At 33.8% G+C, this 107,179-nt stretch overlaps 13 protein-coding genes and 1 non-coding gene across 19 annotated transcripts; 11 read left to right on the forward strand and 3 right to left on the reverse strand.

The window, feature by feature from the left end:
* Positions 1-18,716: 18,716 nt before the first annotated feature.
* On the forward strand, positions 18,717-22,426 carry LOC109187295 (transcription factor JUNGBRUNNEN 1). The gene is made up of 4 exons (XM_019337472.1): positions 18,717-19,055; positions 20,628-20,923; positions 21,619-22,063; positions 22,115-22,426. The coding sequence occupies exons 1-3, from the start codon at positions 18,848-18,850 to the stop codon at positions 22,057-22,059; spliced, it is 945 nt and encodes a 314-aa protein (XP_019193017.1). The 5' UTR covers positions 18,717-18,847; the 3' UTR covers positions 22,060-22,063; positions 22,115-22,426.
* Positions 22,427-32,895: 10,469 nt separating this feature from the next.
* On the forward strand, positions 32,896-36,119 carry LOC109187335 (putative two-component response regulator ARR20). Its single transcript, XM_019337522.1, has 5 exons — positions 32,896-33,335; positions 33,833-33,909; positions 34,176-34,282; positions 34,588-34,717; positions 35,652-36,119. The coding sequence occupies exons 1-5, from the start codon at positions 33,203-33,205 to the stop codon at positions 35,910-35,912; spliced, it is 708 nt and encodes a 235-aa protein (XP_019193067.1). The 5' UTR covers positions 32,896-33,202; the 3' UTR covers positions 35,913-36,119.
* A 2,181-nt stretch (positions 36,120-38,300) lies between these two features.
* Positions 38,301-38,373, forward strand: TRNAA-UGC. The gene has a single exon. It is a non-coding gene; the product is annotated as a tRNA-Ala (tRNA).
* Positions 38,374-39,914: 1,541 nt separating this feature from the next.
* On the forward strand, positions 39,915-51,442 carry LOC109187537 (DExH-box ATP-dependent RNA helicase DExH6-like). Its single transcript, XM_019337757.1, has 14 exons — positions 39,915-40,189; positions 41,154-41,244; positions 41,399-41,711; positions 41,907-41,981; positions 42,986-43,030; positions 44,643-44,733; positions 44,908-44,966; positions 45,713-45,865; positions 47,421-47,473; positions 47,603-47,636; positions 47,757-47,846; positions 47,945-48,949; positions 49,282-50,373; positions 50,552-51,442. Exons 1-14 carry the CDS (start codon positions 40,039-40,041, stop codon positions 50,906-50,908), a joined length of 3,609 nt encoding a protein of 1,202 aa, XP_019193302.1. The 5' UTR covers positions 39,915-40,038; the 3' UTR covers positions 50,909-51,442.
* Positions 51,443-52,310: 868 nt separating this feature from the next.
* On the forward strand, positions 52,311-58,192 carry LOC109187538 (WD repeat-containing protein 26-like). Of its 2 annotated transcripts, none has more exons than XM_019337758.1 (5): positions 52,311-52,681; positions 53,657-54,518; positions 56,073-56,174; positions 56,666-57,292; positions 57,801-58,192. In XM_019337758.1, exons 2-5 carry the CDS (start codon positions 53,745-53,747, stop codon positions 58,026-58,028), a joined length of 1,731 nt encoding a protein of 576 aa, XP_019193303.1. In that variant the 5' UTR covers positions 52,311-52,681; positions 53,657-53,744; the 3' UTR covers positions 58,029-58,192. The 2 variants fall into 2 exon arrangements, with proteins under 2 accessions (XP_019193303.1, XP_019193304.1); XM_019337759.1 differs by having other exon boundaries at positions 53,719-54,518.
* A 1,850-nt stretch (positions 58,193-60,042) lies between these two features.
* Positions 60,043-62,359, forward strand: LOC109187545 (reticulon-like protein B8). 2 transcript variants are annotated; one of them, XM_019337770.1, is made up of 7 exons: positions 60,043-60,183; positions 60,884-61,075; positions 61,168-61,348; positions 61,427-61,568; positions 61,769-61,838; positions 62,000-62,180; positions 62,211-62,359. In XM_019337770.1, exons 2-6 carry the CDS (start codon positions 60,889-60,891, stop codon positions 62,161-62,163), a joined length of 744 nt encoding a protein of 247 aa, XP_019193315.1. In that variant the 5' UTR covers positions 60,043-60,183; positions 60,884-60,888; the 3' UTR covers positions 62,164-62,180; positions 62,211-62,359. The 2 variants fall into 2 exon arrangements, with proteins under 2 accessions (XP_019193315.1, XP_019193314.1); XM_019337769.1 differs by lacking the exon at positions 60,043-60,183 and adding an exon at positions 60,737-60,794 and having other exon boundaries at positions 60,848-61,075.
* Positions 62,331-64,959, reverse strand: LOC109187546 (membrane-associated progesterone-binding protein 4). The gene is made up of 7 exons (XM_019337771.1): positions 64,751-64,959; positions 64,511-64,587; positions 64,348-64,419; positions 63,969-64,006; positions 63,283-63,373; positions 62,945-63,119; positions 62,331-62,676 (listed from the first exon to the last, which is right to left on the reverse strand). Exons 1-7 carry the CDS (start codon positions 64,883-64,885, stop codon positions 62,509-62,511), a joined length of 756 nt encoding a protein of 251 aa, XP_019193316.1. The 5' UTR covers positions 64,886-64,959; the 3' UTR covers positions 62,331-62,508.
* Positions 64,960-66,202: 1,243 nt separating this feature from the next.
* LOC109187544 lies at positions 66,203-69,763 on the forward strand. Of its 3 annotated transcripts, none has more exons than XM_019337766.1 (5): positions 66,203-66,391; positions 67,328-67,623; positions 68,718-68,849; positions 68,970-69,086; positions 69,171-69,763. In XM_019337766.1, exons 2-5 carry the CDS (start codon positions 67,363-67,365, stop codon positions 69,516-69,518), a joined length of 858 nt encoding a protein of 285 aa, XP_019193311.1. In that variant the 5' UTR covers positions 66,203-66,391; positions 67,328-67,362; the 3' UTR covers positions 69,519-69,763. The 3 variants fall into 3 exon arrangements, with proteins under 3 accessions (XP_019193311.1, XP_019193313.1, XP_019193312.1); XM_019337768.1 differs by having other exon boundaries at positions 67,354-67,623; XM_019337767.1 differs by having other exon boundaries at positions 67,363-67,623.
* A 421-nt stretch (positions 69,764-70,184) lies between these two features.
* On the forward strand, positions 70,185-73,099 carry LOC109187543 (stress-response A/B barrel domain-containing protein UP3). 2 transcript variants are annotated; one of them, XM_019337765.1, is made up of 10 exons: positions 70,185-70,433; positions 70,515-70,632; positions 71,089-71,216; positions 71,642-71,781; positions 71,924-71,992; positions 72,112-72,250; positions 72,356-72,418; positions 72,494-72,537; positions 72,686-72,776; positions 72,870-73,099. In XM_019337765.1, exons 1-9 carry the CDS (start codon positions 70,292-70,294, stop codon positions 72,770-72,772), a joined length of 930 nt encoding a protein of 309 aa, XP_019193310.1. In that variant the 5' UTR covers positions 70,185-70,291; the 3' UTR covers positions 72,773-72,776; positions 72,870-73,099. The 2 variants fall into 2 exon arrangements, with proteins under 2 accessions (XP_019193310.1, XP_019193309.1); XM_019337764.1 differs by having other exon boundaries at positions 72,112-72,418.
* Positions 73,100-73,560: 461 nt separating this feature from the next.
* Positions 73,561-74,235, forward strand: LOC109187418 (heavy metal-associated isoprenylated plant protein 9-like). The gene has a single exon (XM_019337604.1). It carries the CDS (start codon positions 73,561-73,563, stop codon positions 74,233-74,235), a length of 675 nt encoding a protein of 224 aa, XP_019193149.1.
* A 7,994-nt stretch (positions 74,236-82,229) lies between these two features.
* On the forward strand, positions 82,230-83,108 carry LOC109187419 (heavy metal-associated isoprenylated plant protein 6-like). Its single transcript, XM_019337605.1, has 2 exons — positions 82,230-82,740; positions 82,807-83,108. The coding sequence occupies exons 1-2, from the start codon at positions 82,230-82,232 to the stop codon at positions 83,106-83,108; spliced, it is 813 nt and encodes a 270-aa protein (XP_019193150.1).
* A 1,886-nt stretch (positions 83,109-84,994) lies between these two features.
* Positions 84,995-87,452, forward strand: LOC109187542 (N-acetyl-D-glucosamine kinase-like). Its single transcript, XM_019337762.1, has 7 exons — positions 84,995-85,577; positions 85,779-85,926; positions 86,011-86,202; positions 86,483-86,611; positions 86,685-86,854; positions 86,931-87,061; positions 87,148-87,452. The coding sequence occupies exons 1-7, from the start codon at positions 85,328-85,330 to the stop codon at positions 87,238-87,240; spliced, it is 1,113 nt and encodes a 370-aa protein (XP_019193307.1). The 5' UTR covers positions 84,995-85,327; the 3' UTR covers positions 87,241-87,452.
* Positions 87,453-87,498: 46 nt separating this feature from the next.
* On the reverse strand, positions 87,499-90,800 carry LOC109187540 (pentatricopeptide repeat-containing protein At3g59040). Its single transcript, XM_019337760.1, has 7 exons — positions 90,648-90,800; positions 89,804-90,119; positions 89,419-89,709; positions 88,883-89,131; positions 88,637-88,761; positions 88,380-88,478; positions 87,499-88,169 (listed from the first exon to the last, which is right to left on the reverse strand). Exons 1-7 carry the CDS (start codon positions 90,710-90,712, stop codon positions 87,626-87,628), a joined length of 1,689 nt encoding a protein of 562 aa, XP_019193305.1. The 5' UTR covers positions 90,713-90,800; the 3' UTR covers positions 87,499-87,625.
* Positions 90,801-91,659: 859 nt separating this feature from the next.
* LOC109187541 (probable polyamine oxidase 2) lies at positions 91,660-96,016 on the reverse strand. The gene is made up of 10 exons (XM_019337761.1): positions 95,369-96,016; positions 94,478-94,593; positions 94,298-94,386; positions 94,062-94,175; positions 93,751-93,838; positions 93,491-93,576; positions 93,312-93,414; positions 92,997-93,094; positions 92,422-92,851; positions 91,660-92,235 (listed from the first exon to the last, which is right to left on the reverse strand). Exons 1-10 carry the CDS (start codon positions 95,412-95,414, stop codon positions 91,927-91,929), a joined length of 1,479 nt encoding a protein of 492 aa, XP_019193306.1. The 5' UTR covers positions 95,415-96,016; the 3' UTR covers positions 91,660-91,926.
* Between the last annotated feature and the right edge of the window lie 11,163 nt (positions 96,017-107,179).

Consider the following 107,179-nt stretch of genomic DNA (forward strand, 5'->3'; position numbering starts at 1 on the left):
CTATTTCATACAAACGTACATGTATACTGGCCTGGTTAGCTATACATATTATAGTTTTGTATTGTATTGCCTTCTGCAAACACCGATATGATCGAGCATCAAAACATATATATATATATATATAGTATTACATACAACGTTAAGTATATATAATTATCTATCGGCGGCGCCGGGAGATGGAGTGGAGCAGTGCTTTGAAGCCCTGAACGTCGCACTGGATTCTGAGAGTTCCGGGCTGGTCGTAACCCAGCTCGACAGCCGAGGATTCGAGGAGATTAACAATACAAGGATGCATCATAAGCTTCATCGGGATCATTATCCGCTCCCATTCTTCTTCTTCCGACGGCCCTACCATCACCGGCACGTACCCTTTCCGGCACTCTCCCGGCCTCGCTTCGCCGCAGCCGCCGCTTAATCTCTTGTAAGCGCAAGAAGAATTAGTGCAACTCTTCTCTCTCTGCTTCTTGCTGCCCATGCTTATTAGCGCTATGAGACCCATTATTTCAGCTTTAATTTGCAGCTTTGGATTAAACAAGTTAATTGGGTAATTAATTAAACTTGGGGTACGGTATTTATAGGATTGGATTAATGGAAAATGAAATGCAGTGTGAACTGAAGGCCGGAGCAATGTGAACTCGGAGAAAAGGCTAATCTGGCAGCTTACGGTGCACTTTGGTTATATAATATATAATAATAATATAATATAATATAACCGATTCACTAAGCAGTGATTAACAAAGAAAATGGTACAACTAATTACATATGACATGGTCTAAGCCACCCCGTGTTAAGTCAGACATAATCATGTCAAATTCTTGACATTTATTACTTGGAGTAAATGGAATTTAAGCCAAAGTAAAAATAATAATAATAATAAAATTTAAAAAATTAAAAGTTATACAAAAGAAAATAAAGAGTAAATTCGATCCATTATTTAATTTGTCCTAAATTTATAGGTGGTAGTCTATAATCCTTTTTTTATTATAACATTTTCATTTGGTTCTAGTATTACTGTGGCATAATCATTTTTTGTCTTCCGTTAACAAAATTGTTGAAATGTCGTTCAATAAAATGATATTTTGATCTTTTTTATACAAAACAGTTTGACCCGTTATATTTTTTATGTTTATTTTTTGAAAACATTCATAATTGAAGACCAAAACGTCATTGAATTTAACAAAATTTAAACTGTTTTATTGATAAATGACAAAAAATATAATAATCATACCACAATAATACTAGGATAACAAATAAAATTAACTCAAAAATAAATGACCAAAAATGCCGCGCTAATTAATGCCAATATTCAAGAGTTTGAAAGTAAAATAAATTCTATAAATAATACAATAAAATAATAAACAAATACGTAGTATTAAAATTAAAAACTATTTACAAAAAAAAAAAAAAAAAAAAAAAAAAAGTGGTGGGATCACTCAAGTCATTGGCATCAATAATTTTAAGCCAAATCATGGGAGAAAATATTAAGGGAAACATTTAGAGGGAAAAATAATTATATGTATATGTAGTTAGGTTAGATGGGATAACCCGTAACTTTAACTAATTTAATAGACAGTTGACTTGATAATCACAATATTTCAAATTTAATTTTTTATAAGTATTTTCTATTAACATTTTTAGTTTAAACTGCTTAGATAACTTAGATTAGTTTACATTTTCTTAAGGTTATAAATTAATGTTATATTAGATCATAAACATATATTTTTAAATATAAATAACATTATTGAATAATCCCAAAGTATGAATTGTTGGAATTCCCAGAATTATTAATTAATTATTTAAGTAACAATGGTTATAAGACTAATTCGTTTGGAATTGACTTTAATGTATTTTTTTTGCCAATTTGCTTGACTGCGGCAATATTATTAACGAAACCACTTATACTTAGTGAGACGCAAAACCCAAACATGTCTCGATCATGGTGTGTATGAATTGTACTATACTTAAATTTCAATAAATAAAACTTTATTTTATTAAAAAAAATCTCTAATTCCTTCTGATAGAGGGGATATGGATTTTTGTAAGACTAATGGCTCGACTTTGACTATTGTAAGCTATATTAAAAAAAATAAAATAAAATCTTGTGCAATTCCAATTCTCATATATATACTCCGTAAATATGATTTGCTTGCTTGACTCGTTTGGTTACACTTCTTTGTGATGGACTTTAAATATGATTTGCTTGAAGATTAATCCTCTATCTCGATCTTCTCTTTAATTAATCGAGAGATTTCAAGGATTATTGTCTTCGATTTCTATTTCTTAAATTGATGGGTATGATTTTTTAATTTTCTTTCTTTCCATACAGCATTGATTTCGTAAACTCTTCTTGTATATATACATCTTAAGAATCAACGTACTTATTATCATCTTAAGAACCGACAATGGTATATATATACAATGTAGTAATTAGTAAAACGGAAAATGACACTTTTAGCACAACAATTACTTATTTTATAGATTTAAATTATTTATCTATTTTTATATATGAGTAATTTTTATGTTAAACTGTTTAACATGAGACGTCTAACATATACTAACATCGCATATAAACATAAATTACTGGTTTTCTATATTTAAAATATTCATCAAAACTTACAATTATTACACACAATATTTAATTTAATAAGTAAATAACAAAATAACAATTGATAAAGTCAAACACAATAAAAACTATAATACAAAATCCTAATCAATAAAATATTAACTGAAATTTTCTGTACATGAATAATTTTAATTTGTGAGGGGTAGTAACATGAATTTTAAACTGAATACAAAATAATAATAATAATAATAATAATAATAATAATAATATAATAATAATAATAATAATAATAATAATAATAATAATAATAATAATAATAATAATAATAATAATAATAATAATAATAAAGATAGAAACTGAAAATTAGAAAATAGATCATAAAAAATGGAAGTAAACGGGTCCAGCTAAATTATTAATTAACATGATAATTACAACTTCTAAGATTAACGAATTCTGCAATCTGTATTGATTTTTCTTATATTTATTAATTGCCATGCTTGACCGCAGCAATTAATAATATAAAATAAATAAATAAATATAAATAAAAAATCAAGCACGTCACGAACTAGGTGCTTAAGAACTCAAGCTACTACCTTCGATTTTTTATAAATTATTTTTAAATAAAAGAAGAAATTAATTTCATTTTTGTCCTAGATTCATAGGTGTCAATTTATTTTTGGAATTTTTTTTTTTTGAACATCATATTTGATCTTAGTTTTATTGTGAAATGACCATTCCATCGACAAAATTGTTTAAAGAGTAAATACCCAAAATGGTCCCTCGACTATAGCTAAATTCACAAATTGGTCTTTGACTTTCAATTTCAACCAATTAATAAGTCCTTAACTTTGTAATAAATAAGTACAAAGTTAATGTACATTCAGTACAAAAATAATGTACATTGTATTCAGGGGATGTACATTATTTTTGTTCTGAGTGTACATTATATTGTATAATGTATATTAAGTACAAAAATAATGTACATTTAGTATATTAAAAATGTACATTTTGTTATGGTCCACATAACATTTTGTGGACCATGGTCCACATAACATTTTGTGGACCATGGTCCACACAATAATTTGCCGCTATCTACTACCTTCGATTTTTTATAAATTGTTTTTAAATAAAAGAAGAAATTAATTTTATTTTTGTCCTCGATTTATAGGTGTCAATTTATTTTTAACATTTTTTTTTGAACATCCTATTTGATCTTAGTTTTATTGTGAAATGATCATTTTTGGTCTTCCATCAACAAAATTATTTAAATTAATACAAGGACATTTAGGTCTTCAATTATGATTCTTTTCAAAAAATAAAAAATAAAAATATAGCGGGTCAACTCAGTTTGCATAAAAAAGATAAAAAAGTCTTTGTGTTTAACAATATCTCAACGATTTTGTTGACGAAAAATAAAAAATGATCAACACACAATAATACTAAGATGAAAGATGGATGTTCTGAAAAAGAATTAAAAGTGGACTGTCATCTATAAAATTAGGATCAAACATGGAATTAACTCTAAAACTAAGGTCCCATATACACTTTTTTGTAGTCGTCATTGGTAGGATTTGGGTCGATTGATTGAATAGTTGAATTGTGTGAAGACTAACTACTTTTAAAATTTATGTATTGTACCAAAAAAACAAAAAACAAAAAAACAAAAAAAAAAAAACAAAAACAAAAAACAAAAAACAAAAAAAAAAAAAAACAACATTTTCTTGAACAAAACTAAGTGTACAATATAATTAACTAACGGTCTATGGTGAATTATCAAACACAACGACCATAAGCATGATATTACAAAATCAATTCTTAAATTGTAATATGTTCCACGTGTATTAGAGTTTTCTAAAACTATATATTATGTGTCGTTATCACAAGGAACCTTTTAGTCTAAATACTACGAATTCTTTGACTTCTTTTGCACAATATAATTACCACTAACGTGTTCTTTCAACAGTCATCATTTATCCAAGAAAACGTGCCAGATATATAACACAATCATTTTTGTTCTATGACCTTTAATATAAAACCCTTATCCCCATTACTTATAATTTTTTTCCCTTTTTATGGACTCACAATTTTACTATCTTATATTTTAATTAGTTAATTATTTATTTGAATTATAAATTTATAATGGTAATAAAAATTAATTAAAACAAACATACCTATGTTTAATTAAAATGATAATTACTAACATTTAAAATAATTTCCGTTGTTGCTCTATTTATTTTAATCATTTTAAATTTTAATTGTAATTATTAAATCATTCAAAATTTATTTCAAAGTAATATATTATACATTTGAATTTTGTGAAAAATTTAAAACAAACTAATAAAACTATGGTTATAAAGCATATTTTATTTAAAATACATTTTTAAATAGTTGTTACGAAATTTATCGTAAATCAAATAATATATATTTCCCATACCATGCATACATACATAAAATAAAATTTAAAAAAAAAAAAGAAATTAATAGGGATGATCAATCAGTCAAATCAGGTTTTTTGAAACTTCTGAATGAACTGAAAGATAATTAAAATACCCAGAAATAAAATAAAATAGTCTACGCAAATGCATGCCTGGGCTCTACTATGTACTGTGAACAAGTATATTAGGAGGTAGCTAGAGAATGGTTCGAAGCATTCGTTTGAACTGTTGAACGTCGTACTGGATTCGGAGATTCCCAGGTTGGGTGTAGCCGCCGAGCTCGCTGGCAGACAGCTCGAGGAGGCTAATGATACAAGGATGTTTGAGAAGCTTGGTCGGAACGAATATTCTCTCCGTATCCTCCTCCGTCTGCCCCACCACCATCGGGATGTATCCCTTTCGGATTCTGCCGCCGCCGCCGGCGGCAGACGTCTCCTCTTTCTCCATATCGCCGCCGCCGCCGCCGCTGCTTAATCTTGAATACCAAGTTGCGCTCTTGCCATGGCTTCTTCCACTGATCCCCATCATCTGATCTTCTTCCTTAATTACTAGACGCGATATATATATAAAATCACTATTCACTACCGAACTGATGGAGAGCCAAAGCATGCATGCAAGATATGGCGGAAATGTCATATTTGGAAAGTGATAGGTTTCTATTTATAGAGATGGATACGGCATCACAATTCGACACGTCTGCGTTGACTAATTAATTCGTTCCAAAACCAGTGTATAAACCGACTGAACCATTGACCCCATATTATTATTATATCGATTAAATATGGGAAATTACTAAAAGTTTTTTCTTTTATTAATTAATTAATTAATTAATTTTGGATAGAATCATATCCATTGTCGCCGCTCAATGTGTTTTGCCGACTTGAACGCGCCATGATCAGATTTTAAGACGTGTAAAATGAGCAACATCACATGGTTTTAATTTTTAGAATGTCTAATGTTTATTTTTGACCTAACAACTTAAGAAAAAAAAAAAAAAAAATTAAACATGACAAAATTATTCTGTAACGTTAAAGAATAGTTATATATTTTACAGTAGTAGTTTTAAAGATAGCATTTATACTTTTATTCCAAGAGAGTTGTAATTAATGGCCGGAGAAGTTGTTTGTTTTTTCCTAGGAACTAACATGCATGAATGGTTAAAATTTGCGGCTTTCATTCATTACAAGTTGTAGGAAGACCAAGATTCTGCAGACACAAACGCCGCAAGTTGTAGTTTACTTAGTTTTATAATTCCCATCCTAAAACGAAATTAACGTGGATTTTCAACTCCTTTAAATTTTCTAAATTAAATAATTTAATTATTTAAGCTCTGAAAATTAAAATACCGGCAAATGTAACTCGGTATATATTTTTGACCAGAGAATAATTTCCCAGGTTTAGTTCTCGCTCATTAAAACACCAAATTAAATATTCTCCCCTCTTTTTTCTAACTCTTTCAAAGTCAGAATTCAAATCCACTATAGTAAGATGTCATGAGTCTCTTCTAACGTAACTAGTTCTTGAGTTTGAGCGTTGCAAATACAACTATTTTAGAATTTATGAGAGATTATTTTGTTACCATTTAAGGTCTTATCCGATACAAACCCTTTGAGATTTATGCTGATATAAAAACATGATTAATTTCAATGTGTAAGGTCCTAATAGAAAATAAGTTCTAATCCACCATTTTGGCAAATTATGCTGTGCATCCGTATGCACCATGTATGGTGCATACGGATGCAAAAACGACGTCGTTTTAATAAAACGCGCGTCTCTCCTTAAAAATAAAAAAATCAGGTTCGCCTCCCAGCAACAACATATGAATTAAAATTCCATAATCGATGAACTATAATTCCATAATCGATGAACTATAATTCCATAATCTAATCTATGAACTAAAAATTCCAGAATGAATAAACTAAAATTCCATAATCTATAAACTAAAATTTCAGAATCGATGAACTACAATTCCATAATCGATGAACTATAATTCCATAATCAATGAACTATATTTCCATAATCTATGAACTAAAATTTCAGAATGAATGAACAATATAATGTTGTTGCTGGGAATCGAACCTGAATTTTTTTTAAAGGAGAGACGCGCGTTTTTTTAATAAAACGACGTCGTTTTGGCATCCGTATGCACCATGCATGGTGCATACGGATGCACAGCATAACGATTGCACCATTTTCTCGAACCTTCCTCCCATCCCAAAATGGGTTCAGCCCATGTTCATTTGCGTTCTGTATCCTCAATTGTGGGCCACGGCCCGTTCATTGTTTCTCAACCTATATAGCCCATCCAGTTACGTACCTAGGCCCAATTCTCCAGCCCAACTATATGCTTGGTCTTGTTAAATGTAAGCTTATTTCCTCCAAGATTAATAACCTTCAGCCCATAAAACGAAATTCCAAAAAAAAAGAAGAGAATTGGATGCTAAATCTTTGGCAAAGTATTCTATGGACTATAACAATAAGTACATCTTTAATATGCTAAAAGTATATTATTATTATTATACTAAATATATATTGTATAAAATAATGTACTTTCTCATAATACAATAGTCTTATTTGGTAAAAAATTAGTCTATAGGCCAATTTTGGTTTATTTGACCATTATTAATTGTTTGATTTAGTTAAAATATCAATATAAATATTTGGTTAATTAGCTTTTTGCAACTCCAAAAGTCTAAAATTTTAAAAGCTACTCCAACCAACTTTTTCAATTAGCTTTTTGATAAAAGAAATTATACCAAACAGCTATCAGCTAACTGTTAATTTACTAAACACTTTTTCTACAATCAGCTAATGTTATCAACTATTTATACCTTCTAATTAACACAACCAGCTAACAGCTAACAGCCATTTTACCAAACTGGGTCAATGTATATTTTTTAATATACTAAAAATACATTATTTGTGTAATAAATATATATGACTTGATAGTATGATTCACACAATAATAATTGTAAATCGTACGTGTAAATTACCAAAGTGATTCATTGATTTCACCGTTTTAATAATCAATTTTCAATTTTATTCAATAAAGTAAATAATGTAGATTGCACCAGTGCCTCTTACATTATGTATAACTAAAAAAAAAAAAAAAAAACATGGAGGTTTGTACAACGTTTTAGTCTTACTTATTGCAATCCACATCTTATAAATTTTTACATTTATATTTTGTCCTACTTATTGCAATCCACATCTTATAATATTATTTTCTTCAAATTTTTGTCTTCCAAATGTATTAACTCACTCAAATATATACATATATATTAGTCATTACAAGAAGTATTATACAAATTTGGTACACATAGACATGGTTGGACGAAATTAAAAATCGAAGGCTAAAATAATGAAATTATTATAGTCAGCGAATAATTATTTCGATAATCTACTTTGAATCTTATCATAAGAATAAATCCAACTAAAGCTATATTTTTATGTTTGACCAATTTTGATCATATCATCCACTATTTTCTTTTTTATTGTTTTGGTATCATTTACTGGTAATTATTATATTACCAGAATTGTAAGTCTACCGTCAAAATTGAGGGCACAATGTAAGACCAGAACCGCTGCTATATATATGCAGTAGGGAAAGAAAGCAGTCAAACCTAGTTCAAATCTTTGAATCCCCTAAATCCGGTTGGAGCCAATTCAAGTTCACTGGAAAGGTACTGAAAGTCCATTTCACAAAACATGTGAATTCATATTCCCAAACCATTAGTGCCGATTTTTTAGAAAAATTTGTTTGTAAAAAGGACACAATTTTTTAAGGAAAGTGTTAAATGTAGGTTTAAAGAGTAATTTTTCGGTAACAAAAAGGGGTAGCTCAAGTGACAAAGGAACTTTTGTGTGGGACGATTCTAGAGATAATCTAAGTTTGATACTCACAAGTGAAAATTCTCTTTGGGCCAGCTTCCATGCCTCCCGGAACGAATGGGTTATTTTGGTTATATATTTTAGAACTTTGTGATTACGAAATTAAATATCTGTCCAATTTGACTGAGATTATCCTAATATTTTTAATATTATAACTAGTAATATCATACAACGTTATAAATCATTAAAGAAACTTTAAAGAATCCAGCTTCAAATTTGCGAATCAAGTTTTCTTTAGTATTGTTACGGAAGTTGTTTCTATGTCTGACTGAAATGAATGTTTAATCATTCCATTGATCTTTATTGTAAACGTTTCAGCCTATAATTAATGAATTAGTTTTCTTTATTTTATTTTTAAAAAATAAAAAAAATCACTATAAAATTATTATTTAAATATTCAATTTTGAACATATAATTAAATGAATAAAAATGGAAGGATACCAAGACTGACCAAGAGGCACAATCAAATCAAAAGAGCTTAGACTTTTCTGCTTGGCTTTCCATGTGAGCTGAGCATTGATGGACTCCGTTGACTCAATAATTCTGGCCATTATATCTTTCTTTCACTTCTTCTTTTTGCACCTTTAATTTACCATCCCATGTGTCACCCCAAATACCATTAATCGATTATTATTAATACCATCTTGGTCAAACTTATAACACATGATCTTTTTAATGTAATTTACGTTAAATGTATAATTTGCAGGTTATTACATAGAAGTGAAATTTACTCATTCTACATATTCGAATACTGGTCATATGTACAGACAATTTTAAAGGAGGTTATTTTTATGTCTGATCGTTAGGAGTGTGGATGCATTAGGCTTATGATTTTTTATTATTATTATTATTTTTTGGGTGAGAACGCTCCGGCTCAAGGCATGCATTAACTGACCCTTCTAAACCTAACTTCACTAGCATCGGCAGAAAGGAGTCCCAAAATATGTCCTCAGGTCAGACCGTAGTACCCCAATCTTTCACCCGACAAAAATTTGCAAAAAAATCGACACAAAGATTGACTTATGGTGTTGCTTAATAATACTCCCTTTATTTTAAAAATAATTATATTGTGGGAGGAGTTGAATCATTCAAAAACATTCATGAATAGATCAAAAGTCATTTTCGAATTAACGTACACATGACATATACAAAGAATAGTATTTGAGTCATATCTGACCTTCTCATCTTGTCTTGTATATAAATGTAAAATTATATTTCTTCTCCCCCAAGGTGCACTAGGTAAATTGTGCTCTTGCACAATAGTTTGTAAATTCCAAAGAAAAAGTAAAGCACACTATCTAAAAAGATTTGGTACATTGGGTTCGAAAGAGCGGGTACAGTATTAGCAAGAATAGTAAAATTTATAATTTTTTAGTACGAAAATTGTGTTTCACACTCTCAAATACTCTTTTTAGGGTAAATGTAAAATTTCTTGATGGTTGAAATAATTGCAAAATTATATTTTAAAAAAATAATTGGCATTCATTTACCATTCCAGTACAGTACTAGCTACCAATTGACTATGCAACGCCCATTAATAAACCACTATTATCATCACACAGTATCCATTTCAGGCTAACTATGCATTTATGTCATTAAAACGTGGCAGAATAATTGTAACACATTATTAAAATATTAAATAGCTAAGTCATATAATTAAGAACAGATCCAAAAAAAAGAAGTAATGTGGGCAGTTACACTTTAGCACCCCCACAACCTTATATATAGTAGAGATTTACATATAAGTGAGATATAAATACAAATTATTAGAAGATTAAATAGCTAAGTTATATAATTATTGTTTTAGAAGTCAAGAGGTCGATGTCGTGAACATTAATTATGTGATTTATTAACCACATAATACATTATTATGTATAATAGTTATTGAAGGTTAGGATAGTCTGGTTGCATTGGTAATAAGTATTTATATATTATTAGAGGTCTACTAATTTTTTTTTTTAAGGCAGGCTGGCCGCGAGTCTAAAAAAATGTGAAAGGCCAGCCCGCGAGCATATAGGCGAGGTCAATTGTTAAAAACTCCTGTTCCGATCATACTCAGGTGCGGCGTTCATAAAAGAGGAAATCGCAATGCATCTTGCTCAATGCAATAATTGTCATTATTCCAACTTGCCAGAGGCATATGCACATGTTTTTGACTCAACTGATTAGTGAGACTCGATTTTTTATTTTTTGTAACAAATTTAATTTTATAATAAATTGAGCTACTCATGCGAGCTACTTTACTAAATCTAACAATATTATTTATTGGCGGGCTACTCCACTAAATCTAACAATATTATTTATTGAACTACTAGGCGAATGATGAGTTAGACCATTTCCCAAATTTAATTAATTTAACAAGTTTTGCCGGAGCTAATTCATCAAGAATCAAGATACACATAGTCCTATTGCTTTCTTCTTCCCTTGCATATATTAAAACGAAGATTAAGATTAAAAAGTTGCTATATATACAATATTAAAGAAAAAAAAAATTGAAACATTCTTCTTCAATTCCACATATATGGGTATGTATACACATTCACCATTTTTTCAAGCTATGCAATTAATCCACCAAGAAGAATGTTGCATAGACACATTAAAACTTTGACATCTATTCTGCACATGCAAGACTTTATAGATACCTTTAATGGATCATTTGTCTACAATGATTATTGAAATTTTTTAAGGAATGTTTTGAACTTCAAACGTACATGCAATCGTACTACAAATATGGGCATTGACAAATTACTTATTTATTAATTGCATAGGCCATTTGGCCTTAGTTCAACCTAGTTTCAATGTGAAAGTAAGATAGATTCCTAATATATTTCGAGAAATAATTGATTCTTTACGAGTTTAATTTGAGAAATAGTCTTTTATCATGATTAATCTATTTAGTATTAATTTGAGAAATACAGAGTAGTATATTTAAATTGAGAATATTTCAACCCAAAGATGTGAACATAAGTATTTGAATGACACTGACTCTATTACATTGCATTATCTGTTCAAATATACTTTCTCAATCTAATGAAGAGTCAACTCTCATGACCTTCCACATAAGAGAAGTCACTACATGACATCTGAGCACAAGATACTTAGCGTCAATTTTGGAACCTAATTGCATGAAATTAGAAATTCAAAACTTTAATTACACTTCTTAAATTAATCTAATGAAAATAGATATTAAGTTTATTCTATACTTTCTTAAACTATGAAAGACCAAAGAATTAATACCAACCACCAAGGTTTGATCCTGTGACTTTCCCTCAAAGGAAGCCACAGAGGTACTATCTGAACACAAGATGCTTGGCGTAATCTAATTACACTTTCACTTAAACTTTAAGAGCACATTCAACCATCCCAATCCCCATAATTATAAATTATATATACCATTCTTATGATCTTTTGGTATCGATCTCTTGCAACACTTTTGGTCTATACTACAAAGAGGGTAACATGGTAAGAGAGATCACTTAGGTGTTGAACATTTTTTTGGGGGGGATACATAGGATATTAAATAACATAATAAAGAAATTATATAAATTTTTAATAAACGACGCCAATAATATTAAATTATAATATATCTCATTAGGGTGAGCCAAAAATCTGAAAGCTATGTTAGGAATTTTTAAATTTAAAAGTCATTATCCAATCACAATTCAACTCATCTGAAAATATGTTTTGTCTCATAATGAATATGCGTGATGAAATTAAACTCACCCGATCATTACCCAATCACGCTTCAACAAGCTCATAATGGGGGTCGATGTTGTAGATTTTTCGCAGTGGAATTTTTTTTTTTTTTTTTTTTTTTTTTTTGAGTCTTGTAATTTTTCCCGTCAGAAGGAGAAATAAAGGGGCAATGAAGAAAATAGATATTGACCAAGCAGAAAATTTCCAGCAAATTCTTATAAGAAAATTAAAATTGAAATTGATTTGATATCAGGGTACTGACAGTCCAGACATTGGAAGTCTATGCTACCCTAAGGGATCGTTTGGTTCACGGAATGTCAGATTACCTTAGGGAATGTTAGATTGCTAGGAATGTTAGATTCCTGTGTTTGGTTAAAATTGGGTATGTAATATAATCATGTTTGGTTCAGAGTTATCTTTTATTCACACACTATAATATCCTTAACATATTTTCATATATTTTAATAAATTTAAAAATTAAAATAAATAAATAAGATAACGGTATCATATATAATTACATGATTTTAAAATATTAAACTTGAGAAACAAAATTATTTTATATGGTAACCTAACATAATAAAAATAAAAAATATATAATTACAAAAATAATTATATATATATATATATATGTGTGTGTGTGTGTGTGTGTGTGTGTGAGATAAACTAACATAACCAAGGTTATCTTACATAACCTTAGAAATTGAAGGGAATCACATTCCCTTCAAAATCCTATTTGGAGGGAATGTGACGTTCCTGAGGAATGTTAGATTCCCTTAGATAATATGAACTAAACATAGGAATGTGAGCTTTGCAATGTCACATTCCCTTGGTTATATTATATAACCTGAACCAAACGCCCCCTAAAAGTCTTTTTCAAGGAATTTTCTTCCCTCCCACAAATGCTACTTCGAACTTGAAACCAATCTTTTATTCACTGTATTTTTTTTTTATTTAAAAAAAACGATTTTATTTATTATGGATATGCTATTTATTTAGTACCTACAGAAAAAAAATGAAAATTCAATTTCAAATTTCTTAAGTAATCTTTTACCTATTTCTCTCTCACTTTCAAAAGTGAACCCTACTAATATATCATAATAATATTTGTAATTCAACACAATTTTTTCTACATCTCCGTAATATTATAATAATAATAATAATAATAATAATAATAATAATAATATTATTATTATTATTATTATTATATTATTATTATTATTATTATTATTATTATTATTATACAAATAAAAAGAAAAAAAAAAGTATTCCAAAACTGCCAAAATCTTGCAAAAGTTAAATTTGCAAGTCTTTCCAATTTTGAAAGACTTGCATTTGGTAAAAAAAAAAAAAAAACTCTGGCATGGCACACTGGCTCGCCAAAATGCGATTCCCTTGCTTTTAGCTAGGGATGGAAAGAGACTTATAATGAATTTCAAACACCTACGAATTTTGGTTTAATTAAATTGAAGAATTCCATACAACGCTTTGAATTTTATAAACAGAGACATAGATGTGACAATGTTTGGTAACATAGTTAGTTTATCAGTTTATTTTATTTTATTTGATCACTATTAGCTGTTTGACTTGGTTAAACAACTAATATAATCGTTTGATTAATTAATTTTTGTAAGCTTATTATTACTTTAAAATATTAAAATTCAAAAAGTTGTTCAAAAAAGGTTTTTTGAGAAAATCATTTTGCATGTAATCAGCTATCAGCTAACAGATAACAGCTAATTTACAAAACATTTTTCTACAATCACCTAATGCTATCAGCTAGTCAAATCCACTAACTCAATCAGCTATCAGCAGTCAACTAACAGCTTTTTACTAAACACCCCAGAGTTAAAAACTCTTCACATATGGTACGATGCTTAAATTTATATATTATTAACTTTAAATGAATACTTACATATATCAATATCCTAGACATTCGAGTACATTTACCACCCACCAATGACCTTGTGGTCTGTTGGCATAAAGTGACTCTCTTAAATGGGAAGTCATTTTGTGTTTCAATAGGTGGAGAAAGTAACTATGAATAGATATTACATTGTAACAGAGATACTAGTATTCCAAAAATAAATAAATAAAAAATAGTACATTTACCACCCAAAAGAATTTTTCATTTTTCTATAAAAAGTTAAAAACAAAAACATAAAATGCATTTACTTGTACACTTCTTTAATTTGAAAATAGATAATATAAAAAGAAAAATTAAAGAGTTGAAGTAAATGCACCCTAGAGCATCCTCAATAATGATGTTGGGCGAACAAGTTGATTTTACACAAATAATATATACATATATATATATATATATATATATATATATATTAACAAATATTTCAAAAATATATATGCCTGCTCAAATATATAATTCGAAAATTGTATATACATACATATATATATACACACGCAAATAATGTGGTCTTTTATGACTTTGTGAATCTCATCAAAAAAAAATAATAATAAAGAAAAAAATTATTGGTGCGCGAAACACCGTGTGTTTAAAGTAGTCGCGAACTAGCAACTATTTTTTTTTTTAATTTAATTGTTTTTTCAACCAAAAATCCCAACAGATTTTCACTCTATTAGTTTATATATGTGAACTAATAAAAACAAGAATATATAAACAAAATTCAGTTGGAGTTAGTTGTTGTGCATTTGGGGAGATAGTGTGACGGGATGGAGTGTGAATAGGGAGAGTAGAAACCCTGTTTTAGTCAAAAGTTGTGCACCATATTCTATTGTTCTGGATATTTCTAGATAATCAAACTACTGGACTTGGACCAAATTATAATATTCGATATATAATGGAGTAATTATTATACAATATGTTCCACGTACATTCATTATTTTTTCTTGTATCTAATTTACTTTATTACCAATATGTGGTATACGCTATGTTTCTATATATGGTGTCATGCTATTGACCCTAACATATAAATTACAATTTATAACGTACAAGTAGCGATATTTTTTTAAATGAGTGTAGTATCTTGTATTTAAAGGTCACGAATTTGATCTTTTCAGTACATTTTTGTTGAACCTATTGCATAAGGTTTTTCTAATATAATATAGTTTACCTCTCCTATTTGATTTGAGAACTATTACACAAGAGTGGTGCTTACTCAGTACACACTCTCAGATAGTGACTACAGACTTCACTCGTCACGTACGCAAAAAATAATAATATATTCATTTTGTTAAGGTATTCTTTAGCTAGTGTATTGCTCTGTCCTTCACATACTTGATACTCCTTTTGGCATACAATAATAGAATGTATTTTCACCTTTGATCCTTCAATTATGATGAACTTTTAATCTTTGTTAGTCAATTTTGACCTTATTAACATATGGGATACAATTTTATAATAAATGACCGCATTATCATATTGGGTGTGGATGAAATGACCTACGTTTTTGCTTCTAACCCAATTTATGAGCCTTGCGGGAGGGAATCTGTAGTGTGGCCTCAAGGTTTTTTTTTTTTTTATTTTTATTTTTTTTATTTTTTAATTCTTAGCTTTTAAGTAGCGAGATTATTTTTCTCTAGCTACTAGTAGCTATTTATCGATCTCTATTTACATTTTACTTTCTCAAAACCTCTTTTAATAAAAAGAGTTCAATAATGAACCTGAAACCGTACAGACAATCCACGAGCAAACACAGAATCTTTACATTAATTACCAACTGATATAATTGAAAAAAAAAAATTGAGATAAACTCACCATTATACCAAAAGTTATAGCTAATAGTGCCGGCTTCTACCTAACAATTCTCTCCCCACTTGTCAGCCTTAATTAACTGCACGATTTTATTTCTTCCCACCAACCCCCTAGCTACCTGGTGCTGGACTTAGCCCTTCATCGACCTCCGTCCTGCAATTCTCCCTCAAGCCCTTAACCTAGCTCTGATAATACTTGTTAGGATTAAACGTTTATCACTACAACAGAAGCTATAACTAATAGCGAATGCATAACTTTATTTTATTATATCGTCACATCTTCAAGAAATAAGTGCTGGACTCAACATAACCATTCACGCCTCTGACCAACAATCTCTCAGTTACTTGTACTGACCTCCCCCAAACACAAACATGTACAATACTACGAATATGAACAACGTAACTGTTAAACAGTAGATAAGGTTAACGTTGTTCTCGACGGTAAATTAAAAACATGGAGTGTTCAAATGAAGAAAAAGAAACATGAGACGTGGACGTGAACGGCGAGAATAGTATTGCCAAAATTTTGTCGATTATAGTTGTCGGGAGCGTCAGCCGTGGATTTAAGCAGCAATTTTAATGGGGGCACGGGTTGTAGAAAAAATAAATAATAGTGCTTGACTTGTATAAATACAGATATGATTCCAAATTAAAGCTAGCGAGTCTTCAGGTCTATAATGGAGGCAAGATAAGAATCTTTATTTAAAAAAAAAAATTAAAAATTCCTGATGTTAAATGGGGAATTGGTCAATGGCTGTCTTCCAGACACAATTCTCATTCGACCATTGGCGTATGTGTAAACAGTTGTCCTCTTTAATGAAGGTACTCGTTTGATTGGTGTTGTGTTTTTTGAAAATTAGGTATGTACAAATTGACATGGGAGTGGTTGTTTTGATTAACAATTTGATTTTTTTTTTTAATAAAAAAGATAAATTTTGTCTTTTTATATATTCAGAATGAGTAAAGAGTGAATAAAAAATTAATTGGTAAAATGTATTTATAAAATTAGAGAAAATAATTTGAAAGGATTTTAAAAATGACTGATTCAACGTTAGAAAAGTATGTAAGTTTGGACTTATATGTTATTAAAATGTTTTCTTTTGCACATGCACACTACACACTAATCACTGGTTTGGTGTTCTTTGGAAATTAAGAATGGGCATTCTTGATTTTTTTTTTTTCTTTTTAATATGTTGAAAGAGCTGGGAGGTGAGATCAAGTATATGACTTTTTATGTTAATGTCATATCACATTAGTTAAACTTTATCATGTGATAATTAGTTGAGCATGTTTTGGTATAGCATATTAGTTTATGCATGTCTTAATTAATCTAATGAATTTAGAGAATGGTCCTCGCCAAGATTAATTTTTAATAAGGTATTTTAATTTTGATACAACAGATATAATCAGGTTTGGATTCGAGTTTAATGTAACAATTAAAACATAAACATGAGTCTTTTAACTTCCAAATTTATTCAAAATCTGATTATTACATACTTAAACATATACGCATTATTATCAATATCCAACTTATCAGATATTCAATTTTATGCGGCTAGTTACTATCCCTAAACAAAATATACCTTGCTAACTTTCTTCTTGTCCTAATCAACATCATATCATCCAAGTCAAACGGTATGCCCACACTTGTGGACTTTACTTTTCAAGTTTATACTTTTAACACTTTGTTTTCCAAATTTTCAAAAGGTCCTCATTTAACTTTCAAAATACTTTATTTATTTTGCTTAGATGATTAAAAAACTCACAATTATTATTTGAGAGTGTATAAATTTTGTTTGCTTCTCTTGTTTAATAGCTCATAATATAAATCACATAAGAAAAATAAATCACATTAAAAATACGTCGTGTGATAAACTCAACTAAAAAATATGATACGAGTTGAACTTATAATCTTTTGATACGAAAATTATACTTCAGGGTTACCCTTCGGTGACTTTCAAAACACTTGTAATTCTTGCCTTTTGATGATGCATCTCCACGACACTCCAATGACTTCGTCTGCTATAAGTTATCTGTTATCCAATTAAATATTGTTAAAAAATCACCAAATATTCAACAATCTCTGAATTGTCAGCAAAATATTATATATATATATATATATATATATATATCATAATCAGGTGCGAACTGACCTTACTATAATTAATCAGTGAACTTTTGAAAGATTGCACCACTCTTACTATACTATTGCACCGCACCCGAATCCAATTGCAACTCAAGATCCTCTAGGCATGTCTAAGAGTGGTTGCGGTGCAATCATTCAGAAGTTCGTCGGTTAAGGTTGGTTCTCATCTGATTATGAATATATATATATATATATATATCAAGAAAGAAAGACAATAAGATCATTCATTCGTTGACCCTTGACTACTGCTGCCCTTTTGTTTTCTATTTAAATAAATTCCTATATATATATAGTGAGCATCTAGGTGATGATGAAACTCATACTCATAAGATCAGAGAGCACACTGCACGCATGATTACATATAATAATAATATATAGAAAAGAAAGAAGATGGACGCAAAAAAGATGGCGGTGGCGGCGGCGGCGGCCGTCGAAAAGGATGAAGATGAAGAAGTCATACTGCCGGGGTTTCGGTTTCATCCCACCGACGAGGAGCTCGTCGGATTTTACCTACGACGGAGAGTGGAGAACAAGAGAATCAGTATCGAACTCATCAAACAAGTCGACATTTACAAACATGATCCCTGGGATCTCCCAAGTAAGTATATAGACACATACGTATATATTTCTTAACTTTGTTGTCTCCAAAAAACAAAAACCCTAAACCCCCTTTATGAAATTCAAATCAATTGTTACAATCGAGATGGTAATAACTCTTCAATCTAGCCAATTAGTATTATAGGTTGGTCGGAACAATCAGCCAAATTAATCACAAGATTACAAGTTTGATTATTAGTTGAATTGGAGCGGCTATTGGTTTTTTTACGTTTGAACCGGTCAACTTTGAATAACCTAAGCTGATTTATGTCATCCTTGCGGCTAAGGTCACAAGGTGCCGAAGCAAGGCTTAGTGTATAAAAAAAAAAAAAAAAGATCTTTTGGGATATCATTATTTCAATAAAAACACACTTTTATGTGTAAACATATACTTCAGTAAAATTTTCAAGACTTGAACGAGTCACAAAAGTAAGATGATATGAATCAAAAATTCAAAACCTTAATTGTATCACAAAAACTAGTTCGTGTAAATTTGACCCGAATCTTATATCATTACCCAACATTTCTATCCGTAATTGATGTGAGACACATCAAATTGGATATGCATTATATTTCATTAGTTGCATGATAAGGTTCTTGATCCTTATCATGGGTGTGGAATGATATTGGTGAACAGTGCAATTCCCTGATTAGGAAATTAAAGTGATGATGATCCTATTACGAAGTATATTATAGTTGTTGGTTTTGTCGTGTGTACACGTCCGATGACCAGATTTCGGGCAGTTTGACTGTTTCATTGTTTATAGGGATCAGTTACTGTCATAATTGGTGTGTAAGTTTTTGAATGACAAATGGGAGGACAAAGGGCTAAGCTCCAACCAGAAGAAATCACCAAACCTATTTTAAACAATTAATGAAAATGACTTGGGAGGTCATAGGGTTCATTTGACTCAGCTGCCTTGTCTGATCTTTCCCCACATTCATAATTAGTGTACAAGAAACCACATGATAATAATGAATTAAATATGGCCCATGTGGAGTGTTCATGCCAATAGGGTAGTCAATACATGCATACAAGTTAAAACTACACTTAATATAGTTTATATATTGGATGGCCAGTAAAATAGTTAGCTTATCAGTCAATTTTAACTTAAAAAATTAATATAAGTATTTGGTTAATTAGCTTTTTGTAACTTCAAAATGCCAAAATTCAAAAAGCTGTTTAAAACAACTGTTTTAATTAGCTTTTTGAGAAAAGAAATTATATCAACCAGCTTACAGGTAATTTACCAAACACTTTTGTACCATCAACTAATGTTATCAAGTAATTATACCTTCAAATTAACCCAATCAGCTAACAACTAACAGTCATATGCTAGAATTGCTACAAAGGTTAGGACAAATCTCATCAAAAGCAATACTAGTAAGATGATTTTAGATTTTAAGCCAGGTCATTTTTATAATGTGCTTTTCGTCTAAGTTTTTTTTGCTATACATTACTACGTACAATTAGTTATTCATTGTAATTTATTATATTGGTTTACTCTATTGTAACAATTGTTTAGTTAAATGGCTAACCCTTTGACTTGATTATTGACATGATGAAATGAAGAGATTGGGACTCATGTTGGTGACAAGGAATGGTATTTCTTCTGCATCAGAGGGAGGAAGTACAGGAACAGTGTGAGACCTAACCGGGTCACCGGATCCGGGTTTTGGAAGGCCACCGGGATAGACAAGCCGGTTTATTCCACCGCCGGCGAAACCCACCTCTGCATCGGCCTCAAGAAATCCTTGGTTTACTATAGGGGCAGTGCCGGAAAAGGAACCAAAACCGATTGGATGATGCATGAGTTTCGCCTCCCTCCCAGACCGGCTGACAAGAACAATAACATCTGTCAAGAAGCTGTGAGTCTATATATATTATATTATTTCATTATTCATTTAACGTTAGTTAATGCCTAATTCTAATTCCATCCTCGTGTTTAATCAAACCTTAATTTATGTGTATTATATTCTTGATCCGACAAAGTCATTAAATGTGTCTGTTGGGATGATCATCATCATTAATATTCATACTCTGTACTGTTTTAAGTGGTTGATCTGATCAGATCACTTAATATTGATAGAAATGGTTAACCTCCACACTTCTTGGATTGGGTAATGATAATCGTCAATATTGACCTGGTTCACACAAAATCTTATAAAAAGATATGGGCCACTGTACTACCTCTTGAAAAAGTAAACAAAACTATTTGATTATTGGATCACCTAATACTCTTTAATTTCAAAAATAATATTCAACGGAGTTATAAGTTACAATATATTCTACGCAAATGTATAGCCCTAGATAATTCTAACATGGAAAGTTGTCATCACATGAGCACATTGTTTGATTTTAACTAGTTGAGAACTTGAGATGTGTCCCGAAATAAAATTCAACTGTTTGACCAGAGTTCTGTTTTGTTGACCGTCATATGGTATAGGGTTTGCCATTTACATACAATATATGATTTTTTTTTTTTTTTTTGGGACGACTAAGGAAACTTGTAGTCACTACTTCAAAGTGTGTATTAAGTAAATTTCGCCTTGTAACATGACAGGAGGTTTGGACATTGTGTCGAATCTTCAAGAGGACAACAAATTACAAGAGATGCATGCCAGATTGGAGGCAGCAAACAAGCAGACAGAGCACGATTGTGGACAATAATAATGCAAGCTCCAAAACCTGCGGTTTCGACTCCAAAAACGTCGTGAATCTGAAAGACATGTCAATAATGCAGGTGACCAAGAATGAAGCAGCAATGGCGGCGGCATCAGCCCAGAAGGAGCAAAGAAACCAATTCTACGTAGCAAATGATCAGATTTCCATGGCGCTCTCCTCGTACTCATCCTCGTCGACCAACACCACAACATTCTGGAACTCTCCGAAACTACTAGATAACCATCACTTCTTCATCGGAGAGAATCCACATTGGGATGAGCTGAAATCGGTTGTGGATTTAGCCACTGACCCTCAAAGCTTCTGTTACAGCCATACGTAGGAACATGTTCTGTCCGGTTCGGGTGTGGACCGTTGGAGTTGGGGATTTAACTTTTTGAGAGAAGACGAGGGGAGGTTGAATGCTTTGAGTGGGATTAATACCTAGTTGAGTCGAGCTTTATACTGACTATACTGAACAAATTTAATTAGTCCTAGCTCCCTCTCTTCTAAAATGTTTTTTTTTTTTTAATTTAATTAGGGCTGACATCTATATACATATTTGTGTAATAAAAATACTAAGTATGTAGTGGTTCTCTTATAGATTGATGATATTCCATCTCAATCTATGGTAGAGTGACATCATGTCATGATCTTATTTATGAATAATATATAGGATGATAGATCAAATATTTTAGTTCTCTTGTATATATAGTGTTTATATATATGATCTCTTGTTATATTATGATAATAACATATTATTATTGCTCGAAAATAATAATACTTTCGGGTAGCTAGTAGGTGCAAGTTACACATGAACAAGAATTTACTTGATTTTTCGATCATAAAAATAACATATACGGCAAAAACTTACAAGAGGTGGAAGCATGATTGGTTGCATACTACTTAGAGGTGGAATCTTCTAGATCTTCCTATTTGACCCGAAAACAATCGATCTAGCCATAAGTAAGTTGAAGAGAAATCGGAGTAACCTTCAAGTAGTAACGACCTAAGTTTTTCTTATTACTTAAAAAAAAAAGGTTACATCAAAATTTGATTTGTATAAGCATAATATAGTATGTTTTTAAGTAATCATACCATATTATTGAACCTTATTGTCCTACATGTGGTCTGTATGCGGAGGATGTGCTTCATACACTGCTCACCTGTACACTAGCTGATAAAATATGGCGTGCCTCCAATCTTACCCCAAAAAGCTGAATCCCCAATCCAAGCCCCCCTCCCCCCCCCCCCCAACCCCCCCCCAAACAGAGCATGTGGGGCTGAATCCCCAACCCAAGTCCCCCCCCCCCCTCCCTTCTCCCCAACAGAGCATGTGGGGCTGAATCCCCAACCCAAGCCCCCCCCCCCCCTCCCTCTCCCCACAGAGCATGTGGGAGGATGTAAATCACGGTGTCAATGGGTTAGTAGACAAGGCCAAATGCCGGTGCCCACAAGGAATCTGTCCAATTTGGACATAATTCTCACACTGTAACCGCCGAATTTTGAACCTTGATCTCTTACCTCAAATATTATCCACTAAACCATTGAGCTAAACCTGTGCAGGTGCGTGCCTCCAATCTACCAATCCCTTGCGCAAATGGTTTGAATAGCACGGCTTGGATTGAGCTATTATTTCTCTCTTTAGCGAAACTTTGTAATTGGGTATCGCAGGACTCTTTCTTGTATTGAAACACTATCCCTCTTGACTCTGTATTGGAGTTCTTGATTTAATCTATTATCTTTTCCCCTAAAAAAAAAAAAAAAAAAAAAAAGTAATCATACCATATTCATAAATATGTATTTCATTTTGTCTCATATAACTATTAGGGAAAATGACACTTTTTCCCCCTGAGTTACATACTTATAGCACTTTTGACCCCTTAATTATTTAGGTAAGCACATTAGTCCCCTCAATTATTCTAAAAGTGGTGGTTTTTCCCCCTGATATATTAAATTGACATTTCTACCCTTAAAGTAAATATTTTATTTATTTTACTTCTCCAACAAATTATTGCGTATACGTAGGGATGACCACGGTTCGGTTCGAACTGAACCGGACACTAAAGCAATCGAATTAAAAATTTTCGGTTATGATTCAGATCTATAACCCAACATTTGGATTTCAATTTATTAAAATTATGAATCAAACAAATTGGATCCTGAACGGCTGAACCGTGAACCGGGGGTTCTAGATCCGGTTCGCGATTTTGAACCGTCTTTATTTTAAATTTTTGTTTTTTATTTTAAAATAGCCTAAATTCAACAATAAATGTATTTTATTTTTTAGTTCGGAACATGAACCGTCCGTTCTGGTTCGCGATTTTAATAAACTTTAAATATCGGGTTTCGATTCTAAATTGTAATTGGAATATTTCGGTTTGGTTGCTATAGTGTTTGTTTGGTTTGAATCAAATTATGGTCATAATTTGTTGGAGAAGAAAAATAAATAAAATATTTATTTTAAGGGTAAATATGTCCATTTAACATTTCAGGGGAAAAAACAGCCACTTCAATAATTGAGGGGGGAAAAGTGCTATAGGTATATAACTCAGGGAGAAAAAGTGTCATTTTCCCTAACTATTAATAATCGAATTAAGATATACATGCAAGGTTGCTTCTAATGGAAATTAATGTCAACTTGTTGATGGGCTATGGGCTCATTTGGCCCAGACTATACTTTGGGCCTAGTTTGGTCTTAGTATTCAATTACTGCGAAATAGGCTTCCCAAAATGAGAGCCTAAAATCGGAAAAAAAAAAATTGGAATTTATTTTTCCTTCTCTGAATAAAAATTTAATTTCATTTAAATTGGCAATTTTCAAGTCAACTAAATCTCAATATCAAATACCTATCATCTATGACACACTCTTCACGGTCTTACTTGAGTTATGCCATTAATAGTTGCAGGACTAGTATATCATCTTTTGATTATTGTTTGCTTCATTATGTTCTTAGACTAGATAATTATTTAGCTCATACCTTAGCATCTAGTGCATTTACTCAGTTGACTAGTATGTATTCGGACTATGATCCACCAGCATCTCTTTCTGCATATTTTGAATAAATGTCGTACAGGCTCCTTTCAAAAAAAAAAAAAAAAAAAAACTCAATATCAAATATGAATCACTACTTTTAAACTCTTCATTTAATTTTTTTTTTTTTTTTATAATATAAGTGCTAAATTCCGATACTTAATATTATGGGACGTTTGGTTGGAGGGAAATAATTACGTGAAAAATGAATTACAATTTCATGGGAGATGAATTATTGGGAATAAAATGGAATTTAAATTCCAGCGTTTGGTTTACATGAATAAAATTACTAGGAATTTTAATTCCAATATTTGGTATACATGGGAATTGAAAGGGAATAAGTAATATAAAGTCCAAAATATTCATTGTTGTTGTCCAGCGTCAATTTTAGGTTAAAAATGAGAGTGGTAATTTTGTCTCATCATTATTTTTTCTTTTCTTCCTAAAATCCATGGAATTAAAATCCCAAGGGGAGAGCGGGGCATGAGATTATAATTCCACGAAAATGTGGGAATTGTAATTCCTTCCAACCAAACTAAGGAATTTAATGGCCTTTGGAATTATGTGGGAATTAAGTGGAATGAAATTTAAATTCCCTCAAACCAAACGTCATGTTACAAGGCGTTTGGTTAGAAAGGGAAATTACGTGGGAAAGGAATTGTAATTCCATGGGAGTTGAATTACTGGGAATAAAGTGGGAATTTAAATTCCAGTGTTTGGTTGACGGGAATAGAATTACTGGGAATTTCAATTCCAATGTTTGGTATACATGGGAATTGAAAGGGAATAAGTAGTATAAAGTAAAAAATGTCCATTATTGTTGTTAGACATTAATTTTATGTTAAAATAGGAAGGGGTAATTTTGACTCATCACTATCTTTTTTTCTCAGGAATTAAAATCCCAAGGGGAGACATGGGATTTTAATTCTGGAATTGCAATTCCCTCCAACCAAACTACGGAATTTAATGGCCTTTAGAATTAGGTGGGCATTAAGTGGAATGGAATTTAAATTCCCTCCAACCAAACGTCATGTTAGAGTTAATACTACAAATAGTCCTATGACTATTGATGTAATACTCATTTTAGTCATCGACTTTCAATTCGATCAAAACACATGTTTTGACTTTCATTTTTGTGCACAAATAATCCTCCATTAAGATTGTTCAATCTAATGTTATTATCGCCAAATCAAAGCCTATAAATTCAAGAGAAGAGTTTATGCCCTAATTACTCCAAACACTGGTAAAGGTGGAGAGGTGGGTTGTCCGCAGGTACGGTTACAATTTCTCCGCTTGCCCATTGGAACAGATTTCTTGGATAATCGCCGGAATGAAGAGTTATCCTTGATGCTCCTCTCACAAATTAATTAAAAAAAACTATAAACCAGTATTACTCAATCACAAATTTTCGAATTTAATACTAAAAACACTGCAAATTTAAAAAAAAAATAGTAATAAATAAAAAGACGCATCCTTAGCTTATTGTTAAGAGAACTAGTAAGACTAATCAAATTGAAACCATTTCAATAAAATAAAATGAACAAGTCAATTATATTATTAGCGTTGTAGACAACAGCAACACAATCAATATAATCATCTTCTACAAACATTCGAAACCTTTGGAATGAAAACCAGGCCGGCCAACTTTTGATTGATTCTTTTTGTTTGTGTTACGTTTGATGGTCAAAGAAAACAACTGTTGAGCAACATTATTATTATCGTCTACCTATGAATTGAAGCTAGCGGCGGCGGCCAACAAAAAGTTGTAATTCAAAAGCTATTCGATCAAAGGGAATTGAATGTCACTCCATCCATCATCATGTGCTGCGCCTGGCCATGGACCCCAATTTTCAAATTTCTTGAAATTTTATGATCAATCTTTATTTTTTTTTATGACAACCAGAAAAACACACAATCATTAGTTAATCGTGGATCAGAGAAGTAAATTATACTAGAAAGACTTAGTGAGATAAGTTCAACCGAGAGAGTGTTGACAAAATTAAACTCGTAACTTTTTAAGTACGAATCATACTCTACTCACTCAGTCACCCATTTCAGACGCAAATCTCTATTTTATCATTAACCTAATTCATTCCCTTTATCATTCTAACATTATCTCATCATAGATTCATTTATATTAATAGACATTCTAAACTTGAAAGCTATTATTTGGTTAAAATTTTCATAAAAATTCATCTCCCTACTTGGTATATGGTTAAACAGGAAAAATTGATGATAGTATCAAAGTTGAATTAGTACTGTATAATTATTATGATAGTAACTTACGTCATAATCACTTTTAAATTTAAAGAAAAAAAAAACAAAACACATGTTATAATTGTTGGTTTGAATTTGAATGCTTAGGTATAGTGTGTGAACATAGACACCATTTGTGGCATCAAAGACAAATATTTTTTATTATTAGTATATAATAAAGTATAATGGTTGAAATATGATATTAATGAAATAAAGATATGAAACTTAATTCCATAGTAAAAATGATATAAAATACTTGCTCTCTTATTCTTTCGGAAATAATAAAGGATAAGTTATTCATCACAAATAAAGAAACCAATTAAACCTAATTACTGGATTTGAAAAACCTTAATTAGACCTGGTTGGTATCTTTGCCAACTAATTCAAACTCTCGAGAGTTTGATTATTTAGTTTTCTTAATGTTGAGATCTCGAGATCGATTCTTGATTCTTTCTTTGTAAATTAAAAAGAAAAACATATATATAGACATTTGTGTAGGATAAGATATTACAATTGGAGCATGCACAGACTTAGTTCAATGGTTCGGTAATCAGTATTTGGAATAAAGAGATCAATTTCAAATTTTGGTGGTGACAGTATGAGATTATGTTAAAAGTGAATAAATATCTTGTGAATTATGTTAAAAGTGGATAGATTCTTTATGCGTATAGATATTTTATCATATATATCTGTTGATGATTCATTGAGTTACTGTAAGAGGGTCCTTGAGGTTGAATATTCATCCTTTTGGAGAAGGATATTACAAATGGAGACAAAAAGGGGCTTTGAAGGATGGTATGTATTTGAGGCAGCACGTGGTTGAGGACCAATTATAGAGGGCAGTTGCAATTGGGAAAAGAAGAGGATATATAGTCAAACATGACAATTGACAACTATCCAATGAATTACATATCAATAATGTTGGATAATTGACAATTTCACACCACTACTCCCATCTTCATCACTTTTTGGTGAATTATCAACATCATCATTGCCCCTTTTGGAAATCAACTATATATTTTTTATATTTTAGGAATTATCCACACCATTTTCAATTACATTTAGATTAAATTAAATTTAACATCTCGTATAATGTATGAACATGTATATATATGTATAAACATTTGAGAGTTTATAGAGTAATTGTGTCACATCGTATAAATTATCTTATCACCAACCTTTAAATTAAAACATCAGTAACTGGTCATTAAGTTTAAGGTTCAAACTTATGCACAAATGTGTATATATACATGAGTAATATAATGTTACATTTCTTTTCTTATTTCACTTCTTTACGCGATAACATTTGATAGGTTCATTTTATATTTAATTAATAAGTAGAGAGTTTATACTAATGTTAAATGAGGTCAGTTAATTTACGGTAGCCAATAAATAAAAAAGAATTTTGACACCATATCAAAATGTTTATATTAAGAGGTAAAATGATGAGGAGAAAACGTCATTTTTATATGCATCGCCCATAAAAATATCATAATTTCCTTTTTCTTGTCCATTTATTCATCTTAGTAATAAAATTAACTTAGGATATGTGATGAGTTAATACTTATCTTCTTTTTATTTTACATAGTATTTTTATTATTGTGAAACTAATGGTTAGACGACGACATGGAAGGCTGAATCCGGCCAGCATCAAACGTGGTTCTAACTACTATACAATTATTATAATAAAATAAAGTAGAGCATTTTGTTATCATCTATAGCTTTTTTGGCATAATAGTAAGTGCATGTTTATATGACAATTATTGATATCAAATTAAAGAAGGTTTGAAGTTGACAAGTATTGAAGGGAGATTGTTTGGTAAGTTGAACTCTCACTACTAATGATAACTTTTGTTGATAATAAGTGAATTATCTTGACAGTAATTTAAATTCATCAAAGTAAAACTACATAAAATTAAATTAAATTTGAGTCGTGTCCATAAAATTTAACTGTTACTCAAGTCACTTTCAACGACATATACTTTAATTTTATTATCTAGTATTTTTTTTTTTTTTGTTATTGTATAGAGAAAGTAATTATTAGATAGCGCAATGAATGAAGAACGAATATTAGATAGATGAATCTATATATGTACACACGGAGTACATTGAATTGAACCAATATTACTTGCATGAGATTTATACGTAAGTCCTCATGAATTGTCACATTGAAAATTACACAACCACCTTTTTTGTTTTTCTATTATTCCGTACTAAATATCAATCATTCATCATCAACCATCAGACTTTTTAAATTTAATAATCTACAGAATATATCATTTCATTCTTCTGTAGATTATTAATTAATAATCTACAGAATATATTATTTCATTCTTCACCATGACTATGTGGTCTAATGGTATCAGGGTTGGTATTAACATATACTACATTGTAATAGAGCCAGTAGCATTCAAAAAAAAAATCATTTCATTCTTCACATATTTTCTTTTGATTTCCACCAAATTTTCCAGCTTTACCAAATTAATCCTGAACCCTCACATTCCCGCCCTTATAACTTTGGAAGATGATAATTAAATTTTGATGATAAGTCTTGTGTCAGACTGTTTTATGTGAGATATGTAATACTTTTTAGTCAAAATGTAATATTTTTTATAAGTTAATAAAAAAAAAAGTATTACCATATATTTTTATTACATATTTCAATTTAGATCTCACACAAAACCAACTCAATTTTGATATCAGGGCTAGATCCAGATTCCCATCAACAGTTTGATCTATACACTATTGCACACAAAAAATGGAACATGCATAACACCGGCCTCTGATTAAACTAGAAGGGACCCGCATTCACCATCTGATCTTATCCATACGGACCGCACCCTAATCAAGTAGTGTAACTCTCCTAATTAATCTTATATTTAAACGATTCAAATTCATTTTACTCGGGTTAATATATTGTGGTTAGGACATGCATCCTTTAATTCAGAAGAATACAATGTCTTTAATTACTTGTATAAGAAAAAGAGAGTAAATATATAATTAATAGAATAGGCCCCCAGATAAGAAAAAATGCAATTCCATATATGGAAATTTATACAAGAAATTAAGTTGATGCACAGACCAAAGAGTGGACAATGTTATTTTCAAGTGCAGTGTGGGGTTCCCAACCAAAGAATTATATTGTTACGAGAGAAAAAGATATCGTGTATATTTATGTTGCTTTCAAGAAATTCCAAGGCTAAATAATAATTCATCACATTATTATTATATAGTCTGTTTTTTTTTTTTTTTTGGTGATGGAAAAAATTCATAATAAAGTGTGCATTGAATAAACTCCTTATTGTGATCCTAGTTAATGAATAACCACATAAAGTGACCCTAACTGATAAAGGACTACATATAAAAAGATTAATCAATCTAAGTTATTTATAGTTGACCAACTCAAATTGAAAAGACTACTAAACCACTCTCATTGAAAATCAAACTTGTAATCTTACAATTATGAAGTTAAAATTCTGACCAACTTAACTAAAATTTTCGCTCAATTTCATATTTTTGTTAGACGTTAAATTTCCCAGATTTATAATGGGTCCAGAAGTTGGCACCGTCTTTAATTGACACACTGCAATGCAAATGATAGATTTTGGCAATATGAATCCCCCCATTGGTTCAACCTTTTGACTTTCCTATCTATATTATAATATTGTTTTTTTCATTGTTCAATACATAACATACTTTCTTTGTCTCATATCAAAATTCCATTCACTATATGTATATACATTATATTCTACCGTCTATTTCATACGCTTGATTTTATTAACTAAAACAAAAGAAATTGACAAATTTAATTAGTCAATTATATATATATATATATAGTCGTTTTTAGTTTTAATTCCAAAGTTATTCCTAAATTGTCGAATTTGCCCTAAACGTTAACAAAGACATTATATTACTTTTTGTTAGGCCTAATAAAAACCTGACATGCATGGAGCAGTTAGGGATATGTCATATATATAGGATTTTTGACATTTTAACATGCAGGGCAAAATTGTCATTTTAAAAATATTACAATGATTAAAAAAAATTATTTTAGTTAACATCGTGACTCTTGAGTTTGAAAATTTTGTGGTAACTAAATAAATAAATATAGATAACTTAATTAACTATAAAGAACCTAATTGCAATAAATAAATAAAGTAACTTTTTGACTCCCTGTTAAAGATTCAATCAAAACTTTGAATTTAAAATTTTTGTGGTAAAAAAAAAAAACACATTTTTTCACGGCCATACCACATTTCAGTTGTGTGAATTGAAATGCTTGAATGGGTTTAGGTTATGGTCGTGACTCTTGTGCACTCAAATAAAATATTATAATCATTATAGTTATTGTTTAAAAATGTTAGGTACGATTTATTTCTTTTCCAAAAGTATATATATATAATTATATACGAAGTAATTCTCAAGAGGACATGCGGTGGACAGCTCAAAAGCACTATTATCATCAACTTTTTCCATTGTAAATTATGGATTTGACTCGTGTAGACATAGTTGCCTACATGCAGATTGATAATGAAATTGGAAATGATATTCCACGTGCATGGGAATTATCTTGAATTAAGAATAAAAAATGAATAATAAATAAATAAATTAATAAAATTAAGAACGTGTCTCCGGGCAATTGGTTGATGAACAAATAATTGATGCAAGTCAAATAATAAATTACACGAATTAATCTCGAGTTCATTCCGGCCATTATATTAATGGTGTTCTAAAAGTAAGTACATAAGATAAAGTCATTAAAATATTAATGTATATTTAATATTTAATAAATTTGTATATTCTGTTCTCCAAAACATATAATTAGCTTCATTTACTCTTACATTTTACTCCGTGTTTTACACAATACTTAAAATGATCAAGTAACAATATTATACACCTTATCAGTGAAGTGGCTTTTTATCATTATTATGTTTTGTTACAACTTACCTATAGTTATATCTTAGTGCCATAAAAAAAAAAACATTATTTTTATTTATCAAGAATGAAAAATTTTATATATTCCTAAACGATAAAGAAATATCATTTTTGATTTTCAAAAAAAAAAAAAAATCATTTTTTTATCCCTCAATAATACACTTATAAGTAAAGTGACTTTTATTGTTCCTATATTCTATTATGGCGCCTCTGTGGAGGTATTAACTATTTGTGTTTTAATAGATTGAGAAAGTATGTATGAACTACTACATTGTAATAGAGCCAATAGTACTCAACAAAAAAAAAAAAAAGGTTTCTATTATAATAGCATTAAACAAAAAGTGACCAATCAAAAAATTCTGCTTTCTATAATTATTAGGTTAGATCACAAGGTGTCCAAGGAGGCAACTTTAATTCAATGTAGTATCCTATTATGTCGCCTCTGTGGAGGTATTGACTATTTGTGTTTTAATAGATTGAGAAAGTATGTATGAACTACGTACATTGTAATAGAGCAGGTAGTACTTAACCAAAAAAAAAAAAAAAGTTTCTATTATAATAGCATTAAACAAAAAGTGACCAATCAAAAAATTCTGCTTTTTATAATTATTAGGTTAGATCACAAGGTGTCCAAGGAGGCAACTTTAATTCAATATAGTATCTGTCCAATAACACCTCGACTGAGGCTCGAACTCACAATCTCCCATATAAAAATCTAACCCGAGTGTCATCTGTGCACAAGGAGCTTGGCGAGGCACCTTTAATTTAATTTAGGAATATAATTTAATTTTTGGGTATGTATATGTATTAACATATAGAATGTGGGCGCAATGTCCAAATTCTGCAGTCAACATCGTAGAAAACTGTAGCCTTATAAAGTCAAAGAAAAACCAATAAATTAATTAGGCATGTGGTTTCTTCGTCGTCGTCGTCCGCAGAAACGCAAAATAATTATATTGTTGTCGCCAAGAAGAATAACGTTGTTGTCGCTGTTTCTTGTAAGTTTACATTCTTGCAGAAGATTAAATAAATTCCTCTTCCATATAGAAATACACTGTCCTACGGAAATGGGGAATGTTGCAAAAGTCCACACAGCCCAAGAAAAGTCCATAATCTCCGACTCCCCCTAGCTACTTTTAGTTCATCTTTTATGCTCCTTTCTTCTTTATATGGTTCCACCCACTTTATTACACATTGAATTCTCATCTCCTCCGCCTCTCACCGTCTTCACCATCTTCGCCGGAAAACCAGATCAGTAGAAATGATGAAAAGCAGCGGCCAGAGAAACAATGGGGTTCGGCAGTACAAGAAATCCGAGTTGCCGCGTCTACAGTGGACGCCGGAGCTCCACGGTCACTTCGTCGACGCCGTCGAGCATCTCGGCGGACGCTACAGTAAGTTCTATCGTCCCCTCCCAAACATCTTCCATCGGTTTACCTTTTTCGACAACCTTAATTAGCTATATTATAATGGATTATAAATTTCTTTACCTTTTGTCCAACGTTAACATATTGATCATGTCAACAAATTAACCATTGTGTACTATATGGGAATTGAGGAATCTTAATTCGATCTCGAAATTATTCAGTAAGATATGTGTTTGTGCGCGTGCCTGCCTGTATATGGTATCAATCAGTGCTGATTGTGTATCTAGTATCGTTCTATATTCTACCAGATACAATTAGAAATTGTTACTTATAATGTCTGGTACAATCATGTATGAATTGAAATATATATTACAGTATCATGTATCAATCAGTATCATAATCTTTCCTTACTTATATATGCGCGCGCGCACACACACATATATATATATATATATATATATATATATATATATATATATATGATGTGTTTAACCTAAATGTTGAGTTGTTTGGTATGGATGCAGAAGCAACTCCGAAGAGAATTGTGCAGATGATGGCAGTAAAAGGATTAAAGATTTCTCATGTCAAAAGCCATCTCCAGGTATATATATATATATATATATATATATATATATATATATATATATATATATATAAATAAAAGTATCTGTTAGTTGTACCCACAGCTTTAATTTGCCCTAACTTTCCTATACTTCTAAATTACACAGTATATATATCATAGTTTAGGATTAATAATGTTAAGTTTATGCATAACAACTAAGCTAATTAGTTAGATTTAGTATGTAATTTGTTTAAAATGTTTTGTTTGGTCTGGTGATTTGACGGAATGTTGGACAAACTTAACAGATGTACAGAAACATGAGGGAGCGGACAACCTTCGACGTTTTCGTGGCTGCAGAAAGCTGCAACTTCCGTGATGGCAGGTTACATTCCTCCACTTGGGCTCCCCAAGGGTAATTAATTAATTACTTGAATTAAGAATCACGTTTCATATTGACTTCTCTGGCCAATTCATTAATTACGTACTTTCCTAAGGCAATTACCTAAACCTGCGAAATTAGGACTTGTGTTTGAATACATTAATCTGACTTTTTAAAGCTTAATCATGAAGTCATGATTACCCAATGCCTTCATCACTATACTTAGGAAATCACTTATTTTCGCTCACATTTTGTGAAAATTTTAATTTCAACCTCTTTTTTTACCATTGCTGGGAAAATTTGAGGGCAGTTATATATGAAGAAAGTTTTGTATGCAGGCACACATTTGAAAGGTTACTAAGACAAAGTTTTGATGAGAGTGAAGAGGAGAATAAATTGGGGTGCTATTTTTCTGGTAATAATCAAAGAAATGAGAGCAATCCAATTGGGCATCACCTATTTTATCAGGTATATAATATTATGTACAATATCACCTTTTTTTGGGACAATTTATAATAATTTTGTTAGAAAAAAAAAAATCGCTGATAATCGATCCCGAAATGAGTGACTTAGTAGGTGAAGTATGATTCTCATATTAGAATTGAATGTCATGAGTTACATTCATGTTAACACTCTTGCGATCGAGTTCGACACACATAGTCTTCCAGTACAATTTACCTTCAAGAGCTATTAAACTAGAGCAGAATTTACTTAGTTCACACCATCACAGTTTTTCCACTGAGACTCGAAGTCATCATGACCTCCCATATGAAAGAGTCACTTCGTGCCACTAGATGAAGGTCCTTGGATTTAAAAACTTAATATGTAATTATGGACCCTAAGTTTTTGACCACTTTTTAATGGTTGAAAATATTAGGTTTTGGAACACTTGGCTTGTTAACCACAAGATTCTAAGTTCAATTTCTCATAATAAAAGTTGTATGTTCAACTTATTGGCTGATTTGAGCAAATCAGCTATAGACAGTGGCGGAGCCACAATGGGGGCAGTGGGGGCCACTGCCCCCCCTCAACCCTCTCTACTAATATATAAGTACATAGAAAAATCACTAAAGTGTTTAGTAGATCAATGGGTTGAATCTTGAATATGAAGATGGAGTGTCCAAGGTAGCCACTGGCTATAGAGTATAGATCAAACAATCTAAACTAATTTACTTTATTGTGATCCTTTACCAGCTAGGCGGAATTCAGAATACTTATTTCTCATATATATATTTCAATATTAGGTTGTTTACCATATTTGGACATATCATGCATGTACTTATCATGAAAAAGGCCTTGAAGTTTATTAGTTTCCAAAGAACCAAACAGATAATAATGAAATGAGTGTAATTATTAACGAAATGATGATATGATTTCCATCACTGCACTGCATGATATGCAGGAATCACAGGGAAGTCTGAACTGCGAAATGACGACGACCAAGGCGGAAGAAGACGGCGGCGGTCCAAGTGATGAAAGCTTTGAGCAGATCCCACAATCAGCATATAATGAAGACGACAGAAGACAAGTTTCGCCGGTAAAAGATGACCGGAACTCTCACTCCGGCGCCGCCTCAACCGACACGGTAGACCTGCGACATTTGCAGTCCACCAAAGACAGCAAAATCAACCTAGACTTGTCCATCTCGTGTCTCTATTGGTAATATAATGCATGCATGCATGGAGCGAGATAGATGTCATATATACATCAAATTAGGGCTGTATGTTCATACATGTTACACAGTACAATATTTGTACTGAATTCATAGACTACCCATTTTCCCAACTTTAATTTATTTGTTTATTTTTTTTTTTTTTGTAATTTTAATACTAGTTCATTTCACAACAATTTAAAGTTCACTATTTTCTTCTTCCCATTGTGGTCTAGTAAGTAGTTGGTCAGACAAATAGTTTAGTAATTACAATGCTTCAAGTTCGACTACTTATAAATTAGAGTTGTCTATTGATCCTTTTAATTTAATGTTAGCAGGTACCAAAAGCCCGTAAATCAAACAATTAATTTATTATTTATTTGTTTAGTAATTATTTGGATTTCAACTAACAATTCTTAGTCTAGTTGGTCCTGGATTCTCTTTTGTCCATACTGGGTCATATTTTGAAAGACCATTTAAATACTACTGTAAATTATGGAATTTTCGACCAACTGAAAGTGATCTTAAATCAAGTTGAAAGTAAAAAGTGGTCGGAAATAGCAACAAAAGTTATTCCAGATATCAAAAAAAGTCGGAACAAGGCTTTCTACTTGATTTAATATAAGTTTCAGGTGATTGGAAATTCTATAATTTTCAGTAGTGAAATAGGCCAATTTTGGTCTTTATAGATAAACTAATGTAATGGTTTATGGACCAAATGCTAAAGTTGCAATTGTTATATCGTGGACTTGTAAGATTGGCAAATTATATTGTGGATCGCGGTTCACAATGCATTGTGGTCTAGACATCAAATATCATTTTGATATAACTACAGTTTCGTTGTACAAATTACACAAAATATGTGAAATTGTTATTCGGTTAGTTTCATTTAGTATACATTGCAGTTTCATTTCAACACAACTACAGTTTCATTTCAATTCAATTGCAGTTTCATTTGATAATATAATAAAAATAATACGTAAGACAGTGTCAGTTTAGATACACTATAGCTGCTGTTTTGGACCATGGTCCACAAAGCTTTGTGGACCGCGTTCCACGGTATAATTGCTGTGTAAGATTGGTCTTCGTTCAAAATGACATTGTTTCAAAATAAATTTTTTTTTTTGAGTGCTACAGACTCTATTACAATGTAGTATTTGTTCATAACTACTTTCACAACCTACTTAAGCACAAAAAGTCAATGTCATCTTATTATTTAGTTAATAGTCATTCTCACTCTTTGCAAAGTTTCTTCGTATGGTTAGCAATGTGTCCCCTTTTTAAAAAGAAAAAAGAAAATTTAAAATAGGTGATTGTCCGCATCAATAGTTATGCTGAGGAAACGTGTTCACCATGCGCATAGTGAACACATGGGTAGATCCATAATTTCTATACCGTAGATTCATAATTTTTTTTTTTTTTTAAACGTAGATTCATAATTTTGTTTTTCATTTGTTGTTAACAGGATAGATCCATAATTTCTAAACTATAGATTCATAATTTCTATACTGTAGATTCATAACATCTATACTGTAGATTCATAATTTCTATACTGTAGATTCATAATTTCTGTACTGTAGATTCATAATTTCTGTACTGTAGATTCATAATTTCTATACTGTATATTCATAATTTCTATACTGTAGATTCATAATTTCTGTACTGTGGATTCATAATATCTGTAACAACAAATGAAAAACAAAATTATGTATCTATGTTTTCAAAAAAAAAAAATTATGTATCTACAGTATAAAAATTATGGATCTACCTGTGTGTTCACCATGCACATGGTGAACACGTTTCCACAGCATAATTTGTGTTGTCTGCATGGTATGGACTTAAAAGTGTCTCCTACAGTTAAAACATGCTCAAGACACCTCATGGTTTAACCCAAAAAAATAAAAAAGGTGATTGTCCAATTGGATTTGCCATGGTAGATGTGATTCTTTTACACTTGTTTGATTATTAACTTAAAAAGTTTGGATTTGCCATGTATATGTGATTCTTTTAGACCTGTTTGATTAACTTAAAAAAAAAAAAAAAAACATATGATATTGCTTTGTATAATTAACTTGTGATAAAAAATAATAATAATAATAATAATAAGTTATGTTTAAATAAGTAAAGTAAGTATAAAAGATAGAAAATGTTGATAAGTAATAATGAAGGCATTTGACAGGGACAAAGCTGAGATCAACTGTTTCAATGGCTTCTCCCCATCTTCTTATTCCTCAACTTCAGCTAAGATTAGTGTGTCTCCAAAGGGTAGAAGAAGATAGGCTTGGTCAATTTACATTTGATGCCAGTTATGTAAGATCCTTGTATACACATTAACCAATAGGAATTTCCTTGTTCACCCTGATGATGTCTTATAATTTTATTAAAGGGATTACTCAACGAGGGGATGTAGCTCAAATGGTAGAGCGCTCGCTTTGCATGCGAGAGGCACGGGGTTCGATCCCCCGCATCTCCATTTGCTAGTGAGTGCATTGTACGATTATGCTTGTATGAATTTTAGGCTTTGTGTTAGCAAATTAACACAGTATAAATTGTTTTTTTTTTGGCTAGTTAGATAAACTTTTTAAAAATATAATTATACCATATAACAATTCTTTTTAAACAGTTAGTGATACGTGTTCAACTATGAAAATTAAAAATGACGAGTTTATTATATTTATTATGACATCAAATAAATTATATATTTTTATAATTACCTTAAAAAATCATAGTCTCATAATTCAAAATTATGTTATTTGATTCTAAGTATTCTAATTTTAACATTCTAAAGTAAAAGCATTTACAAAAATTGAGAAAAAAAATTATCATATTTAAAAATCATTATAAAATTTTGAATTTTGATAACTATTAAATATTTTATAAAGTTCGAGCGTTTCTTTGCTAGACCGTGTAGAGTGAATGTTGCATCCTTTTATATTGATAGGTTCTGGTTTAAAAAAAAAAGTGAAAATAAAGCAAAAAAGAAATGCACGTTGATGCGGTTATCTTTCCGAATCAAGACACGACTTCATTTGGCTGTATCGTCCAGGAGAGCAACGGAGATGTAGTGGCAACTTTGAATGGGCCAATTAGGTGTTTAAACGACCCCATCTTGCAGAGGCGTTAGCTGTAAAGAAGGTTCTGTCTTGACTTAAAAACAATGAAATTACAAAGGCGATGATATTTTTTGATTGTCAGATGGTTTGCAGACTGCTTAATAGTTCAGTATTGGATTTATCCTAGGCGGGCTCGTGATACGAGAGTGCAAGCTTCTTCAACGACACTTTGAGACCGTGTCTTTTTGATTTATTTATAGATCAACGAATAAAGTGGCTCACGCATTAGCTAGAGTTGTTAGTTCTCAGGCTGGTCCTATGAATTGACTGTCTTCTATTCCTAATTGTATTGCACATTTCTTTGATTAAAGTTATTGAAGTTTGGTTTTCAAAAACAAAAAAGAAATGAGAAATTACAAATGAGGGTAATAAAATAGAGTTAATTCCACCGGAGGTCCATTGACCTTTGGTGGCAATTTCAAATTTAGTCCTAAACTATCATTTTTGCCATTTTACATCTCAGATCATCTTTTTTGGACACTTTTAGCCCTTATGATTTTTTTCTATTTTTAGTAAGGACTTTTTGTCTCTTTGTATTTTTCTTTTGTTATTTTTCCGATTTCAACCAGTTTAATCGGTTTAGGACTTTACTAAAAATTGGTTGAAAGATATGGTTACTAAAAATCAAAGGTTACTTAAAGTTCTAAACAAATTAAACTGGTTGAAACCGAAAAAATAACAAAAGAAAAATATGAAGAGACAGAAATGCCCTTACAAAAATAGAAAAAATTATGAGAATGACTAAAAGTGTCCAAAAAATAATAATGTGAGATGTAAAATGACAAAAATGATAATCTGTGACTAAATTTAGAATTATCATCAAAGACAAGGGACCTCCGGTGGAATTAAGTCGAGATTTTAAAATTTGCCCTATTTCTAAAAAAGACCTCCAAATCCCTAAAGGGCGAATATAGAAATTAATATCCAAAGCAGTGGCGCACGCCGAGGGTTTCTCTGTACGGACTGCCTAAAACCCTTCGCAGAGAAACAGAGGGAGAGTAGAAGCAGTGCAGTGACAATAAGCAATGGACACGAAGACTGCGGCAGGAGGCTCTGGGAAAGGAGGGAAGAAGAGCAAGAAGGCGAATAATGGAGCTTGGCCCAAGGGCGTTGATGAAGCCGCTCGAATTCGGATTTCAGAAATTCTCCAACGCTTTCGATCTTCTAATGAAGAAGGTATTCCACACGGATGGAGTTCCTATTTCGAATAATCACTCAGCTCCATAAACTCAGCTATTTCTATATTTGTGCGTGTCTGTGTAATCTCATTTCCCGCGTTGTTTGGTGCTCTATAATCTCAGTTACTTGAAATGACAACTTTCGTGTTTATATTTCCAGTTTTAGTTCCTTTTTATTTGTTTACTTCAACTTTAGCTGAAGGAGAATTTGTGCTTAATCGGAATGGTGTTGAGCCCACTAACCTCTATGCACTTAAATGCGGACTAGTTAAATCTTGGCGGTTAAAAGTGAGGCTCTGTATAAAACTTAGATACATATACAGTATGCAGTAATCACTAAGTTGGGACTGATTTGGGCATGAAGTAATTGTTCACCTATATGCGGGTCAAGATCAAATGTAATACTTATACTAGAATATATAATATTAATAAGGAATGAAATGTTATTACTTATATTGGAACATGTAATACTTTGAAGAAAAATGTAATGCTTTTACATTTTGATTAAAAGTATTACATTTTCACTTATATGTAACAAACACTTGCCAGCATTACTTATAAGGGAAAATGTAATAATTTTACATCAAAATGTAAAAGTATTATATTTTCCTTTATAAGTAACAAACACTTTATTCTTGATTAGTATTACATTTTTCAGTATAAGTTACATTTTCATATTGACCCGACCCATTTCACGAGCAAGGACCGGTGAGACGGTCTCACACAAGTGTGACCCTTGTTACATAAGATGCCGAGTACAACTTTATTTATTTATTATATAAGTAAAAGTTATGAGCTTTGTATGTTTTCGGCTTTGCTTATTTAAACTGAATGCTGTAAGTAAGTGTATCTATTTAAACACGTTACACTTTTATGTCAGTGGCTATACTCTTTAATGCCAATCTGGATGGGCATGATGTACATATAAAAGAAATTTATACATGCTTATATTGTTAACACAGTGTACAAATTTGGATCAAATCTTAACAATTTTGAGCGAGCAGCAGTGCATATGCTGTGTAGGAAAATGGGCATGCGCTCCAAAAGTCATGGGTAAGTATATATGATATATCATCCAGCCAGCAATTCTAATGTGTTTTTCAATTTTTGTTGGATTGTATTGGTGGTGTTCTTTGTCAATCCAGCGTAGGTAGGTGGTTCTTTCATTGCCTAATATAATTTGAGATCATGAACTTGGTTTGTCTAGGCATGGGAATGCACGTCAGGTATCTGTTTTCAACAAGGGAAAGAAAATAGACTCACAGAGAGGGAATGAGACTCTCACTTGTCTTAAGTTTTCAAAAGGTGCAAAAACCATTCTAAATGATCTATTTAGTCGATATCCACCTGGTGACGAGGAGACAACTTCTTATATGTCTGAAAAACATAATAAAAAAGCCGGCAAGTTATTTGGATTAAACGATGATATCTTCCGCAAACCTGCAATGGACAAGTCAGATATTGCAAAGAAAGTGGAACTACTTGCTTCTAGAGTGGAAAAAAGCCAAGACCTGAGACAGGTTTATTTTAGTTGTTGTCTTGTTGGTGTGTGTGTTTTTTAATTTGTGGGGGTGCCGGGGTGGGGCTGTAAAGGCTTCAGTTGTTCTTGTGGACTCATGCATTTCATAACGGTATCTGATACTTTTACTTGCTTATGCTGAACTTGAAGGAGAAAATAAACTTGTACTAACAATTCACAATGGTCTTCTGTGTAGACTTTAAAACGGAGGTCCAAACTTCCAATTGCTTCTTTCAAGGATATCATTACATCAAGCATAGAATCTTATCAGGTTTTTTCCATTTACTTGAATCCATATATGCATTTGTGTCTTCCACTGCAATTAGAATCATGTTAATCAGTGAGCAAAATGTTTGGCATGCTTATGGATTAGATGGATGCTTGTTCTCATATATGATATATATTGGAAACTTTAGGGGCCGTTTACTAACTAGAAATTTCTGGAAACTGGAAAATAGAAAACAGAAAACATGTTTACCAACACAGTTTTCCATTTTGAAAACTGGAAATAATTTCTGAAAATTTTTGAAAAACTGGAACTCACTTAAAAACTGTTTTCAAAATGAAAAACAGAATCATCTATCATTTATTTAGTTATATATCACTATAACCACATTACTATGATTACTTTCATTATCATCTTATTTTACTTATCACTATCTCCTATCTTTTCTACTTACTTATTTAAACATAATTTATTTGCTTACACTTTAAAGTTAGATATTATTTACTTTATCAAAATTAAGAATTAGACTCTATTTAATGTTTTAGATTTTGATTGAACTGAATAGATTATTAGTTCAAATATTTTTAATTATGTTACATCATAATACAAGTTCGGTCCAGATATCGGATATTGAAATCTCACATATATTAGAATTCAAAGTAAAAGTTATATATTCATATACATGTCATTCAAATGAATATATCCAAAAAAATATTTTAAATATTAGCTCAAAAAATATTAATATATTATCTAAACTAAATTTTAGGTGAAAACTGAAAAATTAGAAAACAGAAAACAGATAATAGTTTTCGGTTAGTAAACAAATTTTCTAAACAGAAAACAGAGAATGGAAAATAGAAAATGAAAACTGAAAAATTAGAAAACAGAAAACAGAGAACAGTTTTCTGTTGGTAAACGGACCCTTATGTTTCTCAGCTTTGAAAGGGCATCCTGTACATGATTGCTTATGTTTCCTATGCCTTTTATGCAGTTTGGCTCCTCTCTGTCACTTCACTGAATTATCCATTTGTATCATGCTCCAAATGCAGGTAGTGCTAATCTCTGGTGAAACTGGATGTGGAAAAACTACTCAGGTAAAAGTCTTGTTACTCTCCTAATGTATATTAGATTTATGTCACTAAACTGATAGACATGCAAAGCAAACCTCATATCTCTCCCCTTACAAGCTTCTTGGTTTCTTCATGCTTTTAATGAACTTTACATGTTTGCTCATTAAGGATTCTGCATCCCTGAATGCAGGGGCTTTAGGTATTTATTTAACTCAATCAGATTATCAGAAACTTTTTTTGACTTAACTGCATTTTTTTTTCCTTTTCCATGGGGGTATTTTTGCCCTTTGTATTCATAAGTTATTTGCCATTACACCCTTTTTTGGTCATTTTTACCAAAATTTGGCTTAGGTTTAGATGCTGCTGGCTTTAATTTTAGAGATAAAAGTTATATAAAATACCTAAAAAATTCAAAAAAAAAAAAAAAACTGCTTGGCTGAACAACCGAAATCTCAAAATTGTAAAAAAAAAAAACATTTTTTAATTGTTGGTAATGTAACTTGAAAGGCAAAAGGGCTCAATGAAAATGGGATGTATTCTTTTTTACTTTTCTTTACTTGGTTATTTGGGGCCAAGATGAAGTTGTAGGAAGCAATTAATTGGAATAAAGTGGATATTTAAATATAAAATTTAATAAGAGCCAATAATGTTAGTCCTTAACTTAAATGAAATTTGTGTTGGTAGTATAAGTAGTATCAAGTGTTTATTTTTTGTGTTGTATGTTTACACTTTCTTTCGATTTTCACCCTTCACATTTTTCCTTTTGACCTTTTATGTAACATTAGTCCTTAATTAGAATGAAAATATCTATAAGAGGTATAAGTGGCATTGAGTGTTTTTTTTATTTTGTTTTTTTTGTTTTTTTTTTGTTTTTTTTGTTTTGTTTTGTTATTGGGTGTTTTTTGTGTTGTACCTTTATACCTCCTTACCAATTCTACCCTCAGTATTTTCCCTTTTTGTCAATTTTACCCTCACTATGTAAAATACAAACAAATGCATACATATGTAGTTTTTATATACTTAATAATAATAATCTTGAATCAATGAATAATGTGTATCTGTTTTAATTTAATATGATTTTTCATTTGTAAATTTAGCTTTTATTTATTGTAACTTGAAAAAAAAAATTTAAAATTACTTTTTCTAAGAGAGTTTGCCTTTCATTTGTATGTTACTTGATGTGGAATATATGCATTATTGATTTATTGTCAACAAAGCATTCTTGTTTTATTTATTATGGTATGTTAAAACTCTAACTAGAACAGAAACTTATCAATGAACACTAATTGTGTTTGTTAAAAGTGTAATTCTTTTGAAATACAATATCTACTATGTTCAATGTATTTTTTGGAAATTTATGCAATATAATAATCTTTCTTATCATTAAAAGTCAAAATTTATCTTCTAATAGTTATAAGATTTATACATTTCTTCATTTATTTCAATCATATTATTTTACTCTCTTCTTGTAATCTTGTTTTCGCTGGGCATTTTTCAATCTCACACCGTGCATATTTACAACTAGTTTTCAATAAATATCAATAGGTTGACCCTCCTTTGTACTGTTGTAACAGGTTCACACTGTGAATTTCTTATTGTGATGCTCTAAAAATTTTGTCCCCATTTTATTTTCTAGGTCCCACAATATATTTTAGATCACATGTGGGCTAAGGGTGAGACGTGCAAAGTTGTGTGTACTCAGCCACGGCGTATTTCTGCAACTTCTGGTATGCTCAAGTGCTCAACTGCCTAAGCCAAGTGTTTGGCAGTTTCCCATATACCTGTTTGTTCGTTGTTTTATCTTCACACACACACACAAATATATATATATATATATATATATATATATATATATATATATATATATATATGTTATTAGGATTTAACTATTCCGTTTGCAGTTTCTGAAAGAATTTCTACTGAAAGAGGTGAAAATCTTGGTGATACTGTTGGTTATAAGGTAATCTATGTTACTCTGTATTCTCAATCTGGATTTAGCCCTCTTCCTTGTTTCTATTTTTCCTCATTCTACAGCCAATTGTAAACATTTTTTTTATCCATTGATCTTTTGGGATGTATCCAGTATCCACTTGTAAGTAAAAATGGAATTCCAGAAAGAGGTTCTGAATTTCCAAGAAAGTCCAAGTTCCTGTTTACTTTCTAAGTAAAACTGGAATTCATGAAAGGGATTTGGATTTGGGAGAAAATGAGGAACTCAGTCTTAGTCCTTGTTAAATCTATTCTGTCTTCATTATGGGAGCTATTAATTGGGTTCTGTTGTCCTTGAGACACAGGGTTTGCAGTGAGCAAACTGCTACTTATGACTCTCCCCACCCCCCCCCCCCCCCCACCCCTCCCAAAAAAAAAAAGAAGAAAAGGAAAATATGACCTGACAAAGGTGAATAGAATGTTTCATTACAAAATACGAATGTAAAGGGTATGCTTTTTTTTTAAATGATATCAGTTGTTTATGGTGCTATTTTTATGTTTACGTTGACCAACCATTCTAGACTTGATTGATTGGTTTGTTGATTCAGTCTTTAGTGGCATTTATTTCCCCTTTTTTTTTTGTGATTCTAATATTCTATACAGCCTCCCCCATATACATGTAGGAAAGTATTTTACAGTTTACACCTCTCATTTCACAGTAAAATCAATACTGTGTATTGTATAATTGATTACTTATGCTATTGTGACAAATTCTAGATTCGGATGGAAAGCAGCGGAGGAAGACACTCGTCTATTGTATTTTGTACTAATGGGGTTTTACTGAGGATTCTGGTCAACACTAGCAAGTTGAACAAAAAAGCTTTGCAAAGGGGGAAGGATGCTATGTCTGACATTACCCACATCATTGTGGTATTTTCCATTTCCAGCTTGTTTGATCTATTTTGTAATCCTACTATGTCATGTCTCAAGTTCCTTGTATTACAAGTTGCTTACATGAAGTTGCAATCATGTTACCTGTACAGCCATTGCACTTTTGAATAAGATGAGATCACAAATTGGTTTGGCCATGAAAGCACGATTCAATCACTCGGGCAAGTTGATGTGGTCACAGTAAATAAAAAGATGATATACAAAATCAATATGGGAAAGTGACAAGGGCTCAAAGATAGGGTTTTATTTATATAATTTTTTTTTTTTCTAATTGATTTAGATTTCCACTACTTATGTTCAAACAATAAAAAGGCATACAACCTTCTCGCTAAGATGTAGATTGTCTTAGTGAATAGAGAAAAAAATTGGTGTAACTAGGGGAAATGCTACTTTTATCCAATGACTAGACCCATTACACATAGATGACAACTAGCATGGCACAGCTAATACTTACTAAACAACCGTATGCAAGTTTACCGCTAAGTATGTCAACTTCTTTCCTCCACCTAGTCACTAGGTAAAAAAGAAGTGCATTCTGTGCCTATATTGCTGGAAAATAAAACAGAAGGTGAGATTATCCCTTAGTTGCCTTGATGATTCAACAAACCCTTAGTCCAAATGGGAGTTTGGTTGTGATGGTTATAGGTTAAGGTGTATTCTTGGATGATTTTTTTGCTAGTGTCAGCCAGAAGTTATGGGAGTTGACAATGGCAAGGTAGTGATTACGGTGTCCTTACATATTTGGTGGATCGGTACACTCTTACTCAGGAGATATTCTTGGTTGCTTTTTTGACAATGCAAACAAAAAGTTTTTATGTATAATTGGCAGTGCCATGGTAGTGATGCATCATAATTGCATATCTTCTTTTTCTTTTCCACAATTATAGATTTATGGAATGGAATGTGGTTACAAGTTAAGAGATGTCCCAGACCATAACTTACTATTTTATATGAAATATTAAAGAACTTTAAATTATTACTCCCTAGTTCTCTTTGCTTGTCTGCTGTGTTCATGATAACATCCAAAGCCCAGAGGGCCTGAGGTAGAAAGCTTTTAATAATTTCATTAAGCCTAAATAATGTGGCCCAAAAGGCTGCTTTGAAGGTATGCAACACATCAAATGACATGATCATTCATCTTGTGCAAAGCTTGGACCATATTTACTTTTCTTACATCTCAATATGAGTTCATACTACAGACACCTTGAGTTGCTCCTTTTTCCCTGTTGCTTGCCATTTTGCATAATATTTTGGATTTTATTCCACAGTTTGTATTAGATATGATTAGTAGCCGTAGCTTTAAGTATTTTGCTGTTACTTTTTTTTCCCTGGACGTATCCTGTTGCTTGCTTTACACTTCTCCATATTGCTTTCATGATCTGGGATGTGGACATGTGGTTTCATATTTATGTAGATTCTTACACTGTATAATCTTTCTTACAGTCCACAAGCTTGCAGCAAAATGTGCCACAAAATCTTTGATGTTTGGTGTTATTACCCTATATCAGCTAACACGTGCTTTGTAATTCCCTAGGATGAAATTCATGAAAGGGATCGCTTCTCCGATTTCATGCTAGCAATTATCAGGTGAGCCCCTTAAGCTATCATCATGATTTATCTAATTTTATAAGTATACTGAATTACTGAGTGTTGATCTGCATCTTTGCCTTAGATTACTATCTAAAGAAATGTTAAGAAGTTGCTTTTTCCGTGTAGGGACATGCTTCCTTTGTATCCTCATTTGCGCCTGGTTAGTATGTTCCAATGTATTCAAATAAATATAACACCTTCTCTTCAGTTTCTGGTTACAATTACATGCAAACAGTTTGTGTTCAATTTATCAGTTTGGTGGCAAATTTCTCTTTAACAGATTCTAATGAGTGCCACAATGGATGAGGAACGTTTTTCAAAGTATTTTGGCGGCTGCCCAATAATCAGAGTCCCTGGATTCACTTACCCAGTAAAATACCTCCTTATGCTATTGTCTTGTTTATTGTTGCACATTGCTGACCTTTCTTCCTTTGTTGTTTAGTGATGTAAGTTTTGTTTTCTTTTTAGGTAAAAACTTTCTACCTAGAAGATGTACTTGGTTTTGTTAAATCAGTGGAAAATAATCACCTTGACAATACAACAGCTAGTCTCAACTCAAAAGACTCCGTATTAACAGAGGAATATAGAGTTGCCTTAGATGAAGCTATTAATCTGGCTGCAACTGATGATGAGATTGATCCCCTCTTAGATATAATATCTTCTGAAGCGATACCTGCAGTCATTAATTACCAACATTCTTTGATAGGAGTGACACCTTTGATGGTTTTTGCTGGAAAAGGTAGTATCAATGGTCTTTGCACACTCCTTTCTCTGGGTGCTGACTGCCACTTAAAAACCAAGAATGGGACAACTGCTCTAGATTGGGCACAACAACAGAACCAGACAGAAGCAGCTGAAATTATTAAAAAACACATTGAGAAATCATTTTCCAATTCTGAGGAGCAGCAACTTTTACTTGATAAATATCTATCAACAGTTCATGCTGAATTGATTGATGAAGTTCTCATTGAACAGCTAATAAGAAAAATATGTATGAACTCAAAGGATGGAGCCATCCTAGTTTTCCTTCCTGGGTGGGATGATATTAATAGAACAAGAGAAAGATTGCATAAGAGTGCATTTTTCAAAGATGCATCCAAGTTTTCAATAATTCCTCTCCATTCTATGGTTCCATCAGTGGAGCAAAAGAAGGCTTTTAAACGTCCTCCCCCAGATTGTCGCAAAATCATTCTTTCAACTAATATTGCTGAGACTGCTGTTACCATTGATGATGTAGTTTTTGTAATAGATAGTGGACGTGTAAAAGAAAAAAGTTATGATCCTTATAACAATGTATCAACTCTTCAATCCTCTTGGATTTCAAAAGCTAGTGCCAAGCAACGTGAAGGACGCGCAGGGCGCTGCCAGCCAGGAATCTGTTATCATCTTTATTCGAAACTTAGATCAGTTTCACTGCCAGAGTTCCAAGTTCCTGAAATTAAGAGGATGCCTATCGAGGAGCTATGTTTGCAGGTGCTCTTCCTGCCTTTTTATTTAAGAGTGTGTGCAAAGTTGGGCTTTTAGGGGTGTTTAAGCAAGGGGTCCTCTGTCTGGACATGTTTTGTTTTTTTATCCTGTAGGTATTGGAGTTAGCCTTAAATCAGAAAACTGAAAACAGTGCCCATAATGAAATATTTGGGGAGATATATATATACATATGGAGTATATTTTAAAGATAGTTGCAGTCAACTTTTCATATTCATACTTGCCTTGTATCTTTGTATGCTAAAATATTTATTTTTTTGACATTTTTTTTATTGCACATTTGTATTAAAAGGTTTGTTAAATAATGTTTTTCACTGCAGATTAAGCTTCTTGACCCAGATTGTAATGTTGAGGAGTTCCTTCAGAAGACATTAGATCCTCCTGTTTATGAGACAATAAGAAATGCAATTATTGTTCTGCAAGATATTGGTGCCTTGACTATCGAAGAGAAACTTACAGAACTTGGGCAGAGGATAGGATCTTTACCTGTTCATCCTCTTACAAGCAAGATGCTTTTGATTGCTATTTTATTGAATTGCCTTGACCCTGCATTGACATTGGCCTGTGCATCTGAGTATAAAGATCCATTTACTCTTCCAATGTTACCAACTGAAAGGAAAAAAGCTGATGCTGCAAAAGCAGAGCTAGCCACGTTATACGGTGGGCGTAGTGATCAATTGGCTGTGGTGGCTGCATTTGAGTGCTGGGAAGGTGCCAAGCAAAAAGGTGAGGAATCGAAGTTCTGTTCTCTGTATTATGTATCATCTGGTACCATGAAAATGATATCAAGAATGCGCAAGCAGCTGCAGTCCGAATTGCTTCGAAATGGGTTTATTATACAAGGATACATGTCTGAGTATAATCTAAATGCTCAAGATCCAGGAATTCTACATGCTGTCCTTGTTGCTGGTTTGTATCCTATGGTAGGGAGAATGCTTCCACCTCTCAGAGGTGGAGGTGGAAGGAAAAATGTTGTAGAAACTGCAGGTGGTGATAAAGTTCGATTGCATCCTTGCTCTACCAACTTCAAGCTGTCAGTCAAAAACCGTGAACAACCTATAATTCTATACGATGAGATAACTCGTGGAGATAGTGGTTTGCACATAAGACGTTGTAGTATAATTGGGCCACTCCTGCTGCTATTGCTTGCAACTGAGATTGTAGTGGTTCCTGCGAATGATAACAATGATGTTGGTGATGACAATGGAAGTGACTATGAAAGTGGCTGCGAAGATGACAGTGAGGAAGAGAAAAAAAAATCAGACCTGTCCAATGGAGAGAACGTTATGTCGTCTCCTGATAATAGAGTGAAGGTCGTTGTTGATCGGTGGCTACCTTTTTTTTCAACTGCTCTTGATGTTGCTCAGATATACTGCCTGAGAGAGAGATTATCTGCTGCAATTTTGTACAGAGTAAGTTCTATAACTCATTTTCTGTCCAGACAAACCCCCTCCCCCCACCCCAATGCCTCCTAATGAAAAAAGGATAACAAACCTTTTAAAAATCAGTAAAACCAAGTCGTCCTTGATAAAATATTGCTTCTCTATTGTTCTTTGTTTGTTAAATATATTGTGGTGTGTCATTATGTAGGTGACATATCCATCAAAAGAACTTCCTGAAGCTCTATGTGCTTCTATGTATGCATTTGCTTGTATCCTATCATTTGACTGGATGAATGGGATCTCATTGCCATGTGAGCCCATCGACTCACTTACTACAATGGTTCGTTCTGCTGAGATCAGTGAGTCACCTTCTGGGAAGAAAAATGCGGAGGCTAATAAGAATTATCTTAAGTCACTTATGTGCCATGATAGCTTGCAAAACCAAAACATGCCCACTTCCCTTGGCGCAAGTTCATCTCAGAGTTCTGCATTGCAAGATCTCCTTTCTGGGCCAGGATCAGCAATGCACAGGGGTTCTAGGAGGCAGCGTGGAAATGGATCCTGACACGTAGATAGTTGAAGATTGAAAGGTTACTGTGACAAAAACTTCATCTAGGTGCAGTGGTAGCTTTACTTTTACAGCTCCTGAGAATTTCACTTACACCTTCCAGTTGCTACAAGTACTCTGTGATGCACTGGAGTAGAGTTTGGTTTTCTCAGCCCCAAAACCAGAGGGACAATTGTTGTTTAGCTAAGAACAAGCAAAATCTGAGTTGCCATTAATGTTGTTTGTGGCTCTCATCTTTCCAGTTTTCAGCAGGGAAGAGGGGAGGAGTCAGAAAATGAATACAAGTTGAAGTTACTTTCTATATGATATCAGAGATGCTTCTGCCCAATATTGATTTAGAATATAGTACTAAAGCTTTGTCATTAGACAATATATGTATCTTTAGGACTGGGGAAATTGAATTACCCCCAAATAGAAGCATGTTAATCTTTGTGTTTGCTTTCTATCCTTCTACTTGACCATGAAGTATTTTGGATACTCATGCTTTATGGCTTTTCTAATACCAAATTTTCAGAAAGATATCTGAATATTGTTGAAATTTTTTCAGCCTTTTGGTGAGGTGTTGATTGGTATTGATGCTTTTTATACTTTATTCTTCGATATAAAAATGTATTAATGCTGTGCTCTAGAGCTCAACAAGGGCTGTTTTAGCTCAAGAGGAAACCTTATCAAAAAATATAATTCTTACAGTGTACGTTATCGTTGATAAATAAATTCGTTTTTAATATAATATATTAAAAATAAATATCAATTTATTAAAAGTAAATATTTATCAGTAATTTAAATAATAGTGTGGGTCATGGTATAATTTGCTTGGAAAAATGCACCAAGGGCTAGTCAAGGAAGGAAGCTTGCCTACAGATGCAGCAATCTTTTATTTATCTGTTCGTGTCCTATTTGTCTGTATGCGTAAGTATTCAGTCAATAATTTTTGGTTAAATTTATGTAGCAATTTCCTATAGTATCTATGCAGTCATACATTATTGTATAATTGTATTACACTATTACAATTTATTTTTTCTATATAATTTTTGAGTTATTATATAATAAAAAAAATGAGATTTATCGTTTAAATATCGTCAAACAATAATAATAATTATGAGTTCTCATTCATACGAGCTTAGTTCAATGGTTCAAAGTATGAATCTCGGCAGCCACAATGTGAAATTATATTTAAAGTGAACAGATTCTTTGTGCCTACCATCATTTGACCTTGTTTACTGAGTCATTGAATTATCGTGATTGTTCTGTCGAGTTAAGCTGTGAGGGCTCGTGGAAGTGGGGATTTAGGGAGAGTGAAGATTTATGAGTTGTCGTAAAAATTAAGTATATAAAATATTGTTTTAAATAAAGTGGCCCTTGACTATTAGTTTATAGCAGAGTGAGCAGCACCTCCTTTTGTGGTGGTTTCCTCTACGCAAAGAGTTTTCTCTCTGATACCTACAAAAGCTCTATATATAAATATACAAACCCAAACCCAAACCCACTTTCCTCCTTCTCTCCTCTCCCATCCTTACTCAGCCCAACCCAAACGCCATTACCGAGAACCAATCTCAAACCGTGTCCCCTCTCTCTCTCTCTCTCTCTCTCAGTCTTTGACAGATAGCCGAACCCTGAATCCACTACCTTCCTTCTAATCTTGCCGACAATATTGCTCTTCTGCTCCTTTTATTTGACTGATTTTTCTTTCTTGTGTATCTACTTTGATCTGAAACCCCAAATCGCTGTCTGGGTATCGGAGATTGTTGGTCAATTTGTTTATTTCTTGTGGTAATTTCCATTTCTTTACTTTTTTTTTTTTGTTATTTTTATTTTTCCTTTGTGTTGTACTGTTGTGGTCTTTAAATTGGGTTACTAGTTTTTACTTGTGGCCATCATATCTATGGATGTATGTGCTTAAATTTTAGGGTTCTATCTGTGTTTAGTTGGGAGCTGTTTAAGGAAGATCAACTTCAATCTGATTGTCTCTCAAGGGAGAGATAGCTGATATTTCTGTTTAAGAAACTTAAAGTTTGTTATTTTATTGTTTAGTCTAATTGGAACTATAGAACTCTAGATATAATTTGCTAGATTATGGTAAGGTAAGGTTTGGCTCCTCAGTTAACATAAATTAACTAGCTAACAGGTGTTGGAGGATAGGCTTATTTATTTTCTTCTCCCCATTACTTGTTTTCCTTCTATTGCTAGTCATTGCCAGTGCATTAAGATTATCTTCCTTATTGATAAGTGCATTCGGTTTTCTTCCTTTAATCTGTATAAGGTCATGTTGTTTTTCCATTACCCGCATTCATTTTTTCCTCTTTCTATTCATTGCACATAAAATGCTGAAGTCCAGTGTAGGTATTCCTTTTGTTTACACAGTCTGTCTGTTTATATGATTGGTTAGATTTCTTCTGGTCTCTAAGTAGTTTCCTTAGTTAAATAGTCAGTGGCATCCACTTGGAATGAATTTTGGCCTTAACGTAACAACAGAAGCAGTTACTGATAGACTCAGTAAAGAACCGTAGCTTCTAATGTGTGAATGTGACACAGACACCCACATTCATTTTTCATTCTTTCAAAAACTGGCAACAATGCAAGAACATGATTTTAGTCCCTCCTAAAGATAAATGTAGCAATTGGGGGGGGGGGGGGGGGGGGGGGGCTACTGATTGGATAACTCACAGTGTGTTTGCAGAGTCAAGATTCCTTTTTTATTTATTTTTGCTCATACTATGATATTCTTCATTCCATTGTTTAATGAAGGCAGCTCTACTGATTGTTGAAGTATTTAGGAGTAGTATTTGAATTTGTTATTTGCTTTTTAGTATATATGGGCTAAGGTGTACATTTCATGGGAGGCATAGAGGATGAAGAACCACCCTCAAAACGTGTAAAAATATACTCTGGAAAGTTGGGAGATCTTTTGAACGGAATGTCTCATAGAGAGCCTGCAAATTGCTCTCTAGCGTTCCAAGGGGAGGACGAAGTTGTTGGTTCAAAAGGAGTTGTCAAGAAAGTTGAATTTGTTCGAATCATAGCTGAGGCATTATATTCTCTTGGTTATAAGAAGACTGCAGAACAACTAGAGGAAGAATCGGGGATACGTTTGCATTCTGCAGTTGTAAATTTGTTTATGCAGCAAATCCTTGATGGAAAGTGGGATGAAAGTGTAGCTACTTTACATCGAATTGGTATAGTGGATGAAACCATTATAAAGTTGGTATCTTTTTTGATATTTGAGCAGAAATTTTTTGAGCACTTGGATGGAGATGATGTCATGGGTGCTTTGAAAACTTTGAGGACAGATATAGCTCCTCTATGCATAAAGAGTGATCGAGTCCGTGAGCTATCCTCATGTATCACATCTCCTCCACCAAAGGCTCTTGTTGGGATATCAAGTCTGGGTACTCTGAGGGTGAAGTCTCGCTCAAAATTGCTGGAAGAATTGCAGAGATTACTTCCGCCTACCGTTATGATACCTGAAAAGAGATTGGTACAGCTTGTTGAACAGGCTCTTGACTTGCAGCTTGATGGTTGTAGGTTTCACAACTCTTTTGTGGGTGAAATGTCATTACTCACTGATCATCAGTGTGGCAGAGATCAAATCCCTTCTCGAACTTTACAGGTGAGAGCATATTTGCTGATAAAGCTTTTATTCCATTTAACTCTAAAGTCTAAACTTGCATGTTATTTAGCACTGTGTTAAAATTCTTTAACATTAGCCTATTAGAATAAGTTTATATGGAAAGCAATTAGTAGTATTCCTGTAAAATGTAAATGTTTTTCCTCAGAAACAGATTTTCCTTCTTTGTTTGGATGGATCATGGATCATATTGTTTTTATACTCTCCCTCAAACACCTTAGCCAATAGTAACAGAAATAAAGTAAGTAAAGATCATAATAACATTAAAGTAAACGGCAGCACTTTAAAACCAAACTGACCAAAAAACTGAAGGTAAACTCGACTGTTATTTCATATTTATAGCTTTTAAGTTTGAACTTAGTTTGATATTTTATGGTGTGTTCTTAATGTAATAACCACTTGACCAGAATTTGAGAACATTCAAGTCAAAAAGCCCATTCGGCTATAATCCATTTGGCTAGCTATTAAGTTAGAAACCCTACAGTCTCTAACATAACTCCCTCATTCCTCACCCACATTGTTCCTCACGCCCTCACTCTTCAATCTTTCAACTAAAGCAATGGAGATGGTGAATGACATAGCGAATTGCGACAAATTGATGAATACTCCAATTAGATCTGTGGTTGGCCTTTCCTTTGTATCTTTTACATCATATTGTTGGATACTTAGAGCAACACCATTAGTGGTTTTTTCTTGGTTTTTATGCTTGCTTGGATGAGAGAGAGGATGACATGGAAGAGAGAGGAGAGAGATTAAAATTAATTTGCAGGGATGTGGATTTTTTGTGGGACCCTGGAGGAGAATAAAAAAGAAAAAAATTCATCACGTGTGCGTTAACTATAAAGCATTTTTTTTTTTTTCTGACAACACTTTTTCTTTTTTTTTTTTTTTTTTTTTTTTTTTTCTTTTCTTTTTTCTTTTTCTTCCTTTTTTTCCCTCCCTCCTCTCCTACTTGGTTCCTAAAAATTTGTGAAAAAACCAATACTAATGGGTTTGCTCTTACTCTCTTAGATATAATTATTTTTCCTTTAGGTTTTCGTATTCGACAACAGTCAACTGGTTTCCTCTTGGATTTGGCTATTTGCTTAATTTCCCTTTGTTTATCTCTCTCTATGTACATGTGAGCTTAATGCAAGATCCAAGAAAAGCATAATTTGTTTGAAATTTTCTGTTTGAGACCCAAAACCGACCGATACTGTTGGTTTTGGTTCCTTCAGTTATCAAATGTTCATCTAGAAAAAAAAATTCGGTTACCAAAAATCAACCAAAATTGACTGATGCTCACCCCTACAAACCAGATTGTAAAATTTTGGATATGAAACCTTGTCTTATTTTGATGAGTGTATAAAGATTTGGCAACTGAAAATGAATGTTCAAGGAGTTTGTGATTTTGCTTTTCGATGAGCCATTTGAAGTTGTGAACAAGTCAAAGCTATTTTGAGAGTTTTAATTCTTTCCTTTTAAAAAATAAAAAATAAAAAATTCTGTTGCAAGTTCATTATGTAGCACGCTAATGTTTACTTTTTGTTCCGGCAGATCTTGCAGGAGCATAAGGATGAAGTCTGGTTTTTGCAGTTTTCTTATGATGGGAAATACTTGGCCTCATCATCTGTAGATTGTTCGGTTATTATATGGGAGGTAACTTTTGACTGTTCTTGTATTGCCTTATTTGTCCTGGGTTGTTAATATTTGTTGGTTTAGTTATATTGTTCTTTCTTTCCTTTGTATTTCTTCTACTTCATTATTGGTTGATTTTGGAATCTGATGTTTTCTAATGGAGATATTGACATTCTCCATTCTTAAAAAACATTAGGAAATTTGGACCATTAGAACGATCTCTCTCTCTCTCTCTCTCTTCTTTTGGGTTAATTTGTGTCCACAATGCACCCAAAAAAAAAGTTTCCTTTATGAATATATGATGTGATTTTGAAGGTAAATTTTAAATTTGTATTTATATGTAAAGGATATACAGATAATTCTTTTGTAAATCTTTAATAAGAATATTCCAGGCTAATCAAGTGGCTGCAAATGATGATTGAAATATGCAATATGTTACTGCAGATTCATTTCTTTTTAAAAAGTTCTGCTTTTTTCTTAAATTGTGATTTACCCCTTCTTTCTCTTTTAAGGTCAAACAAGATGGTCAAGTCTGCTTGAAGCATCGGCTTAATGGTCACCAAAAACCTGTGAGTTATGTTTCGTGGAGTCCTGATAACAATCAGATTCTCACCCTTGGAATGGAGGAAGTTGTTAGACGATGGGATGTGGCATCTGGGGAATGTGTTCATGTTTACGAGAAAAGTGGTCTAGGTTTGATCTCTTGTGGATGGGCTTCCGATTGCCACAGAATATTTACTGGTGTTAACGACAAAAGCATAGTGATGTGGGATGTAAATGGTAAGGAGTTGGAATGTTGGAAAGGGCACACCGATAAGATATCGGACATTGGGATCAGTAGCGATGGGAAGCAGATTGTTTCTCTTGGTAAAGATAATGTGATAGTTGTATTTGCATGGGAGACCAAAACCGAGAAATATATTGTGGAGGATAAACACATAACGTCGTTTGTATTATCGAGAGATGATAAGAGTGTTCTGGTTAGTCTGTTGAACCAAGAAATCCATGTTTGGAATATAGACGGAAGTGTCAAGTGTATAGCCAAATATAAGGGCCACAAGCGGTGCCGCTATGTCGTGAGGTCGTGTTTCGGTGGACTAGATCAAGCGTTCATCGCTAGTGGAAGTGAGGACTCACAGGTAGCTTCTTCTTTTCTTGTCAATCAAACGCCAAACTTCTGTCACTATCACGTATCCATCTAGTGTTGCAAAAATCCCGCCTAGGCGCCCCAGGCGCCCGCTCTAGGCGGTCCCCAGGCGCCCCAGACGCCCGCTCTAGGCGGTCCCCAGGCGCCCCAGACGCCCGCTCTAGGCGGTCCCCAGGCGCCCGCTCTAGGCGGTCCCCAGGCGCCCGCTCTAGGCGGTCCCCAGGCGCCCCAGACGCCCGCTCTAGGTGGTCTCCAGGCGCCCGCCTAGGTGCTCTAGGCGGTCCCCAGGCGCCCGCCTAGGTGCTCTAGGCGGTCCCCAGGCGCCCGCCTAGGCGCCCTAGGCGGTCCCCAGGTGCCCGCCTAGGCGCCCTAGGCGGTCCCCAGGTGCCTAGAGGGCGCCTAGTGATTTTTTCAACATTGATCCCATCTGTTATTCATATCATTCATCTTCGTTTGTGATCCCGAAATTGATTGTATGTATATATTCTTGGTTTGGGTAGGTTTACATATGGCATAGAGGGTCGGGAGAGCTTGTTGGGATGCTGCGGGGGCATTCTGGGACCGTAAACTGTGTGAGCTGGAACCCGGTGAACCCTCACATGCTGGCGTCTGCAAGTGATGACCGGACAATTCGCATATGGGGATTGGAGCAGGTAAACATGAAGAAGAAGGAGGCTAACGGCGTTGTTGTTAGTAACGGCGTCCACTATTGCAATGGTGGAACCTGAAAGCATAATAATCTCAGCATGTTTGTGTTTCACCAAAGGTTTCTTTCCCAAACCATTGCTTTTATATATGTAAATTCTTTGTCAAGCTGACATTTATATGGAACAAGAATGTGAAATCTGCATTCCCTTCGCCTTCAGTAATAAACCTGTACTTTTGATTCTCACTTTTTATTTTATTGTTTCTTTCATATTTGATTGATATGAAACCCATGAGACAATGGTCCATCAGTGGCGACATTGATGAATCTACAGTTTAGAAATTATGAATCTACAGTATAGATTTTATTAATCTATAGTATAAAAATTATGAATCTAGAATATAGAAATTATAAATCTACAGTATAGAAATTATGAAGGATAACAATGTCACTAACAGCACCGTTACTCAATCACATGAAAACGGCGTCGTTTGAAACTGCAAGGTGGGCACGGTTCCACAGCATAATAATTGTTTTAACCAAAACCAATTTGGTTAAAATAAATGGACATTTATGTATGATGTCCAAGTCCAATACAATTGAAATGTGCCCTGTTTTTTGGGCACAAGTCAATCTGCTTGGTCAAGTCAAACAAACGTACTAAATTGTTTACCAAATAAACGTACAGAATAAATATGAAACAAACGTACTAAATTATTTACCAAATAAACGTACAGAATTAATATGTAGGTGTTGGTGTTACAAAATAAAAATACACAATAGTACAATATATTAATGTTACGGTTAATAGTCTCCTTGACGCCATGCCCAAACCCAATAACTAATGTTACGGTTATTGGTCCAACTCAGTACGCCTCCCTCAGTCACTACTCACTATCAAATATCAATCCATATCCTACCTAATTTCATATTAACGTATTAAACACCTCCATTAAAGTATAAGATAAAATTCGTATTGTTTTTTGGATTACCATGAAAATATGCATATTATCTGAATGTGTGTAGCGCGCAGGTAAATTTTATTTTTGTGTAATAATTTATGAATTATTAGAAAAATTTGGTGTGATGTGTAATAGTTACGTTACGTTCATAAATCATGGCGAATTATATTTTGAATTATGAATAAATGTCTATTTTTAATATAATAAAAGAGTGAAAATACATTATTTATATATTGAAGGTTCATTATTTGGCTATCAAATTCTGAACCTTCAGTACTCAAATAATATATATACCGTACCTTATAAAAATGAATATTCAGTACGAAAAAAAACAACATAATTTTAGTATATTAAAAATGTAGCATTAGGACATGATTCATGGTATAATGTATATGCCATGGCCATGATCAGATGTTGTGTATCATGCCAATTAAGAAGCCATTATTGGTTTCTGCAGTATCGGGCCGGGGCTAATCTTGGAAATATAATGGGTATTGGGAACATTAGATGATGGTTTGATAATGGATAAGGTTCTTGAGGTTATCATTGGTGCCAATTGGGATTCATCAATATTTTCACCCCAAAAGAAAATCAACTTTCCAGTTCAATAATACCTCTTTATTCATCTTTATCCCAACTGAACCAGTAAGTTAAATCCAGATAAATATCCATTTATTTTGATGTGTGGTGAACCTTAATTATTTAGATTGATTAACCAATATTGAGTTATATCCAGAACGTAAGTATCCTTTCATAATTTTGGGTTAGCATAGAGACATTTGTCTAAAGACTTGAATTGTGAGCCAACTACCCAAGTGATCAAACATAAATATGGTCTTTTTTTAATAATGGGGGCCAGAAAAAGATAAATTTTTTTTTAAAGAAATGATGTTTTTGATTTTTATTTTTGGAAAAGGATGCTCTTTGCTTTTAAAGTTTTAAAGATTGAAAGCAAGCAGGCAAGCAATCACATGGCTTAGGTTAAAGACAAGATCGATTAAAGATATTTTAGCAGACGGAATAAATAGTGCGAGTCCCACATCTGCTCTGCCTAGTGCCAAACTTGTCGTTCGTTCTATGCTTCTACATAGTGATTAGTGAACCCACACTCCTTCCCAACCATAATTTATTATTCTCTCTCTCTCTCTCTCATTTTCTGCTTTTCTTATAGTCACGTTTTTAACCCCTTCCCCCACTCCCCTCTCCTTCCTTCTCCCCTATCTACACCCTTCACTCCCTCTCTGCTTCAGCATCTGGGTTGGCTTCTATCATCTGGTTAGTTTCTGGGCACTTCATCCTTCTTCTTGGATTTGATTTTTCTGTACCCATTTTTTGTTTCTTTGGTTTCTTTTACCCCAGCAAATTATAGTTTAATGCTGCACACACTTGTTAAAACTTACAAAGAATCTATATCTGATTTTATTGTAACTTTCTTGAATTAGATTACCAACGTTTCTTGAATTTCTGATGTAAAGTGGGGGGTGGTTTCTTACTTTCTACACTACTTTTTAACTTTCTAGCTTGAATTGGTGTTTATTTTTGTTATTTTTTCTGATTTTCAAGAGGCTTTTTGTTCTGGGTTGGGGTATTGTTCATAAAGTTTGAGTCTTGCTGAAGAAAATTTGCAGTTATTTAGAATCTTGTGAATATCATCATAAATTAAAGTCCCATCACTTTATGATATCGATTTGCAGTATTTTTTAATTTCTGATTCTTTTTGGCTGTGGTTTCAATCTTTTGGTTTGGTTTGGTTTAGATATTTTATCATTTTGGTGGCCCCACTTGTAGCTAGTCATGTATAGTTGAAAGTTACATTGCCCCAACTGATGCCCCTATTGGAATCATGAGAACAGATTGCTTTCTCACATTATCTGCTCATCCATATGGTTAAGTTAGGGCAAATAAACTGGGGAAGAAGGATCTAGTTGTGACTCATGAATATATTCTTCTAAGCATTCTGGTTTTCCAAATGTAGGAGAAATGCCGGAAGGAATAACACCAGAGGGTCTCTTGAACAACATAATGGAATCGATTTCAGATGGTGTATCGAAGCACAAGTCTGGGTCATCGTTCTTTGAAGAGGAAAAATCGAGCTCGGTCAGAGCTCAATTGAATAGGCTATTTGGGCGCGAGAAGCCAGTGCACCATTGTCTAGGGGGAGGCAAATGTAGGGAATTGTACTAATTGTTTTGATATTTTTTCCTAGTAATTGCGGTGAGAATTTGCTGTTCTGAATTTCGTTAACTGGAATGTATGTAGCTGCTGATGTGCTGCTTTGGAGAAACAAGAAAATCTCGGCCAGTGTTTTGGTCGGTGCTACACTCGTATGGATGCTTTTTGAATGGCTCGACTATCATTTACTTACCCTCATATGCATTGCGTTGATTCTGGGACTGCTCGTGCAATTTCTCTGGACCCACACTTCGGGCATGATGTCCAGGTAAGCTAAATCCACACTTCTTCTATTTGCTGCATTGACTCTGTACATTTACCAGCCATGAGCCTTCAATTGCAACAGGTCACCATCACAAGTCCCCCGTCTCGTTTTGCCTGAAGAAGTATTCGTCAACATAGCAAAGACAATAGGCGCTGAAGTAAACCGTGCTTTAATCTCCCTTCAAGACCTCTCTTGTGGCGGGAGTGTGAAGCAGTTCCTCATTGTATGTTTCGAATAACGAATGAGTCTTCTTTAGTCTCTTGCTTTGAACCCATGATCTTTGGCATGGCTCTGATACTAAATTGAAGCATGTGCTCCATCTCAACTAAAAGCCTAAGCTGATAGTTAGATTGCACATTAATGGTTATATGCTCAACAATGGTCATATGTTCATCTATGCTGATATTTTGGAACTGATTCTAGGTTGTTGGGAGCTTGTTTGCTGTTTCCGTCATTGGAGGCTGGTGCAACTTTCTGACTGTTCTGTACATCGGTAAGATTCTTATTATCTTTTGTCTGGCAAGAGATGGCGGAATTTTGAAATGAGCAAATAGAATTTATCAGATAATTTGGCGTGGTTGTCCAGTTCAGTAATCGACTTTGTACATTACTTTCTAAACCTTGCATTTTTATGTGCCATGAAAATGGCCATAGGTTTTGTTGCTGCCCACACGCTCCCCGTGCTTTATGAAAGATACGAAGATGAAGTCGACAACTTTGCATATAATGCCTTTGATCAGCTGCAGCACCAGTTTAGGAGGCTGGATTCTGGTGTCCTCAGCAAAATCCCGAAAGGGAAGGGAAAGAAGTTCGAGTAGATTTCTATGAAAGCGCTATATATATATATATATATATATATATATATATATATATATGGGTGTATTGAATTATTAATGTATTGGAAATTAAACTTGCATTAAGCAAGCATTAACAGCTTCTGTCTGTATATTGCTGCTGTTCTCTTAATGAGAACCAACAAAATTTATGAAATTTAGTGAAATGTGAGTTTCAGTATCTCTATTTCTCTGTGGAAAATGTATCATGTTCAAGGTTTCAAAGAAAATACATAGCATGCTGTGTTGCTACATTCTATCATCTCCCTCAAAATGAAGTTCGTATATCTATTCAGCAGGCTACCACAGATCTGTGAAAGATTGCAGGCATTATAATTTGCACTTACTGGCAAAATAGTCGCATCCTTCATAGACTTCGAGACCTTGTTGGTCGAGTTCATCTTTTTTGAAGCACGCACAACGCTTGCTCATTTTTCCCGTTATAGCTATTTCCACAGGTCGTTGAACCAATCTTGGATAACCATCATCACACCAAACCTGAAAGAAATGTTTAGTATAGGCGACAACTTCAGCCAAGCTGGTCAGACTGTTAACTTAGTAATCACAAGATTACAAGTTTGGCTCTCAGTAGGAGCGGCCTATTGGCCTTTTTGGTTTGATCCGATCACCTTGTGGTCTTTTGTCGGCTAGGGTCACAACTCACAAGCCTCACCATGCTCGGATTTACTTCTTGGCTTTCAAAGCACTTGAAGTAGAGGATCAGTACAACCAAGATGAACAACGCTTTTTAGCTTCAAAGTTATACCTCAGAACCCTCGTCTTGACTCCACCTAGAATTACAGCTAGGAATCTTTGCCTCTTCGATCTTTTGTTTCTCGAGCAGCTGTGCGCCTCTAGCAGCCTTGGCTTCGGCTCCTTTTAAATACTTGGTAGGGTTGCCATCACTGTCATAGTAGCGGCCAACTAGTTTCCCAACAAATCTGAAATTCAAGAAATCTATTTAGTACTATCACTTTTCATCTGCTAAAAAGTCGAAGCCAAATGGAGTGTTCAAAGCGGAATGTGAAGAAAGCCAGATAACTTCCCCCCATAAATCCTTAAAAATTTACTCCTATTCTCGATATAGCATTCTAAAAGACTCACGTATATGTTCTGAAGTAGAAATCTCTCCAATCAACAATGCTTTTAACCTCAGTGCTGGATAAATCACGCAATGAGTCAGTAAGTCCATCTCCTGCATTAACATGACACAAAAATACTTATAGAGATACAAATATTATAAACGGCACCTGGTTGTCAACAAATCATTTAGAATCATACGATGCATACGGTAGAATCATTAATATTTTCCATAGTCCTCTAAACCAGATAATAAAATTCATTCATACAGTTCCTTTTATAATGAGACCGCTCTTCCACTTTGTACTGGCAGAAGAGTAAATAGATAGAAAGCAAAGAGCTGAATATAACTTTTATTTGTCTCTAGTACCGTTGATTAAATAGATGTTTTCTTATCTTCTCTTCTTAGCAATACGTTTTAGAAAATAGTATACTGTGATTTGCTTGCTTATACATGCCAGTATACCTCATCCTCTAGCAATTATTAAGTTGACTTTGATGGGAATATTTATGCATGGCTGAATACTTGAATGACTACATATACAATAAACCGAGGCTGAAATAAAGCCATAAAACTATTAATGGCTTTATGCAATAGTGGATAAGAAATAAGGCTGAGATTAGCAGACAGAAAGCAGCCAATAAATAAAAATGCAGAAGAATACACCGATCAAAGAAAAAACAGAGAACGAAGAAAAAACTAGCATTACCGGTAAAGTTTCCCGAAACAAATGCACGAGAAGCATCTCTATAAGCATTAGGAAAACAATAAAAAAAAAAGTCATGTTAGTCTACCAAAAGTAAGGAGCCTAATCAATACCATATTAGATCAACAATATACTGCATGAAATGATGAAATCAAGAGCAATCTCTTTGGTACTACTATCATTCTACATTAGCTAAAAAAAGAGAACATAAAAACCATAACTTGAACACATGATATTGGAGCATAACTTAGCAGAAAGCACAAAACTTCAGAAACAATAACTACAAAGATTAAAAGGAAAACAGCAACAGCAGAACTGAATTTCTACAATCAAAAGCCAAGACCAAACAAAGTAAAGAACAAATTTGGAAGGGATAACAGACCTTCCTGCGAAATGATTGTAACCACCCCCTGCACCATAGTGACTCTTTCCTTTGGTTACATCAAATACTGACCTGTTTATTTCAATCCACTCAAAATCATTTCTTTTAAAGGAACAATCTCATAACATTGCAGTAGAGAGCGAGAGAGAGACTCAGAGAGTACCCAATAATGCCAAGAAGAATGGGCAAGTTAGGGTCTGAACCATTGTAAAGAGCTAGCTCCTCCGGAGTGAACAATCTCTAAAATTCAAATTAAAATAATAAAATAATCCAATAAATCCAATAAAACAATCTCCCCCCTTTTTCTTTGAAGGAACAAAAAAATAATAATAATAAAAACTAAAACTTTAGCTCATTTACCATAAAACGCACACACAATTACACATGAAACTAAAGGACTTACAGGTGTAGATGGCGGAGATTGTGACTTGAGATGGAAGAATTTGAATAGAAGAAAAGAGAGAAGAAGAACTGAGAGAGGAAGAGAGAGCGCAGACCACCTCATTCCTTGATTCTCCTTCGTTTTAAGTTTGATCATCCTCAGATCACAGAATCGCGCAGTCAACAAACTTTCAGCTCTTCATATACTTAACCTCCTTTTCAAATCAGTTAATAATGATTTCACACCAAATTTATAATCATTTCATTTTTAGTAAGTGTTTTAATTTATATTAATTAATTAATTATTGTAAATTGAAACATTTTGTGTGTATATATATATATATATATATATATATATATATATATATATATATATATAGATTCTGGATCAGGTGAGGTTCCTAATTAAAATGAGGTACGGTGAGGGTGGATTCAAGGCGTTGGGTTTTGAGATTGTGCGGATGTGATTAGAAGGCAGGTTCAAGCTTATTATTGGAAGATTCGTTTATTAAGGGGTATTAATGTAATTAGCAATGAGTCATTATTTGTGTTACCGTTTTTATACTTATACTTATTCGTTTATTAAGGGGTATTAATGTAATATATATATATATATATATATATATATATATATATATATATTGATAAAATTAAGTTAAATATTTTAATATAAATTTGAAACACCTCAGACTATTTTCTCCAATTCAACTATTAGTTAGATATTATAATAACATGCGACTACCTCACCTTAGTCAAGTTGATCGGACAATTGACTTAACAACTATAATATTTTAGATTGATTCTATGTGAGTATTATCTATTGATATTTGGTGGGCATTCTATGTTGGTATACCTTCCTGTAGTTTAGACAACTAAATGGCCTCTAATTAGTTATTGACATATTAGGTTAGTTTATCTCCTTGTAGTTTGAACAATCAAATGACGTCCAGTTAGTTATGAATTATCTAAGTTGATTTACTTCCTTGTAATTTGAGCAATTAAGTAACCTTCAATAAATTATGGACATCATAAATTAGTTTATATCATTGTAATTTTGACAATCGTACATAGTCTCAATACTTAGATTGTTATTTAATAATTTATATATAATTAGTAAATTAAAAAATTTGAATAATTATTTATTGATAATATTATATAATAATTTTAAATATCAAAGTTATGCATATTGTTGACTTATATTTATAAAATTACGGATTTGATTGTTAGTCTGAGTAATTTATTGTGCTTTTGATTCGAGCCTTAGTTAAAGTGTTGTTGACTTTGTGTGATTTATTAAGTTAAGAAAATATATTTAAACAGATACTACAATGTAATAGAATCAGTAATATTTAAAAAAAATTATTTTACTTTGTTATGATTATTTGACGATTCTAATCAGAAAGCAAGATTTACACTACTCAAATAAAAATAGTAACTCCCTATTAGTTGTTTGTTGTTTAAATAACTACCTATCCACCATGCCTACGTGTATTATCGATTTTCCCCAATTGATATTTGTTGAAGCTTTCCCAGTTTCCACAGTCCCACTGCAGAATCGTCTGGAAGAATTCTTCAACACACCGTCGTTTGCTCCGGTTCCGGCAGTGCAGGACTTTATCTGCAGCAGCCTAGGGGAGCGCCTGACGGAGATACTCAATAACCAGTAAGTTAAATTTCTTCCATTACTCAGCACTGGAGCTCTCCAGTTCCGAGAAAGTAATTTATGTTTCTAGAAGCGCGGTTCACCGGTAGCCGTAGACTTAAGAGCAAAAACGAGCGGAAAATGGCGAACTGAGTTAGGTCTTCATCGAGTAACCTATGGAAAACATGGATAGGGAGATAATTTGGTTATAATTATATCTATTAGTTTTAATTTGGAGTTAATTTCAGTTTTGATAAGTGATTTGTAGGTGACACTACGTTTTTAGTCGTTTTTTAGAAAATTCACTTTTGGTCTTAGTATTATTGTGGTATGTTATCAACAGAACATTTTAAATTTCGTTAAATACAAGTGTATTTTGCTCTTTCAATTATGTATTTTTTCAAAAAAGAAAAAAAGAAACAAAAAAAATATAGCAAGTCAACCTACTTTTTATAAAAAATATTGAAACGTCATTGTATTTAATGGCATTTCAACGATTTTGTTGACGGAGGATAAGCAATGGATGCCATAGTAATACTAGGACCAAATGAACTTCACTAAGTGAATTGCCACCTATAAATCTAGGACAAAAAATGAAATTAACTCTTTTAATTTGACATGAAAATGAACTTCAGTTAGTGTAGGTCATTTCACTTTGATTGATTGCTAAAGCGTGTGTGGCCATATAGAGCCAATCTTTTCAGGAAATATGCCTACTGTCTTTTCATTTTAATCTGCAATATTTATAAACTACGGAGTATTTTTTGTATTTGGTGATGATTTTCGCATTGAAGTGGGTAAATTTCTCCCCGAGAAGTTAGATATGTTCACCTTTGGCATGCCGTGGCTTACCATAGTTCGACGCAAAATGCAATAATGTGTTTTAAAAAAAATTAGGAGTGGATTTTATTTTCCTAACCTCAGTTGAGTTTCTGTAACTGTATTTTTACTTATTAGGCAATCTTGGATATTGTGTGTTGTTCTTCTCTCAGATGGATTGGCAAGAGAGTCTGAATAGGTTTCAAAAGCAGCAGGAGAAGTGCCAGTCTACCCTTACCAGTATTGCAGCTAAAGCTGGATCTTCAAAGGCAACTCCTCCCAAGGCTGCATCCTCAACTGCTTCTGCAAATGCGAAGTCTCCTGCCCCTCCAGTCAAATTCTCTAATGATACAGAAAGACTTCAACACATAAACAGCATAAGGAAAGGTCCTGTAGGAGCTCAGATGAAACGTGTGATAGACCTGCTGCTGGATGTATGTATCCTGCTTTCTTCAGCTATTTCAAGTCTTTAACTAACTTTAAACATTTTTTTGTTGGTTTATTTCATTGATATCTGATACCTGCTGCTAACCTTCTGATGACTTATCATTTTTTGTTGTATACATCATCAAAATATTTCTTTATGGAAGTAATAGAAGAAATTATACATTAAGGAAAACGAAATGAAAATTGTGCTGAGGACTGGCGACGTTTGTAATTTAGAGAGATTCTTCTGCATTTTCTTGTTTAAGTGCTTCAGTGTTGTGTATTAGTGGCACGTCAATTTCTCAAAGGTTTTATATTGGGTTTGTGCAATGAGTTTTTCATGAGATATTTATATCCTATTTCTGACATGTGGGGGGGCGGGGGGGGGGGGGGTGGGGAAGAGGGTATGGGTATGTATATCATTATTTCTATATGCACTAAAAAACCAGACATTTGTATATTTTGCAATGAGCTGTTGGGTAGAGTCAATGTGTCAGCATAGAGTATCTGGTTTGTCAACAAGCATGAAAAGGATAGAGTGATTGTGTCATGGAAAAAGCCTTTATTGAGAGATTATGCTTGTAGAATTTATGTTGCTATGATACCCAATCAAATTCTGACTGGTGAGGACCACGAGGTCTGTTGCTATTGACACCAACCTTGGGCATTTCTACTTTTAACCCACCCTAAAACTTTGACATTCACAGTTTCTAACTTTCTATAAAAATGTATTCGATGTCTGAGAGCTTTATGATAAGTGGAATGGTATGCCATTTGTGGGAGGCCAGTGAAAGCAGCAACATGCTAATTTGTGGGTAGGGATCATGGGCTTGATGACTGCAGTCAGGTTCCTGGCAGGGGTGGATAAATTCTTTAAATTTGCTTTTTATTTTTTGGCCCAACATCGAGCGGGTCTTGCCTTGGGACTTCATGGGCACCCCGCACCCTCAAGTTGCATTAGCAATTCTAATTATAGATTCAAGAGAAATTATATTACTCTCTTATGTGTTGCCTGGTTCAATTCAGACACATATACCTCCTCTTTGTTATATATGCTATTCTTGGATAGATTGTCTAATTCTTTTAGTTTTCATGTCATCAGACTAGGCAAGCTTTTACAATAGAACAAATAAATGAACAATGTTACGTCGATATGAATGCCAACAAGGCTGTATTTGACAGTTTGAGAAACAACCCAAAAGTCCACTATGATGGCAAGAAATTCTCTTACAAGGTAATCCTACCCTTCAATTCCCAAAATTCTTTAACTTTTGTGTTTGCAATATACTACCCTCTTCTTTTCAGATTGCCATGTGAACAATCCAATTGTAACCAAAGTTTTTCTTGTCCACAGTCGAAGCATGATCTCAAAAATAAAGATCAGTTACTGATTTTAATTAGGAAATTTCCTTGGGGTATTGCTGTCATCGATCTCAAGGATGCATACCCAACTGTGATGGAAGACTTGCAGGTATATATGGTGTTATTATTATTATTTTTTTCTTACCCAACTGTGATAGCATACTGGATTTAAGTCCTGTGTATTTTTGTATAGTCTCTGAAGGCTGGCGGGCAAATTTGGCTGCTGTCAAACTTCGACTCTCAGGAGGACATTGCATACCCTAATGATCCCGGGGTGCGTATTAAGGTTGATGATGAACTGAAACAGCTATTCCGAGGAATTGAATTACCACGCGACATGCTTGACATTGAAAAAGAGCTCCAGAAGAATGGAATGAAACCTGCTACTAACACTGCAAAGAGGAGGGCAATGGCACATGTTCATGGCATTTCCTCCAAGCCCAAAACCAAGAAAAAGAAGCACGAAATTAGCAAGAGGACCAAGCTTACAAACGCCCACCTTCCCGAGCTCTTTGCAAAACTCAACTCCTCTGGTTCTTGATGTTGGATTAATCTGTTTAGGGATTATTAACCTTTGTGCCAGGAAAGACCAGTAGGATCTTGACTCTATCTAGTTAGAAGACGCTTAGACCCATTAGTGGGTAGAATCCTCATATCTGTTCACTTGTTTAACCCTTTCGAGTAGGCTGTATTTGAAAACAAAAACACATTATAATGTTACCACCCATGATCCGTGCTTTATGTGCTATAAAAATTTGGACTGTGTTTATGGCGTTTGGTGTTTTACTGTTTATCAGTAACAGAGACCCAAAAAGGCTGCCTGGAATTTGAATTCTTTGTCCGGGTGAGGATGACCTCCTAGGTTGTTCATAATTGACTGATTCAAATCAATAAGGTTAATATGATAGAATTTTATAGTTATTTAGTAAATTATTATTCAACCAATTTGATTGGAATTGTCTTAAGATTCGAACATGTGATCAATGATACACTAATCAACTAATTTGTAGGATATATATCTAGAGGAAGTCTTGTACGGAAACAGTTTCATATGAAATATGTAATACTTGAATATTACATGCTTGAGACTGTCTTACACAAACTTTATTTTTTAAAAAAAATTATCATAACTACTAATCAAAATTAGATAGATTTGGCGGCAATAAAAAGGCTGTGTGTTTAAGTATAAAATGGTGGATTTTCGTAGTCCACCCGTGTCACTTCAGATTCAGAACCATCAATATATCTCTATTTGTATAAAGGGGACAACGACGATTCCGACGCCAGACGCCTCAAAATCTGAGAGATTCCCAAATGCAGGCTCAAATCTTGAGCTCTCCTCTCTCTTATCGCTACCTACTCAATCATTCCGCATCAAAAACCCTAGCCTTTTCTAGGAAACACTTGAATTCTGACAATCCTTTCTCCGCACCGAAACGGAATTGCAAATTGAATGGTATGTGCTTCCCGGCTGAAAGTATAAGATTCGTGGAGTTTATTTATTTGTTCTCATGTTTTTCGATGGCTACTCTGTTAGGATTTTCACCGGTTGGAGTATTCAGGAGGAATTTGGATGGTTGGAAACGGAAGAGGGGAGGTACTGTATATTCCTCTGCCGAGGAACTGAACACCAGCACCAATACGCTGAGGAAAAGGTTATTTCTGCACTTTGTCTGTGAAAATTGAGTATGAATGCATTTGTATAGATACACATTGTTTACTTGTGCATTTGGTTGAGCCTGCATTCCTACAATCAGAGCTAACGCAGTGTCTCTAATTTCTGGTATGTGAAAGGATGTGCCTTTTAGATGAAGGAGGAGGGAGAATGCCCTTTCTGAAATGGTAAATGAGTCCAAGACTGATCTGTTGAAGCATTTGGACAATCCTACTTCAAATTGTGAAATGATTCTCCTTCAATTTGTGAACTTCTTATGATTAACTTGATACAATTTTCTCATTTCCAAACCCTTATAATGTGCGTGTCTAAGATTACTGTGCTTACGTATTCGCTTTGCTTCATACTGTTTCTGACTCTAAATCCTTTCATAAGCTTATTATATCACTATGTTCCCGAGCCTGATCTTTAAATATATTCACTTCCTTTCTCGCAGAAAGGTAATTGAACATATCTGTCTGCTCCAAGGGAAGGAGGATTTGTCCGAAGAGCAAGAGAAAAATATGCTAGATTACCTTTATACAACCCAATATCAAATGCGAGGCATTATTGCAATATCATTAGGTAATAGTTAGTACCTCTCATGTAAAGATATCTCTACTAAGCAATTTTTCTTAATAGGATACTTAGTATGAAACCCAACTGGAAAAACAAATAGGAGTAAGTTTTGAAAGATACTCTAGAGCAGTAGATCTGATGTCGGGAGGGTGAAGGAAAGAGTAGTGAAAGGACTGAAGCTCTTATTGTTAGATCAGAGACAAATAGGTCAAAGATTCCTGTGATTTTTTATTTATTTATTTATAAATAGAATCATGTTTTGGTTTTTATATCCTACTTTTCTACTTTGAGTCACATAAGGAGATGCTAAGATACTAGTACATTCTAAAATTTATTAATGGTGAACCGTGAACGTGGCATGTACATGTTGCTAGGCCAGGTCACTACATAAGTTTAATGTTTTTTAGGTGTCCTCCTATTTACTCCTGCAGGGCGTGTTTCTGGTTGGAATTCTGTAAACTGCACTCACGCTGTGTACGTGCGCTTCCAAAGAAAGGAGGATCTAGCTATGTTCTATGAGAACCATTTCTACACGGGAGTTATTAAGGACCATGTGATGCCTTATTGCCATGTATGACCTAAGTACCTAACAAGTAAACACCATCATCCTCTGTTGCTTGACTTGCTTCCAAAATTTTTTCTTCATTCAATCTGCTGAACTTAACTTTCCTCGATATCTATTTCTGAAACTCCCATTTACTACGTATTGACAGGGCATTAAAAGTGTTGATTTTGAGTCTGAAGTTGAGGATGATATTCTGCCAATATTTCGGAAAGGCGAGGTTCAAATATGCACTCCTGTATCCTTCAGTTATTTGTCTAGTTCCTAGCTTGCTTTTAGGAGTTATGATAGGGACTCCAAAATACTGAGTGAGGGATCTGACTTGCCTTTGAATTGCAGGAGTTCAACTTTGGTTTGGAGCTTCTGCTCCTGATAGAATTTGTTGAAAGTTCATTGGATGGAGCTGCAGAGGATGCTCTGATTGCTCTGGATAAGCTCACTATGGAGTTCCCTTCCCTGATTGTTCAGACCACTAATGGTGTTCTCCAAATGTCTCCCTTTTTTGTGATATGTAAATTTTGGCAATGCAACACCCTCCATGATATCCCTGAACTCCTCACGTTCTCGTTCTCTAATTTGTCAGGTTCAAATTTCAATAGACATAGTGAGGAATATACTCATGGGGTAGTAATACGGTTTCGATCATGTGAGTTCCTGCTCTCCAATTTTGACATGAAATTACATTATATCAGCAACTGACCATCCCGGGTACATCTTTCAGCCGAGGCCTTTGAGATATTCATGAACAGCTCAGAATATATCGATGTAAGTATCTGAATCTTGGATGCATTCCATATCCACAACCCCATAAGCAATTTCATTTTGATTTTTTGGGTGGAATTCACAATATTTTATTGCAAAAACTTATTAGTGTTATCCTGGATTTTCCCATGTTTGTCAAATTGGAGAGCAGATGTGGAGATCAAAATTTCAACCAATCATCCGGAAGGCTATACCCATCAGTTATTCTGTTGATCCAGTTGGCACAGAGCTTATGTAGCAAGGTTTGCATCCCTTACCCTCTACTCCTTTGAAATCAAATCACATTAGAGGAACTCTATCATACCAGCGTGTTTTCGTAATGGCATTTTGTGCAGTTTGGAAGGCAGCTGACAGGAAGAATATTAATGTTGGAGGAGGGTGAAGAAATGGGAATCATTTTGGTCCAAACATGCGTGCTTAGAGAGTTGATTTTTTGTTCATCTTCCCTTTGATATGATGTGGATAATATACACATTGTTGATCCGACAAGGTTTGTTGCATGACTTTGAACCAACAAATAAATAAATGCCGCCAGAAGACCCTGGCCATTTATCTACTTAAAAAATTCCGGAATTTTAGAAATTTACTTTTAAAATTCATTATCTGTCATTATCATTACAAGAAGAGGCCAGCAGGCCATTTAGGCATTCACAAGTACTGCTCGCACGAACAGTTCAATTGATTCTTGAGTGGTAGATTGTAAGCAATGACAGATGATTGAGCTCTAGTAGCCACAACATGAGAGTTACATCTAATATGGTGGACTCTTTGTGGGTAACCAAACACTGATCCTCTCATCTATTGGACTGTTAAGTCACTGTGATTTGTCTCTCTACTATCTTGTCGGGCCGAAGTGTGGGCTAGACATTCACACATACACAAGTAATCAGTCAAAGCACATGGAAGCTATGGAACGACAATTTTAACCCCTTTCATACACTCAGTAGGTATTACAAATACCCCTGCCCCATTACAAAGAACAACCTACCTACCTAGCAAAAGTTGAAGCTTGTGATCCAAAAAAACATGGCTGCTCCAAGGAATACCTTTACTCTAAAGGTTGGCTCCAACAGCCTGTCTGCCGCAATCAACATCAAGAAGACGGTGGAGAGAATGGAGGGGGTGGAAAAAGTTGAAGCAAATCCCCAGCAGAGAAGGGTGGTGATCACCGGAACTGTACGCCCCGACAAAGTTATAGCCACGCTTCACAACAATCTTGGGATAGAAGCAGAGCTTTCGCCCTCCACATCCATAAGACCTCCACAGCCGGCGAGTACGTTTACTCTAAAAGTTGGCTCCAACAGCCTGTTAGCCGCAATCAACATCAAGAAGACGGTGGAGAGAATGGAGGGGGTGGAAAAAGTTGAAGCAAATCCCCAGCAGAGAAGGGTGGTGATTACTGGAACTGTACGCCCCGACGAAGTTATAGCCACGCTTCACAACAATCTTGGGATAAAAGCAGAGCTTGAGCTTTCGCCCCCCACATCCATAAGACCTCCGGCGGCGGCGGCTGTTCCCAGGGATGGTTGTGAGATTGTTGTTGGGCAATCGTCAAACGCCGTTAATCCCCTGCTGGGTGATGTGAACAAGGTGGCGCAAGACGTTGGACAACTGCGCAGGATGGTTCCAGGGCTGGCAGGTGTGAAGATTAGTAATCAGATTGTGAGTAATAGCATAGAGTTCAGATTCAACTCGAACTAACTAGCTAGCTAGCTAGAATGAATGATCCATGAATCCATCCATCTAGATCTACTTGCTTGGGGGTCTGCTTCGTTGCAATGAGTGCTTTTTCCACTCTTTCGTTTTATTTTTGTAATGCTCTGAAAGTCTGAATTTTTATTTTAATTCTTCAAAAAAATATGTAACGTCAGTTTGCATGCAGCGTATACCTGCTATGCTATACTAGATGTGTCATGCATTTTCTATTTGGTCAATAATAATTTGGAATATTATTCATGTAAATTCTCAAAGTAATTTAAATTTCGATTTTAGATTTATAAGTGACAGTCCACTTTTAGTTTAGTATATCCCATTTGGTCCTAGTATTATTGTGGTATGATCATTTTTTGTTTTTTTTTGTCAACAAAATTGTTGAAATGTCTTTAAATATAAGGGCATTTCATTTTTTTTTTAAATAGAAAGTAGATTGACTTGTTATATTTATTTATTTTTTTGAAAAAAAATCCTAATTGAAGAATGAAATGCTCTTGTATTTAATGGCATTTAAACGGTTTTGTTGATAGAGATTTAAAAAAAAAAAAAAAAAAAAAAAAAAAAAAAAGGTCATGCAACACTGGACTCGTTTGGTTCGCTGGAAAATATTTGAAGGGAAATGGAATTGAAATTCCAAGAAAATAGATTCCATTGTTTGGTTGGTGGAAAAGAAATTACTGAGAATATGAATTCCATTGTTTGGTTGAGTTTGGAATGGTAAGGAATAATGTGTATAATGACAAATATAACCCTACACAACAATAATAATAATAAGAGTAATTAATAAAGAATGGTGAGGGTAAAATTGACATATTAGTTTTCCATGGAAAACAAAATACCTAACAAAAGCTAGGAATTTGTTTTCCTTATACTCAAGGAAAACTTTTTCCAATGGAAAATGTTTTCCACCCAACCAAACAACATAAAACATCATTTTTCTTCACTTCTAGAAAAACATTTTCCATGGAAAATGTTTTCCATCCAACCAAACACCCCCTAGCTAATATTAGGATCATGTTTTGAAAAAAAAAAAAAAAAAAAAAAAAGGTTAAAAGTGAACTGTCAGAGACCAAAATCATAATCAACTTTAAGGGGTCTTTGGTTAACGAAATTTTGAATTACCCCAGGTGATAGGATTATCTCCAGGAAGGTAATGTGGGATTACCTTATGTGTTTGGTTTGGATTGTAGAATATAATATTACTTTGTTTGGTTAAGGATTATATATTAAATTATATGGATCAATTTACTATAATATCCTCAATAATATATATATATATATATATATATATATATATATAGAAAAGCGCTCATATGTGGTCATGTCATTAGGTGTGGTCGTGTGGTCGTATCTGGGTCGTTGAATCAGTTTAATCTAAAGGCAGTGGTAATTCTGAGAATTTTCGCGTGTTTTAGTAAGTGGGGGTGTTATGGTAATTACAGTGACCATTTATAGCGGGCGGGTTCCAGAATACACCAACAGTGTTGACAACATACACCAATAGTGTAATAAAACACACCACAGTGAAACACACCAATGGTGTATTCCCGTGTTATGCTAATTACAATGGCCATTTATAGCGGTCGGGTTCCAGAATACACCAACAGTGTTGACAACATGCACCAATAGTGTAATAAAACACACAACAATGTGATTTTCCCTATTCCGGTGTTTTATGACAAGTTTACCCTTACAGTTCTCTGGGTAGGAGAATGTGCGCGAAAATACTGGAAAAAATCTTGATTAATATGAATCATTAGATCTATCTAATCTAATGGTCTATAATTGACCATATGACCACACCTAACAACATGACCACATGTGAGCGCTCCTCTCTCTCTCTCTATATATATATATATATATATATATATATATATATATATATATATATATATATATTGTTTGTTTATATGTGTGTATATTTATTTATTTATCTATTTATATGTATGAATGTATACCAATACTTAAATATTAAAAAAATAAATATAATATACATACATGTATATTTGATTATATAAACATATATTATTATTATTATTATTATTATTATTATTATTATTATTATTATTATTATTATTATTATTATACAAGGATTAGTTAACAAGGGCAAAGTTGGAATAATTCAAGGTAATCGATCTAAAATTACCTACGAAAATGAGGTAATCACATTACTGCCACATACGTTGAGGTAAATATAACATTACTAGGTAATTTTATAACTTGAACGAACAAGGTAATATAACATTACCAAGCTCAGATTACCGGAACCAAACACCCCCTAAATTCAGAATGAAACTATATGTTCACAAACTCAAAGATTAATATTTAAAAATCAGATATTATATGTTCAAAAATTAAAAGCTTAATGTTCAAAACACGATGTTATATATTTAGAAACTTGCCTAGACAGTATGCTGGATTATTTAACTCCTCTACTATGTCTATTATTGTATAGTTTGTGAAGGTTGCTGTAAACTTTGACTCCTCTATATATAGGCCATAGGAGGACATTTTGCGTCATTGCATACGCTAATAATAGGGGAGTGGGTTACATTTGATGATGATCATTGAGACAGCTTTTTTACGAGGAATTGAATTAGCAGTTACCAGGTAAATAGGTAATTAAATGTGACATGCTAGCTTGACATTGAAAAAGTCATCCATAATTAAGAATAATGTAATTAATGAAATAGTAGTCATTGGTTGCTGCAGAATAATTGTTGTTGTCGTGGCAGTATCACACCTAGGATAAGATAGCGGTTTATGAGGATGTTCTTATCCTTGCAATACTCTCTCACTTTCAAAAGTGAATCCTAATTTCATATCACCAAATTAGCAATTGTTTTATTATTTTTCATACATCTCTGTAATACTCTCTCACTTTTAAAAGAAAGTCTCACTTTCACATCACATCAAAGCAAAATAAATAAAAAATCAAAATCAAAATGAAAAAAAAATAATAATAATAAAAGTACAGATTAGCATAAATAGAGTACACCAACATGACAGGAGGAAACAGTTACACCAAACCAAGATAATAGACTAACCACAACTATGGCTTAACATGCTAATCATGTCATCATTTAAAAATAAAAAATTGCTTTCAATGTGTCATGTCATCTTGCAAGGAGAAAATTTAATTTTCTGGGATGAGGTTAATTAGTCTGTCCACTCATTTAGAATAGTAACAGAGGTATCATCATACTACATAATAATTAACATATTGTTTTGTATGCCAAAAATAAAAACGCAAAAAAGACCCTTGGGATTTTTCTACTCTAAAATTAAACATTATATATATACTGGATTATATTATTAGAAATTTCCTCTTAACTAACATTCATTCCTTGTCATTATCATTACATCAGGGGGCCGTTAGGGGATTCCTTGTCATTACCATCATCATCGATCCACACATATAATAAACAATCAAAGCACAAGGGATCGGAAGACAATTTCACCCGTTCATACCCGCCATCAAATTAAACTTCCAAGAAATTAGTCGGCATGGAAACTACTAATTAAAGGCAATCCAACTTCAATAATTCGCAGAATTGAAGTTAACCTCAAACCCACCTATAAATAATACCCCCCCATAGCCACTACTATACTATATATATACACTACGTAACAAATTAAAAGCTACAAAAACCTATTAGCTATATATCCATGGCTGCCGCAGCTCCCAGCAGGAAGAATACGTTTGTTCTAAAGGTGGGCATCCACTGCGATGGGTGCGCACGAGACATCAAGAAGAATGTGGAGAAAATGGAGGGAGTGGACACCGTTAAAGTAGACGCAGAGAAGCAAACGGCGGTCATCACCGGAACCCTACACCCCGACAAAGTTATAGCCATGCTTCACAACAAACTCAGGAAAAAAGCAGAGCTTCTTCCCAACAAACCCTCGTCGTCGCAGGTGGTTGTTCCCAGGAACCCCAGAAAAGGTGGTTCTCTGGTTGGGCCCAATAATAATCTGGTGGGCATGGGTGATCCCAACAAGGTGGCGCAGGCCGTAGGAGAGCTGCGTAGGATGATTCCTGGGCTCACAGGCGTGAAGATTAGTAATCAGATTGTGACTAATGCCATAGAGTTCAGATTCAATTCCACCTAGCTGGAAACAAATTAAATATTCATATGCATGGTGATGATATATGGTGTGTTGAAAGAAAGGTTTCAAGGTTTAGTCGTCTACAGTCGATCTACAAGTAATAATGTCAGTTTAATTTGCATGTATACCTATTATACCTAGTACATTAGTACTAGTACAAGATAATTAATGTACTGTGTGTCTATGTCAGCGTTAATATAATTTCCATGCATTTTTGTTATATTTGGAATAATTCTTGATTTCAGGTAACTTGCTGATTGAGTTGGCAGTAGTTTGTGTATAATTTGCTTGATAATATATTGTCTTATGTGTTAATTAAATATATACCAATGTAGCCAAAGGACTTGTGGTTAGGCATCCGAATCGTGCACTGTTGAACCGGAACCGGAACTGGAATCGAACTGTCTGTACGGTTCTGATTTCGGTTCCCAACCGGAACCATATTGGTTCCAGTTAAGGTTCGAGAAGAAAAGGAACCGAAACCGGCGGTTCCGGTTCTAAACTGGAAAAAATTAAAAATTATAGGTTTTTTTTATATCTTTTTTTAAAAAAATAAATCCGGTTAGAACTTAGAACCGACGGTTCTGAACCGGAACTGGAATCGGAACCTTACTATAAGGTTCCAGTTCTGGTTTTTCTATTTGCGGAACCAAAATCGGCGGTTCCTAACCGGAACCGAAACCGCGGTCACCCCTACTTGTGGTCGAGTTGCATAGCTGTAGCCCCTTAAATGAGAGGTCGCAGGTTTGAATTCCAATCAAGACGGGTTCTGTTTGGTCGAGTTTATTTAGGAGTTTATAGCTTATTTTAAGTTATTAATAAGTTATAAGCGGTAATGTTTTCAAAATAAGCTAGTAGCTTAAAATAAGAGCTTATTTTGATTATTGAAGAGAGCTTTATTAGAGATAGGGAGGTAGGTAGCTAGAGAAATTCCAGGCTTGTAACATACAATTTCCTTAAAGATTGACACCGGATCAGAGGGGGTGCACGTCCACATTTTCTTCAATTTTAGCTTCCAAGTTTTTCCTTAACGCCGATATGTTTGAGAATAAATTTTTATTCACTTTTAATTTCAATTATTTTGAACATATAACTAAATAACTTTTTACTAAGAATCTAAAGACATTTTGGACCTAAAAAATAACAAGTGGACCTTATTGTAATTAATGTGGTCTCAAATGGCCACTCCAATAAAAGGCTTAGATGGAATTAGTTATAAATTATTTCGGCAAAGAGTTAATTCTTAAAATGGTCCTCCAACTATAGTCTTTTGTCACATATATAAATAGTCAACGTTGGCAAGCTTAACAGCCCAAAATTCCCCTCCCATACATATCAATATTATTTATCATGTTACTCCATTGGAATCTATTTAACATTTTCCCATATTTTATTTAATAAGCATTACCAAACTTTGGTAACCCTAGCCATAGAATAATGATTGATTTTCATCCCTATATGATATCATATATTTCAATTGCTTATCACCATAAATATATAGCCCAAATTCTTACAATTTTTAATCATTAACTAAATCCAACTATTTCAGTTAAAAACATTTAATTAAAATTTATTGTTTTAATCGGTACGGTTAACTAAATTTTTATTATATTTTCCATTCTCCTAATTGAATCCTTGTAAGATTAGATCTGATTTTATTTCCGATGATATCCCATATAATATATTAATTAAAAATAAATATAAAAGATATAAATTTAAAACACAAGAAAGTTTATTTAAAAGGTTAATTAGTAAACTTCATTAATAACGAACCTGCAGGCTTGAAAATGCTTACGTACAAATACATGGGGTAGCATGACGACGTTGGGCCAACAAATAAAGTTAATAAAATTAGGAATGTCCCAAGAAATTGCCATTATTCTTATTGCTACAAGTTATGTTGACAAAATTATATTGTTTTTATATGCGAAGAATTAATTAAGATTGGAAAAATTGTGGCTAAGTGGGTGATAAAAAACCATGATTCTCATATAAAAAAAGTCATGAATTTGCCATTTGCTAACACACCCTTTTGATCGAGTTCATTGCATAAGATTTTTTCAGTACAATTTACACCTTCTGTGTAATCTCCTCTCTGATAAATATTTACAACTAAATCAAAAATTATATCTAGTAATGAAAATGTAACTTTATTTCCTTATACTATTATAACAGTCGATGCAACTTCTTTATACTTGCATAATAATCACCGCTACATTTTGAGTGACAGGATTGTGTACTTTAAATACAAAATATTATAAAGAAAACTTTATTCGATAGGCTTGTTCAAAAGAATGTTGGCAATAATCAAATTCTTAACTTTCTGGTACAAGAATTATGATTGAATGACTATAAAAATCCGCAATTACTACTCGTGTGCATTATATTGTGCAAATTTCGTCTTGTGGTTCTAATCGACAAAGAATCACAATGAGATAAATTATCTTAAATTGTTATAGCTTACCAGCTCAAACGAATCAAGAAGGCCAATTAATAGGCTGCTTCCACTAAAAATTAAATTTATAATTTTGTGATTATCAACTTAATAAACTAACTAATTTGGTCCCAGTCTTAACATTGTTATTGTTACTTGCGCAAGACGTTGAGGTTTGTCTGATCTAACTTCCTAAGTAGATAGGGTCAATGTTTGTGGCCAATAAATGCGTTGGTTGTCACCTTAAACAGCTTAAAGCTATATGGTCGGTGCAATGTTGAAAAAATGGAATTATATTGGTTAGGACATCCTTTTCAACTCGTCTTTGGCAACAAATTTCCACAGCCAATAAAACATATATATATATATATATATAATATATATATATATATATATATATATATATTACAAATTGTAATACCCAAGTTGGCCTGCAGCCTGCATTAGCTTGCTAAGTTGCTAATAAACAAGTCCACAAGTGGTTGTGTTTGGCGTCAGAGTTCAGCCCCTGCTCAATTCAAGACGTGGTGTTGTGATTTACTAAGAATGGATATGATAGGGATTATACCCCAAGTGTACGGGTCATCCTGCCCGGTCAACCGTTCATCTCCGCTCGTACTTGCTGGTGTGGATCATCCAGCCCGGTCAACTTCTCGCCCTAGCTTTGCCCGGCCGCCCGGTCGTCTACCTTAGTGCCCGCCGCACAAGCGTCCCCTCCAGTGTTAGTCGTTGACCGGGCAGGATGACCTGTACACGCTGGGTATAATCCCTATCAGCGTTGTGCTTCATTAGACTTGAGAAAGTATGTTTGAACAAATAAAAACAAAAATTAATGATTTTTACTTGAAGAAGGAACATCTAGCAAAACTTAAATAAAATAGAGAAGAGGCTTTAGAAAAGAATTATGTTGGCGAAATTAGTTTTGATTAATTAAAATTCGTGATGGCAAACTTTGACAGTTACCCTATAAAGAAAATTTTAGTTCTGCCCCAATTAACTATGAATTATACTCGAAAATTCACCAAATATAATATATACTAAAACAATTATGCATTGATATAGTTTTATGCTTATATATACCTTTCACCTTGCATAATGATGATGATGATGATGAAGGAAAATGTATAATAGGTGCTTACGATTAAAATACAGAATTGTCTAAACCCTGAGTATTTATTTAAAGAGAATCATTTACATTTGAAACTCCAGTAAGTTTCATGTGACTTTCTCAAGAAAAGGTGGTTTTCAGTTATTATAAGGTGAAGACTTTAAGATTATTTTAAGGCTGACTGACTCATAAGATGGTAGAATTGGTCTATGATATGGCATTGCCGTGTCTGAAATGCCCAAATTAACACCTTATAAATTTACCAAAACAACTGTGTAAGAATACCCAGAAAAGCTTACAATCATAGTTCTTGAAATTAACATCCCAGAAATGTCTCTCTCCTTGGTTGCTCCAACAACCTTTGCTCTGAAGCTAAAGATCCACTGCAATGGTTGCGAAAAGAAGCTGAAACAAATGCTATTGAAAGTGCAGGGAGTGCATTCCATTCGGGTGGATGCAAAGCAGGGGCATGTTCTCATTACTGGCACGGTTGATCCTCCCACGATTCTCACGATGCTGGAGAAGCTAGGGAGAAAAGCCGAGCTGCTGTGGGAGCAAGGCTCTCCCGCCCCTTCTCCCGCTTCTCCCACCACTGCCACGGAACGTGGTAAAGATGTGGAGATTGTAATGCAATCGTTGAAGGGGATCAAGCCCCTGAGTTATCAGGACATCATGGAAAACCCGGAACAGTTGTCTGAAATTCCAGGGTTGCAAACTGTGGAGGTGACCAGCACAATAAAGTTCAGTTTCAAGAATGGTAGTGTTACAGAGATTACCAGTACCCGGGATGACATGCAGTCTGTGCAGAGATCTAAACCCCTCGTGCTCCCTCCTCCTAGCCCGGGCCACCACCATGGCCTTTGTGCTGCTTCGTCTTCGTGTTCTGGTGGCCATGCAGCGAGCAGCACTCATGGCCATCACGCTTGTTGCTTTCATGGCAATGGATATTTCGGGAGTTGTGGTATGAACAGCCCGAATAACTACTGTCACTGGCAGTCACCGGGTGTAGCCTTTGGGGGCAATGCTTCTCCACTAGGACCAGTCCCGCCATGGGAATTTGGTTTTCCATCAGCACCTCCCGTGCCATCTGATTATGAACCATCAGCACGCCCAGCACCCTCACCGCCTCCACAGCCAGCACCGGTCAGGGCTAATACATACCCCAGCATGTTTAGCGATGAAAATCCTAACAGCTGCACAATTATGTAAACCAGTGAGGCATGTTTGTGTGTGCACTATGTATCTTTCCTATTCAGCACGCTATGGTTTCTTTTATAAAGAGTACATTTTGTCCATATAGTGTAGTGGTATTTTTATTTTTAGTAAACAATGAAGTAGGAAAGACATCTATCTCTATCCACAGCATAAACTATATATGAGAGATAATATCAGTAATTGCAAACCGAAAGAAGAACAAGTCCATATGTAACAAGTACGCTATTATGCCAAGAAATGACTTGTGTCAACATGAGTGTCGTCGGAAAAGCTGCAACCAATTTCATCAAAATGCCTAATTTAACATGATTCCACATGAGCTCGATTCGAAAGTTGGACTTGACTGACAAATTAGTTGAAATTGTGTTATAAACTTGAAACTATCACCAGCGTCTTATTATGAATGCTAAGATATATACACAGATAGAGCATTGTACAATTGTACCAGAAGCTGCATCAAAACACAAAAATATGCTAGAATGCTAACCATAACAATGATGAAAAAAGCCAGGAGCTCGTGGGCAAGGACATAGGATCGAGCCTCGACAGCCGCAGTGTGGAGTTACACTCAATGTGGTGGGCTCCTTGTGAGCACCAGACACTAGTCCTCCCATCTAATGGGCCGCTGAGTTACTATGATTTATCATTCTACTATCGCGTCAAAGTTGGAGTGTGGGGCCCTTGGGGCGAGGGAATTTCGCCTTTTGTGGGCAACCCAGGAGCCTGAGTATATTGAGGCATGCATCTATGTTAATGATGGCAATAAATACTCAATTAGGATCAATAATCATTTATCTGTCATCTTCTTTTATGTATTCATATTTTGTCATTCTCTCTCCTAACTAAGATACAAGTATACAACCCCATTACTTCAAATCTCTCCCACAATCGAGTCAAATGGAACAACAATCTGCATATACAACGTAAATTAACAAAGGGGAGATAAGGCAAAGAGAACATACATATGTGCATTCTTCCCCACAAATTCAAAAGAAGCAGTTTATTTATCAGATAAAAGAAACTGTTATCAAAACAATCAATTTGGTTGTGCAGTCTGTAAAATCGTTAATAGAAAACCCAAAACAAATCGACAATCGGGCTAACTTGATCCCAGTACTGAAAAAGCTGTAAACTTCACACTAATTCCATACCCTTCCCATTTCTATTCACCATAGAAAATCCAGAAGCAAAAAATGTAAAAATGGCATCTTTGCGTGGAATTCCCAGCAAGAAATATAAACAACAAAAAAAGTATAGGCATAGAGATGCAGGGAGATACCCGATTGACTTCTCTTTCCGATGGTTGTTGCATTTCTTTAACAGCAATAACTGCAGATTTCTCCTCCATTTTCACTCACGGATGCCGGCCTACACCAACTATTCCTTCTTTTTTCTTTCTTTCTTTTCTTTATTTATTTTTGAGAGTTGATAAGGCAAGGCTGACATTATAGGAGTAGCTCAGAAGTAATTTGTGTCTTCATAATTCCAGCCAAGATAATAACTGTAATCTTTTTTAAAATTCTATTTATGTTATAAAATATGGTTGATTGTGGATATTATGGCTTGATTCTGTCAAATATATGTCTACCATTATTATCTTCCATTATAAATATAATATACCATTATTACCTTTATTTTACAAATATAATATCTAAAAGAATTGAATAATTGAAATCTTTTTCTCTCCTTCTATGTAGTGTTTTGAGCAAGCATTAGTAACTTTCTTAATTTATCTTGTGATTCTTGAAAGAACGTAATAACTATATGTTAACTAGCTTGATTGGTACGAATGACCGTACAGTTAAGTCCAGTATTGTGCTACTCTTTTGGACATTTCTCAATTCTCATATCTATATATACTTATAGTTTAATCTGCAGTCCTGATATGGGATTGCAAAAAGCACAGAGGCTACATGACAAAACTCCGGTATGACGTATGCAAACCAGCCGTCAAATTAATCGCGCACGGCACACCCATCAACCTCTTGTTCTTGGATGCATATTGCCGTCCCAATATTCTATTCTCCCATTCATGAAAGCCTATTCCCATTTGTTTTTTCATCACTAATCAAGTTAAATATATCCATATTTCCCTCTTTTTCTTCTCCATACTCTGCCATCGTTTTCGCGCAGAACGCACTGCTCTCTCTCTCTCAAACTGTCAGAAGCACTGCAATTCTTGAAAGCTGGGTCGTCCCAAGAACAGATACGGGATGAAGAGGCACCGGAATGGGGAGATTTGGGACTTCGAGAGCGAAATGCAGGGAGGAGTGGCTCCCGGAGACGATGGTGGTGGTGGGTATGGGTTTGGAGAAGTGATACTGGGATTGGACGGCGGGACTACTTCCACCGTCTGCGTTTGTATGCCTCTCCATCCTTCTCCGACCACTATTTCCCGATCCGACCCCCCTCCCATCCTCTCCCGCGCCGTCGCCGGCTGCTCCAACCACAATAGTGTCGGCGGTACTTCTTCTTCTCCACTGTCAAAAGTGAATTTTTAATGTTTAATTGTTAGTACCCATAATCTGGATTGTTGTTATAATTCATTGTTGTAGAGAAGGGTTATCATTAAATTGATAAAGACACAATCTTGCTTTCTTTTAAATTGATAAAGACACAATCTTGCCCCAGAATTAAGCGTCTACATGTTTTTTATGTTCATAGAAATGGCTGCTCGAGAGACCTTAGAACAAGTTATGGCAGATGCTCTTTCAAAGGCAGGATCAACCCGGTCTGCTGTTCGAGCCGTTTGTTTAGCTGTATCGGGTGTTAACCATCAAACAGATCAGGAAAGGATAGTGGAGTGGCTAAGGTGTGATCTCTGAATTCCATTTAGTTTACTTAGAATGTAACAATACACTAATCTGATTGTGTTTTCTTTGTCTTTATATGTTAGGGAAATATTCCCCAAAAACGTTAGTTTATTCGTTGAGAATGATGCTGTAGCAGCTCTAGCAAGTGGAACGATGGGGAAGCTTCACGGGTGTGTCCTAATTGCGGGTACAGGAACGATTGCATACGGGTTTACAGAAGACGGGAGGGATGCCCGAGCTGCTGGTGCAGGACCGATTTTAGGTGATTGGGGAAGGTACACGCTTTTTAGGTGTCACACCTTATAAGTTCATGCTCGTGTTTGTATTGTTGAGCATATAATATAACATAAACATAAATGTGCAATCCAATTATCAGCTTATACTTTTAGTTGAGATGTAGCACATGCTTCAATTTGGTATCAGAGCTATGCCAAAGGTAAAAAAGAGACTACGGTCCACGTGGCGTCTTTTAGTTGAGATGGAACACATGCTTCAATTTGTATTTCATTTTTGGTTTTTAAGTTAAACTGAAGCGTTTAGTATGATCACTTGTAGTGGATATGGTATAGCCGCACAGGCATTGTCTGCTATTATCCGAGAGCATGATGGTCGAGGCCCATACACTGCTCTTACATCGAGTATTTTAAAGGCGTTAGGCCTTTCTTCGGCTGATGAACTTATTGGGTATTTGCTGAAAACTTGAATCTTTGAAGTGTTTGCGCTCTATGCTAGTCTGAAACTTGTGAACCATTGATAGGTGGACGTACTCGGATCCATCTTGGGCCCGGATTGCAGCTCTCGTTCCATTTGTCGTGTCATGTGCCGAGGGAGGTGATCAAGTAGCAAATAACATTTTGCAAGATTCCGTTCAAGAATTGGCCTCGAGTGTCAAAGCTGTTGTTCGAAGATTAGGCCTATGTGGTAAAGGTGCGGAATTAATATTGCCATTGTTACCTTCTATAATCATTTGGAGGTCGATTAGCTAACCTGTGCATTTGCGTAGATGGAAATGACGAGTTTCCCCTTGTCATGGTTGGCGGTGTTCTTGAAGCCAACAAGAGATGGGATATCGGGCAAGAAGTAATAAAGTGTATATCTAAGGACTTCCCCGGGGCCTTCCCAATTCGCCCCACGGTAAGTGCTTTAACGTTATATCGCATTACTTAATACGTTGTAGGAAGAAGCAAAAACCGGAGAGGGATAATAGTTACTGATACCAGGTGGAGCCTGCTGTTGGTGCTGCTTTGCTTGCTTGGAACTATTCGGTCCGACATTCTCAGAAGATGTTTGCAGAGGTTCAGCAGATACGTTAACGTTAAAACGAGGTATCTGGGGAAAAATTCATCAGCTGTATAGATAGATACAAGTACAAATGAAACCGAGAAAGGAACCCCTTTTTTGCTCCTTTTAAGATTACCAAAATTTAAGGATTGCTGGCCGGAATCTATGTCGTATTGTAATATTCTGTTATGTATTTTTTGCCAGATTACATAATAAAAAAAAACAGGTAATATGTGATTGTTAATGCAACTGTAATGTCGAGGTTTAGGATCAAGCTTTCTCCGATACCCGATTCTCAACTGTTTGACATAGAATATATGATCACTTGACAATTAGCATTCGAAAAATTTCATTTTCACAACCAAAATGAATGCCAAATTTACAATATAATACCACAACCTCATGTTTTGATGCTCACTACACAGTAACAAGCTCATCTGACCTGTCATCATTGTAGTTGCTATAACCGTCGTCAGTTACTTCTCCGTCTTCTTCATTGTCATCATCGTTGTCAGTGAAGCCGGGGAAACCTTTGACTACCTTTGTCCCGTTTATGTTTCCCACGAGCTCGTTAGCTTTTGTCTGCTCTTCTGTTGTTTTCGCGAGAGACAAGAGAATGTTGTTTGCTTTCTGGTCGGGGGGAACGCCACAAGACACCATCTCGTTGAACCAAGCAACAGCGCTCCCGAAATCCTTGTTCCTACCGTACGCATCCATGATCGTGGTGAAGATAGTTTGGTTGGCCTCGATACCAGACACCCGCATTTCTTCGTATTTCTCCATCATTTTCTCGAGATTGTTCGCCTTTGCATATCCTTTGATAAGTGTCCCGTATGTCACTACACTGGGTTCAAATCCGTCTTGTTTTATTCTTCTAAAGAATTTCTCGGCACCTTCCATATCCGGAGCATTTACATATGCAGATAGCATAGTCGTGTAGGAGCAAAGATCAGGACTACACCTGAATTTCGAGGGAGAAACATTACAAACGCTATAAACTTGAAAAAAGCAAGGAGAAAGTAGTGAAAAGTAGAAGGCGATAGCCAATGTTGAAAAAATCGCTAGGTGCCTGGGGACCGCCTAGGCACGATTTTTGCAACACTGGCAATAGCGAAGCATTGTGAAAATGCAAAACGCGTGTATAATAATTAGTATGATAACAAAGAGTCACCTGTCCCTTCGCATGCTTTTAAAGACAACCCGAGCTTGTTCCACCATTCCCGAGATTGCAAATGCATCTAGTAAGATGTTGTAAGCTTTCTGTGTTGGCCTGAAAACAGAAACATACTAACGTTTTACCTTCTTCACGGTTGACAACAAGAAAGAGAAACAGAATCGTAGTTCAAAAGATCTCTAAAAACACAACAAAGTTAGACACCAGAAAGACAAGTCAGCATTTAGTTCCTCAATTTTCACAAAACTATTTACCTAACACCAGCATCGAGCATTTCCTCGAAAACCGATAATGCTTCTTCTTCTCTTCTAGCCTTTCCATATGCATTAATCAGTAGGGCATAGCTTACAACGTCGGGCCGAAGACCAGCTCTTTGCATCTGAAATCGAGCATTTACTTCAAATGCTGGTAAAGCCATTGTGTATGTACAGGAAATAATAGAAACGAATGAAATAGCGTTTTAGGGGAGGGGCCTAAATGACATATACTTTCGAATTTACCTGATCATAGATTTTTGCAACCTCCTTATAGTCGGTCCCAAATGACATCAAGCTATTATATGTAACTGTATTTTGAGGAACCCCTCGCTCAGCCATTAGTGCAAATAGCTTATGAGCTTTCTTATAGTCTCGTGCCTTCTTGTACATGTAGATCATCATGTGAAACATTTTCTGGTCGGGTTTTAGGGGAGGAGCCTCCATGTTTAAAAGAGTTTCGAACACTTCTTCAGCTTCTTCGTACTTGTCACCCTGAAATAGCTTCTTGTTTATACTAAAACCATATATGATAATATGACCCCATTTTATAGAAACAAAATAATTCATATATGATAATATGATCCCATAATATGGGGCAAACGGCCAACCCCAACCAAGTTAGTCAGACTGTTGGCTTGGTAACCAGTAACCACAAGGATCCAAGTTCGACTCCCAGTGAGAGCGGCCTAGTGGCCTCCTTGTGGCCCTTTGCCTGCTAGAGTCACAAGACGGGGTTTACCTAGTGTAAGTCTAAATATGTAGAGACAGTAAATAACTACCTCAACAAAGGTTTTGAGGATTATTTGATACGTAATCGCAGAAGGTTCAGGACCCGAAGATTGCATTCTTCGAAATATTGCTTCTGCTTTGCTGTATTGGCCTCCCCTTCCATACGCTTCAATAAGAGCAGTGTGAGATATCACACTTTGTGGATATCCCCTCTTAGTCATGTAGCTTAAAACCCTTTCGGCTTTATTGAAGTCCCCTTGTTTCCCATAAGCCGTGATAAGCATTAGAAAGTCCATTTCATTAAAGTTCCACCAATGTTGCGTCCGAAGCCATTCAAGAATCTAAAGAGACGACTCGTTATTCTAACTGAAACCCTCCGTGAAGGCAAAATACCAAATTACTAAAAATAGAGCATGAACAAACACATTTGTATACCTCACCAACGAGATTCCACTTCTTGAGCTGCTTGAATCTAACCAAGGTCCCGAGAACCATGTCCCTGGGAAGTGCCTGATTCTTGACCCTATGGCCTCTAAGCACAGACACAGCAGAACCCAATTCCTCAATTTCACCCATTAGTTTCCTCCAGTTCTTCTGGTCTACTTCATCCTCAGCATCCTTGAACACCTCCACTTTCTTCCTCCTCTGCATGAACTTCCTCGGGGCCAACATGCCCTGGCACACTACCTCTGTTCTTTTGCATATCTTCACCGTGTTCGTATCAAGAAAATCCCCATTAACGCTCGATTTACTGCATTTCAGATAACAGCATTTGTATCATTGCTTGACCAGTCCAGGCTTCAGTTCAAGCAGCAAAATTTAACATCCAGATACCATAGAAACACAATAAAATTTCAAAACACATACTACATATTATACTCCAAAAAGAGTTGGCCCATATATATACATGACCAATCATTATACCATGAATCATGGTTCACCTTGTACAGTAAATCACTGAAAATTCATTATTTAGTATACTATTTAAAAATTAACCTTCAGTATACTAAAAATGAAAATTTATCCATATTCCACATCCATAGTAAAATTTGCCTATACATGACATAAGCAAACCCATATCCCAAAACTAACAATTTAGGCAATAAAGAACCACCCTCTGATGCTAAAACGCTTGCATAGTACAGAAAGACAGGATTTTTATGAAAATACTACAAAGAAGTACTGAAAACATGAAATTTGAGCAAGACAATTTAGGAGATTATTTCTTTTTCTCAATTCTTGTGCTTTGTGGGAACCGGGGTAGGCGTAAAGAGCAAACCTGAAAAGAGAGGAAGATGATGGCGGAGATATGAATGGTTTTAGGAAAATCAACGCTTGAGGCATTTCCAATTTGTTCTTACGGCTCTTCCAGTTTGCTGGAGAGGCTGCACTTTGGAGTAGAAGGATTTTCTGCGAAATCTTTTTTTTTTTTTTTGAAGATATTTATTTTTATCCTATTATAATAGGTGGAAGGGGCTTTAATATGTGCTTATTCTAAAACGGCCACAAACTTTTGCATCTTATACAAGAACCCCGCATCTTTTAAATATTTGTTCTTTTTTCTTAAAAAATAGAGGATTTTCATCACATGGAAAATTCTAGAAATACGTTACATTTCTTTTTGTATGGATAATTTTTTTTTTAACTAAAATTTATGTTTGCTATTTGTTATTTTGACTTGTGATGCAAATCTTGACAAATTATATTACAAAACTAATATAATAAAAGTATGAACTCAAATAAATAAAAAGATATGGAGTAAACAATATTTGAGGAAATGATACTTTAATCTTATTTTTTATTATTACAATTAAATAAAAATAAATATAAATACTAAAGAATTGAAATGAGTATAAGTAATATTTTAAAATTATATTTGTTTTATACTCGTTATATCATAATATGAAAGAAAATAAAAATCACAACAATATAAATATTAAATTTATCTTAAATCTTATTTTAGTTCTCGAGTTGATTTAAGACAGTACAAACTTAAAATATGTCCACCAGTAATCATTGGTCTTATGTTATTCTTGTCAACTCGATAAAGATTAATCTCGAGTTGATTTAAGGCAATACAAATCTAAAATATCCCACCACAGGTCCACAGGTAATCATTGGTAGAAATTAATCTTGAGTTGATTTAGTAGCCCAAGCCTAAAGGAGGAAGAGTGTTGATGGCTGTTTAACAATCATTTTTCTTTTAACCATCAATGTATCAATCAATAATTCATATAAATAAACAGCAAAAGGGAGGGGGGGGGAAACAAATCTCCGACTAAAAAGAAAAGTTGCTGATAAAACCCACACGATTTATATTATTCAGTAATATAATGTTCATAATAGCCATGAGGCAGTCCAGAATATCTCGTCCATACACATGACACGAAACTGTTTACATTTTAAACACACATACTATATGCATCTCGCCATGGACAATGACTACACATGAACAACTGATGCTTTGATCATTTACTGGTTTTCGCAGTTTTTCACAAAGCCCGCAGCAGCAATCTGTGTTTAGCCAAAACCCACGCTACAATCTTCTTCTTCTTCTTCTACATGCGGGAGATTAACAGGGGAACAGAGACGGGAGTGTCCTCGCCCATGACTGGATGGAACAGATCCAGCTCTCCATAACGCTCCAGTACCCGCATCCTGCAATCTTCAGCAGCCATTAATCCAGTAGAATAGGCGCCATGTACAGACCCTGTGTAATTTAAGCTTGTAGCCTCTCCAGCGAAAAACAGGTTATCCACGGGGATCCTAAGCCTCTCAAACAGGTCATGGGATTTTCCTACTAAATCGTAGCTGTAAGAACCCAGTGTGTTTATATCCGTTCCCCAATGAGAAACAAGATACTGAACCTGTGCACAGAAAAGCAAACCTGAATTATAACCTTTAAACAATACGGTAGGCAGTAGCCATAACATATAATACGTCATCTGACATGAGACAAAATGTGTAGATATAAGGGAAGGGGCTGCACCATTAACACATCTAGAGATAATAACAAATGCCAACAATATAATAAGAGCAAATAAACTACTTACTGGCTGAGATGCATTGGGAAGTATTCTTTTGAGTTCTCCGAAAGCTAACATAGCAGCATCCTCATCCGTCATTTTCTCAATATCACGAGCCAGTTGCCCTGCAGGCATATAAACGAGGACAGGATATCCTGTAGCCTTGTGCAGATTGAGAAAGTAGCTACATTTGTAAGTGTTATCAGCAACAATTCCCAAGAACTCAACATTAGGCCAGAAAACATCTCCAAAGTGCAGAACAATCTTGTTCTCAATTCCTATGCCAAGATCCTTAATGGCAGTTTCTTTCCACTCAGGTAATCTGGGCTCAAAACTGATTTGATTTGACTTCAACACACCAAGAGGAACAGTAATAATTGCAGCATCAGCTACAAAGGTTCTCCCATCCTCAACTGTTACTTTTACACCATTATAACGCCTTACAACTTTCTTAACTCTGAAATAAGTTTCAATAAGAGATACAGTAAGCAGAAACTAAACAAAACCAAGGCACACACTGACATGCATATGCACATGTATCCAAACCTAAAAATTGGGATTAGAGAGAGGGACGAGGGGGATTTGAGCAAGGAAATGTTTACCTGTGACCTAAACGGATATCAAGACCTTTGGCAAGTGTATTTATCACTGGACGATAACCTCGCACCATAAGACCATGACCACCTGGAAGCAACACTTCCTGTGTGCATCACACAACAATGGATGTAAGACAAAGGTAAGAATAATTATAAGAAAATGACTACAAATACAGTTCCTGTCTCTCAATTTTCTTCTTGAAACTTAAAATAATTGGATGAGCAACACACAGTTCCTTGTCTTAAGCTTGAATCTCCCATATTTTAATATCCTGAATATTTAATTTAAACCTTAAGCAACTTATAAGTAATGAAGTTAACCTGATCCCAAGATTTCAGTGATATGGTATCAGCATCTGCAGCAAACCAACCTTCCATTCTGCACAGATACCACTGCAACACCTTATGACGAAGTCCATCCATCCTGTAAACACAACTCCACATTTGTAAAGAAGATTTGAGAAAGAAAGGGGATGTAAGCTAATGGGAATAAGTGGGACCTTAAATCTGGCCTTCTCTCAAACACCATAGAAACTGCATGTTGTATAGACATGTCTTCAGTAAATTCCTGTCTTAATTTATCCGCCTGCAGAAACAGAGAAGTAAATCTGTGAGAAATGCCTACAAAGCAATATCCCTCCATTTGGTATTTTGGTGATTTTTGTTTTTTTTTATTTCTTCCCATTCTTTATCTTCTTTTTTTAGGGTGGGTTGCTGCTGCTGTTAGAGAGAGAGAGAGAGAAAGATAAAGAGAGCTTACCTCTTTCAAAATTTCCTCAAAGGTTAACCCAATTTCAGAGACCAATTCCTGGGGAACTTGGTTCCCATCCATGTCAAAGAGTGCATAGCTGTAAAAAGGCAAAAAAGAGCTAGATGAGTAACTTGCATTCTAACTGTTGACAGCACTGTTAACTATAGCATAATAGCAAGAAAAACTATCCCAGAGATTTATTATATATTACAGAGGATCACTATGCAAATGCACAAAGAGAATTTATTTTACTCGTATTAGTGTGCACTCAGCACTAAGCATATGCGTATCAAAGGAGAAAGGATATAAAAAATGCAAACCTTTCCAAGTCATGGTCATATAAAACTGAGTTATCACCACTTGTACGATAAAGGGGTAGCCCTAGTCTTCCAATAACAGATGCCAGAGGATTCTCATCACAGACCCCATGTAACCTTAGGGAGAGAGAGAGAAAGAGAGAAAATTAATACTCTATATTTATGTTGAATCAAAAAGTTTTCTTGTTTTTTGGTGCCAAATGAGCACTAATCAAAAAGTCAATGAAGTGTATAAATACCATGATGCCCCCAAATCAACAGGAAAACCAAATGAGTAATCTGTGTGAACACGGCCACCAATTCTATCCCGTGATTCCAACACAACAACCTGAAAGAAAACAAGATTTCTAGATTGTTATATCCAAACTTTAACTGGAAAACAATGCTATTATAATTAATTAGCTACCTTGAGGGCATACCTGAAATGAAGCATCATAAAGAGCTCGGGCAGCTGCAAGTCCTGCAAAGCCGGCACCGATAACAATGACGGATGGAGAAGACTCATGCCTCCTCTCAGCATCTGAATAGCAAACAGCTAGAGAAGGTAAAAACAATTAATTAGATACAATCAATCACCAAATACTGAACAATAAGAATGTATGGAGTAACTCATAATATTTTTGTCATTTTACTTAAACAAAAAAAGCAATTGCATGCAAGAAGAAGAAAGGACAAAATACCCAAGACTCACCAAGGTATAGACTACCAAGATGTAAGCAAGAAATTGCTTAAAATAATTGCCAGACTAGTCATGCTTGGTAATAGTTTGAAATGAAGACGATTTGTGTCATACTATCATCATTTTAAACCTTTAAAAGGGAATTAAAGATACTAGCTCAAAGCAAGTAAGCTGTCAAAATTTTAGGGCAAATTTCCATAACCATCAGCCATCTGTTTCACCCTTTTACAAATCATAATTAGGGCAAGTTCACCACATAATCAAACACTACCAAGGTTTACAAGTTCAATTATCTTATTATTGTTGTCTTTTCGTATAAATTCATACTCTTGCTGACCCCCTAGAGTAAAATTGTAAAGAGAGGCACAGGCGTCACAGTGCCAGGAGACAGACAAACTTACAGAATGAAGATAAAATAATATTATAGAAGATTAATATTATTATAATCCAGAAATTATTTAGTTCGAACAAGAAGAATAATTATAGTAATTATAACAAGAGAAAACAGCTCAGAAATTTTTGCATCTTTTGATGACGTGAACAATAGAGAACAAACGAGTTGACCCACCGACTAAAAATAATTAAAAAATCAAATTGAGAAAAAAATAAAGTTAAAACATAAAAATCGAACCTCTTTGGATCTGGCGATTGTTATTACTCTTGTCTCGTGATTCCATGGTTAATGAACGACGATGATCGGCAATCGAGACGACACGTATGGTTCGAATTAATTAAATTAAAATTAATGTTGAGAAACGACAGCAATCTTAACAATCTGAGGATTAACGAATTGATGGCGAGGCCTTTTGTCTGGGAATTAAAATTATTGAAGAATTGAGGGCAGAAATGGGGAACGGATCTTTCGTCGGAGTTAGAGAAACCTAACTTCACCAAACAGCTCATGCGTATTCCGAAACTACCGCTGCCCCTGAGGAAGACAATCGGGCGGAGGAGGAGACGGCGCCGTGGCGGAGGATGAGGACAAATCAGAAATCCGGCGACGGGAAGGACGAGACTCAATGGAAAGGGTTTAGACGAGGAAATCGATCGACCGACACGGCGGCGCGTAATCCAAATCACACTTTTACTTCTTGTTGTTTGGTGTGGGTTTGGGTTTTTGGTGCGAAGGGAGCGGTTGGATTTTATAGACTTGGGGGGCCTAGTCATTACCCCTAGGGAGAAGAATTTTCATATTGAATTCTAACTAGGAACAAATCACTAGGGACTAGGGAGAATTAATGAGATTTGAACCCATGAAATAAACATTTTATAACATAAAATTTATAGTTCAATCAACTAAGCTAGTCAAATTATTTATATTTTTAACATAAATATAGATTTTATATAATATTTCATGCTATATATATGTATACATATACATACATATATAACAATTTACTCCATCTACTTACCTAAACAAAAATAATAAGTCACTTTTAAATTTGAGATTCAATGTAATGACATCTCTTTCTATGTCAACAAATCATTTTCATTGAAAGTAACTCTCTTAGGAATATATTGTGTCCTTTTATATAAGAGATATTGTATTTTCATTGCTCTCATATATATATATATATATATATATATATATATATATATATATATATATATATATTATATATATTATATATTTATCTCCATTGTCATTCATCCATACAGAAATGCTATCATCGTCTCACCAGCGGTAGTGCGGGAGCTATCTCTCAAAATAAGGGGGTTCCTTGTGCGCAGTGAGCACCGGTCTAACCTCTGTGGTTCATGTTCAGTTGAGTTACCATGATTTACATTCTCCTAAATACTCTGTCGGGTCGGAGTATGGAGGCCCTTAGGATTGGGATTTAACCTTTTGGAAGAAATGCTATCATCATTATCATTATTCATTATTATAATAGAAAATAAAATTTATTGTTTTTAATTGATTATATTTCTGATATTTTTGGAAATATATATATTTTTTTCTTCTGACCTTCATATTGATGTAGGTATGCAATATGTTGCATGTTAGTTTTAGTCATGTTTAGTAACATAGTTAGTTTATAAGTTAATTTTAATTTATTTGGCCACTATTAACTGTTTGATTTGATTAAACAATCAATATAATTGTTTGATTAATTATTTTTTTTTGTAACAATTTATTGCTTCAAAATATTAAAATTCAAATTAAAGACGGTCAATACCCCACCACCGAGATTCAATTATGTGACATTTCCTCAAGGGAAGTCATAGAGGTGCCATTTGAACACAAAGCCAGGTGATAATTAGACTATTATAATTTCACTGTTATCTTAAATACACCCAAATTAATATAAACCATAAATTAAACCACTAACTAGGCCTTTCTTCAAATTTCTTGTCTTTTAATTACTACTAGTTTTACACGTGCATTACGTGAATGAGATAATGTCTAATGTTTATATTTAAATAAATATTTCAAAGTATATCAATGCAAGATTATATATGAGAAATTCATACATAGGTAATTGAATGTCGAATTTGTTTATATTTAAATAAGTAATTCAAAGTATATGAATGCACGATAATATAGGAAATTCCTTATAATTGTCACTAAAATAAATAGTTACAACTTTGTAAAATCAATGGTCTAAATACTTAGTCTAACAAGTAAAAACGATAGTCTAAATAAATACAATTTTTTGTATGAATTTCTCCAAGTATTTTTAATTCTCTTTTGATAGCATTGTCATTGTCTTCATCCTACTGGTCAACTAACCTAAAATATGTTCATAAACGTGACTTTATCGCAGAGTGCAACATTCGAACCCTATCAAGGACAAAATTTTAGTTGTATAAATTTGACACTACACTAGTATACCATTGCTCTTGCTGGGATGACTCAAACTTGTAACCAGGGTTGTAAAAATCGGTCTAGGCGCCTGCCTAGGCGCTAGGTGCCTCTAGACCATGGCGATTTCCCCCCTAGGCGCCCGCCTAGCGCCTAACTCGGCCGATTTGGCCACTTAGCGTCTAAGTTAGTCGAGTTAACTCGTCCATTTCGGTCGAGTTAACCCGATCGGCTCGGTCTATTTTTTTTTTATTATATATATGTGTGTGTGTGGGCGCGCGCGAGGGCGCATACATATATATAATATGACATATATACACGCGTAAACTAGTTTGATACTTTAAATATTTGGATGATTATATTGAAGTATTTGAGTATTTTTAATTTTTAATATTGTTTTAATGTTTTTTTTTTTTTTTGAAAACCATTGTTTTGATGTTATGACTTATGAATTATCATTAATTCATTTATTTGGATGTGTTATTTGATTAAATGTTGAAAACAACCTCATTAAAATTGTCAAACTGCAAGTCTACCACTGTTTTTTTGCGTCCGCCTAGCGCCTCCTAGATTCCGCCTAGGCACCGCCTAGGCGCTAGGCGCTGTCCGGGCACCCGACTAACGCCTAGCGCCTACTGCAACCATGCTTGTAACCCGGCTATAATACCACATGTTAAAATCAAACATAATAGCAAACATGTAACTTTATTTGTTTATATACCGTCACATTTTATAGAGACATAATATTGGACTTGACCCTCCAAGTCTTTAACTAATCATAAATGTTACTCCGTAGTATATAAGTGTTTAAAAATTTATAAGTAAATTAAGACAAATCTCACAATCTACTTCTTCCATTGATATTTATGGCGGGAGCCTTGATACTGTCACGTAGGACCTTGAAATCGGCGGATCATCTGCTCTCATGTTTCACGTGGGTAACAGAAAACCAAACACAAACAAAAATTGTAGGGCAGAAAGCCAGAAACGATCACAAATCGAGAAATGGCCACATGTCTGCTGATGGGTTTTAGGTATTTGATTCCCTTTCAATTTTATCACCCAAAAAAAAAAAAAAATAAAGATTTTCCCAGAATGTGCTGAAAATACGGTAAGATTAGATTAGACAAGTTAAAGTAGTTGCAATAATATTGAAACATATACCTACCTTGTTACCTTTCAATAAAAAAAAAAAAATTGCAAGTTGGACTACTTCTATCACTAATATAAAGGTGTAAATAAATTGCGAATATTTACATTCTATTTTATTATTATTTAATTTGAACTCAAACTCAAATTGAAGTAGTTTAATTTGTCCCACCGAAGTACCTGCAATTCAGCGAGAGGATCAGTCACTGTGTCTGACAGGAAAATTTTTTGATACACCCGAAAAAAATTTGAAGTAGTTCATGAAATAACGTGGTTCCCAGAAAAAATATTTACATAAAAAATTTATGAGATAAAGTAAAAATTGAGAATAAAATGTAGGAGTACACGTAGTATTTTATGGCATTATATTATAGTACTAATAATATTACTGACAACGAATGAGGCAGCCACATACCTGTGATGTTGTGTCGCGTGGAAAACAAAAGCGTTAATTAATTATTGAATATCAAATCATAGAGAATGGGCAGTTGGAACGCCAATTTTATTAATTATTGATTTTACCTGTAGGTGCTGTGTCTCCTGGCGTTTTATTACCACATATTAATTAATTATATATATTTCATAATTTCTTTCCATCTGCTTAGGTCGTCAAAATAGGCACCGCCCACATGCCACGTGCAATATTTGGTTGCTCATAATAATGGCAATTGACAAGGATTGAACCCCACTTTAATCATCCCTCCATCTTTAACCAACCAACGTAACCCACTTTTTTTTTTTTTTTCTCCATACAAAATCATGCAACAAAAAAAAAAAAAAAGTTGGTTTCGTGTGTTAATCCTATTCCTATGTACAGTATGGTTGTTGTACAATGTAGTTAGAATGGTCTTAACTTGCATATAAAAAGTACTTATAGCGATTTGCTAAAGTGTCGGCTAACGGATTTACTTAAATGAGCTCTTAAAACATTATGTCTTAATCGTCATATATGATGCCACATGACTTTAGAGACCATACAAGACTACAAGTACATAAATTCAAAAAAAAAAAAAAACAAAAAAAGTAAAAGCAAGATGTAACGCAAAGAAAATATCAGAATCCCTATTTGAGATAATGCATCAATTTGGTGTCCCCATTCTCCATGTGATGTAACACATGAATATTGAGTGGTGTGAGGTTTTAAAATAAAAAAATATCTATACGGACATACAACTGATCAAGTGTTGTCGCGACTCACAATCACGTGATAAATATGTCAAAAGTAATTGTCAATAAAGATATTATTAACATACTTAACAAATTAGAGTAATTGGTAAGTAGACTATTAATATAATGCAATTGTAAAATTAACTCAAACCAAATACCAAACTAACCTCATAGTACTTGTCAACGTAATAACGCCCTCTCGGACAAGTATGCCACACATAGTCTTTCTAGTGTGATTTATCGCTCCTTGTGATTTGTAGATCAGACTATTACATAATAGCAGAGTTTACCCCATGTATGCCCTCGACTAGTGGCTACAAATTTTATTGACCAAAAAAAAAAAAAAAAGGAGATGTCAATAAAAGATAGATCGATATTATTAACATACCAATCATTTAGAGTAGTTGAAGTGAATTGCTAATACAACTGAAATGTCGACTCAAATTGAAATCAAATTAGCCTAACAGTAGGGAAGATACCTAATATCGTATGTAGAAAAAAAAAAAAAGCATTAAATATAAGTGATAAATGTACGTAATATCTGTAAGAGAACAAAATCTTTACAATATTAGTTTTAAATTCTATATTCATATTTTAATAACCATGTTTTAATTTAGGTATGCTTTAGAATCTCATTTGTTTATCATCACTTTATACATGCATCTGAATCATTACGTATAAGTGCAAATCTTTTAGTCAGTTATTATATTGCCATAATTTGTGGTCACATAATAATAATGATAAAAGTAGGTATCAATAGACCATTAATCATAGGTTATAAATAAATAAATAAATAAATAAATAAATAAATAAATATATATATATATATATATATATATATCTGTGTGTGTGTGTCATAAAAGAAAAAAGAAATCTTAGAAATATAAGTTTTAAATTATATATTCATATTTTAATAGCCATGTTTTAAGTATGCATTTGAATATCATTTGCTTGGTTAGAATATTATTTAAGATCGAAATTATAAACATTCTTCCAAAAGTTTGAACCCCAACCCTAAGGGCCCCCCCACACTCCGGCGACAGAGCATTTCGGAGGACAATAAACATAATCAAATATTTGGTAGTTAGTTGTTTTTTGAATAGTTAATTTCACCATATGTCTATTGTCTTTTGAGAACAATTTTAAATTTAGTCACAAATTATCGTTTTTATCTTTTAACATCTCAGATTATTATTTTTGGACACTTTTAGTCATTCTTATTAGTTTTTCTATTTTTATTTTTTTAGTAAGGACATTTTTGTCTATTTATATTTTTCTTTTGTTATTTTTCGAAAAAAGTGCAATTAGAAGGGGATCGTTACCAAGACTATGTGGTTTAATGGTACCCGGGTTGGACTTCCATTTGGAAGGTTGTGAGTTCAAGTCTCAGTGGAGGCGTTGTTGGTTCTTTGTGTTTCAGTAGGTTGAGAAAGTATATGAACAATTACTACATTGTAATAGAGCCAATATCCATTTGGAGTGTTCACTGGTCATTTTGAACCTTATTCCTAATTCAGTAATGCAAGGGATCTGCACACGCGTTTTAGCTCACTGAAAATTTTATCCTTTTTAGATCAAGAATTATATTTACTTATATATTTATCTAATTTTACAAATAAAGAATTAAAAATGAAAAACTGAAGAAAATTGATATATATATATATATATATATATATATATATATATATAGAGAGAGAGAGAGGGGGGGGGGGGTTTGGTACAATAGTTAGTCTATTAGTCAATTAACTTGTTTGATCACTATTAACTGTTTGACTTAGTTAAACAACCAATATGCGTGTTTGATTAATTAACTTTTTGTAATAGCTTATTGTTTAAAAATACTAAAACAGTTTTTTCAAATAACTTTTTGAGAAAGTCATTTATATGTAATCAACTATCAACTAATTTAACAAACATCTTTTTACAATCAGCTAATATTATCAACTAGTCAAACGTACTAACTCAATCACCTAATAACTAACCACTAACAACTTTTATCAATCACCTCTTACGGTTTTGATTTGAATATTTCAGCAAACTCCTAAAAAAGCGTGATTGAGAATATAAAAGTAATGAGAAAGTTACATGTAGAATATCGAGTTAACTTTTGATTATTCCTTAACTATATATTGTGACAAATTTGAATGCTCTTAACAATTTATATTTTGACACAATTAGTCATTTATTTCTAAACTTGTTCAACGTTGAATTTAAAATATTCATAATGATATCAATTTGTAAAATATTTAATCCAAATTTATTGAGTACTCGAGTCGATTGAAATATTTCTGATGGTTATATTGGAATATACACGTCATGAAATTGGGTTGCCATGAGTATTTTAGGCAACGGCCGGGTGTTAGACATGTATGCCTTAGGAGTCAACATTTATTGTTTTGGGCATTGTTTTCTTATTAAATAAAAATAATAAATAAATATTTATTTATTTATTTTATTTTGACTTAATTAATATGTGATATTATCCTGTACAATCTTCTTATTTCTTCATTTTTAAAATTTAAAAATATAAGTGACGAAGAATTAATTAATAAAGTATTGTAAAAATGTTCATAATCATAAAAATTCTAATTGGACATTAGAATTTTGATAAGACTAGCACATTATCCTTCTTATGGTATATTTCATGACATTCTTTATGAGATAGAGAGAGTTCGATTCTAGATTGTATATATCCGAACACATATATTACTTTCACTAATAATTCATTTCGTTTATTAATATTTTAGTTCGATTTCAATTTTAATATTTATTTGAAATGCAGACATATAATGGCCCAATAATTGTTGGGCAAAGTGATTTTCTTTAAGTTGGATATCTTTGCAAGCCTAGTATGGTTCAAGGTCCAAAGTAAACGAGTTGGGCCATCTTTACTCACTAGAGTCTAGAAAGGCATGGCTTAGATGCAATTATTATTACATAGACCATGGTCCACATAATCATAAATAAAAAATATATTTTTAATATATTAAGCATACATTATTTATGTACTAAGATATATCTTTTGAAAGTACATTTTTAATATACTAAGGGTACATTATTTTATATAATATACCTTCAGTACAAAAATAATATACTTTTAATATATTAAAAATGTACAATCGTGAAAAAAATGACCTGATATTCATGGTCCAGACAATAATTTGCCGCTTGCCGCTTAGATGAACTCGTTTCAAAGAGTTGTATTCTAGTGGTAATAAAATAATCATTCAATCTGCACACTAATTAGCTTTAGAGTTTTTTTTTTTTTTTTTTTTTTTTTTTTTTGGTGAGAAAGACATTGCCTAACACAGTAGACGTTATCTAATTGTTCTTGAAATAGCCCCGCCAACATTAGCTTGGAGGAGCGTCAGCAGATCCTCAGGAACCTCAATCACAATTATAGTACCCGGTTACGCGATTTGACCCAAGTTAGTCAGGTAACCAGTACATTATCATACATGTTCATTCTCGATAAATTAATTTCCGAATCACATTATCAATGTCACAATTATTTGTAAAGTTATTGATCAAATGTACACCTAGTAATTCTCATTCACTTAAAGAAGTGTTTAGTACAAATGACCTTGAATTAGTTATTGATGAAGTGTACACCTTATGAAGAAGAGTTTAATTACTTTTCTTTTCTTCTTCTCCCAAAGTTTAATTACTTTTCTTCATACAAGGAGAAGAGAATAAAGACATTAAATAAATATTAATCACTTTATACAAATAAGATTTATTAAGAGTAGCGTTTTTAACCCATTTGAAGGCACATTAAGCACATGAAGACCATGGTGCAAGGGAGCATTATTCCTAGCAATTCAACATGTATATCCGATTGATTTCTTTGTAAAAATGTCTAATAGTATATATTTAGTCTCTCTAAATAATTACTTTAATTTTTAAATAAAATTTTGAATTCGAGCCTTGAAAGTTGAGTTATAATTCATGAAAAAACGTTATATTTAGAATCCGATAATAACTTTTATTTGAGGTTAATTAACACCTAATATGGTTTCTCCCATTTTATGTTCCTTTCTTTTGAAATTGCTACAACTAGCCTCAAATTCATTCTCATTTTCTTCTATAGTTATATGTTTCAGCTTCATGTACAGTTTGTGTTCAACTACAAAGTACATTTATCACTATAATAAAAATCAAATTTATTTACAGAAAGATTCATAGAGCAAATATCAAATTTGGTCCCATGAGTATTAGCAAAATGACAGTTTTGATCCACATATTTCATTCCTACCAATTTTCATCCACGACTATTGTTTTAGTACCAATTTTCATCCAGAGCTATTGTTTTAGTGTCAAAATTCATCACGCCGGTCACCCATTCGTTTAAGACATGCCAAAATATGAAATTATTAAAGGTAGTGATAGGGAATATCCCGACCGACATAATTTTACCTCGACTGGTGTGCCTTTGTCTTTTCTTCTTGTCTTTGCAGGTAACAGGTCGGGCTTCTTGTGAAGAACCCGGTCGGGGTCCGACCGGGAGTTGCCCGAGCGGTAGCCCTTTGGCGAGAGAGCTGACAAAGGACACGTGGCGGCTCCTTGCGACGACAGACAGGGCACCCGGGAGGATGACACGTGGTGGCTACGTGGAGAGCATGCCGAACGAGCGGATTTGTGTCTCCGGCGTAGCGGCTATAAATACCCACAGTAGCTACAGTGTGAGGGACTTTTGAACGATCGATAGGTTGTTGTTAGAGAATCCCGACCGCAGTCAGTCGGTACTCAGAGCAACCAAGTAGATTGTACTTAGAGCCTTCACCGTGATCAATAAAGATATTTACTTGCTTTAATTGGTCTCGTATTTGCTTAATTATTGCTTACGTGGTAATTAGCAGTATCAGGTAGTTTCATGCTTTTCAAATTAGGATCCCTATTTGAGCATGAATAAAAAAATTTAAGCCTTAAGATTTATCCCAATTCGTAATTTTCCTCCTCAAATTAAGGTATAATGAGGATGTGAACTGTGAATTGGGATCGATCTTAGGTTATGAATTCATTTATTTATGTTCAAATTGAAATCTTAAGTTGAAAAGAACGAAAATGCCCTTAAAATTTTTAGATTTTGGGATAACTTAAATAGATAGGTGACCGACGTGATGCATTTTGGTACGAAAATAATAATCGTGGATTAAAATTGGTACTAAAACAATAGTCGTGGATGAAAATTGGTAGAAATTAAACATATGTACCAAAATTATCATTTTGCTAATACTCGTGGGATCAAAATTGGTATTTGCTCAAAATTCATATATAGGTAATCAAGAAAATCCATAATTATTTAGTTGTAAATCAATAAAATCCGTAGTTAACTTTGTTGTAGGTATTTTAATCTATTAGTAAATCAATGGTTATTTTAATTTTTCTTATAGTGTGGAGAGGGCAAAAGCCTGCAAATATATTGGTCACTCCTAACCTAAATGTCCATCCCACTTTCATTGTTAAATGAGAGAGACGTTCATCGGATTGGTGTAAAATATAATAAATATTGATGTTGTTGACAAAAAAGGAAAGAGAATGGGTTTGGGGTGGATCCTGCGAGATGAGTTCGGAAGTTTCAAATGAGTATCCACGTCATGGAAGGATGTTTTCTCGCCATCAGAAATTGAAGTCATTGCCATTAGGGATTAGGGAAGCACTAAGTTGGAGGAGAAGCAAATGGACAAAGTGAAAGTGAATCAGATGCCTGGGTCGTAGTCAAAAGGTTTAGATTCAAAGTTGGGTGTTTCATCTTTTGATTTGTTATTGTTGGATATTAAATATATGATGAGCATGTTTGTTAATATTTGATATTTCGTTTGTAAAATGTTCAGCGAATAAGGCTGTCCATTTGTTAGCTAGGGAGTCTATTTCTATACTTAAAGATATGGAGTGGAGTACGTTTTCACCCTCCTCCCTTCCTCTGTAATGTTCTGGTTGATGACCTTACTTAATAAGTAATATCATTTGCTGTTTTGTTTTTCAAAATAAATAAATAATAAATATATTAGTGATGACAACAACTGCATTTAATTTCATTTGTCCATTACAAAAAATATCAAACAAAATAATTGGAAGGATGCCAACTATTGATAGGGAAGGAGATAATTACTCTTTATTTTTAGGAATAAGGTTCAAATTGGCCATTAAACGTAACCTAAAATTGGCTATTGGGTCGGGTAAAACGGTCCAGGTCAAGGTCAAACTCAACTTGGTTTGACCTATATAAAGGCTTTTAACCCTTCATTTTGGGGTTCCTCCCCTACTCTCTAAAAAGGCTTCTACATACATTCCACTGAGGCTCGAACTCACAACCTTCCAAATGAAAGTCCAACCCGGGACTTTTAACCTATATAAAGGCTTTTAACCCTTCATTTTGGGGTTCCTCCCCTACTCTCTAAAAAGGCTTCTACATTACTCTACATACATACATTCTACGAGTATAATCGGGAATTTTTTTTTATAACGCCTCCACTGAAGCTCGAACTCACAACCTTCCAAATAAAAGTCCAACCTGGGTACCATTAGACCACATAGTCCTGGTATATAACCGAAAATTAGTACTATCAATTTTATGGTGATGTCTTTGGAAGAATGACCAGGGATCGAGTCTCACCAGCGGCAGTGTGGGAGCAACCTCTCAAAATGAGGGGGTTCCTTGTGCGCAGTGAGCACAGGTCTAGCCTCTGTGGTTCATGTTCAGTTGAGTTACCATGATTTACATCCTCCCAAATGCTCTGTCGGGTCGGGGTGTGGGGGCCCTTAGGGTTGGGGTTCAGCCTTTTGGAAGAATCTTTATGGTGATGAATTAAATAGGCACTTAAATGTAGAGACGTGCAATGATTATATTGACTATCAGTTATGAAGTTTAAAAAATATAGTTTTGAGTATGATACGAGTTTAAAAGTGCATTCTATAGTTAGGGCTTACTCATAACATCTCGAGGTCTTACTTAATAAAAATGTAATTTATTTGAGTTTTTGGGTCAATTATCAATTGGTTACAATTATATTAAAACCTTTTTTTTGGGGTATTTTAATTATTAACCAAAGTGAGTAATTACATCCAATACACACTCTCTTAGGTAATAACCGTGAATTTTCCTTGGACATTTCAGAATCATTTTGCCCGGTGAAGTGGGCAAGTTTGTATGAAACGTTGCCAGACAGCAAATTCTTTTCAGATCTGACTGGCGGATATTGGCAACTTTGAATGGAATCTGCTAAAGAAAACTCAGAAAAATTAAAACACATTTTATGGGTTTAATATTAATACAAGACAGCCGACTTGCCGAGGTTTAATATGGGTGCCGACTTGTATATA

The sequence above is a fragment of the Ipomoea nil genome, unplaced genomic scaffold (genome assembly GCF_001879475.1).
Source record: "Ipomoea nil cultivar Tokyo-kokei standard unplaced genomic scaffold, Asagao_1.1 scaffold1421, whole genome shotgun sequence".
Lineage (NCBI taxonomy): Eukaryota > Viridiplantae > Streptophyta > Magnoliopsida > Solanales > Convolvulaceae > Ipomoea > Ipomoea nil.

Bases quoted from the DNA above. Each gene is read 5' to 3' on its own strand.
- LOC109187419 (XM_019337605.1), top strand. From the start codon at position 82,230: ATGTCTCTCTCCTTGGTTGCTCCAACAACCTTTGCTCTGAAGCTAAAG. The intron at 82,741-82,806 runs CGGGCCACCACC...CAGCGAGCAGCA, and splicing joins CGTGCTCCCTCCTCCTAGCC to CTCATGGCCATCACGCTTGT.
- LOC109187335 (XM_019337522.1), top strand. From the start codon at position 33,203: ATGATGAAAAGCAGCGGCCAGAGAAACAATGGGGTTCGGCAGTACAAG. The intron at 33,336-33,832 runs GTAAGTTCTATC...GTATGGATGCAG, and splicing joins GCATCTCGGCGGACGCTACA to AAGCAACTCCGAAGAGAATT. The intron at 33,910-34,175 runs GTATATATATAT...CAAACTTAACAG, and splicing joins ATGTCAAAAGCCATCTCCAG to ATGTACAGAAACATGAGGGA.
- LOC109187538 (XM_019337758.1), top strand. From the start codon at position 53,745: ATGGGAGGCATAGAGGATGAAGAACCACCCTCAAAACGTGTAAAAATA. The intron at 56,175-56,665 runs GTAACTTTTGAC...TTCTCTTTTAAG, and splicing joins GTTCGGTTATTATATGGGAG to GTCAAACAAGATGGTCAAGT. The intron at 57,293-57,800 runs GTAGCTTCTTCT...TGGTTTGGGTAG, and splicing joins GTGGAAGTGAGGACTCACAG to GTTTACATATGGCATAGAGG.
- LOC109187541 (XM_019337761.1), bottom strand. From the start codon at position 95,414: ATGGAATCACGAGACAAGAGTAATAACAATCGCCAGATCCAAAGAG. The intron at 93,839-94,061 runs GTTTGCATTTTT...GCCTTTTTACAG, and splicing joins TATGACCATGACTTGGAAAG to CTATGCACTCTTTGACATGG. The intron at 93,415-93,490 runs GTCCCACTTATT...TTGTGTTTACAG, and splicing joins GAGAGAAGGCCAGATTTAAG to GATGGATGGACTTCGTCATA.
- LOC109187545 (XM_019337769.1), top strand. From the start codon at position 60,752: ATGAGAACAGATTGCTTTCTCACATTATCTGCTCATCCATATG. The intron at 60,795-60,847 runs GTTAAGTTAGGG...GTGACTCATGAA, and splicing joins ATTATCTGCTCATCCATATG to TATATTCTTCTAAGCATTCT. The intron at 61,569-61,768 runs GTATGTTTCGAA...AACTGATTCTAG, and splicing joins GTGTGAAGCAGTTCCTCATT to GTTGTTGGGAGCTTGTTTGC.
- LOC109187546 (XM_019337771.1), bottom strand. From the start codon at position 64,885: ATGATCAAACTTAAAACGAAGGAGAATCAAGGAATGAGGTGGTCTGCG. The intron at 64,420-64,510 runs GTACTCTCTGAG...TGAAATAAACAG, and splicing joins ATTCTTCTTGGCATTATTGG to GTCAGTATTTGATGTAACCA. The intron at 63,374-63,968 runs GTAATGCTAGTT...ATGTTAATGCAG, and splicing joins TGTTTCGGGAAACTTTACCG to GAGATGGACTTACTGACTCA.
- LOC109187540 (XM_019337760.1), bottom strand. From the start codon at position 90,712: ATGCCTCAAGCGTTGATTTTCCTAAAACCATTCATATCTCCGCCATCA. The intron at 88,762-88,882 runs GTAAATTCGAAA...GCTCGATTTCAG, and splicing joins TTGCAAAAATCTATGATCAG to ATGCAAAGAGCTGGTCTTCG. The intron at 88,479-88,636 runs GTAAATAGTTTT...TTCTGTTTTCAG, and splicing joins ATGCTCGATGCTGGTGTTAG to GCCAACACAGAAAGCTTACA.
- LOC109187537 (XM_019337757.1), top strand. From the start codon at position 40,039: ATGGACACGAAGACTGCGGCAGGAGGCTCTGGGAAAGGAGGGAAGAAG. The intron at 47,637-47,756 runs GTTAGTATGTTC...TCTCTTTAACAG, and splicing joins TGTATCCTCATTTGCGCCTG to ATTCTAATGAGTGCCACAAT. The intron at 50,374-50,551 runs GTAAGTTCTATA...GTCATTATGTAG, and splicing joins CTGCTGCAATTTTGTACAGA to GTGACATATCCATCAAAAGA.
- LOC109187544 (XM_019337766.1), top strand. From the start codon at position 67,363: ATGGATTGGCAAGAGAGTCTGAATAGGTTTCAAAAGCAGCAGGAGAAG. The intron at 67,624-68,717 runs GTATGTATCCTG...TCATGTCATCAG, and splicing joins TGATAGACCTGCTGCTGGAT to ACTAGGCAAGCTTTTACAAT. The intron at 68,850-68,969 runs GTAATCCTACCC...TCTTGTCCACAG, and splicing joins GCAAGAAATTCTCTTACAAG to TCGAAGCATGATCTCAAAAA.
- LOC109187543 (XM_019337764.1), top strand. From the start codon at position 70,292: ATGCAGGCTCAAATCTTGAGCTCTCCTCTCTCTTATCGCTACCTACTC. The intron at 72,419-72,493 runs GTGAGTTCCTGC...TACATCTTTCAG, and splicing joins AGTAATACGGTTTCGATCAT to CCGAGGCCTTTGAGATATTC. The intron at 72,538-72,685 runs GTAAGTATCTGA...ATTGGAGAGCAG, and splicing joins ACAGCTCAGAATATATCGAT to ATGTGGAGATCAAAATTTCA.
- LOC109187295 (XM_019337472.1), top strand. From the start codon at position 18,848: ATGGACGCAAAAAAGATGGCGGTGGCGGCGGCGGCGGCCGTCGAAAAG. The intron at 19,056-20,627 runs GTAAGTATATAG...GATGAAATGAAG, and splicing joins TGATCCCTGGGATCTCCCAA to AGATTGGGACTCATGTTGGT. The intron at 20,924-21,618 runs GTGAGTCTATAT...GTAACATGACAG, and splicing joins ATAACATCTGTCAAGAAGCT to GAGGTTTGGACATTGTGTCG.
- LOC109187418 (XM_019337604.1), top strand. From the start codon at position 73,561: ATGGCTGCTCCAAGGAATACCTTTACTCTAAAGGTTGGCTCCAACAGC.
- LOC109187542 (XM_019337762.1), top strand. From the start codon at position 85,328: ATGAAGAGGCACCGGAATGGGGAGATTTGGGACTTCGAGAGCGAAATG. The intron at 85,578-85,778 runs GTACTTCTTCTT...TTATGTTCATAG, and splicing joins CAACCACAATAGTGTCGGCG to AAATGGCTGCTCGAGAGACC. The intron at 87,062-87,147 runs GTAAGTGCTTTA...TACTGATACCAG, and splicing joins CCTTCCCAATTCGCCCCACG to GTGGAGCCTGCTGTTGGTGC.